The 142,811-nt window shown below is 51.6% G+C and overlaps 1 protein-coding gene across 1 annotated transcript; it reads right to left on the reverse strand.

The window, feature by feature from the left end:
• Positions 1–965: 965 nt before the first annotated feature.
• CDH22 (cadherin 22) lies at positions 966–83,839 on the reverse strand. Its single transcript, XM_068987664.1, has 11 exons — positions 83,582–83,839; positions 70,838–71,132; positions 54,271–54,390; positions 43,362–43,529; positions 38,157–38,350; positions 35,287–35,540; positions 24,213–24,349; positions 12,373–12,494; positions 12,135–12,252; positions 5,121–5,372; positions 966–1,543 (listed from the first exon to the last, which is right to left on the reverse strand). Exons 1-11 carry the CDS (start codon positions 83,837–83,839, stop codon positions 966–968), a joined length of 2,496 nt encoding a protein of 831 aa, XP_068843765.1.
• Between the last annotated feature and the right edge of the window lie 58,972 nt (positions 83,840–142,811).

Here is a 142,811-nt window from a genome sequence, read left to right on the forward strand (position 1 = left end):
ACTGGTCTAAATCCTGGAGCTACCTGCTGTGCCCTCTCTTGGCCCCCCTGGCCAGTGTCCTATCCCAGTGTCGCCTGAAGTGCCAGTCTCTGGGAATGTCCCCATATTCCCCCATCCTCCATTCAGAGCAGGAGCACCTTTTCTCTTTCCTTAGAAATATAGAGAAAGTGGGGAGAGAGCTCAGCCTGGGAGACAGACACGCCTGGCTTCTAAGAACGACAAAAAGCATAATAGTATCAAAGGCTAACATTTATTGAACACCTACTATGTGCTAGGCACTGTCCTAACCACTTGACACATACGAAACCTTTTTAATCCTCAGGACTCTCGAGGTAGGTTCTGCTAATTTGCCTCTTTTGACAAAGGAGGAAACTGAGGCCCAGAGAAGGGAGGTAACCTGCCCAAGCCCAGGTAGCCAGCAAGGGCCGTGACTCCACGGCACACTGGCCAGGTGTCCTTGGACAGGTCCCAGCCACTGCTCTGGGGGGTCTTTCCCCATCTGTTACCTTCAGGGCTCCACCTCGCAGTTTCCATGACGACTAAGACGTTCTCTGCACAGTCCCAGTACACAGTAGGCGCTTAGTAAATGAACAGCCCTTCTTTCCTCTTAACTCTGATGAGGGGATACCTGGGGAAGGGAGGGCACTTAGGCAGCATTCTCCCTCCGGCTTCTCCCCCAAGCCAGGAGGGAGCCACGCCCCACCCAACCCCTCTCTCTATGTAACCCCCAGAGCCAAGCGGTGCCCGTTCTCGGGGCAGTTTTCGTGATGTTGATCCTAATTCCCGCACCTCTGGGCGAAAGCTGCCCACCCCCTCGGGGAGGGATGCCGTCGGAGGGTCCGCTCGCGTGGCCCCACTCCTGGCCGCCCTGGGAGGGTGGGAGGTTTGGGAAAGGGGGTGAAGCAGGGGACGGACGTGCTTTGTCCTGGGGGTGCAGTCGTGCCCCGGGCGGCAGGGAGGGCGGGCTAGGAGGCCGGGGCCTCGTCGTCCGGGCGGTGGCCGGCGTAGAGGGCGGCCAGGGGCCGGAAGCGGGGCCCCCAGCCGCTGAGATAGGCGAAGTCCTGCTCGGAGCCCGACGAGCCGCCGCTGTGCAGCGAGCTGAGCGAGGCGGCCGGCGAGTCCGCGCCCTCGAAGGCGTAGGTCTGGAAGGCGTCGTAGGGCGGCACCGACGGGTCCCCATCTGCCAGCGCCACTTTGCGGCTGATGAAGTCCCTGAACACCGAGAAGTCCGGCTCCGGGCTCGGCGGCCCCTGCGGCAGCGAGTGGCGCTCCGAGGGCAGGCGCGCCTGCTGGGGGCTCCCCGCGCTCCCTGCGGAACCCTCGCCCCCGCCGCCGCCGCCGCCGCCGTCACCGCCGCCGCCGCCCTTGAGCTCGCCGAAGTCGTAGAGGCTCCGCAGCGCCGACATGTCGTAGGCCTCGGTGTCCTGCTCGCCGCCGCCCTCGTCGTTGTACTTGATGACGTTGTCCCGCATGTCCTCGTCCTCGTCCGAGCTCAGGTGGCTCTTGTGGTGGCGCCTGAGGGTGAGGATCAGCAGCACCAGCACTGCCGGGGAGAGAGAAGCGGGTGCCGGTGAGAGCCCAGCCCCACCCAGGGCGATCCCCGGAACCACCCTTCTCCTGATGCCCAGCAGAGCTGGTTCAGCCTAAAAGCTCATGCAGGTTTCCTAAATTTCTGTGCAAAAATACCTTTCTCACAGTTTGGACAGAGCTGGCTATCTGGAGAGGTAGTGAGCTGCCCATCTTGGGAGGTGTGCAAATCAAGGCTACACCACCACTGGGGGTGGGGACAGAGAGCTGGTGTTAAGAGATTTCATGTGTGTAATAGGGCTGCACCCAACCTCTGAGGTCTTCATCCTCAACTCTATGAAGATACATCCCCGTGAGGTCTCTGGGGGCTGGCGGGTGGAAAGAGGGTAGCTAAGGTTTGGGGGAATGAAATGTCCTTGGCCCTGACCTCTCTCTCACCCTTGTCCTTCTCTGTCCACTCCAGAGGCCCTGATCACGCTGTTAGCCCTTTGGGTCTCAGATCCAGGTATGTCCTGCAGGAGCCCTCATCTGAGAGCTCCAGGCCAGGTTCAGCACCATTACCTCCAAGTTTCCCTGGTGAGGGTTCCTCTCTATCGCCCTGCCTGGGTCCCTGGATCAGCAGCATCGGCACCTCCTGGGAACTTGTTAGAAAGGCACTTTCTTAGGCTGTGCCCTAGATCTACTGGGTCTGTTTCAATAAGGCTTCGAAGTCATGCCCAGGCAGCTCAGGTCTGAAAGCCACGGCTCCTTCATAGCACAGACCCTGCCATATGTTGGTCTCGTCTCACCTCAGATCCACACTCTGAACTGCCCTGGAGGACCCGGGGCATGGTCCCCTGGCGGGGTGCCTGGCACGCGGTAAGCATGAGGACTATGCTTGTTGAATGAATGACTGAATGAAGAACTAGATGGAGACCTGGGTGTTGCAAGGTGGAGAGAATGAATGAATCGTCCCTTCTTGGCTTTCTTCAGCTGTCAGAAAGGACTCCGCATGCCCTTCCTCCTCCCACCTCACTGATAACTTGTCTTCAACTTTCTAAGCAAGCTTCTCTTCTCCTCTACTCTCTGACTTCTTTTATTTAGAAAACATTTTTTTTGGGGGGGGGCTATGCCGTATGTGGGATCCTAGTTCCCTGACCAGTGATTGAACTTGCACCCCCTGCCTTGGAAGCAGAGTCCCAAACCACTGGACCACCAGGGGCAGGAAGTCCCCTCTCTGACTTCTTAACATCAGATGTCCCAGGACTCAGTCCTTGGTCCTTTATCCACATCCTCCTTCTTGGCGCTTTCCTTGCCTTGTGGCTTTAAATTCCAATTAGAGGCTGACAGCTCCCATACTTCAGCCTCCAGCCTGGACTTCTCCCTTGAAACTTAGATTGTCCATCCAGATTCCGCCCCAACAAGTCCCAGGGGGTGACCAGAAGAATCACAAACTTAACCTGTTGAAATTTAAAATAATAATATTTCCTCCTTCCCACCCTCTGTCTCTCCCCCTCAGCAACGGCAACCCCAACTTTCCAGTGACTCGAGGCTTTTTGCCTCTTTCATTTACTGATGAATCCCAGTGCCTAGAATAATTGAGCACATGGGGGTGGGGCTCATGGATGGATAAATTGGGAACTGATGAGCAAACAGAGAATTAGATGGATGGCTGGGTAAATGAATGGACAGAGATGCACTGGGTATCATGTCAGGCACTGGATTTTTCTTGCTGCTCCAACCAGCTCGGGCTAGGCCAGGGTCCAGAACCAGCTGCGAGGGCCATGGGGCAGGCTGCTGGCTCACGACCTAACAAGGTGGCCCATGACAGGGAAGGAGGGGGAAACCCGGGGACAGGTCGGGAGGGAGGAAAGGCGTCAGGAGAGAAGTGGGAAAGATGGATGGACGGCTTCCGGAGCCGGAGGCTGGAGCTGCGGAGGGCGATGCCCGTGAGAGCAGATGGTGGGGAGTGCAGGCGGCGGGCGACAGATGTGCCAGGCCTGATCAGCGATTCCGCCCGTCACCTTTACAGCACTGATGTGCACTTTCTTCGTTTGTGGGCAATTAGGCAGAAATTTGTTTGCACTGCCTCGGAAAATGAAACCGCTGTAAAGTGCACCCTCTGGAAAAAGGTTTCTGAGCCATGGGCTAAGGAGGGGAGAGAGAGGGGTGGTGGGGAGCCTCCTAGCTAGGAGGGGCCTGCCCAGGTCCTCTGCAGGTCCCAGGGGTGGGTGGCGAGGCATAGGAGGCAGCTGAATCTCCCAGGGAACCAAGCAAACCTGGGATCTGCCATCTGGCCCTTCCTTGAGCGCCTCCAGCTTTGGCTGTTCTGTGAAGTCCAGAGGTCAGGGCTGAGGTGAAGCCCTTCTTCGACAGCGAGAGGCAGCACTGTGGCCACTGGGTCCAGTCGAGCTCCTGAAACTGGACCTCTTCCTTGGGGATACTTAGGGGGTTCAAGCGGCTGCTGGTGCAACTGATACCAGAGTAGATTTTGCCCCCTCTGAATACCTTAAGATTTTACCCCAGCTGCCCCAAGATTTTGCCCCCAGTTAAAATTCCTAGCAGTGAAAAAAAGTGAAATTATTAGTTGCTCAGTCGTGTCTGACTCTTTGCGATCCTGTAGACAGCAGCCTGCCAGGTTCCTCTGTCCATGGGATTCTCCAGGCAAGAATACTGGAGTGAGTAGCCATTTCCTTCTCCAGGGGAGTTTCCTGAGCTAGGGATCCAACCTGGTCTCCTTCATTGCAGGCGGATTCTTTACCTTCTGAGCCATCAGGGAAACCCAGATTTCCCAGAAGGTGGGGTACTTAAAGGAACAGAAAACATAGGCTGAAAAGACCTGATTTCAAGGAAGACCGAGTTAGAAGACTAGTTGGGTCCCCTTCGGCAAGCCACTTAACCTCTCCAAGCCTCAGTTTTGTCATCTGAAAAATGGGGTTGATACTCTGGCTGCATGGTTGTAAGGTTCACAAGAGCCCTTTTTACTAAAAGTCCTACATAGAGAATAAAATAGGACGATAGACATGAGAGAACTTTAAAACACAGGCTTGGCTTTTAAAAATTAGGGGAGACTTCGGGCCATGTAGAGCCAGCTGAACTTAGTCTCCACTGGGTGCTGACCCCTTCTGAAGCTGGCAAAGCGGCTGCTGGGTACTTAGGAGATTTCTTATAAGAGCTGCAGCTTAGAGCTTGGAGCTCAGGCAGTTGGTTCAAGATGGAAGAGTAGAAAGACACGCCCCCATCTCCTGCGGGAGCACCAAAATCGCAGCTAGCTATTGAACAACCATCGACTGGAGGATGCTGAAACCCACTGAAAAAATCCAAAGACAAAGGAGAAGCTGCAGTGGGATGGCAGGAGGGGCCCAATCATGATAAAATCAAATCCCAAACCTGCCAGATGGACACCCTGCAAACTACAGAACCAAAGAAGTTCGCCACCTGTAGTGAAGGCTCTGAGTACCACGTCAGGCTTCCCAGCCTGGGGATCTTGGGAAGAACTTGGAGCTCCATCAAGCCAGCCCTTCCTTGTGCGCACAGGAAAGTCAGACCCCCACGGGGGCCACTGGGGAAGGAAATCCAGGGCCCGAGGACGGGTCCCAATCAGGCGGACTCACCGACCAGGATGAGGACACAGACCAGGAGGGCAATGAGGGCGCCTGGGCTGAGGGAGGCGGCCATGACGAAGGCCGTGGTGTTGCAGGACTGGATGGCGCCCGAGCTGTCGCAGCCGCAGATGCGGATGGTCAGTGTCCCTGTGCTGCTCAGCGTGGGCGGCCCGCTGTCCACCACCAGGATGGGCAGGAAGAACACGTCCTGCTCCTGCCGGTTGAAGCCCATGTGCTGCGTGTGCACCGCGGCTGTGTTGTCTGCTCCGGAGAAAGCGAGGGGCGAGTGACTTGGGGTCAGCCGTGCCTGTCCCAGCCCCTCCTGAGTCCACTTTGGGATCTGCCTCACTCTGCCCCCAGCTACCGCCTCCCAGCGGACCTGATCTCCCCCCAATTCTGCCCCCCAGCTGCCTGAAGGTCCTGTCCCCAGCCCTTGAGCCTTCACTTCTGTCCTTAGCTGTTCTAAGTTTCTCTTCCCAGCTGTCTCAAAGTTTTGCTTTCAGCTATTTCAAGATTCTGTCCCCAGCTGGGCCAAGGTGCTGTCCCCAGTTATTCCAAAATTCTGTCCCCAGCTGGGCCAAGGTCCTGTCCCTGGCTATGTCAGCGTTTTTTGTTTTTTTTTTTGCCATGTGTCTCAACAGCCTTTTGTTGTTGTTCCAGATTCTACCCCAGCTGTCAAATGCATCCTGACCCTGGGGTCCTGTGGTCTTGGGGTTGTGGCTTTCTGAGCTCTGACAACTTCTGGGTCATCAGAGAAGACTGGAAAGTCCAACTGGCACCTGCCTTTGGCTGAGGGAGCTTGCTGTCAGGGGTCTCTTTAAGAGCTGAGCCTGGAGAGCTTGGGACATAGCCTTGGGGCCTGAAAAGGATGCCCCAGGGCACTGAGGTCTCCTCACCCGTCTCTTTCCTTCGGATGCAGGCGGCCAGAGGAGACGGTGAACACATGAGTCATACTCATCACACTGCTGCAGGCTGGCGCCTGGAGTGCCCACCAGGACTCGGGGGCGGGTGGAGAACGTGTAGACGTGCCCACTTCCCCTGGCCTCCTGACTCCTCCACCCCTCCCCTGTGTGGGCCAGGCTATCACGGACTGCCCCCACCCCGGCCCCCCATCATTTTGGTGAGTACTCAGAGCCCACCCTTGACAGCCAGCCCCACAATGGGGGCCTCACTTCCTGCGAGGGGCTCAGGCTTCCTTCCTGAGTCCTTCTCTCTGTTCACAGGCTTCAGGTAGGTCTCTCTGACCTCAGATTTTGGCAGCCCGGGCCCCTTACTCAGCTTTGTGTCCCCAGTTAACTCAGCCCCTTCCCTGGCCCCCATTTGGTGTTCCTGTCCTGGCCTTTCCCATCATGGACATAAAACAGGAACCAAGAGCCCTCGGAAGGGCCGACTTGTGGTCTTGGGCACACCTGTGAAGTAGCCTGGAGGTCCGACTGAAACAAGACTGGTCATGAGTTGAAGCTCATGTGATGGCCACACAGGAGTTCGTTGTGTGATTCTTTCTACTTTTATACATATTGGAAAGTTTTCATTAAAATGTTGATAACTAAGGCTGAGTCGGTCATGTACTAGTTAGGGAAACTCATTTAGCTTCTCGGGACCTCGGTTTCCTCATCTGAAATGGAGGAAAACAGCATCTCGCAGGTGTGAGGATGAAATGGTGTAGTTCACCCATGCCCCGCAGAATAGCTCCCGCAAAGCAGAAACTCTCCATGAAGGCTGGTTGTAAATTTTTTCTTGCCCCAACCCCCACACGCCGTACCCCACGCCCGCTCTCTGTTGAGGCTGCCCTGACTTTATTCACCGAGTTCCCGCTAGCTGGAACGCCCTCTCCACCTTCTTGCTTGGGCAAATTCCTCATCCGTCATGCTCCAGCTAAATGTCACCTCCTTTCTGTGGCCTCCTTTCTCCGCTTCTCTGGGAAGGAAGGATTTATGGTTTCCCCCACCCTGCTCTGACTATGCAGGTGCCACGCACACTTCTGTTATAGCACTTGTCATACTGCGTTAAGGTAGCGTGTGCCTGTCTCTTCCCTGGCAGTGAGCCAGCCTGAAAGAATGATGCCTGAATGAGCCACATCTTTTAGGGGTAGCTGGTGGTTCTGGGTCAGCTCCTCAAGCTCTGGCTTGAACTCCAGCCTCCTGTCAAAGGGCAGTCAAGCCAGCTGTGACAACATCTGCCTTCCCCTGAGGATGAAAGGCTGAAGAGCAAGATGAGGGGTGAAAGGATGGGACTCCTTTGCACTGAGTGCGTATTCTTTAACGCATCAAGGACTGGGTGGAAATGCTTAATCCTCACAAACATCAAGAGTTGTAACATTATTCCCATTTTAAATACGTGCAAGTTGAGGTTCAGAGAGAAGGGATTTGTCTGAATTTACTCTGTTAATTGGTGGCATAGCTATCTTTTCCATCCACCCATCTTATCATCAATCCATCCATCCAACTATCTGTCTTCCATTCATCTGTCCACCCATCCTCCATCCATCCATCCATCTATCCTTCCACCATCCATTCATCTATCCTTCCATCCATGCATCCAATAAATCTTTATTGAGTACCTACTGTGTGCTTGGCACCATGCTAGTCATAGGAGGGAAATAATGAAGACCTAAATCAACCATAGTCTTGGATCTGGTCTTAACGTGATAATGGGGGAGAGACAAATGTTAATCAAATAAACCCACAGTTTAGTCTACAACTGCAAACCATGAGGAGTGCTAAGGAGGAAAAGTATAGGAAGAGCATTTACCAGAAGATCTGACCCAGTCTGGGAGGTCAGGGAGAACTCTTTGGGTGAAGACATTATATTATTGCTGAACCCTGGACAATGAGTTCTAGGAGAGGGAATAGCCCATACAAAAGTCCTGTGGTTGGAAGAGGCAGAGGAACTCGAGGAGCTGAGAGCAATCTTTTGTGGCTGGAGGGATTGGGTGATGATCAGAGCAAGTCAAGAAGAGGCTGGAGAGGGAGGCAGAGGCTCATTATAGAAAAGCTTAGAGGCCATGGTAAGGAATTGCGTTATTTTCTTAAAGGCAATAGGAAGCCACTGATTGGTGGGCAAAGAAGCAACCTAGTGACATATCATCCCTCCATTCAACAACAAATAAGAATTAAACACCCTCTTTAGGTCAGGATAAGCCTTTCCTGGTGGCTCAGTGGTAAAGAATCTGCCTGCCGATGCAGGAGATGCTGGTTTGACCCTTGGGACGGGGAGATCCCCTGGAGAAGGAAATGGCAACCCACTCCAGTATTCTTGCCTAGGAAACCCCATGGACAGAGGAGCCTGGTGGACTACAGTCCATGGGGTCGCAAGAGCTGGACACGACTTAGCAACTAAACAACAACAAGAGGTCAGGATTAGTCTAGCCCCTGAGGAAAGGGCAGTGAACGAGACAGACATAGGCCCTGCCATCTCAGAGCCCACCTTCTAAGCAAGGGTGCTTAGCATCTAGAACACAACTGTGGGTGCAGAAGACCAGTTAGAAAGCTGTTGTATGTTTTAGATGTGAAATAATAGTGGTTGTGGAGGCCCTGAGAAGTAGACAGATTTGAAAAATGACTGGCTGGCTCTGGCTCAGCCTCAAATCCCCAAGTAAGAACAGAGGAGGAGAAAGGGGATATTTGTTTCTCAGGGCTGCTGTCTTTGACCACGGGAGCCATATGTTTCTGGAGCTCTGGTCCCTGCTACCGTTTCATTCCATAGGAGGAAATCCCTGAGCCTCGTGCCCATCCCTCTTCACTCCTCTCCTGGCAGCAGCTGGCTTCATCTGGGGAAGCCGTTGGCCACCCCAGACCCCGACCCCACCCTTCTAGGCGGGATCTGTGCCCAGCACTGCATCCATCCATCTGGCCTGACATACATCAGTGTCAATCCCTGGCTGCAAAAGCAATATTTATAAATCACGTTTCCAAACTGGCTACAAATTTGTACAAAGAAACAGATGGGTTGGGGTAGCCGTTTGTCAACTGGGATATTTATACGGTGAGGAGGAGGGGGCTTGGCACACTGTGGGGAGGAGCTGCGGGGCTGGAAGGAGGAGCCCTCGCCTGCCTATGCTGACCTCAGCATGCTGCTCGGACCAGGGGGTCACACGGGATGGGACCCCTGGTGGCCAACCCAGCCTCCGGCCCCCGGATCACAGAGGGGTAGCTGGGGCATAACCTCAAGCCCCTTGGGTTGGAAAGATCTGTGAACCTGGCGAGGTCAAGGGGTCAAGCCAGGGCTCCTTGTGTCTCCTATGCCCAGCTCAGGATTCCACAGCAATGATGAGCAGGCAGGGCAGTACTGGTGGTGAAAGTGTTAAAATATCGAACTACTTCTGAAAGGTTTAAATAGCCGTGACTCTGAGTCCCCCGATTCCTGCCCTGTTGCCTCGGCCTCTCCCTCAAGCACACCCCCAACTTTTCCTTTTTTAAAAAACTATTTATTTATCTTGGCTGTGCCTGCTCAGGCTCCTCACTGCAGCGGCTTGTCTTGTCGCGGAGCACAAGCGCCAGGGCTTCAGCAGTCGCCGCTCACGGGCGCAGCAGCTGCGGTTCCTGGGCTCCAGAACGCAGGCTCGATAGCTGTGATGCCTGGACCCACTTGCTCCACGGCATGTGGGATCCTTCTGGACCACAGATCAAACCCCTGTCTCCTACCTTGGCAGGCAGATTCTTTACTGCTGAGCCACCAGCACACCCCCACTTTAATACAGTCAAGTCATTGATGGGTTAAAGCCTGGCTCCGCAGAGGCCCCAGGGTCCTATTCCAGGTTTATGATCAGTGTCCTGACTGGTTATCTGAGCTACACTGGTTGTTAAATCCATTTAGGACTCCTGGAAATACACGTGGGTCTGGCTTCAGAGGTCACTTGAGGCACTGAGGGAAGGGATGTCAAAGTCTTGGGTTGGGTCGGGGGGAGTGAACCCAGACCCGTTCCAGGTTCAAAAGGAACTCACATCATCTGACCTCAGTGCCTCCCTGACTACATGTCCTCCAGTCCTGTCACTCACTCACCCCAACTATGAAGGTCTTGAACATTGCAAGCCTGTTCCTGCCTCAGGGCCTTTGCACTTGCTGTCTCTGGGGCTTGGATCATTCTTTGTGCAGTTATCTGCCTGGCTCACCTCTGACTTCCTTTAGATCCCTCCTCACTACCGACTCCTTCCCAGAGGCCTTCCTAAGCCACCTTATTAAAGTAGCTTCTACGCTTGTGCTGTGCTATGCTCAGTGGCTTCAGTCGTGTCTGACTCTTGATGACCCCATGGACTATAGCCCGCCAGGCTCCTCTGTCCATGGGGATTCTCCAGGCAAGAATACAGGAGTGGGTTGCCATTCCCTCCTCCAGGGGGTCTTCCAGACCCAGAGATCGAACCTGGGTCTCCTGCACTGGCAGGCAGGTTCTTTACCACTAGCGCTACCTGGGAAGCCCAGCTTCTACTCTTATATTTCCTCCTGTTTTGTCTAACATGTGTATGTGAATACCTACTATGTGCCAGGCACCGAGGGTCCAGCACTGAATCGAAGTCCAAACTCTTGTGAAGATTGCATTATTTCTCCTTGCTGGCTACTTACCACCCTCATCATATTATTTGTTTGTTTAATTTCTATTTTCCCTCCTTATAATGTAAACTCCATGAAGGCAGGGATTTTGTCTCATGTGCTGCTGCGTTTTTAGGACCTACCTAGAACAGTGCCTGGCATATAGACATATTTTCAATAAATATTCAAGAAATAGTTGCTGAATGAAGGAGATGCCATGTTCTAGGTACTGACAATACACTTCGGTAGGCCACATTTCACTGGGACCACCTAGCTGCCTGGCAGGCATTTTCAGTCCCATTTTACAGATGGTGAAACTGAGGCAGACCTCAGGGTTGCACAGGAAGTCATGAACTGAGACTGAACTGAGACTCAGGTCCCTCACTCCCAGGGTGTTGATCCCACTCCCCCAGTCCACCCCTTAAAGATTCAGACTTCAACTTCTTGATGAAGGTGAACCTGCAGGGGTGGGTTTCACAAATGGGATCAGTTCAGGCTGGGTGGGGCAGTTTGCTCGCAAGGTAGGGAGAAGGAAGCACATTGGAACTGAGATACATGTGGGTTTGAATCCCAGCCTCACATTGACTCCCTATATGACCCTGAGTGAGTCCGTTGTCCTCTTAAAGTCTCAGTTTCATCACCTGCAAAATGAGGGGACGGGTAAGAAAAGCTGCCTCCCAAGTGGCCATGAGGATGCAAAGAGAAACGTGAGTGGGCTAAAGCACTTTTTTGCCGGCTGTGCTGTCTTCGCTGCGGCACGTTGGCTTTCTCTAGCTGCAGTGGCCCACGGGCTCAGTAGTTGCAGCGCGTGGGCTTAGTTGCCCCTCGGCATGTGGGGTTTTGGACATCCAACAGGGGCAGAACCTGCGCCCCCTTAATCGGAAGGTGGATTGTCAACCACTGGACAAACAGGGAAGTCCCAAGGGACAAAGCACTTTTAAAACAAAAGGGTGGGAGTTGTGTGTGGGTGTGTGTCAGTTGCTCGGTTGTGTCCGACTCTTTGTCACCCCATGGACTGTAGCTCGCCAGGCTTCTCTGTCCGTTGGATTCTCCAGGCAGGAATACTGGAGTGGGGTGCCATTCCTTTCCCCAGGGGATCTTCCTCACCCAAGATCGAACCCAGGTCTCCTGTATTACAGGCAGATTCTTTACCGTCTGAGCCACCCGGGATCCCTGGCTTATTCCAACCTTCACTTAGATCATGGGCTCCTTTCACCCTGGAGCCGCTCCCACTCTTCAGGTATTCCCTCTCTGTGTCTTTCTATCTACCCCTGTTACCCTGGAGCTGGCCCCTCCACTCCATCAACCCAGCTCTTGCTTGTTCTTCAGTCTGGCCAGCAGGCTTGGTAAGGGCTCCAGGGTGGCGCAGACATTGTGTGTGATCTCGGACCCATCACTGGCCCTCTAGGGGCCTCCATAACATGGGAAGGGGACAGGGAGGCTAGGCTCCTCCCTCCACGAGTCCTAGGATTTGGTGGTTCTTCAGAGGTCACTCACCTTGGATGTCGAGCAAGGAGAAATGGGGGTTGCTGGGAGCTTCCGGCACCAGGCGGAAATAGAAGCGATGCCCACTCTGGGGCTCGTCTCTGTCCACCACGCTGATGGTCTGGATGAGCTGAAGGGTGAGGAGGGGGCAGGGGACTGAGGTGAGGCCGAGCCCACGCCGGGCCTGAACAGAGGTTGCCCCAGCAACCAACTTGGTAGCAACCCCCAGCCCCCAGCCCCTCAGTGGTACCTGGCCTGGCTTGGCATCCTCACACACGGCTGCCTCGTAGGGTGTGGCCAGCTCTGGGGGATTGTCGTTCACATCCAGGATGCGGATCCTTAGGGATGCCCGGGACAGCTGGGCGTGATTGTCTGTAACAAGAGCACAGCAGCAGGGTGGGAGGCTTCAAGTGTGAGATCTAGGCAGCCCCCATCTCCTGCTAGAACATTAGGCAGTGGGGTCGCATCGAGAGATCTGTGTGTTGATCAAGCTAGACATTGGGCTAAATGGGTCAGCATCAGCATATCCGTGTCGTCATCATTATCGCCACCATTCGATTATCACTGTAACCATCACCATTACGTTGCTATAATCAGCAGTCCCGCCCCGTCACCAACGCCATCACCCTCTCCACTGTCACTACTACTGCCGTCACCATCACCAGCAGCACTGCCACCCCCACCAGCATAACTATCAGTGCCACCATGCCATCCTCCCTGCTCTCACCATCACCCATGCCACCCCAGCTCCTCTGTCACCATCTCCATCAGCATGAGAATGATCACCAGCGTCGAATCCAAGAGTACCGCCTCCCTCATCTCCACCATCACAAACACTCATCACTCACCACCCTTTCCAACCCCAGCACCCCCCGACACCACAGTCGCCAATATCACCACCACCGTCCTCTCCAGGCATTCACTTACCCACCATCTCTGTTACACCATGACCCCGCCTTCACCACCCACCTCACTACCACAGCACCCCCACCCCCGCTCCCATCCCCAACCACACTACAGTCAACGCTGCCACTCCACCCCTCCACCTCCGCCTGCACAGAATGCTCCTGGAGCATCCACACCCATCACATCAGGTCTCCTTGCAGAAATCCGGTAGTTTGGTACAATTTCTATCCCCATATTGCAGAAGAGAAATGAACACATTGGAGAGTTTAAAGAATCGGGCAGCTGGCAACTCACGTCCCAAACCTTTGCTCTATTAAGACTCGATCCTGAGAGGGCAAGACAAGTCCACTGGAGGTGAGTCTTCACCTCCCAAACCATGCAGTCCCCACCCCTCCATCTGTGATGTCTTTGAGGTCAAGGCTTCCGTTGTGTTAGTTCCTGGGTCCCCAGCATTGCGGCATGTGGCACAGACTAGGTTCTAACAGATCTGCGGAGTGAATGAGTGAAACTTGGAAACACTCAGACAGAGGCTTGCATTTCAGGCATGGCTCTGTCCCTGACACGGTGTTTGATCTTGGGTAAGACTTTTCCCTCTCTGACATCAGTTTCCACACCTGGAAAACAGAGCACAGTGATTAAGAGCTAGGACTCAGGAACCAAGCGGTTCCAGTCTCAGTGGTGCCGCTTAGTAGCTGTGTGATCCACGCCAGGTCACTTGACCTCTCTGTGCCTTGATTTCCTTACCTACAACAAAATGGATCTGTTAGGGATGGGTTGGCTAGGCGGACGGATTGAGTCAACATCTGCAAAGCACTTAAAACTGTATATATAACACACAGCAAGTATTACATAAGGACTTGTTAAATAAACAGGCATCCTTGAAGGATCCTCTCAGCAGTGACATTCAGTGACTCAGGGCTCTGGGATACCCCATCCCCTCCTGTCCTTTCTGAGAAGCACCCTGAACATTGGCCCTTTACACCCTCAGACCTCTGAGTGCTCATGGGTGCTGTGTCCTTGGCTATCTTAGCCATGAGTTCATTACTGACATGTTCCAGCCAACACTGCAATCAAGGACAGGCAGCCAGGAACCCCATGAGTTTTATTGAGGGAAGAGGGGGTGGTCGACTGCTCCTTTCTGTGAACTCAAGGGCCCCAGCGGATGCCGAATGCAGCTGCTCCTGTGTCGATAAACACAGAAATGGAGATTGGGAGGCAGGTGTGGCCACCAGGTCAGGGAAAGGAAGGGCTGGGGGTGGGGGGCATCCTTAATTAACTCAAACCCCGACTCCTCTCTGGAGCTCCCCTTAGCCAAGGCGCCTTATCTTCTCAGCTCACCCAGATCTGCTGCTTCGGCGATTAGGGGGGTTTTTCCGGGGGCGAGAGATAGGAGTCGTGACTGGGAACGCCGGGTGAGCTGTTATTTTTAAGAGCGCTTTGCCGGAGAACAGCCAGCAGGTGGGTGCTTTGGGGGGAGAGGAGGAGAGGAGGAGGGGAGGCTGAGGTCCATCACCAGGAACAGGCACCTCTCTCCCCACTGAGGCAGAGAGAAGGTAGGGAGTGAGAGGGCACCGGGAGGGGGGGGGGTTCAGGGCTGGAGGCAGAGGTAGGGTCCTGTGGGGCCATGCAGAAGGGGTCCTCAGAGTCGGATAAGATCCTCAGTGGGCAGACTGGAGGCTTGGGTCCACTGCTGGTGAGACACCCATTATTGTATCATTCCTCTGGATTCTCCTGGGCCTCTCCTATCTCTTCTGTAATTCTATCTCAATTATCTCGATTTACTGAGATGTCCAGTACTCTTGCCTGGAAAATCTCATGGAAGGAGGAGCGTGGTAGGCTACAGTCCATGGGGTCACAAAGAGTCAGACACGACTGAGTGACTTCACTTTTAATTGACATATAACACTGTATAAGTTTAAGGTGTAAAATGCAGCCAAGAGGTGTGTTTCTAAGTTGCCAAAGTTGCCACCTACACAGCTTATCTCAGAGACCCCCTGAACTGGCGGCTGGCCTGGGACCCCAGAGCTCGTGGGCCAACCCTAAGGCAGCATCCCCATGCTCTTGGCATCATGACAGTCTCCAGCCTGGCTCATTAGAATCACTTAAAGGGACTTTCTTGGTGGTGCAGTGGTTAAGAGTCTACCTTGAAATGTGGGGGACGTGGGTTCAATCCCTGGTCAGGGAACTAAGATCCAACATGCTGTGGAGAAACTAAGCCTACCGGCCTTAGAGAGGCCGTGCATCCCACCCTAGAGAGGCTGTGCACCATACTGTAGAGTCCATGAGCCACAGTGAAAGACCGCACGATGCAACGGACTTCCCGTGAGCGCAGCTTAGGCCTGATGCAGCCAAATAAATACAAATTTTTTTTTTTTAAATCCTGCTTTAAAATGAACTGATGCCCCAAGACTTGGTCATTAATGGTTTGTTTTTTTTTAATAGGTCCAGGTGAGTCTATATAATATGTATCCATAGCAAGCTTTGCAAACTCCAGGGGTGACTGGCAGGTGCTGGGGGAGGTCCAACTGGACATCTTGCCTCTGATTGGCTTCCTCCAAACCCCTATGGGTCACAACATCATTTGTAATAATTGATAATAATGCATAATTTTACCACCTTAAATGTTTCTGGTATAAAACAAGACACCCATCAATTAATAATTTCCTCTTCATGCAGAAAGTTCCCATTTATAACAAACTTTGTCATCTTTCATTGGATCTTCAAAACAACTCATAAAAGAGGTCTTAATTAAACCCGTTAAAAGATTTATTTTTTGGCCGTGCCGTGCAACTTGCAGGATCTTAGTTCTCTGACCAGGGATTGAACTCAGGTCCGGGCAGTAAAAGTGCCGAGTCCTAACCAGCGAACCACCAGAGAATGCCCTAAACCTATTTTGTAGATGGAGAAACTGAGGCCCAGAAAGGGGTAAGACTTTGTCCAAAGCCCCAGGAAAGTCAGTGGCAGAACTGGCATTGGGTCCTAGGTCTCCGGACACTCAGTCCAGTGCTTAGTCCAGGTGCAATGCCCGTGGGCCCTTCTGCTGCCTGAATATTTATCCATCCAGATGCAGCTATTGCTCGGACCGAGGCCCAGGCTGACCTCGCCCTACACCCAGTGGTAGGTGCCCTCTCCCAGGGCTGGATGCCCCAGGGGTCCCACTCACCCTCCCCTGGCATCTCAGTTCAGCTGACTGACATGCAAATTAGTTTAATTATTTCTTCTTCTAAAATAAATTATATTTTGCAGTAGCTGCAATATGTTGTGTCAGGCAAAATTACATTCAATATTTTTAAACTAATTGATGCAGCCTTGAGGAAGGCTGATTGACAGCCCAGAGCTGAGCAGGCCTGCAGTCTTAACCGATTCCTAAATTAAAATTAAACGTGCTTCGGCCGGGTGCTTCCTCTCTGAGCTGGCTCACCATTAATCCAGGGAGGTGGCAGGTGGAGCCCTGGGGGGCCGAGGGGCTGAGAAGCGTGGGCCGTTCTGTGGGTGCCTTGGGAAGAGAGCAGGCTTGGGCGGGAGAGCCAGTGTGCGGTGTTGGCAGTCCCCTTATATTCTCTGGGTGTCAGAGTCCCTTTTGTATAACAGATGGGGGACCGGACTGGGCAATTTGAAACTGAGACTTCTGTTTTTTGCTGACTGCTACAGTTTGAGCGCCTCCTTTGTACCAAGGGCACAATGCTGAACAAGACCAACACTGCCTCTTGGTCAATGGCAGGGACAGACAGGATTCCAGACTGTGATAAGAGCTGAGAGAAAAAAAGTCCAGGACTGTGAGAGCAGGAGGCAGGAGCTCCTACCCTGGTGGGGCACAGGGATGTCTACCCTGAAGTAGGGGACGGTGGCGCCAGTGGTAAAGAACCTGCCTGCCAATGCAAGAGATGTAAGAGACACGGGTTCGATCCCTGGGTTGGGAAGATCCCTGGAAGGAGGGCATGGCAACCCACTACAGTATTCTTGCCTGCAGAATCCCATGGACAGAGGAGCCTGGTGAGCTAAAGTCCATAGTGTTGCAAACAGTCAGATACGACTGAAGTTACTTAGCACTTAGCAGGGGACCTTTAAGCTAAGATCCAACTAGGAAGTGATCAGGTGAAGGGGATGGGAAGAAAGAGTTCTCCAGACAGTAGGAACAGCATGTGCAAAGGTCCTGGGGTGGGAGGGGAGTCTGTAGATAATAAAACTCTGGATTCCTTCTAAGGAAGACCCCATCCCCTGGCCGTTCCTAATATAGTGCTTGGGCCAAACTGAACTTAGAGGCTGGAGGCCAGCAAAGACAGAGGGTGTAAGGCCTGGCCTGGTGACCCTGTTAGGGAACTCCTAGGAATGTGTGCCTCCCAGAAGGCCACCAGCAAACACATATAGAGAACCTGCCAAGGGCCAGGGTTTGTTCTGCCTCATTTCATCCTGTGGGAGATATGGATTTGAATTACTGCCATTTTTTGATGAGGAAACTGGCTCAGAGAGGTAAAGAACTTGCCCAAAGTTTCACAGGAGACAAACAATGGAACCTGAGCCTGGTTCAAAACAGGGACTTTCTACCCTTCAAATGATATGGCCTTTCTGACCACCTTTAGCTGCCCGAGGCCAGCTTGCCTTGAGGCCCCAAATGTCTCTGCCTCCTCCAGGAAGCTTTCCTTGACTGTCCTCAGTCCTGGGCAATCAGACTATACGTCCAAGACCTACATACCCATAAGGCCTGTGTGATCTTCCTCCCTGGCCTTGTCCCTCGCCCCACTCTCCTTTTTCCTCTGATCCAAGTTTCCTCTTTACTCTCCTTCAGGTATTTGCCCAGATGTCTTCTCAGCAAGACTTCCCCTGATGACTTTATTTCACTTTGCTCCTTGCAATTCCACCAGATACCCCATTTACTGCTCTCTCTCTGTCGTGTTTATCCAACATCCCTGTATTTTTGTTGTTGTTCAGTTGCTAAGTTTTGTTTGACTCTTTGCGACCCCATGGACTGTAGCCTGCCAGGCTTCACTGTCCTTCACTGTCTCCAAGTTTGCTCCAACTCATGTCCATTGAGTCAGTGATGCTATCTAACTGTCTCATCCTCTGTCTGTATTTTTACTTACTTAAACTCACCCATCATCTATCTCCCCCACTAGAAAGCAAGCAGATTTTTGGTCTCTTGTGTTTGCTGCTGTCTCCCCAGCCCCTCTCTGCATGGCACACAGTAGGTGCTTAATAAAGGTTGGTCAAATGAATGGGTTTCACTGTCTGGCATCTCTAATCATGCTGGGCTGCTGCGGAGTGGCAGGGAGAGACCGAGGCCTCTGGAGGGACAAATCCTGCGGGGGCCGCGCCCGCGCCTGAATCCCATCACCAAGGGAGCAGTCTAGCTGTCCGACCTGTTCCTGCCTCTCTCCCTGCACCAAGATTTTCCCATCCGTAAAACAAATGGAGCTGGACTCCGAGGTTCTCCTTGGTTGTCACAGAGAAAGAGAGAAGCCAGGGAGGGAGACAGAAGTGAGGACACAAGAGTGGGCGTGGGAAGGAGAGTGAGAAGTGGGGAGAGGGCGGAGGGAGGGGGCTACAGAGGTGGGGGGCTGCTGGAAGGTACCTGCTTCTCCCTCACCAGCAGTGGTGCAAGGGTAGCCCAGACCCTCTGCTCCACAGTTCCCTCAGCCCCCCACCCCCCCCCCCCGCCCCCACCACCTCCCGAGGGAATTAAATTGCATCCAAACACCAGGCTCTGATTAGCGCTGGCCAGCTGGGCAGGAAGATTTATCATCCCAATTACGAGCTGGCCAAGACAAGCAGGCAGGATGGCGATGGGGGGGACTGGATGAGCAGGCGGGGGTGCTTCAGGGAAGGGGCGTCAGAGCTGTCAGGGGGGGATGCCTTGCACTCCCTGCCCGGTCCCCACTCACCTCCAGTGGGAGCACGAGGTTAGGGCGCCTTCTCTGCTTGTTGGTTATCTGTTTGGCTTCCACATGGAGATTGGAAGTTTGACCTTGTTGGGTTGGGGATGTTTCATCCACCAAAGGGTAGGGGAGAACTTCTGGGTAAAATAGGGGCCCTGGAATCGGGGGTGGGTGGCAGGAAGTTTTCCTTCCTAGGGCTGAGCTGGTCCTAATACTCTGGGCTTTCCTACAAAGACCACATGGACCTCACGAAAATCTTTGTTCCTGGTGGGATTAATTAAGTACCTAGGCAGCTCAGGATCCTGGGAGTTACCTGGTCCAAGTGGAACCCAGGCTTGATTTACACACTTCTGGTGATGGGGAGCTCACTACCTTCTGAAGCAACCCCTTCCATGCAGAGCTGGGCCAAGCCTCTTCCCCAGCCTCCCCAGCACTTCCTCCCTCCTTCCCTCGCCCTGCCCTCCACTCTCAGAACATGTCTCAGCCGAGTCTTCCTGACAGCCTCCCATCTGTTCCCCGCTCCAGGGTGCCCCCCTCCCATCCCCCTTCCCCCACGAACCCAAGTGGCCACAGGGGACTGCACATCTGACCATCTCCCTCTTCTGCTTGAAGACCTGCTCTGGCTCCCTGTCGTCTCCAGGAGATGTCCGGCTGCTCACAGGACATCCAAGGCCTTTTGTAGAGGCCCCCAGTGAGCTTCTGCATGCTCAGGTCGTCTCACCTGCTCCAGCTACCCTCTGGCCCAGCCTCTAGCCACATTCTATTTCTTAGAATGGACAGAGGTCTTCCTGCTGGCCAAACCTCCAGGCCTTGGCACACGTCTTTCTGCTGGGAGCTCCCAACCCGACTCTCCTTAACCTTTGAGACCCAACTCAGACGTCCCCTTCTCTGAGAAAGCTTTCTTGCCTTCTTCCCCTGCTGCACCTCCTGAGAGCCCACCTCTACCCTGTGCTGTCCAGAGCGGGGCCAGACCTCCTGAGGTCAGAGGCCAAGACTCTACCCCCAGACTCCAGTGCCCAGGCCCGGTGGGTGAGAAGAGGACCCCCTTTATATAAAGCATTCAGCACAACATCTGGCATATTGTGAGCTTCAAATAAATAGAAGCCACTATGATAAATAGTTATGAACTTCTCAGGTGGCCCAGTGAGTAAAGAATCTGCCTGCAATGCAGGAGACACAGGAGAGCCAGGCTTGATCCCTGCGTCGGGAAGAAACCCTGGAGGAGGGTGTGGCACCACCTCCAGTATTCTTGCCTGCAGAATCCCATGAACAGAGCGTGGCAGGCTACAGTCCATAGGGTTGCAAAGAGTCGGACACGACTGAGCGACTGAGCGCACATGATTAATAGTCAACAGTAACCGTTACTACCCTCATAGCTGTCCAATAGGGTGCCATTTCATAGGTGAGAAAACCAAGGCAAGAAGAGGGGAAATGACTGTGCATACTCTCGGCTAGGGGTCGGACCACTAGAAGCAGTGTTTCTTTATCACACTGCCCTGCCTTCCTAACTGGGTGGGCAAGACCATTTACCATCCATTCAGGAAATATTGAGTTGGCCAAAAGGGTTGTTTGGGATTTTCCATATGATGTTATGGAAAAATCTCGAATGACCCTTTTGGCCACCCTAATACTTGTACGCACCTACTAAGTGCCAGGCCCAGTGTGAATGCTACAGATATGGAAGAGACCCTGCCTTCAAGGAAGGTCCTTTCCCCAGGAGACGAGAGATCAACAAAGTCGGCACACAAATGCATGTCTAAATCATAAAGCTTGCTCTGTGATAGAAAAGAAAAATCAGGGGCTGGTGAAATCGGGACTTGGCCTGGGGTGACCCGGCTGGGGAAGCGCTAACTGATCTAGTTAACTCTTTGCTGTCCAGCCAGAGACAACCCCTCCAGACCAGTTTGGGGCCTGGAAGAGGGGGCCGGCTGCAGCTCCCTGGCACACCACCCCCCTCTACCCCAGCGCCGGCTTCGCCAGCCCGCCCGCCACCCCTCTGTCTCTCTGAAGACTGTCCCTTTACAGCTGCCCTTTTTTCCACTGAAGGATTCAGACACAAATTGTACTTTAAATTCAATATCGGTCATTAATATTTCATGATTACAAAACGTTAAAGATAATGTCAGTGGAAGGAGCGTCTGCATGGGCAGAATGGATGACTCAGAAGTTCGGGGGAGAGGGGAGCCCGCATACTAAGTGGCTGGGGAGTCTTTGAGGTAATCCGGTCTGACAGGCTGTGGCTGTGCCTCAGTGCTGTGTTCTCGTTCTGTTCTCCGAGGTGCTCACAAGGCTCCGCTGCTGTGTGTAAATATTTCCCCTCTGATTCTTGTCACCTCGTGTTCGTTGACCCCGCCACTGGCCCCCCGCCGTGGTCCCCTGTTTCTGAGAAGCCAAATAGATGCTTTGGCAGAAGGGCACCGCGGTGTGGGGGGGGCAGGGCGGGTGGTGGTGGGGAGACCCCAGGGCATTGTCCCTGAGGCTCTGGCCTGGCTGTGGGAGCCCTGCCCACCCCCATCCCCCAGGGACTGGCTTTGTGACTTTGGGGCCATCGCGGTTCCTTCCTGAGCCTCTACTTCCCAGTCTGCAAAGTGGGGATAACAATTTGTCCTCGTCTCACAGAGAGGGCAAGAGGCTGGAGTGGGTGGATGGCTGGCGCCGCTCCTGGCTTCATGCCTGGCACCAAAGACATATGACTCGGGGGTAGCTGGGTGAAGGCCGGGCCATGCCGTCAGACTGGCTGGGGCCCGGAATTTGGACAAATGACTTCACCTCCCTGAGTCTTAGTTTCCTCATCCATACGTTGGGGGTAATGGCAGAATCGACATCTGATAGGTGGGGAGCTTCCGTGAACACAGCACTGTAGAGCGCCTGGCACAGAGTGAGTGCTTCAGGCAAGTGCACCGAGTCCAGATCAATAGCTATCATTAACTGAGCACTAAGTACTAGGCTAAGTTCTTTCTATCCTATTTAATCCCCCCACAAGCACCGTGAAGTGGGAACCACTCATTTTATCATCGATCAATATCCCCGGTGAGACTTGGGCAGGAGTTGTGAATTGCAGCTCCGAGGGGAATGGTCGCTAGCCCAGTCCTTTCCTTCCCCATGCTCAGTTACTGGGATGGTGTGGGGGCAATAGGGGTGGGGCCCAGAGAACAGAGTGCCAGGAAAAGGGAGGCTGTGGAGCAAAGCTGTGGAAGAAACCAGGAAGACCTGGCCCCAAATCCTGGCTCTGCCAGTGCACATCCTTGGGCAAAGCTCTTTATAGTCTGAGGCTCAATTTTCCCATCAATAAAATGGGTGCTGATCATGATTCAATAGAAGTATGTGCTAAAAAGGATCAAGCTCAGTATCTATTAGGTAAACACTGTAAAAAAAATCTCTGCTGGGGAGAGGCCCCTGACACACTCTCTCTGTGAAATGGTAGCATTAGAGATTCTGTATGCTTCTCTAGCTGCTTTCTGGAAGAGATTCACAGGGCAGAAGCACAACGCTTAACCCAAGAAGGGACCAGCCAGCGGTGGGCCGTCAGGTGGTGTGACAGCTGGTGGGGAGATGCTCTGTGGGCAGGGAGAGGGGGTGTCTCTGCCCAGCAGCCCGGCCAGGCCCCCTGGCTGCTCAGGAAGCAGGTTCAGGGAGGTGAGGATGGGGAGCTGTCTGCCCACCAGTCCAGCAGCCACTTCTTCTCCAGCCACCTTTGTTATCTCCCTTTCATGCGGTGGAGAAGTGGATTCAAAGGCTTGGGAGCAGCAGGCACTGAGGTTTGAGCCAGCTTTGTATTTCCTTTTAAACCGAAGTTGAAAGAAACGAAGGGAACTTCAGCCTAGGGACTTCCTCGGCTGGAATGGGCTGGTGGGGATAGGGAAGTGGGAGGTACCGGCCAGGGAAGGCGGAGGAGGAGAGCCGCCAGGAGGGCTCGAAAGCACAGGAGGGCCTTGGGGCCCAGCTCGGCAGAGGGGAGTCTGAATGGCGCCCACTTCCACCAAGGCTGAGCCTCTGAGTATTCCTGCTGTCACCATCGGTTACTGGAGGCTCTGCTGGCTGCTGAGACCTGGAGAGCTGACAGGGAGGGGAGCTTGCGAAGCTGGTCTAGCATGGGCTCTGGCAGCGTTGCTCTGGTTGAGGAGGAGGCCTGCTGAACTGCCCTTTCCCCATTTCTGGCATGCCATGAACCCCCATGCTCTGAGCCCCTCACCTCCGTGGCCTGACTTGTCTAGACTCCATGTCCCAGGGCCTCTTTCTTTCTCAGCTCACACGCCTCCCCAGCTGTACCAAACTGCCTGTGACATGCGAGCACGCATGCACACACACACACTCTTCGACACAGCCCAATCACCTTGGAGTCATTCTTGACCCCTCCATCTCTTTCCTCCATCTCACCCCATCAGCAGGTCCAGGGGGCTCTATTTTCAGCCTGCCTCCAAAAGCTACCTCTTCTGACCATTTCCATGGCTATCACCCTGGGCCAGGCCACTATCTCATCTTCAGGGCCCTGTTCCATGTAAATTCTAATTGAGCCCCTGCTCCTTCCCCTCTCCCCACCCCCCCCCACCCCTACCCTGCAGCCCCCAAACAACCTATTTTCAATGCAGCAGCTGTAGGTATCATGTCAGGCAACCTCCCTCCTCTGCTCAAACCCCTCAGTGACTCCCGCCTCATTTGAGTCAAGTCCAAAGACCCACTGCAGGGTAGACACTCTGCCCCTCGCCAACCACACTGGCCTCCTTGCTATTTCTCCAACTATGACCTCAGGGCCTTTGCACTGGCTGTCCCCTCTCCTTGGAACTCTCTTCCCTCCAATGGCAGCATGACTCCCTCACTTTATCAAGCTCTCTTTTGACAAGTCTCCTTCACAGCGAAGCCTACCCTAAGAGAAACAATTCCCTCCCAATCCCTTTCCTCTGCTTTCTTTTTTTCCAGTTTCTTGTTAGCACTTAGCTGACATGCGAACACCCTTTCTCGAAGTTTCCTGAGGGTCTAGCTCTAGCCCATGGAGACAGTTTTTTTTAACCTTGTTAGGGGCTCTATCTCCAACCTCTGTAAAGAGGACTGGTGTATAGTAGGTGCTCAATACAAGCTTTAGGAAGAAAGCCAAACTCAAGACTGGGCCCGGCCTTTTGGGCTCGGGATCCTTCCCACATCTGTGTTCCTGTGGGTCAGCCTTTGCCGACCACGCCCCCACCTCAGCTCTGCCCAGTTTCTTTTTGCCCTGCCCCCAGCCTTTGGCCCCTCCCCCCTGGGCTTTGCCCCGCCCATAGCCCCACCCTTTGGCCATTGCCCCTCCCTTCCGTATTCGCCCCGCCCCCTGGCTCACCCGCCTCCATAGCCAGCACTGTGATGTTGTGCCAGCCGGCCGTCTCTCGGTCCAGTCCCTTGCCGGTGACGATGGCACCCGTGTCCGCATCGATATCAAAGATCTGGTCCAAATCTGAGTCGCGGTCGATGGCATACCTAAGAGGGGCAGGTCAGGGCTGATTGAAGGTGTCCTGGCGCTGATGGAGCAGTGCCCATGTCCCTCCACCCTCCCCCTAAAGAAGAACCACCTGCCTGGGAGACACAGGAAGCAGAGAGACCTTTTCCGACAGAGGAGGCGTGAAAATGGATCTGAGTTTGCATCTCAGCTGCACTGGGTTCCTGACGTGTGACCATGGGCAAGGCTCAACCTTTCCGAGCCTCAGCTTCCTCAGCTGGGTGACGGGGCTAATAATTTACATCTCACGGTCATTGTGAGGTCAGGAAGAAGGCAAAGTGCCCAGCACAGAGTTAGCATTCACAGGGTATTTGATTCTTATCTTTCCATAAGAGATGACTCTGGAACCGGTCTTGAGAAAGGGACAGAATGGCATTCCAGGCATGGGGAACAGAAGCTGCAAAGTGAGAATCATTCAGGGGATGGCAAATTGTGCAGAAAAGGCCAGAACTGGCAAGTGCGGAGGAAGAGGCTTGAGAACAAGCAGAGTGCAGAATTCAGGGCGTTAGGGGTCCTGGGGAGCCTAGAGGGATTTTGAGCAGGAGGGAGGGAGTTGGCTGTGCCGCTCAGAGGCTCGCTCTTCTGAGGCCCCAGACCTGGGACGCGGGCTGAGCCAAGAAGGGGTCTGAGGTCTGGCCGCCGGCCCCTCCCCGCCAGCGCAGCGCGCCAGTGCTAATCTGCGGCTTTTCACTTGCCGCGTGAAAAAGCCCTTTGTTCCTCCTCCTTCCCGGGCCTTTGTGCGGCGGCTCCAGGCCTGAAAGGCCCGTGTCCAACACATGTCTCCGGCGGCGGCGGCCCAGAGAGGCCCCGCCAGCTCTGTCCGCCGCTTCCCCAGGCTGATAACGCGGGCGGGGGCGCCGCCAGGCTGCGCGGCCTACAAAGGCCCCCGAATGCCAAGCAAGGGCTCTTTGTGCAGCGGGAACAATGGAGCCTGGTGGGGCGGGGCACCCCTCCCCCTTCCTCCAGCTGGAGGAAACAAGCCCTTTCTGCATCTTCTGGAGCCAGAGCCGGGACACTGAGGCCCACGGAGAGGACAACACCAGAACACCCCCTTCCCTACCCGCACTGAAACTCGAAGCCCTGAGATGACCCTTCAGTGGGCCTTGGCTGCATTACCAAACCGCTCCAGGCCTCAGTTTCCGCATCTGTTGAATGGGGATAATGATACCCAGTGCATGTGGGAGGGGCTTCCCAAGTAGCTGGTGGTAAAGAACATGCCTACTAATGCAGGAGATGCAAGAGACACGGGTTTGATCCCCGGGTCGGGAAGATCCCCTGGAGGAGGAAATGGCAACACACTCCAGTATTCTTGTCTGGAAAAATCCCATGGACAGAGGAGCCTGGAGGGCTACAGTCCATCGGGTCACCCCTCACACTACTAAGCACAGTGGTACCCAGTGGGACTGTGGAGTCTGGGAGCAGTTGCAGCTGGCTTTGAATCCTCTGCTTCTTATTCCACCTGGGTGACCCTGGGCTAGGCACTGGACCTCACTGGCCTCTGTTTACTTGTCTGCAAAATAGGGTGATTCATACATCACTGGTGTGGGTTAGAGGAAGTAATCCATGGAACTGGGCAAAAGTGGCAGCCCTTACTGTTTTCATATTCACTGCTGCAGTGGAGGTAACAGCTTGTGGCAGACTGCAAAGGGCTGGGCATGAGGGTGTAGTGGGCATTAGAGCTAGTCTTCTGGGGCCCTAGGTTTTTTTTCTTTTTCAGCCATGCCACACAGCATGTGGGATCTTAGTTCCTTGACCAGGGATTAAACCCACATCCCCTGCATTGGAAGCAAACAGTCTTAACCACTGCACCACCAGGGAGGTCCCCCGAATCCCTAGTTTTATGCTGCCTCCTCTCTCTAAGTTGCTAAGCCCACATCCTCTTTGGCCCTGATCAGCCTGGGTCCTCCTGACCTGGGTGAAAGTGTGTGGGTCAGATCCAAGATGACAATTCCTCCCATCAGGCCAGCACTTAACAGTCTGTAGCTTGCTTTTCCTCCAGCCATCCCTCCCTTCGTTCTTTTATGCCTAAACATTAGCTGAATGCCTTCTCCACGCTGCTCTGTGCTAAAGTGAAAGTCGCTCCATCGTGTCCGACTCTTTGTGACCCCGTGGACTATACAGTTCATGGAATTCTCCAGGCCAGAATACTGGAGTGGGTAGCCTTTTCCCTTCTCCAGGGGATCTTCCTAATCCAGGGATCAAACCCAGGTCTCCTGCATTGTGGGCGGATTCTTTACCAGCTGAGCCACCAGGGAAGCCTAAGAATACTGGAGTGGATAGCCTATCCATTCTCCAGTGGATCTTCCCGACACAGGAATCCAACTGGGGTCTCCTGTATTGCAGGCGGATTCTTTACCATCTGAGCCACAGGGGAAGACCACTCTGTGCTAAGCTCTGGGGGTAAAATGGCAAATGAGACAGATGAGGCCCCGTCCTGCCTGTCATCTTGTGAGGCTGATGTGTGGTCAACCCATTTTGCAGATGAAGATGAGAGAGGCAGCTTCCCAAGCTTAGGGCTGCCAAGTATGGTTGTGCAGGCTGTGTCCTGCACAAAGTTACTAGGCTGAAGAGGGGAAGAGGGGATGAAGAGCAGCTGGTGTTCTTGCCTAGCCACAGATGCTAGCTCAGGAAGCATCTTCTCAAAGGAGGACCTTTTCCTTATTTATGAAATGTGCCACATGGGCTAGTGTAACGCTGCCTAAGGTTGCACAGGGACTGTCAGAGAACTGGAATTTGTGCCCCAACTTGGGACTCTATGCCCAGAGTTCTTTCTAGCACATTGAACCATCTGAAGCGGCAGTGCATGGAGTCTCGGGTCACCGTGGATCCAAGCCTGAACTGCTGGATGTTTGGGTCCAAAGATGGTAGAACCAGACTCTTGAGTAGTGTTGGCTCAGCTGGAAGGAACCATGGAGACCTCCTCTTGATTTTACAGGTAGAAGTGAGTCCGAGAGACAACCAGGGGCCCCTGATCGCCTGGTAGGGGCTGGGCATAAGGCAGGGCTGATGGGAGGATGCCCACCGCCTTCTGTCTCCTCCTCTCTGCTCAGACCTCTTTCCTCTCTTCTCTCCTCCCAGTTACTCTTTTGTTTCCTCCTGGAGAGGAAGAGGGGGATGGATTCTAAGTGGAGGCAGCTGTTCTCAAGGCCATGGGAAGGGAGGGGGGGCGTGGGGAGCCACCATCAACCAGCTAAAGACTTGGGGCTGCAGGTCCATGTGGCTGCTCAGCCCAGGTGGCTTTGTTCCAGCTCAGGGAGCCAGCGAGCGAGAGAGAGGGATAGGTGGAGGGCACGTGGCAAGGAGCGTGGCCTGGGAGGTGTGGGGGCAGCGGGGGAGGCTTGAGGCCCTCACTTGGCGGCGCTCGAGTTGTGTGTCTGGTCTGTGCTGCAGGTGGTCAGTGCGCCTGCGTGATGCTGTGTTACGGCTGGAAGGTACAAGAGTTAGGCGCTCAGACCAGGAGCAGGATCCACAATGACCCCAGGCAAGCCACTTCATCTTTGAGCCTTAATTTTAAGGAAAATGGAAAAGTGATTTAACTCCTATCTTGCAAGTGGTTGGGAGGATTATGCGCCTGGCTGGGGGACAGGTGCCTAGTTGGGTTGCAGGAAAATGAATCTGTGAGTGAGCACTATTGTTATTCTAATGACGATTCAGAAATGTCTGCTAAGGGGGACACAGGACCACCCCCCCCAACCCAGTGTGTGCTCTGCGGGCCTAGGGGTGGGAGGTACCATGCATGGATGTGGGATCGTTGCCAGGGTCTGAGAAAGACAAGAGGCATCTGTGGTCTAGAAGGCTCTGCTCAAATCTCAGTTCTCATTTGGTCAGCCAGGACCTGGAGGGCAGGAAGGGGAGCAGGAGCAGGTGTGAGTGGAAGAGAGCAGTGAGAGAGTGTAGGTTTGTGTCCGCTAGCGTGTGTGTGTGCACAAGTGCAAAGAAAGCCTGGGAATTGTGGTCAAGAGTGGGATCTGGTGGCCATCTGCCGAGGTTTGAAACCTAGCTATGTGACCTTGAGTCAGTCACTTAAGCTCTCTGGTCTTTGGTTCCCTCTTAAAAATGGTGCTAATAATAACACCTACCTCAGAGTGGTTGTGAGGATTAGACAAGTACTACCAATAAAACACTAATAAAACACTTTTAACAGCGCTGGGCCCCTGCCACATGACGTATGGATTAGCTCTCATTTTTATTTGCTCAGCAAGACTCTGTGCCAGGCCGGAGCACATGCAGGAGCCGCTCCCAGCCTTGCAGATAACTGTCATCACTGCCGCTGCCATTTTACACATGGGGAAACTGAGGCTCAGAGAAGCCAGGTGCCTTGCCCTGGGGCAGAAGGGCTGATGGGTGGCAAGGCCAGATTCCCAAGCCATGTGTGTCTGTGCAGAGTCCCACGTCTGACTAAGAGCAGCCGCCTCAGGGCCAGCCGGGTGCACCTGCGGGTGCCCCCTCACCCTGGGGACAGCACAGAACACTGCTGTTGTCAAGGTCAGGGTGAGAGAAGTGGCCAGGGTACGTCTTCCTGGTTTGAGGGCACATGTGGGTTTTTGTCACTTAAATATGTGCATATATAGCTCACGCAGGCATGATAAATACGACAGTGTGCAGACTCGTGCGTGTCCAGGCTGCCCGGTGCTCCTCTATCCGGGCTCGTGCACACACACGTGCACACACAGCAGGCTGGATGATGCAGTCCCCACCTGAGCTCCTAGCAGGGGAGACTCTTCACAAGCAAAAGGGGCTGCTCCCCTGAGCTGGGGACTCCTCTCTGCTCACTCCATCCTGCCTTTTGACTCTTTCCCCTCCCCCACCCCTTTTAAAGCACACCCTCAAAGCCCACACACGATGCCTAGAAATCTGTATGGGGTTAGTACTGGTTGCAGAATGAAGGGGAGTCCAGACCACCAAGAAAAATGGTAAGGTCCATTTCCTGAGGACCTACTATGTGCCAAACACTTAATCCTTCCTCCAAGCCTGGGACCACTGATCACAGAACCTGGTCCCTAGTAGACATTTAGTACTTTTTTTCCTGAATAAATGAATGAGGCAGGAACTACCATGACACCCATTTTAGAGATGGGAAAACTGAGGGTTGGAGTAGGTGCAGTGATTTTCCCATAATTCTGCAACTGAGCTAGGATTCATTCCAGGTTTTCTCTGACTCTAAAAGGAGTACATCAAGGCTGTATATTGTCACCCTGCTTATTTAACTTATACGCAGAGTACATCATGAGAAATGCTTGGCTGGAAGAAGCACAAGCTGGAATCAAGATTGCCGGGAGAAATATCAATAACCTCAGATATGCAGATGACACCACCCTTATGGCAGAAAGTGAAGAGGAACTAAAAAGCCTCTTGATGAAAGTGAAAGTGGAGAGTGAAACAGTTGGCTTAAAGCTCAACATTCAGAAAACGAAGATCATGGCATCCAGTCCCATCACTTCATGGGAAATAGATGGGGAAACCGTGGAAACAGTGTCAGACTTTATTTTTTTGGGCTCCCAAATCACTGCAGATGGTGCTTGCAGCCATGAAATTAAAAGATGCTTACTCCTTGGAAGGAAAGTTATGACCAACCTAGATAGCATATTCAAAAGCAGAGACATTACTTTGCTAACAAAGGTCCATCTAGTCAAGGCTATGGTTTTTCCAGTGGTCACGTATGGATGTGAGAGTTGGACTGTGAAGAAAGCTGAGCACTGAAGAATTGATGCTTTTGAACTGTGGTGTTGGAGAAGACTCTTGAGAGTTCCCTGGACTGCAAGGAGGTCCAACCAGTCCATCCTAAAGGAGATCAGCCCTGGGTGTTCTTTGGAAGGACTGATGCTGAAGCTGAAACTCCAGTACTTTGGCCACCTCATGCGAAGAGCTGACTCATTGGAAAAGACTCTGATGCTGGGAGGGATTGGGGGCAGGAGGAGAAGGGGACGACAGAGGATGAGATGGCTGGATGGCATCACCGACTCGATGGACATGAGTTTGAGTGAACTCCGGGAGATGGTGATGGACAGGGAGGCCTGGTGTGCTGCGATTCATGGGGTCGCAGAGTCGGACACGACTGAGTGACTGAACTGAACTGAAAACCCATGTGCTTTCTGTTGCACCCCACTGTGGAATGCTGGGAGGAAATGAAGTGTTCACTCTCTCTCTGGTTCAGCTTGGGCTTTCCTGGTTTTGACACTGAAGGGAGACCCAAGAGGGGGCTGGGGCTGGTAGGGCTGGAGATGGGTTGATAAACAGCCAATCTGTCTGCAAGGCTGCCTGATCCAGAGATGGGCCCATCTGAGCCCTCTCCTCTTTCTCTTCAAAGCCTTCCAAGACTTCACACTGCCTAAGGATAAAGTCCCACACCTTCACCTGACATTCAAGGTCCTCTCAGCTTGTCCCCAAGTGCCCCCACCCCGACCTCCTCTCCGGCCCCAACCGCCCTCCTGTGAGCTCATTCAGCTGACCTCACTGCTCCTAAACTTGACCTCCTGGCTCCCTGATTCTGTTCCTGCCGCCAGGTCCTCAGAGCCACTCCACCCTGGTTGCTGCCCTCCCATTCCAGCCCCATCCTCTTTATCTTTGCTCCATCCCTCCTTGGTGCTCAGAGAATGCGCCCCTCCTTGGAGCTCCTGAGTCCTTAAGCCCCTGCTCAGCCCACTGAGACTTAACTCTGTCACTTGACTCACTCACATGGGGCCCCAGCCTTCCCCTTGCCCCCGTCTGACTCTCTGTGTTTCACGCAGAGGGGAGGGCACCGCATCAAGTTGGAAGCTGTTCAAACTACCAAGAGAATCAGAAAGAAGAAGTGTTAGTCGCTCAGTTGTGCCCAACTCTTTGCAACCCCATGGACTGCAGCCCACCAGGCTCCTCTGTCCTTGGGATTCTCCTGGCAAGGATACGGGAGTGGAGTGCCATTTCCTTCTCCAGGAGACCTTCCTGACCCAGGGATTGAACCCAGGCAGACTCTTTACCACTGAGCTATGAGGGAAGCCCTAAGAGAATCAGAAGCAGGGGTGAGATGGCAGAAGGCTGGGCTCAAGAATCAGACAATCATGGCTTAAAGCCCATTCCTTCCCCCTTCAGGCTGAGTGACATTGGGAGGGTCACTTCTCCTCTCTGACCCTCAGTCTCTTCATCTGTAAAATGAGTAAACTACAACCTGAGGGCCAAACGCCACAGAGTGAGGCATCTTCCACGCTCTGCAGTACAGCGACTCGGAAAAGTCACTTTCTAATCTGCATCTCGGGATTTCCCAGGTACCGCCATCCTAGGCAGAGTTGCCTAGGATATCACTTCATTTCCAGGAACACACTAAGCCTGTTCCTGCCTCAGGACCTTTGCACTCGCTATTCCTTCTACCCCTGATAGCTCAGTTGGTAAAGAATCCACCTGCAATGCAGGAGACCCTGGTTCACTTCCTGGGTCGGGAAGATCCGCTGGAGGAGGGATAGGCTACCCATGCCAGTATCCTTGGGCTTCCCTTGTGGCTCAGCTGGTAAAGAATCCGCCTGCAATGCAGGCGACCTAGGTTTGATCCCTGGGTTGGGGTGACCCCCTGGAGAAGGGAAAGGCTATACCCAGTAGAGCCTGCAGGCCAGAATACTGGCCTGGAGAATTCCATGGACTGTATAGTCCATGGGGTCGCAAAGAGTCGGACATGACTGAACGACTTTCACTTTCATTCCTTCTACCCAGAATGCACTTTGCCACATCTTTGTCTAATTGATTCTCTCTTGATCATTCTGATGTCAACTCACTTGTCAACTCCTTGACCACTTAATCCAGGGTAGCCCCCTGTGGCCCCAATTGGTCTTATCCTATTACCTTGTTTATTTTCTTCATAGGTCTTATCAGCAATGACCCCTTTTAACCATCTGTTGACTTGTGGCGACAAACATTCGACTACTTATTGGCTGTTTCCCTGCCTCCCCTGCCCCCCAGGAGAAGGCAAACTCCTTGAGCGGAGGGACTGGGTCTTATCACCTCTGTTTCCCCATTGTCTGGGGCAGTGCCAGATGTGACATGACTCACACCCCTAGGTGCTGACTGAGTCCAGGACCCTTGGAACCCAGGGAGCTGGAACATAAGCCAGGCTCTGGGCTGCCCAGGTGGTCTGTGAGGACCCCTTCTCTAGCCATCTGTCCCCTTACAGACCGGGCGCTCCTCCCCAGCTCTACCCTTGGCTGAGTCATCTCGGGCCTGGTTCCAGGCCGGCACGGAGGAGGAGGAGTTGGGTAAATGTTTGTGGTGTGAAATTGGACCTCTCTCAAGCTCCTCACCGCCTCCACATCTGAGGAGCCCCAGGGAAGGGGCGGCATAGAGAGATGAAAGGAGGTGAGAAGCAGGTTTCAAAGTTGGCCCTTTCAGTGCAGATGAAAGCAGGGGGGAAGGGAAGTCAACAGAGGGAGGAGGGGGAGGACTGGGGGGAGTGGGGAGAGCAATACTGGAGAGGAGGGGAGAAGGCAGTGGGGTGCGCTGGACCTGGGAGGCCAAGACCAGGCTCCTACTGCTGCCTGGTAACTCTTGTGAGCCCAGGGAAACTCCTCCCCTCCCTGGATCTCAGTTTCCTGCCAAACAAGGGTGATAATGCCCTCCTGGGAAAGGTCTGGGGCTGAGCCAGAGGCTGACGGGGATGTTTAAAGACTGTATCTATTGTCAGCGGGGATGGAAAGATGGTGGAGTTCACAGGCAGTGGAGGGTGGTTTTGGCCATGGGAAGGGTGGAGGCAGCCTAGGAGGCTTTCAGGACCTCTGGACTGAGTCTGAGCCCTTCAGCCTATCTTTGAACCTTGTCAGACTTCTCTTGTTGGTTCATTGCTCAGCCTCCCATAGACATCACAGTCTACTCATCTCCAGACACACCTACCACTTCTTCCCTTCCTATGCCTGTGCCTGGAATAGCCTTCTCCTCATAGCTACACTCGGAGAAGGCAATGGCACCCCACTCCAGTACTTTGCCTGGAGAATCCTAGGGACGGGGGAGCCTGGTGGCTGCCGTCTATGGGGTCACACAGAGTCGGACACGACTGAAGTGACTTAGCAGCAGCAGCAGCAGCATAGCTACACTGACCAGACTCAGGTACACGGCTCAATATAATTCCTGCCTCCTCCAGGAAGTCTTTCTAGACCCCTGAGGGTAGCCTCCAGTCTGGGAGCCCATAGGTAGTTAAGCATCTTTGTGTCTTCACCTTGGGGTTGCCATGTAAGGTTGCACAGGCTATGCACTGGACAAATCGGAGGGAGCCATTCACATAAATGATGGTGAGAATGCTACCCATATGGAGTTGAATAATGCAGAGATCCTTTAAGCACAGAGCTAGGCACACAGCTGGCTCAGGCATCATTCACTATGTACAGGGGTTTCAGGGAATAGACAGGAAGCTCCAGACACTTAAATTCAGTCAACAGTGGGCAGTCACCCCACCCTGACCTCCTCCTCTGGATCACTTTCTTTCTCTCTGACATCCCTTCAGCTTGGGCCATGGTCAGGGACTCCCCAACCCCTGCAGATTGCAAACCCTTCCAGGGACACCAACAGCTCCAGAGCACCCTGTGGCCTCTGCCCACTTGCCGCTGGCCCCCTTCCCCCAGCGCCCCACCCCCATGCCTCTGTCTCTGCCACTGGCTTTCTCTCCAACTCTCCTCTTTCAGTTCCTACAGTGTCAGGTCGAGTTACTCCTGCCCTCTTTCCACTGGTTTTCCTTCTCTGACCACTTCCTCTCACTGTCGGTCTCACTGCATCTCCAGGAACCTCTCTCTTCTCTGTCTTTCTCTGCTTTTACATTTCATCCATTCACCATGTGTCAGGGAATGTCCACTGAGCGCTAGGCAGCATGAGGACCTGAGGCTACAGCGGTGAACTTAGACACGCATCCCTATTCTCCTAAAGCTTATCTTTTAGGGAGAGGGACAAAGTCATCAGGAAAATGGGTAACAGGTTAGATGGTGATGAAGGACGAAAGAAAATGGATATGAAGTGCGGGGACACGTTGGGGCGGGGTTGACATTTTAGAAAGGGTGGGCAGGGAAGGTTGCACTGAGAAGGTGACTTTTGAGGAAAGTCCTGGAGGAAGTGAGAGGACCAACCCTGGAGATGTTAAGTGGGAGAACATTCCAGGCAGAGGGATCGGGCAGTGCAAAGGCCCTGGGGTAGAGGTGGGCTGGGTGTATCCCTGGAGCTGTGAGGAGGTCAACGTGGCCAAGCAGAGTGAACCAGGGAGGAGGTGAGCCAGGGTATGAGAAGTTACAGTGAGGCCACATCCTATAGGGTCTGGGCTTTTATCCTGAGTCCCAGAGGTGCCTTTGGAGGGCTTTCAGCAGAGGAGGGCCAGTGGAGGGTGGTTTGGGCCACAAGAAGGGTGGGGCGGGAGTCAGTCTGGCTCCTGTGCCCATTCTAGATTGAAGAGGGGTGATGACAGAAGCAGAGAGAGCCAGTAATCAGGCAAGAGAAACAGGTGGCCTGGACCAGGGCGGCAGCTGCGGAGGAGGTGAGAAGTGGTCAGATTCTGGAGATGTTTTTAAAGCAGAGATGACAGGCTTTGCTGATGGATTGGAGGGAGGTGTGAGAGAAAAACGTAAGTCGAGGATGTTTGCAACATTTTTGACCTGAAAAGCTGGAAGGATGAAATTATCTTTTTTTTTTTTTTCCCCTTCTGGTGGAGGACCGAGGCTGAGCCCAGGTCACTGCTGCGTCTGTCACACCTGGTTCTCTCTCGTTATCCTGAGCTCCCTGTCTCTCTGCCACTGTTCTCGAATCCGATTCCTTTGTCTCTTTGGCTCCCGGTGGCCCGAGTCCATCGCTCTCTCCTCTCCTCCCTCACCATCACCGCCCCCAACCCCTCCCTGTCCCGTCCCCACCCCCTCTGCCCGCCGTCTGTCCGCAGGCGCTGGCGGGGTAGCAGGCAGCAGGCGTCGGCCCCGGGCGGGGGTCTCACCGGACGGGCCGGTTGGCGGCGTCGGGGTCCCGCGCCGTCACCACGCCGACCAGGGAGCCCACCTGCGCGTCCTCCTGTACCTCCAGGAGGCCGGAGGGCGGCCGGAACTCGGGGGGCTCGTCCACGTCGATAACGGCCACGCGCACGATTGCCTGGTCGCGGAACGTGCCCAGGTCAGCGAAGCGGGGGTCCACGAACTTGTTGAGGGCCTCCAGGACCACGGTGTGCACCGGCTGGGACTCGAAGTCCAGGCGCTGGAGGAGTGGGCGGAAGGGAGCAGAGGGCCGGTGAGTGGGCTGGTCTGCTCCACACCTCCAGGCGGACAGAGTCCAAGTCTGGGGGTAGGGGGAGCTGGCCTGGCTCCGAGGGGGCGGGGCTGACCCCAAGAGGGTGGGGCTGGCTTAAGGTCACAGTTGACTGAGGTATCACTGACTCAATGGCATCACTGACACACTGTCCGGTTACAGGGAGAGAAAGTCAGGCCCTGCTGGGGACAGTCTTGCTCAGGGACACAGGGTCACATACTGACTCCCAGACTTCCTGCTACCCGGCGCACGGGACTGGCCTTAATTTATTAACTTACAAAGCTCTGTGTGCCAGTGTTCTAAATGTAGCGACTCATCTAATTTTACAGCGTCCCAAAGAGGCTTGTATTATTATTATCATCCTATTTGACACGTGAGGACGTCGAGGCCCAGCAGGCTCTGTAACTTGCCCTAGGTCACTTAGCAGTTAGTCCCTGGCAGGAGCGGGATTCACATCCCCGGCAATGCGGCTGTCAAGTGCCAGCCCTTAACCCCACTGGCAGGAAAGGCGCTGGATGTGTGGCTGCCCGGCTGTGTGTCTGCGGGCAATCTGTTCGGCCTCTCTGGGCCTCAGGTGGGAGGGTGAGATGAGACCTTCCTGGTGTATTATTGGTGGCAGCTGCTAATGTGAGTTGAGCCTGATAAGCCGGGCGGCCTTAGAGCTTCCCTCAGAGACCTCGCTAAAGCCACGCTGAGCCCTGGTTCTCATCAGGGAATGCTGGTGGGGGACCCTCTGACGGACAAGCTGCATGGCTGCATGGACTCTGGCCTCCTAAGGATAACTCCTTTAGAGCAAAGAGAAAGGGCAGTGGTGGAACCATGGCACCACTGTTACATGCTGGGGGAGCCATCTGGGCAGCAAGGGCCACCTTCCTGGAGAACTGCCTCTGTCTAGGGTCCCTCCTTTCCTCTCAGAACCTCCCCTCCACACTCCCCCTTCCCCAACAGAAAGAAAAAGAAGGGCTACCTCCTCCCTCCATCCTGTTGCCTGGGAAATCAGGATGCAGGGAGGCAGGCGCGGACCTGGCCTGGGAGTGAGCGATGGGCTCTGGAGCCAGGTCATCAATCAGGCGGGGGCTCTGCTCCCTGAGCCAGCACTGACTCCACAGAGACACCTCAGGCGCCACTGCTGGAGCAGGCGGGGTGGGGGTGGGGTTATGGGGCAAGAGGCAGGGAGGATGGGGAAGTTACTACAGGGGCATCACCGGGGATGAGAGCAAATGCTGTGCTGGGGTCCCTGGGCTGGGCTTGGGGCCTGATTCTGCTGCTCTGTGATGCTGGGCCTCCCCAGGCCTCCAGGTCCCCCATCTGTGAAATGGGCTTATCTTACCGTGAAGACAAGTGGAGGTCAGAAGACCGAAAGCTATGTAATGTCTAAAAGGGTGGATTCTGGAGACAGACTTCCTGGGGCCCTGTCCCTACAACTTCTCTGTAAGATGTTTGTCCTTGGATGCAAATGACTGAACTCAGGGCCTCAGATTCTCACCTATGAAATGGGCAATAATAATACTGAGAGGGTTGTTGTAGAGATTAAATGAGTTAATACATGGAAAGCATTGGAAAGGAGGCTGGCACGCTATTAACACTTCATTGTAAGTATTAGCCTCATATTCTTATCCTAGTTGAAGAAACAGAGTTTTCTCTATCCTCAAACCCTCGTGGCCAGGGAGAGAGTTTGATTATTGAGTGAATGAAGGGCTGTCGGGGCAGATGTTTCTGTGGGTCCCAGGAGGCAGAGCCTGGGCTGACAGGAACTAGACAGACTGTGGCTGAATGGGAGATGGAGGAGCAGGACACTGGTAGGGAGTGAGCGTCCCATCCCTGGGAGTATACAAAGGCTTATGACTGTTTGTAGGCCAGGGCAGGGGACTCAGACCTCCCGTGGAACAGCAGCGTTGGAGTGGGCAGCATCAAAGACCTGTGCACCCCTGAGCTGTCAAGTTCGTGACCAAGCCCTTGAAGATGATGTTTGCTTTTTTCTCTGACCTCTGTCTCCTTTCCCTAGGGGGTGCTGAGTTTGCTGTTTGAGCTTCTGGTTCCTCGGCTGGTCAGTGGGTAAGTAGGCTGTTAGACTCAGGAAGGAAAGAACTTTGGGCTCACCAGACCTGGGTTCAAATCCTACTCTATCTCTTACAGGTATAATCTTGGGCAAGCCCTTTTACCTTTCTAAATCTCTGTTTTCTTACTTGTAAAAACAGTCATAATATGTTTTCCTTCCAAGGGTAACATCAAGATGAAAGGAAACAGTGAGTGTGAAGGGCCTGGTGTGAACTTGAAGTAGCACAGCGTAGTGTGTAAGAGCACAGATTCAAATCTGGATTGACTCCTGGCTCTTGACTGCTAGCTGTGCAACCTTGGACAAGTAACTTAACCTCTCTGTGCCTCATGTTCTCATTTGTAAAATGGGAAGGAAAGCATTAGCGTTTTCCCAGGTTGGTCCAGCCTCCCTGGAGAGACTTCACCCCTGGAGTGAAGTGGGATGGGGTATTTGTCTGCTCAGTGACCCCCTACCCAACCCTGCTGCCCTGGGGCCTGCCTCCCCCATCACTTCCAGGGTGGCCGCACCTTCTGCACTACGATGATGGCCTCCTGCGTGTCACTGTCTGTGATGACCTTGAACACGTGCCCGCCGCTGCCGCTCTCCTCCCTGAGGTGGTAAGTCATGTCTGTGTTTTCGCCCACGTCTGAGTCCTCGGCCTTCACGCGTCCCACGGCCGTGCCGATGGGGGCCGACTCCTGAATGCTGAACTGGTACATCTCTGTAGGGGATACAGCTGTGAGCGGGGATGGTAAGGCAGCCCCTCCCTCAGCTTCCACCAGCTCTAGGGGAGAGGAGGGGGGGTCTCAGATGGGCTCCTTGGACCTCCCTGCTTGGCCAGGACTGGTGCTGGGAGAGGCGCTTCCTCTGCAGAAATGCGGGACGCAGTGCAAAGAGGAGGGTTCTAATTCTGACCTTGGCTTTATCCCCTGATTGATTTGAGAAAGTGTTGGCAGTTCTCTGGGACTCAAGTGTCCTCATCTGCCCAAAAGGGGACAGAGAATCACCGTGATCAAGGCTACGGCCCTGGAGTCAGTCCTGGCTGTGTAATTCTGAGCTCTGGTTTTCCTCATCTGTAGAATGGGAATAATAATAGTGCCTCCCTGATAGCACTGTCATTTCCCAATCAATTGAGATGATAATGCATGTCAGTTGCTTAGCACAGAGGCTAGTATCTGTTGCTGCTGCTGCTGCTGCTGCTAAGTCGCTTCAGTCGTGTCTGACTCTGTGCGACCCCAGTGTTACCCACCCAATAAATGGGACACACTGCATTCAAATAGTAGGGCTGCACACTGATTTTTTTGTTGCTGCAGATGTTAATGATATTGGTTCCTTCATTTCCACATATTTATTGAGCATCTGTGATTTCCCAGATGCAGCTCTATGCACTGGGCTTCCAGCAACAAGCAAAACAGACCCAAATCCCAGGCCTCACAGTGCTTTCCTCTTAACAGAAGGAGAAAGACACTAAACAATCATATCAGTAAAATAGGATGTCAGATGATACTTGGGAGAAAAATAAAACTGGGAAGGGAAATGGGGGGTGATGATGAAGGTGTATGTGGAGTTTTAAATAGAGTAATTGGGACTTTCCTGGCGGTCCAGTGGTTAAGACTCTGTGCTTCCAACGCAGGGGGCGAGGGTTCAATCCCTGGTCAGGAAACTAAGATCCCACATGCCACAGGATGCAGCCAAAAAAAAAACTGTAAATGGCGTAATCGAGGAAAAGACAACATTTCTGCAAAAGTCTGAGGGAGGTGAGGCAATGAGTCAAGCAGATATTTGGGAAAGACAGAGGGAACAGCAGGTGCAAAGGCCCTGAGGTGGGTGCAATGCCTGGCTTGTTTGAAGAATGGCAAGATGGCCACTGTTACCAGAGTGGGGAAGCAGAGGGGAAGCCAGAAGGAATGAGGGTCAAGTGGAATTCAAATGGCTCCCTGCTCTCCCTCCAGAGTGGAGTTGAAGGTGAGGGTGATTTGCTAAGTGGTGGGCCCGCCCAGGGGAAGCAGGGGCTGTGGCACTGGGGATGTGTCTCTTGGAGCCTGCACTGGTCTGGATATCCTTGTGTGGTGTGGCTGTCTCTGACTGACTCTCACATAAGAGTCTTGGGGGGACTCTTAACACAAGCTGACGATGCCACCTCCTACTCTTTGCCATAGCTCCCCCAGCGCTGGTGGAAGCTGGGGGAGGGGCTGCCTTACCATCCGCACTGCACTTGGAATGAAGTTGTACAAGCCCCTTGGCCGCTGCTGACTTCTGCAGCCTCATGCCTCCAACTCCCCACCTCAACATGAGCCTTAGCCTGGCTGAAGTTCTTGCAATTCCTTCAGGATGACTTGCTCTGTCTGTGCCACCTCTAGACATTCCCTCGCTTTACTCTCCTCTCTGCCTTCACTTCCCCTGTTTCCCCTCCTTTTTAGTCTCAGTGACTATTACCTCCTGTAATGGGGAAGGTTCCCAGACCTCCAGGCTCTGGTCCTATGTGTCCAGGGCCCCCAAGCTTATCCTATTGTAAGGATTACTGCATTTCCCTATGATTTTCTGTTTATTCTCTCTCCTTCTCTCTTCTCCCTCCCTCTGGGCTGTGAGCTCCTGCAAGGCAGGGACCACATCTCTTATTCATCAGGCATTCATGGTGCCTGGCAGAACACCAGGCTGTCACATAAATGAAATGTTTGAGTGACTAGTGAGTGAATGAATGAAAAGCAGCGTGAGTTACTAGTATACACTCACTGCTGCTGCTGCTGCTGAGTTGCTTCAGTCGTGTCTGACTCTGTGCGACCCCATAGATGGAAGCCCACCAGGCTCCCCCATCCCTGGGATTCTCCAGGCAAGAACACTGGAGTGGGTTGCCATTTCCTTCTCCAATGCATGAAAGTGAAAAGTGAAAGGAAAGTCGCTCAGTCATGTCCGACTCTGTGCAACCCTGTGGACTACATCCTACCAGGCTCCTCCGTCCATGGGATTTTCCAGGGAAGAGTACTGGAGTGGGGTGCCATTGCCTTCTCCATACACTCACTAGATTAACACAAATGAAAGAAATCTGACAGTACCAAGAATCAGTGAGGGTATGGTATGATGGACACATGCATTTCTTCATGGGGGAAAACAATGTGGCTTTATTTAGTAAAGTTGAAGATGAGTTTATTCTGCTCCTCTGTAGACGAATGAAATTGCATGCAAAACAGCAGTAGGAAGCATACAACCATGTTCAAAGTGGTGTCCTCTATAATAGCCTCAGACTGGAAACCACGTAAATGTCCATTGGCAGGAGAATAGATAAATCATGGAATACTATACAGCACTGAAAATGAATACATTATAGCTAGAAGCAATGCCATGTGATTTCACAAACCTAATTTGGGGAGATAAAAAAGCAAGATGAATCATTTGTATTGTGAGCTTCCATTTAGATAAGGTTTAAAAACTTATAAAATTAAACTATAATGTTAGATGATGCCTATATGGGTGAATCAACCCTAAAGGACTGGATAAGGAAGAGGTGGTATATATGCATACTTATATATAATGGAATACTACTTAGCCATAAAAAAGTGAAATTTTACCACTTGCAGCAAGATGGACTTGGAGGGCATTATGGTAAGTCATATAAGTCAGACAAAGATGAATACTGTATGATATCACTTATATATATATAATCTAAAGAATATTTAAAAAAGAAACAGATTCACAGATATAGAGAACAAATTAATGGTTGCTAGCAGGAAGAGGGAAGTGGGCAGGGGCAATGTAGGAGGAGATTGAGAGGTACAAATTATTAGGTTTAAAAAACTACAAGAATATATTGTACAACATGGGGAATATAGCAACTAATTTATAATTAGTTATAACTATAAATGGAGTAAACCTTTAAAAATTATGAATCACTGTATTGTACACCTATAATTTACATAATATTATACATCAAAGAAAGTGAAAGTGTTAGTTGCTCAGTCACGTCCAACTCTTTGGGATCCCATGCACAGTAGCCAGCCAGGCTCCTCTGTCCATGGAATTTTCCAGGCAAGGATACTGGAGGGGGTTGCCATTCCCTTCTCCAGGGGATCTTCCCCACCCAGGGACTGAATTCAGGTCTCCTGCATTGCAGGCAGATTCTTTACCATCTGAGCCACCATGGAAGCCCCTATTATCCACCAACTATACTTTGATAAAAAAGAAAAAGAAAAGCAAAGAGATGATGGTCATGAAAGTGGGTGGTGGTTAACTCTGGAGGAAAAGGTAAGGGGAGAAGTTATCATCAAGAAAGGACTTGTGGCAGCTTCTGGGTCCTGGTCGGTGGTTACAAGAATGTTTGTTTCGTAATTATGTGCTGAACTAGACATTTATATTTTATGCATTTCTGTCTGTGTGCTGTATTTCCCAATAAAGAAATAAAGAAAGAATAGATGAGCAACACGGCTGTATGTTAAAAATGGATGACCAACAGGGTCCTGCTGTACAGCGCAGGGAACTCTGCTCAATGTCATGTGGCAGCCTGGTTGGGAGGGGAGTTGGGGGGAGAATGGATACATGGATATGTATGGCTGAGTCCCTTTGCTGTCTGCCTGAAACTGTCACAACATTGTTGATTGGCTACACTCCAGTATAAAATGAAAAGGTTAAAAAAAAAAAGAAAAAATACATGAATGAATAAATAAGAGTCTTCCAGGGGCCCTGGCCTCTCTTCTGCCCCACCCCTTCCAGCTCAGGGCTGGCACACAGCCTGGCACACAGAAAACTGGGTGGCCCCCACCCCTTCACAGGGGTTTTGAAGCTTCCCCATCAAGTGAGTGGGGCTGGGCTGGGGGAGTGGCTGAGGGCGGCTACTGGACCGGGTTCCCCGGGGAACAGCAAAGATGGGGAGCCCTGCCCACCCCGCTTGGCGTCTGGACTGAGGCGCTTAGGCTGCGATGTGCTCTCAGCTAAGGGATTGGATTCCCTTATCTCTCAGGGGTCAGTCCCCTGTGGCAGGGCCTAATGTGAGCAGCAGGCCTCAAGTAATGACTCGCCCGATAGGGATCAGCCAGGCTCCCCACAGCAGTTAGTCTCTGCCAGCTTCAGCGGCTTCCTGGGCACAGCCTTCTCGTCTGAACCTGGGACGGAGGGGCTGGCCGGGCTGACGGGAGGGGGCAGGGACTGGGCCAGAGAAGACACCCCCACTCTGCTGTGCCTGGGGAGGCAGAGAGTGGAAAGCACTCTCCCCCAGTTCAGAAGCACAGAGTCCTCCAGGCTCAGAGGAGAAGGAAAACACCTGTCGCTCCAGACCCTGGCATTTCTATGCACAAATGATAGGTGCCCCTGGGCATGGCTGCAGCCTCTGTCTGTATGTCTAAAAGACCCTGTGTCTGTCCCTCCATCCCCAGCGTGCCTTTGAAGCTCAGATCAGTAGCAGATCACACATAATAAGCATGACAGGGGTGTGTGCAAGGACCAGCCGGAGTGGTTGGACAGACAGGGGCTCACTCTTGGCCAGAAGCAAGGCACGGGGAGGGGTGGTAAGTGTGCTACATGGATGTATGGAAAGTCAGACAACGTTGGGGCTGTCTCTTGCAAAAAGTAAGATTGGAGGGGGGAGGGGGTTGTGGTGACTTGGATGAATAGACAGATGGACAGACTGGGGAGTCCCTCTATGGTGAGAAGGCTGCAGGGCAGCTTGAGGTCAGAGAGTGGCCGGGAGGGATGACCAGACAGACACACAGACCCACTGCTCCCTCTGGGAAGGCCTCACTCACTCTGCGGGAAGCGGGGCGGGTTGTCGTTGACATCAGTGACCACGATGGTGACGGTCGTGGAGCCGGAGAGGCCACCCAGCTGGCCCGCCATGTCTGTGGCCTGGATCACCACCTCGTAGCGTTCCTGGCTCTCGCGGTCAAGGTCGGGCACGGCCGTCCGGATCACACCTGTGGGTGGGGGGTTGAGGCCAGGGATGCCCCTTGCCAGCTGCCAACTGATACAGAGACCCCTCCCAAGGCAGAGGCCAGGTTCATTCAAGTTCAGGAGGGGAGTTGCGGATGCAGAAGACACTGATCCGACCACCGTGTAGGTGTGGGGCTCAGCACACACACACACACACACACACACACACACACACGCATGCTTATACAGATCGGCTCACAGATAACTCACACTCAGCACTCCACACACACATACCCTCACACACACACTACTCTCTCACACACATCAGATGCATGCACGCGTGTGTCTTCAGTTGCTTAGTTCGTGTCTAATTCTTTGCGACCCCGTGGACTGTAGCCTGCCAGGCTCTTCTGTCCATGGGATTTTCCAGGCAAGAATACTGGAGTGGGTTGCCATTTCCTTCTCCAGGGGATCTTCCTAGACCAGGGATCAAACCCACGTCTTCTGCATTGTAGGCGGATTCTTTACCGCTGAGCCACTGGGGAAGCCCAGTCACATGCACATATACTTTAAAACATACACCTTCCCATCCACTTGTACACATAAACACACACGTTATATACAGACATGTTAACATACATCCACACACTCACACACATACATGCATATTCACACACTCACATTCAACCCCAAAGCAACAGAATATGGACTGTTTCGTTTACTAAAAAGAGGCGTAGGGCCTAGAATCAGGCACTGTGTGACTCTCCCTTGAGCCTCCGATCCCACTTTCAGGGTCTCAGTTTCCCCATATGAGGGGGAATCCCGACATTTTCTGGGTGAGCCTGGCCTGTCTGATTCATCTCTGGGTCGGTATCACTCAGCCCGGAGCCAGCCCCAGCGTGGCAGCTTGGTGAATGTTTAACTGAGTGAACCGGCCTGACGGCCACCCTCAAACACACTCACGATGGAGTCACACTCGCCCGCACATAAACACTGATATGTCTCACACACTTAGACGTACTATTAATATATAAATACACAGGTAACACCTATGAGGTCACATGCACAGGCATAGCACATAGCTACTAGCACACACTTATTCTCACACACACACATACACCCTCCACGATTAAGTCATTCCCCAGCCCTGGGGACCCCAGCCCTTTCCTCCAGGGCCCGGCCCCAGATTCTCTGTCCAGGCACCAGCTAATTGCTGATCAGACAATCCTTCAAACTGTTAATGGAAGCAGGCAGAGGGGCAGCAGGAGGGGGTGGCTGCAAGATGAATTCTGAGCAGGGGAAGGCTGGACTTCACACGTTTATACGGTGGGAGATCAGGCGGGAGGGGGGAGTTGATGAACCAGTCAGAGCCCCCCCACCCCTGACCCACTTCAACCTGTGAGCGCCAGGTGGTGGCAGGTGGTGCCCAGGGCCTGAGCACCAGGTGGAGTCACGCACCAGCAGCCCCACGATGCGCCCCATAAAACCCAATCTCTCCCTCCTGATGTCCCCAGACAGCCCCTAGCCGCCAATAAAGGCAATGGAACGGGAGGAGAGGCTATAGTGTGTGTGTGTGTGTGTGTGTGTGTGTGTTTGTGTGACTGGGGGAGCCAGAGGTGGTGCCTCTAGGGGGTGTGCCTGCTTTTGTGGGATCCCATGGAGATAACGGAAAGTGCGGTCTGTCTAATCAGGGGTCATGGAGGCCTTCTATCAGCGGCCTTCAAGACTCCTCAATAAGCTCCCTCCTGACTTCCCCTTGGCCTGGACTGATCTTTCCAAGGGCAGGGGAGACTTGGAAGCAGACGAACTTGGGATAAATCCCAGATCTGCTATTTGTTGACCAGGTGATCTTGAGCAAAACCCCTCACCTCTCTGGACCTCAGTTTCGTCATTTATAAAATGGGACCATCAAATACCTCCCCAAAGAGCAGGATTTCCCCAACTGGCACCGTGGACATCTCGGGCAGGATAATTCCATCCACGAGATGCTGGTAGTAGCGCCCCTCCCCTCCCAGCTACAGTTCCAGACATTGGCAAATGGTCCCTGGGGGGCAAAATTGGTGCAGAGTTTCATCTCATGAGAACTGCATGTGACAGTAACAGCGATAACTGACATGGATGTGCATTTTCCTGTGCTTGCCATGGTTCTCAGCACCTTAAGGGAACTGCCTTATTTAAATTTCTCATCAGCTCTATGAGGATGGTGCTGTGATTATACCCAGTTTACAGATGAGGACATGGAGACACAGACAGGTTAAGTACTGGCCCACGGTCGCACACGGAGAAAGTGCCCAGTCAGGATTCCAGCAGGCTTTCTGGGGCCGGAGCCCATGCTGTGGACGGCTCTGCCGGACCTCAGTAAGGAAGGAGGGCCCCTGCCCAGCCAGCCTGGTATCCCCCACCCCACCCACCCTCAGGTACAAGGGGAGAGTGCAGGCCTCTGATAGAGTGATGCTGTGCTTCTGTCTCAGCTCCTGAGAGAGCCCTTGCTCATCTCCGTCCTAATCAGGCAAGCCACGCTTCCAGTCATGCACTGGGCTCCTTGCCCCATCTCCCTGGTGCTGGACCTCAATACTGGGACTGTTAGAGGAGTCCCTTCTGGGAATTAGGGCAGGACCCAAGTCCAGGATGGCAGGGGCCGTACTGGGAAGGTGCCCTTGTGTGTCCTCTACCCTGAAGGGCTGGAGGAAGGAAAGAGCAGGAAGGGAAGAGAGAAGAGAGGGAGGAGGATGAAGGTGGCAGAGAGGGAAGGAGAGAGAGACAGACAGAGAGGAGTCTGAGAGGTCAGAGCGGAAAGAGACAGAGAGCGCCACGTACTCGAGGCACAGAAGAAAGGAACGGAGGGCAGGAGAGGGAAAGGGAGACCCATGGAGAGACAGAGGCCTGGAGAGAAACCAAAAGAAAGAAGAAAGCAAGGCCAAGATCAGCAAGGGCAGCGTGAACAGACCTCCCCAGGGACGCCAGAGAGGCAGACGGACAGGGAGGGGTGGAGAAAGAAGGTGGGAGGGCCGAAAGGAGAGGGCTGACAGATGGACTGACAGGGGAGTGATCACGGGCCAGAGACATGGTGGGGGGCTCCCTGCGTGAGCCAGGCAGAGGGGCGGGCTGAGGGGTGGGCCAGTCGAGCACTTAAGATGGGCTAAAGAAAAAGTGAAAGTGAAGTCGCTCAGTCGTGTCCGACTCTTTGTGACCCCACAGACTGTAGCCCACCAGGCTCCTCCATCCATGGGATTTTCCGGGCAAGACTACTGGAGTGTCATTATTAGAAAAATGCAAATCAAAACCACAATGAGGTACCATCTCACGGCAGTCAGAATGGCTGCTATCAAAAAGTCTACAAACAATAAATGCTGGAGAGGGTGCGGAGAAAAAGGAACCCTCTTACACTGTTGGTGGGAAGGCAAACTAGTACAGCCACTATGGAGAACAGTGTGGAGATTCCTTAAAAAACTGGAACTAGAACTGCCATATGACCCAGCAATCCCACTGCTGGGCATACAGACCAAGGAAACCAGAATTGAAAGAGACACGTGTACTCCAATGTTCATCACAGCACAATAGCCAGGACATGGAAGCAACCTAGATGTCCATTGGCAGATGAATGGATAAGAAAGCAGTGGTACATATACATAATGGAATATTAGTCAGCTATTAAAAAGAATGCATTTGAATCAGTTCTAATCAGGTGGATGAAGCTGGAGCCTATTATACAGAGTGAAGTAAGTCAGAAAGAAAAACACCAATACAGTGTATTAACGCATATATATGGAATTTAGAAAGATGGTAACGATGACCCTATATGTGAGACAGCAAAAGAGACACAGATGTAAAGAACAGACTTTTGGACTCTGTGGGAGAAGGCGAGGATGGGATGATTTGAGAAAATAGCATTGAAACGTGTATATTACCATATGTGAAACAGATTGCCGGTCCAGGTTCGATGCATGAGACAGGGTGCTCAGGGCTGGTGCACTGGGATGACCCTGAGGGATGGGATGGGGAGGGAGGTGGGAGGGGGGTTCAGGATGGGGAACACAGTACACCCATGGCTGATTCATGTGAATGTATGGCCAAAACCACCACAGTATTGTAAAGTAATTAGCCTCCAATTAAAAAAAAAAAAAGAACACGAGTGGGTTGCCATTTCCTTCTCCAGGAGATCTTCCCTACCCAGGGATTGAACCTAGGTCTCCCACATTGTAGGCAGACGCGTTACCATCTGAGCCACCAAGGAAATCTATGGGCTAAGCTTTGTCATTTATGTCTAGGATCTCACTGATGTGGAGTCTGGTGATGGGGCCACTGTGCATGGATAAGCTTGTGGACCTAAAGCTCAGTGACCCCAGCTCTGAGTGGGGCTGGGAGCAGGGGTCTGACTGAGATCTATGCTGTGGGTGAGGTGCCATGCTTATGTGACTGGCCTCCTTGCTGTCCCTGTCACTTCTGACTCCAGAGGAACTGGGGACACGTAAGTCTTCATCCCTAGAAATGGGTCATGAAGCCGTGCTGAGTGTGTGAACAGGTGCCCTCTCTGGACAACTAGGAGGTGGGTACCCTAAAGCCATGCTGTCCTCTGGACCCTGTCCCCCCGGGCCACACCCAATAACAGGTTGCTATGGTGATAGCTCCCGAGGAACCACGCCTGCTGGGATCCACACCTTGGGTCAGCCTCTCCCATGCTGACTCCAGCCTCGGCCATGGGACTTGCTTTGGCCAACAGGACATCAGCAAGTGTGACAGAAGCAGAGATAGTTGATAAACCCTTGTGTGCCAGGGCTTGTCTCCTTGGAACCCTGAGACCACTGTGCCGTGAAGAAACGCAAAGTGAAAGGCCACAGCTGTCCTAGCTGACCTGCCAGCTGACTGTTGCTATGTGAGTGACCCCAGCAAAATAACGGCTCAGCCAACCCACAGAATCGTGACAAATAATAAATTGTTGCTGTTTTAAGCCACCATGTTTGGGGACAGTTTGTCACATAGCGGTAGATAGCTAACAGAGAAATCAAGATTCCCCAGCCCGTTCCTCTTCTGGGCTCACTCCTGTAGCTGCGTTTCACTGGAGGGCCATCTGGCTGGAAGGTCCAAGATGGCCTCATGTATTGATACATGCTGGGCAGTTGATCCTGGCTGTTCACCAGGCCTTCTTTCATCCTCCTGTGGGCTGGGCTGGCTTCCTTAAACCATGATCTCAGGACCGTGTTCCAGGAGAGAAGCATGAAAGCTGCAAGGTCTCTTAAGATCTAACCTAGGAATCTGCAGAACATCACTTCTGCTACATTCCACTGGCCGAGGCAAGTCGTAAGGTGGCCCAGATTCAAGGGGCAGGGAAATAGACCCCTCCTCCCCCCTCGATGGGAAGAGCTGAAGTTACTTTACTAGGAGGCCGATTCAGGGATGGGAGGACTTGATGCCATATTTTGCAATCTGCTCTATTTCACACCCCTTTCTACCCCCAGTTTGGGGAGAAGCATCCTGGAGGCTGGTGTCCACCTGAGAGTCTGAGGCAAAATTCTCAAATCAGCTCTTAAACTATCTGCCTCTGAGTTTCCTTGGTGGCTTAGTGGTAAAGAGTCTGCCCGCCAATGCAGGAGACACAGGTTCGATCCCTGGTGTGGGAAGATCCCACAGGCCAAGGAGCAACTAAGTCTGTGAGTTGCAACTACTGAAGCCTGTACACCCTACAGTCCATGCTCCACAACAAGAGAAACCACCACAATGAGAAGCCTGCACACCACAGTGAGAGAAGCCACCACTCTCCGCGACTAGAGCAGAGCCTGCACAGCAGCGAAGACCCAGCACAGCCAAAAATAAACGAATACATAAAACTACTGAAGAAAAATCTGGCTCTGAAAATTCATTCACTCACTCATTTATCAGGGCCTTACTGAGGGGCCATCATGTCCCAAGGCCACACAGAGTCAGATAAGAAGCAGCACAAAAATGAGGGACTTTAGAGTCAGATTGATACAGGTTCAAGCCCTCTTTCCACCATTTATATGTTATCTGACCTTGGGCAAGTTCTTAACTCTCTCTGAGCCTCAGTTTCCGATTCTGTACAATGGGACTACTCAGTGGAAAGGGCTCTTACGTGGGTTAAATGAGACAAAGCTTCAGCAGCAGGCCCCACATTTTGGAGATGCCTTGAGGATTCCCCCTCCCCAAGCCCTGGGTTGTGGACCCCATAAATCAGTTCCACAAGGGCTGAGACCCACAGTGGCCTTGTTCATCATCTTATCTATATATTCCAGCACATAGCATGTGTTCGATAAACATTCTGATTTACGGACCTACAACCATAGACCCTCTGCCTGCCTCTCGCAGCCTGGGTGTAGTTGTCTATCTGTATCTGGCTTCTCTGTTGGAACAAAAGCCCATGACGGCAGAAACCAGATCCAGTACATCACCCTGACCCCCGGGATGTGGGACCTGGCACTTAGAAGCGCGAGTGCCATTCCCTCTTCAGGAAGCCAGTGTTTCTGGCTCAGCTAAGAACGTTCAGCAGAGATCTTGAAGTCTCTGAGAGCCAGAGGCTTTCTATTCTTGCTGGGATGGTGGCCGGGCGGGGGCTGGTAATGAGAACCTGGCCCCGGCTCCCCACAGCCTCGTCCTCACCCGACGCCCCCAGTTCCAGCTGTTATCCTCCCCGCCCCCGCGGTCCCCTCCAAATGCAGCAGAAGGGGCCCTGGAGCCCAAGTGACGCCTCATTAGCCCCGCAAATGCCATCCCTGTTTTCCCAGTGGGGGGTCTGCTGGCAGGCCTGGCCTTTAAAACACACACGCTAATTCCTCCTCTGGCACGGGCCTCGTGGCGCCCCGCCCCCTCCCTTCCCTTACACCTTCCTCTCAGGCCCCGTTCCGGCTCTGCTCCCTGCTATCTGCACAGCGAGAACAGACTGTACCTCGCCGCGGCTGCTAAATATAGACCCGCATCAGCGGAATATTCCTGGCTGGGGAAATGGAGCTGGGGCTGGAAATGGCACCAGGGCGGCTCCTACCGTGGGGCCGAAGGCTCGGGGAGGAAACATCGAGTCCCTCCTCGGCAATACCTCCACAAAGACCCTTTCAGACTATGGAAGTTGAAGGATCCTGAAAACAAGGACCCCGTTTGTGTTTCTCCACTTGCCTTGCCCCGTGCCCACTTTCGAGCTTCTTGAGAACTGTTCCTGCCCTCCCAGGCTCCACGGCCTCCTACTTGCCACCTTCCTCCCAACTCTCTGCAGCGGGGGGGATGCTCTTTCTTAGAACCTGACCATCCTCCTCATTCTCTTGGAGTCTGATGCTTCATCTGCCCACCCCTGTCACCTCCCAGACTCGGTCCTGGCCCTGCCCTTATTTCTCTGTCCTGCCTTTTCATCCCCACCTTAAAGCTGATGAACTCTCAGGCTGAAGGCATGAAGGTTGCATCCCCATCATCCCCAGGGATTGCACTGAGCCCATCACACCCTCACTGTCCCCTGGCCTGCATCTTCTGTCCCAGATACCAGGTGGCCGACCCCTTCACTTTCATTCAAGGCTCAGCCCCAATGTCACCTCCCCAGAAAGGTCTGTCCTGATTTCCTCATCTAAGTCTACTCTCTTATCCTGCTTAGGTGTCTTCCTAGCACTCACTGCTACTCAACATTATGTTGCATGTTTGTGTGCTTGTTTTCTGTATTTCCTACTTAAAAGCTCCGTGAGGGTAGAGTCTTGGGTTTGCCTATTGCTGCCTTCTTAGGGCCTGGAGACAGCAGGACATCCACAGGCATTCCATAAAGAGCTGGTGAATGAATGAATGAATTCTCCTATTGGACCCTCCCAGCAGTCACGTGATAGGAGTATTATTATTTCTCTTGTGCACATAGGGAAGCCAAAGCTCAGAGTCCCAAGCACTCTTGGAGCTTTACGCCCATATTTCAGATGGCCCATTCTAGACGATTCTTCCCTCCTCTCATCTTAAAGCCAACAGAGTTAAAATCGAATTAAATAGCTCTGTACCAGATCCTGAAGCATACTCAGTAATTCCTCTGCCCCTCAACAGTTTTCTTAAGCCACACTCATCCTTCTGTTTTGGTAGATGGTGCCCCTTTCCATCCCAGGTGCCGATGTTAGGAAAGCCCAGATCCCTTCCTTAATCTAGTCCTGTGCATTCACCCAGGTCTCTAAGGTTCACCCTTTGCAGGATCTCACTGTCACCCCTCATTCTCCCTCCTCAGCATCTCCACGAATCTTCGCTAGCAATCCCAAATCATATCTGGCCCCCAACAGATGCAGCAAGTTAAGGAGTCTGGGTGGGCGCTGAGAAAGGGCGCAGGCTTTGACTTTTGTCCTTTGGGGCTCTCTGCTGGCACCCCAGGCTCCTGGGTGTCCCTGAATTCAGTGCTTGCTTCTGAGCCATGCTATACAAGGGCAGCCCGAGGGATCTTGTTAAAATGAAAACCTGAGCATGTCACTTTCCTGCTTTAAAGTCATCAATGAACCCACAGGGTTGGCAAGGGGGAGGGGAAACAGGCTCTCTCCTAGGCGGCTCTTCGCAAGTGTAATCTGGTACATTTCGGCATTATCTATCCTGATTCCAAAAGCACATGCTCTTTGACCCAGCTTTTCCACTTCCCGAAAATTATCCTGCAGATACACTCACACAAGCACAAAATGATATATGTATGAGGTTATTCACTGTAGCATTGTTGGTTGTAGGAAAAGATTGGAAACAGCGTAAGTGTCCATCAAGAGGGGACTGGTGAAATAAATTTCAGTGTATCCACAACAGCTGTTAAATAAAAGAATGAGGAAGCTCTTTATGTGCTGATATGGGATAATCTGCAAGATGTATTGTTAAGTGAAAAAGGCAAGCAGTGTGTATAGTGTGTGTTTATAGCTACCATTTGTGTGAAAAAACAAACAAATACATGTACCTACTTTCTTGTACATGCATAGAATAGCTGGAAAGATACACAAGAAAATTACATTGGTTGCTTTAGGGATACAGACCAGGTATCTGGGGGACTAGAAGGGATGAAAAATTTCCATTAAATACAAATTTGGACATTTTGGGGGCTGTGCTGGGTCTTCGTTGCTGTGTGTGGGCTTGCTCTAGTTGCGGTAAGTGGGGGCTTCTCTCTAGTGGGATGTGGGCTTCTCACTGCTGTGGCTTCTCTTGCTTTTGAGCTCAGGCTCTAGGCACACGGGCTCAGCAGCTGTGGGTTGTGGTACATGGGCTTAGTCGCTCCGTGTCATGCGGGATCTTCCCAGACCAGGGATCAAACCTGTGTCTCCTAAACTGGCAGGCAGATTCTTTACCTCTGAGACACCAGGGAAGCTCCCAAATTTGGACTTTTCGAATCTTGAAATGTATCATCTATTTAAAATATATATATTTCTCAAGTGAATGAGTTCAAGGTCTCATAGGATATATACACCACGTGGCTCCCTTTGGGGTTGCAACTTCTCAGGGTGAGAGTGCTCTTCCTTCCTCTCTTTTTAAAAACATTCCTTTCACGTTTGAATGTTTTCTAAAATGTATTAGTTTTGCAAAGAAAAAAAGTAATGCAGATATTATGTGTAAGAGCATGTGATTATAGACTGGAACCCTCCCCCTAAACAAAACGAACTCACATACACACAATATCCCAATCTCAAATCTATCAAACACCCTCCCGCCTCACTGCCCTTAGAATAAAATCCAAGTGCTTTGCTTGCCTTGCACGCGACGCAGCCAGGCCCCAGCCAGCCTCTCCACGTCACCTCTCCACAAGCCTCTTCCCCAGGCCTGAGTTGTTTACAATTCCCCGTACGCCTCAGGCTGTTCTCTTCCTCCCAGTTTTGCCTGCCCCATGCCCTCTGCCTGGAATGCCCTTCTCTGCATGTTGGTCTGGCCAGCACTTTATCCTTTGGAGATTGCTACCACTGCCTCCAAGAAACTGGCATCCTAATTGCCCAAGCAGACGCCTGTACCCCTGCCCCCACTGGACTAGGAGCCCCATGGTGACTTTCGATAAGCATTCGGCAGTGTCTGATGTCTCAACCCCTGCCTTCTCTAGTCCCAGGGACACTGAGGGCACTGCTATTGGCATCGGCAGCCACAGCCAGCTGTGGGACCTCAAGTGAACCAGTTCACCTCTCTGAGCCTCCTCCTTCTATCGTCTGTGCCACTCCGGCAAGCCGCTCCCCCACCCGGGGATGTACTCAGGTTCTAGCCTCAGAGTGAGTGAAGCAGTGGACAGTGGGGAGGGGTACTGCAGCACTGCTTGCTGGTGGTGGGGAAAGCAGTAAGCCAAGACCTTCCCTAAAGGTCTTGGCTTCTGTCTTCCCATCAGATCCTTAACAACTGTCACTTGAACAGAGGTTTCACAACTGCCGAAAATGTGCCTTGCACAGGCCCACTGCTGTCCCCCGCTACCTGTCGGCCCCCAGCTACACTTATGACTATGGCCGACTCGTATGGACTGCGGACGCGTCTGCCCAGTTTAGTTCCTAGGCCAAGGTGGGGGGCCACTGAGTTCAGATCTCTGCCGTCTTTTCAGGAGCCCCATAGTGGTTGCCTCCCGCCTTTTGGTTTCCGTGCCAGGCTTGTAGGTGCCCCCACTCCATTTATCCCTCTACTGCTCTGTCCTCTCTTCTTGCCTGGCTGCCCTCCCTCTCTGCTACTCTGGGGTCTCCTGGATCCAGCGAGATGCTTCGGTATCCTGTCCTAACCTCAGCACTGTTGGTTGGAAGGCTGAGAGCAGAAGGCCGTCCTCCTCTCTGGCCCCGCCCACTCCGCCCCTGCCCCGCCTATGGCCCCGCCCCTTGGACTGGCCCCGCCCCTCACCGGTCTTGGGGTCCACGGTGAAGTGATGCTCGCCATCCAGCACGCTGTACACCAGTCGAGCACTGCTGCCATACGTGGGGTCATCCGCATCCGAGGCCATCACCTGCATCACCGATGTGCCTGGGCCCGGGGGAACAAGCGAGACGGAGGTCAGCTGGCGCCGCTGTGCTCGTTCTCTCCACCTCTCCCCACCCACAAGAAGCTGGGAAAGGAGACTGAGGCTGGAGGTCACTGAAGCCAATCCCTTCACAGTCCCCTTGTCCACATTAAGCCCCAACCTGCTTCCAGATCTGGGGGCCTTCCCAGTAGCACGAGCAGGACCATGGAGCCAGATCTGGATTCAAATCTCCTTTCCCAGCCGCAGGACTCTGGCGAGAGAAGAGAGCCTCTCGGAATCTCAGTTTCCTCACCAGCAAAATGGGGACAATCCTGGTTCTTGTTCATGATGGAACGCATTTTAAACTCCCAGTGCACAATGAACAGGCTCAGAGCCTTCTCTCAGTGGTGGTGGAAATGGTTAATTTCACCAGTTAAGGTCCGCACAGTCAGAGTTAGAGCTGAGACTGGAAACGCTGCATTTTACTCCCAAAGCAGGGGTCTTTGTACCCATCCCAGCCCGTCCTGATTTCTCAAGGAAATTCTGCCTTCTTCCTCCCACCCTCTATACTCCCATCCCCACCGTGGAGGGGGCATGTACGGAGGTCAATGCAGAAGGACAACCAAGTTTACTGAGACTCAGCGGCCAGTGTCTCTTGGCCCCCAGGCAAAAGAACAGTAGCACCCAGCTCTTGCTTTGGGAAGTAGTTGGCTGTGGTCCTTGGTGCCCTCCTCGCTCCTCCCCGCCGGTGTCCAGACAGTCCCCAGTCCCAATACACACACTTTTCCTCATGCTCTGCACGTAGGCTGCTGGGGAGAGTATAAATTGGATAAAAGTCCATCAAACAGCGGCAATTAAGTTATTGATTTTCGACGCTGCCTCATTAAACTGGGAGCTTCTCTCGGCCTGTCCCAGAGATGGCTCTAATTTGACATCATGTTCAATTTGACGAAAGCAGAGCTTGGGACGTGAGGCTGGACAGGGTGAGGATGATGGAAGGGGTGGGGGAGGGGTTGAATGGAGGGATGGGCTAAGCTGAGTGGTCCATCAGAACCTTGCCAGAGAGGTGGGGATAAGACCCAAGAGGGAATCATGAAGGCTTGGGATGGGACCCAAGGGGGATGAGACTCAGGCATCACTTCAAGCAGATGTCCCCTTCTGGGTGCCCTGATAAGGTTCCAAGTAGAGCCCTCCTGGTGGGCTGGGTTCTCTGGGCCAGCGGGGTGGCATGCTGGGGGGTGCAGCCAGTTCACTGCCTGGCTAATGAGTAAGGCTCTGGAAGTGCTACTGCAGCAATTCTGCTGAGCCCAGACTGCCGCCCGCCTCTCCCGCCTCCAGCCTGGGGCCCTCGATCATTCCAGACAGACACATGTATTTATTTTTCACTCTTTTGCATTTCTCATTTCCCTCTCCGTGTCCCCCCCCTCCCAGCTTCCTAAACTGGCCCTGCAATGCGCCTCTCTCTTTTGGCGGCTCCAGCTCCGCATCAACCATGTCAGAGTTGCCTGGAGAAGCTGAGAGGAAGAGGTTTGGGCAAGCCCCCTCCCTCTTGATGCTAGGTAACCAGGGGTCTTCTATTCAGGGCCAGGGCATGATCCCAGGCCCCTCCTCTTAAACAGAGAGAAGAGAGAGTAATAGATGCTACTGAGCACTCACAGCATGCCTAGCTTCACCAGCCACTTAAATCCATTATCTCTAATTCTCATAGCGTCTCTGAAAGGCAGAGTGGACCTCTCTAAATTACAGGTGGGGAAAGAGGTCAAACAGGGGAAAAGACCTGAATGGGGACACAGAGTGACGAAGTGGTGGGACTTGAACCCAGGACTCTCTAAGGTCAAAGTCCTCTGGAAGCCAGAGTCAGCACAGACACACACGGTGACTCTGGATGGTGGCCTGGTGTACTGAATCACAGTCAGTGGCTCTGCCACTTCTTAGCAGTTTGACCTTGGGACTGTCATGAATCCCATTTTTGCCTAAATTTCCTCCTTTGTGAAATGAGGGTGAGAGTACCACCAGACTCCTGGGATCGATTTCAGAATTCAAATAGATTTCCGTATTCAGCAGCAAGGACAGCGCCTACCCCCACGCTAAGAACTCAATAAACGCAGGTTGTTGCTGTCTTCTCAGGAGGCACTGCATGCTTGTATACAATGGCACAATCAAGCCTCCCTCACAGACATGCTGAAATGAGAGACGATACATACAGCGTCAGGCTCATGGTGGGTGCTCAATAAATAGTGGCTGCTGTAACTGTTATGAGAGAGGATCTCCCTGTCACTCTCCTCTGCATGTTGCCCCCACCCCCCGGGCAAGACACAATGCTGGGTTGAGTGACTCCCAAGGGACATGGCTGAGCTCTCTCTCTCTCTCCCTGGCTGTATCCCAGGGACTCCCGCAGGGATGATGGAATCATTTTCCCAATCTGGGGTTCTTTATTGCAGCCATTACAGTTAATGCGGATGCATGGGGATGGTGAAGGGTCAGTGATTCACCCCTCGTTCCCCAGGCCCCACACTCCCTCCCACCTCCTTCACAAGTCAGCAGCTCCCCAGAGTCAGCAGACAAATGGGTGCCAGATTTGTGGATGCTGTAGAACAACTTTGTGCCATCCCCCTAAGTTTAGCAGATTGCATTTTACAGTGCACCATCATGGCTCTTCTCTCCTTCAGTCCTCATGCCAACTTGATGAGGTAGATGCAGTGACATGCTGGCAAATGTTTAACCATTGGCTCTGGGGGGCAGAGGGGTGGGCATAAATGCCCTGCTTTGTAGTGTTTGCTGATTTCTACGGTGTAAATACTCTCACCATGGCCAATTTCAAACTACCAATGTGATATCAAGTGGCTTATGAAACTCCTGAAAATCAATATTTGGCTCTCATGAGCTGATACAAGCCAACTTCAGTATACTCCTGCACCATTTCCATTTTACAGATGAGGAAACTGTTATGCACAGCGAAGGGTGACAATGTAAATTAATAATGAATAATAATGAAACCCATTATTACATAAATGTCTTCAATGATAATGATAGATTAGGTTTATTAAATGACTACCTTGTACTACGTGTTATAATAAGCCCTTTATGCATAGTCTCTCATGGAATTCACATAATAGAGACTTGAAGTAAGCTCTATTAAGATTTCTACTTTGCAGGTAAGGAAATGGAGGCTGAGTGCAGTTTAACAAAGAACCCCTTTTGTCTCAACTTCATCATCTGTGAAATGGGGGTACTCAGGACCATTGTGAGAACTCAAATAGATTTCCTTGTTCAACAGCTGAGACAGTGCCTGGCTAAATTCATCTGGCAGGGAAATAGGAGAGGCAAGTTTCAAACCCAGGTCAATCTGATGTCAAAACACACATGTATCTTGCCTTATAAGGTAGTAGGCTGGGGATCAATAGGAGTAGAAGTAGATAGGCAAGTGAGAGAAGAGTCAAAGAAAGGGGAGAAAGAGAGCAGGAGGAGAGCAAGGAACTGGATTCAGGATTCTCCCTCCCTGGCATTTAGTTCAAGCCCAGACTTTCAGAAGCAGGGCTGGGATTGGCTAGATTGAGCCATTTGCTGTCCGTGGTGCTGCCCCCAGCCCTTCTGCTAAATGAGGTTAAGGGCCTAATTCCAGACTGACGTAAGCATCTGAATGCAGAGTTCCAAAGAATAGCAGGAAGAGATAAGAAAGCCTTCTTCAGGGAGCAATGCAAAGAAATAGAGGAAAACAACAGAATGGGGAAGACTAGAGATCTCTTTAAGAAAATTAGAGATACCAAGGGAACATTTCATGCAAAGATGGGCTCGATAAAGGACAGAAATGGTAGGGACCTAACAGAAGCAGAAGATATTAAGAAGAGGTGGCAAGAATACACGGAAGAACTGTACAAAAACGATCTTCACGACCCAGATAATCATGATGATGTGATCACTAATCTAGAGCCAGACATCTTGGAATGTGAGGTCAAGTGGGCCTTAGAAAGCATCACTACGAACAAAGCTAGTGGAGGTGATGGAATTCCAGTTGAGCTGTTTCAAATCCTGAAAGATGATGCTGTGAAAGTGCTGCACTCAATATGCCAGAAAATTTGGAAAACTCAGCAGTGGCCACAGGACTGGAAAAGGTTAGTCTTCATTCCAATTCCAAAGAAAGGCAATGCAAAAGAATGCTCAAACTACCACACAATTGCACTCATTTCACATGCTAATAAAGTAATGCTCAACATTCTCCAAGCCAGGCTTCAGCAATACGTGAACCGTGAACTCCCTGATGTTCAAGCTGGTTTTAGAAAAGGCAGAAGAACCAGAGATCAAATTGCCAACATCCGCTGGATCATGGAAAAAGCAAGAGAGTTCCAGAAAAACATCTATTTCTGCTTTATTGACTATGCCAAAGCCTTTGACTGTGTGGATCACAATAAACTGTGGAAAGTTCTGAAAGAGATGGGAATACCAGACCACCGAACCTGCCTCTTGAGAAACCTGTATGCAGGTCAGGCAGCCACAGTTCGAACTGGACATGGAACAACAGACTGGTTCCAAATAGGAAAAGGAGTACGTCAAGGCTGTATATTGTAACCCTGCTTATCTAACTTCTATGCAGAGTACATCATGAGAAACACTGGACTGGAAGAAACACAAGCTGGAATCAAGATTGCCGGGAGAAATATCAATCACCTCAGATATGCAGATGACACCACCCTTATGGCAGACAGTGAAGAGGAGCTAAAAAGCCTCTTGATGAAAGTGAAAGAGGAGAGCAAAAAGGTTGGCTTAAAGCTCAACATTCAGAAAACGAAGATCATGGCATCCGGTCCCATCACTTCATGGGAAATAGATGAGGAAACAGTGGAAAAAGTGTCAGACTTTATTTGTCTGGGCTCCAAAATCACTGCAGATGGTGACTGCAGCCATGAAATTAAAAGACGCTTACTCCTTGGAAGGAAAGTTATGACCAACCTAGATAGTATATTCAAAAGCAGAGACATTACTTTGCCAACTAAGGTCCGTCTAGTCAAGGCTATGGTTTTTCCAGTGGTCATGTATGGATGTGAGAGTTGGACTGTGAAGAAGGCTGAGCACCGAAGAATTGATGCTTTTGAAGTGTGGTGTTGGAGAAGACTCTTGAGAGTCCCTTGGACTGCAGGGAGATCCAACCAGTCCATTCTGAAGGAGATCAACCCTGGGATTTCTTTGGAAGGAACGATGCTAAAGCTGAAACTCCAGTACTTTGGCCACCTCATGTGAAGAGTTGACTCATTGGAAAAGACTCTGATGCTGGGAGGGATTGGAGGCAGGAGGAGAAGGGGACGACAGAGGATGAGATGACTGGATGGCATCACGGACTCAATGGACGTGAGTCCAAGTGAACTCCGGGAGATGGTGATGGACAGGGAGGCCTGGTGTGCTGCGATTCATGGGGTCGCAAAGAGTCGGACACGACTGAGCGACTGAACTGAACTGAACTGAACTGTAGGAAGTATTCCCCAAAGGATTCCTGTGTAAACAGGATCTCAGAACTCCAGGGCTCCGTGTAGAATGTTGGATATGGAAAGGCTGCTCCTTGGGGGGCACAGAAACCAGTGGTTCTCAACCTGGCTGTACATTAGAATCTCTTAGGAGTTTTAAAATAAAACTGATGTTGAGCCCCAACCTAGATTAATTTAATAGCACTCCCTTGGGGGTGGAGCACAGGCAAGCGTATTTTAAAAGCTCCAACAGTGATTCTAAAGTGCATTCCAGACTGAGAACTGATGCCCTACATGCAACCCCAGATTGAACTGATGGGGAAACAGAGTCACAGAGAGACTCAGTGCGTTTCCCCAGGTGAAGTCACTAGTAAGTGGCAGGAAAGGACTCCAACCCACATCTCCGTAGCCAGCATGTCACCCTCCTGAACTCGCTGTGCTTGCACTGAGACTGACATGCAAAAGGAAGCAGCAAGTATGACACAAGCCACCAAATCAGCATGAGAAGTTGGACACTCCTACAAAGAGATGCCCCTCGCAGCTTCATGGAGACATGGGACTTCAGCATCAGAAAGTCCTGGGTTCAAATCCCACCACTTCCTCACTCTGTGCCCTCAATCACGTCTTTCCCTTGCTTGACCTTTTTCCTCACTGATAAGTTAGAGGGTCACACTCTGCCTCTCAGAGATGTTATGGGGATTAGAGATGATGGATTTAAGAGGCTGGTAAAGCCAAGCATTTAGTAAGTGCTCAATAAGAGTTTATTCCTTTCTCTTCTCTCTATATGGTCAGAAGATCTCTGGGGCTATCTTTGCCCCTGAGTGGGAGACTCCTGGGCACCAGTATCAGGAAGGAAGGGGCTTGCACACTCTTCATTTCTAGTTTATCTGGGTGGCTCTGACATGGTTTATCATGGGTCCAGAACTAGAATCTATGCTCTGGCTCCCAAGTCAGAACACTTTCTCTTCTCCCTTTAACCACTGCTGTTTATGAAATCCAACTGAGGCCCAAACATGGGCCCCAGAACCCCAAGCTGCTCAGGGAAAAAGTGGTGCCATGTGGAGTGGAGGTCAGGGGTTGAAGACAAGTTCTCATTCCAGCCCTGTCCTTGGCTCTCTGTGTGGCTATGGGACAACTACCCAACCTGACTGGGCCTGAGTTCCCCTTCTGTAAAATGGAGATAACACTTTATGCTTCCTGTATCCTGGGTGAGGGAGACCCCTTGATGAGATGAAAGAGATGAAACCCTTTGGAAAAGAACAGAGTCCTCAACCGAGGTGACCAAGTGTCATTATTATGAAGATATTTGTAATTATTATCATCCTGTGTCTTCCCTACCTCCCTCTGCTACCCTGCTGGGCCCGGGGAAACCCTTGGCTCACATTTAGCTTCTCAAACATTTATGAAAAATGAGTCCCACCCCCTGCTGCTGCTAGAACTGCATGGAATGCTTTCTATTAAAAATTAAAAACCACTTGTCGAGTCCCTGGGAACATTCAGATTACACAGGAAACAAGTCCCTTCTCACACTCCCCCTCTTACCACCGCCCCCCGCCCCTATCAACTCCCTCTTTGCTCATCACTTACAATGCCGGCTCACTGCACTGGCCTCAACTCCACTTCCGGCTGCCCAATCAGGGCAGCCTAATATAGATGAATGATACACAGGAGATGTAGGAAAGTGGCTGCATGGAAAGGGGGGTCAGAAGAAAGGGGGGGGGGAGGAAGCAGGTCAAGAGACAAGGGACAGAGAAGGCGGCATACAGAGATGGGGTAAGAAAGTGGGTCAGAGGCCGAGAAACAAGAGACAGAGATGCAGACAGATGGACAGAGAGAAAGTGACAAAAACAGAGGTACCCTGATACATAGGGAGAAATTAGAATAGAGAAAGAGAGATGATGGTCAAAGAGGCAGATATACATAGACATATATATATATCAAGAGAGAGAGACAGAGACGGGGACAGAAAGAGGTTGCCATGGACTCACCCAGGCAGGCAACACTTGTGTGTGTGTGTGTGTGTGTGTGTGTGTGTGTGTGTGTGTGTCTCATCTATCCCCCTGAGAAAGGGGATTCTTCTTTTGTTCCAAATTGAGTCCCATTGACTCTTCCATCCTCTCCCCATTTAAATGGGTCCCTTCGTGGAGTAGTCTGGTCACCTCGTTTATTCGGGGCAGCAACATTCTAAGTTTCTGCTGTAGCATCCCTCGGCCAGTTGCAGAAAGCAAACATTTTTGGCGTATTCAGTTCTATTCAGTTGCCCAAGATATCCAGAGCACCTACTATGTGGTAGGCCCTTGAGGGTAGGGTGCCACATTTGCCACCTTTGTGCTCATTGATGCGTGGGCACCGGGCCTGGTAGAGAGGGGCTGCTTGTGTTTGCTGAGGGGTTTGTTGATGGAAAAGACAGAGAACGAAGTGAAGCCAGGGCCTGTGCTCCTCTCTGCCACCTCTCTCCACCAGAAACCTCCTGCCCCGTTTCTCCCCATCCTGGGTGGTGAGAGCCAGTGCCGTTGCTAGGCAAGGAGATATTGCACATATAGATCTTCCTGGACTTTAATTAAAAACATCTTTAGAATGTGTCTCTGCAGAGGCCAGCAATTGATTCCTGGCTTGGGCCTGAGGGCTGTTGAGCCACACTCTCTCCAGCAGCAGGTGAAACAGTCAGAGGGTCCCAGCCTGCCCTGCCCTCCCCAAACAGGACCTCTGGGGAGCACACTGCCCCCTGCCTTCCTCCTCTCTTCTCTGCCACCGTCCTCTCAAGCACGGGCCCTGGCAATCAGAGAGTATGTTCTCCCAATTTTATTTCTCCCTCCCCTCTTGGGCCTCAGTTTCCTCAGCTGTAAAATGAGGGTATCTACACTTAACCCAAGAGAGTTCCTGGGAAGATGAAATGAGATTAGGGGTGTGAAAGTGCTTTGTAAGCTCTAAAGTCCTGTGCACACTAAAGAGATGGCTGTGACTGTTTCTCATGCCTACTGAGACAAGTAGCTTAGGTTCTGGATCCAGGATTTGGAGCCGGTTCTGGCTCCAGCTCTTACTATGGAACCTCAGGTAAGTTACTTTATCTCTCTCCGCATTTATCTCCTCATTGGTAAAATGAGGACAGTAATACCTGCCCTGCTTATTCCCCAGGACTGTGAGAATAAAGGGAAATAGCTTTGTGAAAACAGTGTTGGCTGATAGCTATTATTTAGTGGATGTCCCGAGAAGTGCAGACTGTACTACAAAAGAGTCTTTTTCCATCTATTAAAGATGCTGCTCACAGAGGGATTGCAATACAAGGGAAAGCGGCTGTGGCAGGGCCCCTATCCGTTTCCACAGTCTGTTGAGTCCCAATCTCATGGTCCAGCAATGCCAATCCTATGGCATATGTGCCTCCATAGTCGCCTTCCTTTGCTCCCAGCAGACATCACTAATCGATTGTGGCATTCTTTTCTGCTAAGCCTGAATGAGACCTCAGACACCTTCTCAACACAGCCCTACGACCAGTTGATCAGAGTTGGCACCAGAGATGAAACTGACCTGCTAACATTTTGAATGGCAGTATCTTGCTTATCTTTGCATCCTCACATACCTAGCGAAGGACCACATACGTAGTAGGAACTATTATGTATTTACTGAATTAAAGCAACTGCTTATTTTTTCTATCCCACTCGGGATATATATATATATATATATACACACACACACACATATATATATATATAAAGTACTAATAAATGTTTGCTTAGTTGGGTGACTCATCTTTGCAACTCCTACAGACCCAAGTACACTGAAGGCCTTGTATATAACGGGTGCTAATAAACATTTGTGGATTTAATTCAATTACTTATCTTTACATCCCCAGCAGTGCCCAGAATAAAGTAGTGGGTAATAGATGTGTGCTGGATTGAACTTCTCATTTCTGTATCTTCAGTAGTCCCAAGGATTTTGTCTTACACATAGTTGGCATTAATAAGTAGGTGGGGTTGAACTGGGCATGGGAGCCCTGTGAAATTCCCTTGCTGTCCACTGGTCAGGTTCTGCCAGCCTACATAAGGGATCTGGAACCCCCAACATCAGGAGATTATCTAGTCTAACTCTTCCATACCAAAACTCACTCCTTTGTTGATTTCACCCAGCCTCAAGCTTTAAATTCTCACGTTGCAGATGACTTCCAAAGTGGTAACGCTAGCCCTCATTTTGCTTTTGACCTCCCGACTTAGAGATCTAACTGTCCCCTTGACAACTCCACTTGGATTTCTAGTAGACATCTCAATCTAAACATGTCCAATAAGGAACTCTTAATTTTGTGCTGCAAATTTGCTCTTCCTGGAGCATTTCCCAGCTCAGCAATAGCAGTTCCATCCATCCACTTGCTCAGGTCAAAAACTTCAGCCTCATCCTTGTCTTCTCTCTCTCTCACTCCCCTCATCCAATCTCTCACAAACCCTGTTGGTCTGCATTCAACATACATCCAGAATCCAAATCACCATTACCTCCTGTCCCAATTATAGGTGTCTCCTCACTGATCCCCCTACTTTCACCTTTAACCCCTATAGCTTAGTTTCAGCCAACAAATCATCTTTTAAAAATCTGTGCTGGATCATAGAACTCCTCTCCCCACCCCTCGCCCCATCTTACTCGAAGCATAACCACAAAGCTTTCAGCGGCTACAAAAGTCCTATGTGCTCAAGCTTCTGGTATCTCTTCTGACCTCCTTGGACCCTCTCCCCTTCCTTTACTCCTCTTTTCAGCCACACCAACTTCCTTGCTATTCCTCAAACATGATAAAACACATTATGCCTTAGGACCTTTGCCTTCACTGTTTCCTCTTCCTGGAACATTCTTTCTCTAGCTTAGTTTTTGCGGATCTTTTGTTGCAGTGCAAGAATTCTTTAGTTGTGGTGCAGGCTTAGTTGGTTCTTCAAGTGTCCCCGGAACCAGCAGCATCAGCATCAGCTTTGACAGCATCTCTGTTAAAAATGCCAACATTTCTAACAGCCCAGATGTGCTGGGGAACCAGTGGCTCAGATGGTAAAGACTCTGCCTGCCATGCAGGAGACCCAGGTTCCAACCCTGGGTTGGGAAGGTCCCCTGGAGAAGGGAATCGCAACCCACTCCAGGATTCTTGCCTAGAGAATCCCATGGACAGAGAAGCCTGGCGAGCTATAGTCCATGGGAGTTGCAAAGAGTGGGACATGACTGAGCAACTAACACTGAATCAGAAACCCTGGGAGTAGAGGGGAGCCTTCCGTGCTTTAACAAGTCCTCCAAGTAACTTGGATGTACAATAAACTTTGAAAACCACTGTTTCACATGAACCTCACCAAGATGGTGGAGTAGAAGGACATGTGCTCATCTTCTTCTGTGAGAATTCCAAAATTACAAGTCGCTGCTGAACAACCATCGACAGGAGAATGTTGGATCCCACCAAAAAAAAATAGATACCCCACGTCCAACAGCAAAAGAGAAGCCCCAGCAAGACGGTAGGAGGGGCAAAATCACATTTAGAATCAAACCCCATATCCGCCAGAGACACTCGGAGGGCTCAAACAAACTTTGTGCATACCAGGACCCAGAGACCCCACAGAGACTGAGCCAGAACTGTGTTTGAGTGTCTCCTGCAGAGATACGGGTCAGCAGTGGCCTGCCGCAGGGGCAGGGGCTTTGGGTGCAGCAGACCTGGGTATGGCATAAGCCCTCTCGGAGGAGGTCGTCATTAACCCACCATAGAGCTGCCAGAACTTACACTGGACTGGGAAACATACTCTTAGAGGGCACAAACAAAACCTTGTGTGCACCAGGACCCAGGAGAAAGGAGCAGTGACCCCACAAGAGACTGACCCAGACTTGCCTGTGAGTGACCACAAGTCTCCAGCGGAGGCGTGGGTCGGTGGTGGCCTGCGGCAGGATCAGGGGCACTGAGTGCAGCAGTGTGTGCATGGGACCTTCTGAAGGAGGTCACCATTATCTTCATTACCTCCACCATGGTTTGGCCTCAGGGCAAACAACAGGGAGGGAACACAGCCCTGCCCATCAACAGAAAGTTGGATTAAAGCTTTAGTGAGCATGGTCCCACCCATCAGAACAAGACCCAGCTTCCCCCTCAGTCAGTCTCTCCCATCAGGAAGCTTCCACATAAGCTTATCCTTATCCGTCAGAGGGCAGACAGAATGAAAACCACAATCACAGAAAACTAACCAATCTGGTCACAAGGACCTTAGCCTTGTCTAACTCAGTGAAACTATGAGCCATGCCACAGCCACCCAAGACAGACGGGTCAAGGAGGTGAGTTTTGACAAAACGTGGTCCACTGGAGAAGGGAATGGCAAACCACTTCAGTATTCTTGCCTTGAGAACCCCATGAACAGTATGAAAAGGCAAAAAGATAGGACACTGAAAGAGGAACTCTCAGGTCAGTAGGTGCCCAATATGCTACTGGAGATCAGTGGAGAAATAACTCCAGAAAGAATGAAGAAATGGAGCCAAAGCAAAAACAGTACCCAGCTGTGGATGTGACTGGTGATGGAAATAAAGTCCGATGCTGTAAAGAGCAATATTGCATAGGAATCTGGAATGTTAGGTCCATGATTCAAGGCAAATTGGAAGTGGTCAAACAGGAGATGGCAACATCGACATTTTAGGAATCAGTGAACTAAAATGGACTGGAATGGGTGAATTTAACTCAGATGACCATTATACCTACTACTGTGGGCAAGAATCCCTTAGAAGAAATGGAGTAGCCCTCATAGTCAACAAAAGAGTCTGAAATGCAGTACTTGGATGCAGTCTCAAAAATGACAGAATTATCTCTGTTCGTTTTCAAGGCAAACCATTAAGTATCACAGTAATCCAAGTCTATGCCCCGACCAGTAATGCTGAAGAAGCTGAAGTTAAACGGTTCTATGAAGACCTACAACACCCAAAACAGATGTCCTTTTCATTATAGGGGACTGGAATGCAAAAGTAGGAAGTCAAGAAGCAACAGTTAGAATTGGACATGGAACAATAGACTAGTTCCAAATCGGGAAAGAAGTATGTCAAGGCTGTATATTGTCACCCTGCTTATTCAACTTATATGCAGAGTACATCAAGAGAAATGCTGGGCTGGATGAAGCACAAGCTGGAATCAAGATTGCTGGGAGAAATATCAATAACCTCAGATATGCAGATGACACCACCCTTATGGCAGAAAGTGAAGAACTAAAGAGCTTCTTGATGGAAGTGAAAGAAGAGAGTGAAAAAGTTGGCTTAAAACTCAACATTCAGAAAACTAAGATCACAGCATCTGGTCCCATCACTTCATGCCAAATAGATGGGGAAACAGTGGAAACAGTGAGAGACTTTATTCTGGGGGGCTCCAAAATCACTGCAGATGGTGATTGCAGCCATGAAATTAAAAGACACTTGCTCCTTGGAAGAAAATCTAGGACCAACCTAGACAGCATATTAAAAAGCAGAGACATTACTTTGCCAACAAAGGTCTGTCTAGTCACAGGTATGGTTTTTTCAGTAGTCAGGTATGGATGTGAGAGTTGGACTATAAAGAAAACTGAGCACCGAAGAACTGATGCTTTTGAACTGTGGAGTTGGAGAAGACTCTTGAGCGTCCCTTGGACTGTAAGGAGATCCAACCAGTCCATCCTAAAGGAAATCAGTCCTGAATATTCATTGGAAAGACTGATGCTGAAGCTGAAACTCCAATACTCTGGCTACCTGATGCGAAGAACTGACTCATTGGAAAAGACCCTGATGCTGGGAAAGATTGAAGGCAGGAGGAGAAGGGGAAGGACAGAGGATGAGATGGTTGGATGGCATCACCGACTCAATGGACATGAGTTTGAGCAAGCCCTGGGAGTTGGTGATGGACAGGGAGGCCTGGTGTGCTGCAGTCCATGGGGTTGCAAAGAGTCGGACACGACTGAGCAACTGAACTGAGAACTGAGTTTCACATAGCTCCTTGGTCCATTCCCTTGTTTCCTTCAAACCTTGTTCAAATGTTCTCTTATAAAAAAGGAAGGCCGGTATGTCCCTACTTCCCTGGTGGTTAAGAATCCGCCTTGCAATGCAGAGGATGTGATTGAATCCCTGGTAGGGGAACTAAATTCCACACGCATTGGAGCAACTAAGCCACAACTAAAGAATCCTTGTGCCGCAACACAATGTCCGTGTGATACAGCGAAGATGCAGCCAAATAAATGAATAAATACAAAAATAGAAAGGTCTCTCCTGACCCCTATGTCTAAAATAGCACTCCCCTGATATAAGCCCCAATTCCCTTGGTCCTCAAATTTACACCACAGGGTGTATTTATATCTTGACTTTTTTCTTTCTTTCCTCTCTCTCTCCCTGCCCTAAATGTAGGCTTCCTAAGAATCTCCGATGCCTGAAACAGTCTCTGGCACAGAGTAGGCACTCAATAAACGTCTGGGCATGAATGAGTCTCTGGAACCTGGGGCCCAGAGACGAGCAGGGACTTTCCCGAGGTCACGCGCGAGGCACCAGGCTTCCTGACCTTCAGATGCGGGACCCGCTGTGCAGCGTTAGGCTCAGCGTGGCTGGCGTGCCCCTCCTCAGAAGCGTGGCTCATTGGAGGCCCCTGGCACACTTCCTTTCCCTTTTAAGCTGTGAGTGGTTTAATTTGTGAGCGCTGCTGCCTTTCATGTCCCAAGCTGTGTCCCCGCTCCCTCTGATCTCCGAGGCCGCCCAGACCCCGGTGCTGCTTGTCGGCCCCGCCCCCCTCAGCCCAGATCAGGAGGCTCAGTAATTGTGACTGATTTTCAAAGCTGCCTGAAGTCTCCGTAAGCACCCAAGAGTCGGATTTGCTTTTCCTTCAAAAAGTTGCTCAAATGAAATAAACCAATTTATTTCTGCCTCCTCCTCTCCCCTCCTGGGTTCCCCCAGCTTGTCCAAGTTAAATCCCCACTTTTTCCTGAGAGGAATGTCAGAGTCAGTGGACCGGGAGATGGGGGTGGGGCGGGGGTTCCTTGTGGCTGGGCTCATCAAGCTGGGGGCTGGCTCAGCCTCCCACTCTCTGGGTGACCTTGAATGAGTCCTTGCCCTTTTCTCGGTCACTTTCCCCATGAGTGACACAAGAACCTTGCCACTCCAAAAGCCCAGGAGCCCAGCACAACGACTTGCTTGGTCGTTGACTTACTATGTGACCCTGGGTCACATCATCTCCTCTCTCTGAGCCTTGGTGTTTCCATCTGTTCAATGGGGATGCTGACATCAGTCCTGCCACCTCTCAGAGTCAAAGTGAGAGTGGAGTGGTGATGGGCAAGCCAGCATGGGGGATATGGGGCTATAGCTCCCTCATTCCCTTCCACTCTCTACCCCAAGGCAGAGGGAGGCTTCCAAAATGCAAGTCTGCCCACTTACTCCCTTGCTTAAGCTTTTCCCAGGCTACCTGCTTCCCTCAAGTCCTTTGCATGAGTCGTTTCCTCCTCTAGCCTCATCTCTCGCTATCTCTCTGGCTTTTCCATGTGGAAATGTGCAGTTCAGTTTTGGGTGAAGAGAGATAGGGCTACATCCCTTTTGGCCAGAGTTTGAGTCCAGGAGTAAGGGCTGCCGGACTTGGGAAATCAGAGGCTTCATAAGCTACCTCTGACTTGCAGTGTAACCTGGGACCCATCACGGCTCTTCTGAGCCTCAGTTTCCCCACTTGCAAAACTGATTTCTAAGTACTCCCTGGGTTTCTGCCATGGACAACCTCCAAATTCATCTCTCTAGCTCGGACCTTGCAGCTGAAACTGGATACTGAACTGCCTTTTTCAAGATCTCTCCTTGGCTTTCTAATAAATACTTTCAACTTAGTTCATCTAACCAAACTCGTGATTTCCTTCCATCCCCTCAAATCTGTTCCTCCCGCTGTTTCTCCCATCTCAGTAAATGGAGATTCCATCTATTTAATTGCCTAGGTCAAAATCTCAGTAGTCATCCTTGAATTTTCTTTCTCTCACACCCCACATCCAATCCATTAGCAAATGCTTTCAGCTCTACTTTCGAAATATATCTAGAAGCCGACCTCTTTTCAGTACCACCTTACTGGTACCACCTTGTTCCAAGCTACCATCATTTCCTGCCTAGGTAATTGCAATATCCTTGTCAACAAGCTCTCTGTTTCTGCCTTTCCCCCACCTCTCCATCTAATCTTCATGGAACAGCCACAGGATCCTGTTCAAATTAAGTCATATCATGTCACACTTCTGAACAAGCCCCTTCACTAACTTCCCAGTTTGCTGAGCATAAAAGGCAAAACCTTGACTATGATCACATGGCTGCCCGATCTGGTCTCCTCTCTGCTTCCCCCAGAGGGAATTCAGCCTTGGGACCTTTGCTTATACTGTTCCCACTGCCTGGAATGCTGTTCCCTGGGTGCAGGCTATCACTTCTTTTGACTCTTTGTTTCAGTGTCTTCTTCCCAGCCCCAGGATTGGTTTGTTAACTTGCTTCCTGCCTGTCTTCCTTGACCAGAATCGCCCGTCCATAGAAGCAGAGAGGCTGGTCTGCCTTCTCCTTGCTGTGTCCCTAGGGCCTATGCATACTTGTTAAATGAATGAATGAATTCACTCAGCAGACACATAACCTGTCAAATGCACGCTCGGGTCTTAAAGGCCGTGCATATCTGCACACGCGTGAGAATACAGTATGCACAGCAGACAACACCAGCACACCAGTGTGTGTGTGTGTGTGTGTGTGTGTGTGTGTGTGTGTGTGTATGAACATGAACCCACACCCACATTCACAGCCCCCCATTCCCTGTTCTCCCACCATCCTTTGCACTCACCATTTTCTCTGGTGGGGAAGGTGGTAGTGGCCGGCTTGCTCCTCAGCCCATGACTCCAGTTTCTAACCAAACTAAATGATTGTCTAACCTGGGCTAAGTGATTGTCCAGGACTGTGCCTGGGCACCTGGGCTCACAGCTGTATCCTGACTCCCCTCCCGCCAGCATGCTCCCTTTCTCAACCCGGCTGCTCCCCTTCCCCTCTTACTGACTCACCCCACCCCCCAGAGCCTACTGCCCACCTGTGGGTGAGAGCTCGGCCACGCTGCCAATGTAGGGGCCATGCAGGAAGCGGGGCTCGCTGTCGTTGATGTCCTGCACCTTGATGATGAACTCCGACTCGGGCTCCAGCAGGCGGTTGGTGGCACGGTCCCGAGCTTGAGCCCGCAGCGTGTAGAAGGTCTTCTGTTCCCGGTCCAGGCGTTCCATGGCGTGGATGTCGCCTGTCAGCTCATCAATCAGGAAGATGGTCCCAGCGCCCTCGCCCGAGATGGTGTACTTGATGGCCCCGTCACCCTCGTCTGAGTCCGAGTGGATCTGGGGAGGCAGGGAGGAAGGCAGAATGGAGGCCAGGGTGGGAGCTCCCGTTGGTGCCCCACTCCCCCAGCAAGTCCCACTGGGGGCCTGTTCCTAAGCACATCTCTTCTTACGCATTCTTCAGTGAAGACACTGAGGCTGGGGAAACCAAATGTGATCCCAGTCCCAAGCCTCACTATCTGGCATGTTTCACTAGCCCTCCATGGCTCTTCCGGCTCCAGCCCTGCCCTTGTAATCCACCTTCCCCTCTGTGGCCAGAGATATCAGCCTCAGAGGCAGATCTGAACAGGTCCTCCCCCTTCATGCAATCTTCTATGGCTCCCTATCACCCTTACAAAGAAGTCACAGCCACCTCCACACCTCTCTGCTTCTTCTTTGCGTGTCCTGCCTTATTTCTCTGTCTACTGAAAGTCTCCTCATCCTGCAAGGCTTGCCACATCTTGCAAGTTTAAATGCCACCTCTTCTCAAAAGCTTTTTTTTGGACCCACCCCCACCCCCACCTCCACTCCACCTCCAACTCTGCTATTCCGCTCCAAGATCTTTGCGAGACGTCAAGCCATCGTTATCACGTTCACTGTAGCCATGCTTCTCAAATCTTAATATGCATGCAAATCACCCAAGATCTTGGTAAAAAGCAGATTCTGACCCATGGAGTTTGGAGTGGGGCCTCAGAATTTGCATTTTTAGCAAATTTCCAAGCTGCTGTCCATGACCCTCGCTGGAGTGACAGGGCTAGGGTCCCTAGGCTCAGAGCCCCCAGAAGTATCTTCTTACTTCTCTGGAGAGCAGCCTCAGGGCATGGCATACGCTGGGGACAGGGACTGGAAGGACAGAGGGGAAAGGGGGGTGCAAACTGGAGGAGCACCCACCATGTGCCAGGCAGTGTGCTGAGCAATTTACATATTTATTTGGTGCAGAGGGCTTTAAAAAGAAAATTGCTATTAGAGTAGGTTTTGCTATCTTCACTTTGCAGATTTTTTTTTTTTTTTTCATTTTCCTACTGAGGACTAGAGAAATGGGGTGAATTGCTCAAGGTCAGACCACTGGAGGAACTGGTCTGGTCCACAGCCTGAGCTTTCTCACTCCATCCTGACGCCTCCTGGGAGAAGCCCATGGTGGAGGGAAGAAGCAGTACAGCTTGGTCAAGCCTCAGTGCCAGCATCACCTCCCTGTGAGTTCTTGCACAAGTCACTGCCTCTTTGGGCTTCAGGTCCCTCCTCTATAACATGCAGAGCATAATAGCACCTCCTCCTAGAGGTGCTGGAGGGTGGCACGCCTGCGTGCTAAGTGGCTTCAGTCGTGTTTGGCTCTTTGTGACCCCATGGACTATAGCCCGCCAGGCTCCTCTGACCACGGGATTATCCCAGGCAAAAATATTGAAGTGGGTTGCCATTTCCTCCTCCAGGGGATCTTCCCAATCCAGAGATGAAGCACATGTCTCTTACATCTCCTGCATCGGCAGAGGGGTTCTTTACCACTAGCACCAGCTGGGGAGCCCACATGGAGGACTAATTGAGTCTGAAGCCCACCTAAGACCCTTAGCGCTTGCCTGGCACCAGATGACGTTTACAATATGTAACAGCCAACCTGGTGGTGGCACTGCCTATGGAGCGGTACCACAGCAGAGCCCCTGCTGGTCCAGGTGGGAACACTTTGGATGCTGGATCGCAGAGAGGTCCAAGGAGCGGAGGGAGCCGAGGGGAAGGAGAGGAAACAGACTATTTACCGCAGGTAGGGAGCCTTTTCACTATTTTAGCAACTGGTACAACTATACTGGTAGGTACTAGCTGAAAATCAGTCCTGCCTGAGACATAGTAAGTGTCCCATAAATGGTAGCTATCATTATTATTATATTATTACTAAATGTTAGCTATATATAACTGGGATTTAATCCAGGCATGCTAAGCTCCAGAACCCAGGCTGTTTTCACTGCACCGAGATCTCCTGGGCAAGGAACCAGCAGAAAGACTATTCTCCCACATAGAAACACCCAAGTCCTTATCCTACAACGTCCAAATCTCTCAGGCAGCTCTGAGCAGAAGAAAACGCATCCAAGGAAGCCAGTGACCTTGGGCGGCTCTCTGCTGCTCTCTAAGCTTCTGTCAAGATGGGGCATGAACAAGAGAAGCCCTAAAGCCCCCTTTCAGGCCAGGATGCCATGTACCCCAGCCCACTCAGCAGGATAACAGGTGCCAATGAAGTCATCACCAAGAGGGATAAAAGCCCGCCCCCTGCCACGCAGGAGGAGCCTGGGTATAAATTCTGCTGGTGGAACTTTGTGTCTGAAAGGTGGATTATAGAAGTGCCATTTGGAAGATTGAATAGCCCATAAACATTTTCATATTTCATTAGCCGATTAATGGGCATCTCTCTCTTTTTGGCGAGTCTGCTGATTCTCAGCAGAAATTGCGGGGAGTAAATGGAGGCGTTGGGTGGAACCTTTCCGGGTCCCCATCCTGTTATAGATTGCCCCAATTAATGCCCGTCCTGGGCTCCACTGAGAAGCCTTCTTCCTGTCCAGTTACTGTTAATAGATTTCTCATAAGTGGCTGGATTGTAAAAACCTCATAACTCAGTTTAATACCCCCAATAAAATTATCTCAAGACATCGGCCCTGAATCATCGGCAGTGCTGGAGATGAGGAGACCTGTCTCTCCTGTTTGCTGTTTACACTGTTCCTCCACCTCTGCCCGGAGGAGGTGGGGACCAGAGAGGTGAATGGGTTCCCTTTTTGGATGACTTCACCCACTTCCCAGTCAGACCCGTTGCAGGTTTATTTAATCAGCACACACTCCTCCCCGGAAGTCTGGTGGAATAGATGCCATTTGGGGGAATGCGTAACAGCGGTAATCTTATTAGTCTTCATCACTATCCTAATAAGAATGAAATGTCATTCTTAGTTCCATTTATCAGATGAGGAAACTGAGGAACACAGGGGAGGTCATTTGCCTGGTCACCCAGCTAAGTGCAGGAAGCCAGTCTCCTGAACCCATCACTCATGAACGTTGTGATCACATCATCTGTTATTTTTATCCCTCTGGGTCCATTTTTCCACCTGAGAAATCAGATCAAGTCCTACCTGGCACAGATGCGGTGAAGATGAAACAGAAGCATGACCTGCACACTCTGTAGGGTTTCCCTAGAGGCTCAGTGGTAAAGAACCCGACTACAAATGCAGGAGAAACAGGTGCAACCCCTGGGTCGGAAAGATCCCCTGGGCAAGGAAATGGCAACCCACTCCAGTATCCTTGCCTGGGAAATATCCATGGACAGAGGAGCCTAGTGGGCTACAATCCATGGGGTGGCAAAAAAGCTGGACACAACTCAGTGACTAAACAACACACTCTGTAAGTGATTGTCTCCTTCCCGTTCCGTCTCCTAGGTCTCCATCACGTCCCTGAAGCCTTTAACATTTTATCTCAGCCTCTGGCCAGGGATCACCTACCAGTGAGGAGTAGAAAGGAGGGAGTGAAACCCAGTGATGATGTCATTGATATTCTTCCGTGAAGTGTGACACAGAGCTCATGCTGGGGCCCAGGGGCTGCTCTCTGAGGACAGCAGAGTCGGACAGAGCCGGTCAGCCTGCGGAGGAGCTAAGAGCTCAGACCTGCAGATTTGGGCTGGGTCAGGGCTGCTTCCCACCCCCCACCCCCCTGGTTCTGGAATGGAGAGGAAGTGGACAGAAAATCTTGGTGGGCTAAAGTCCACAGGGTCACAGAGTCAGACATGACTGAAGTGACTTAGCACACACACACATGCCGATCATTCTATCCCAGGATGATATTTCTTAAGAATCTCAGCTATGACGCTGGAGGGTGGGACTTTTATTTACTGAGTGCCTACTACATGCCAGATTGCAAGCCTCTGCAGAAGTCTAATTTAACGCTGTGGCAGGACTTCCCTGGTAGCCTAAGTGGTTAAGAATCCGCCTGCCAGTGCAGGGGACATGGGTTTGTTCCCTGGCCCAGGAAGATCCCACATGCCATGGAGCAACTACCCTCGCCCATGTGCCACAACTGCTGAGCCCACACTCTATAGCCAGTGAGTTGAAACTGCTGAGCCCACGTACCCTGGAGCCCGTGCACTACAACAAGAGAGGCCACTGCAGTGAGAAGCCCACACACCCCATCTAGAGAGTAGCTGCCAGTTGCCACAACTAGAGAAAGCCTGGCGCTAGCAATGACAACCTAGCACAGCCCAAAATAAATAAATATAAAAGAAAACATTGTGGCCTATGTAAATGTCTCTCCATTTTCCAGGAGAACAGACTGAGATGGTCCCAGGTCTGTCTAACTCCAAAGCACAGGTTGGTCCCTCTGCAGCCTTTGGAATCTCATCCACTTATAGGGCTTCCCTGTAGCTCAGTCGGTAAAGAATCCAACTGCAATGCAGGAGACCCGGGTTCAATTCCTATGTCAGGAAGATCCGCTGGAGAAGGGATAGGCTACCTACTCCAGTATTCTTGGGCTTTCCTGGTGGCTCAGCTGGTAAAGAATTGCCTGCAATGCAGGAGACCTGGATTCAATCCCTGGGTTGGAAAGATTCCCCTGGAGAAGGGAAAGGCCAAGCAGGTCCCAACTGACCTTCTCAGTCCGACACAACTGAGCAACTTTCACTTCACTTCACTTAGTCCGCTTACAACATTTCTGGTTAAGGAAGAGGGAGAAAGGAAGAGGGGGTGGGCTGGAGGGCAGTCATGGGGCTGTATGGCTTTGACAGAGGCCTGTACCAGCCTGTACCCACAGGCCACCGTCATTGGCGGCCTTTTCAATCTGAGCCTCTATCTCATCATTTGGAAAAGGACTTCAAAATCAGAAGAGGTGATGGGCTCTGGATACAGGAAGAGCCAGGTGCCAGCGTCTGCTTTGTCACGTACTTGTTGCCTGGCCCCGAGTGAGAGGCTGCCTTCCTCCGAGCCTTGGTTTTCTCAGCAGTAAATGAGGCTGGCAGTGCTTTCTCAGAGTCTAAAGAGGCACTAGATAACATGTGGGAGCTCCTGGCACATACTAAGTGCTCACTGAAGACAAGTTTCCTTTCCTCTTCTGGCACATGGTCTCAAGAGAGATTGAGGGTCACCAAGTGCATCCATCTCCTGACATAATAACCAGGGGCTCAAATCCTGACCCACTGGAGACAGGGGGGCCATTATGCAACATCTTCTTGTCTTTTATTTATTTTTAAAGTATTTGTTTATTTTATATTATAAGTATCGTTATTATATTATACTAATTATATTATTATAAGCATTATTTTATTATTCTTATTTTATTTATTTTTATTTTCTGACCCTGCCACGTGGTATGTGGGATCTTAGTTCCCTGACCAGGGATCGAACCTGCATCGCCTGCATTGGAAGTGTGCTGTCTTAACCACTGGACCACCAGGGAAGTCCCTCTTCTTGCCTTTTAGACTCAGCTTGTTTCCTCCTGCAGGCAGCCCTCCCAGAGGCCCTCCCATTTGCCCTCCGCCATGCACACTCCCCTCTGCTCCACACTCGCCTATAACACCTCTATATTGCAGTCTGTCTCCCCAGTTCTCATGGGGCTCAGGGGCAGGGACTAACTTTGATTCATCTTTGTCTCAATTCCCCATGCCAGGCGCACAATAGGTGTCCTGACAATGTATGCAGAGAAAATACAGGGGGAGTGGGAGAGCTGAGTGTGTGTGTGTGTGTGTGTGAGAGAGAGAGAGAGAGAGAGACAGCAAGTGTGTGAGATGGTGAGCTCAGATCAAGCACATGGCTGTTCATGTCCATCTCCCTTGTACCTAGGTTAGGCCACAGCACCCAACACTGAATACATGAGTAATGAAATATACGACTGTCATTGTGTGTGTGTGCTTAGTCGCTTCAGTTGTGCCCGACTCTTTGCAATCCCCTGGACTGTAGCCCACCAGGCTCCTCTGTCCATGGGATTCTCCAGGCAAGAATACTGGAGTGGGGTGCCATGCCTTCCTCCAGGGGGTCTCTCCAACCCAGGGATTGAACCCGTGTCTCTTATGTCTCCTGCAATGGCAGGCGGGTTCTTTACCACTAGCGCTTACCTGGGAAGCCATGCAACTGTCATTAGAATTTTGCAACTGTCTTCCAGGCTTTCTGAAGGATCCAGTCACTCTGTTCCATCCCAGGTACCCGTGAGCTAGACTAGGAAGGACAATCACTAGGCACACTTTTAGACCCTCTATTGTTACTGTTACCTCCTTGATATTTCATAATGATCTTATGGCTCAGAGTTCATCCTTTCCCTATTGTACAGATTGGCAAACTGAGGCTCACAGAGGGCACACATCCTACCTAAAGCCACAGAGCTAACAAGAGGCAGCCCAAGGCCTGTCTGCCTCCACATCCTGGGTTCTTTTCTCTGCAGCTATTGGAGACAGCCCCACAGGGGATTCCCCCTCCCTAAGCCTAAGCCTGGATCATAAACAACTTGAAAAACACCAGAGTGATGGCTTCTCATCCTTGGGAGGGGGGGGGCTGAAAAATGGGATTTACGAGGCCATTAATTACTTCCTCCTAATTAAATCAAAATTAAATGCGAGCAGAGGTACGTTTTCCTTATTAAAGACAATTAAACGGACAGTGCAGCTACGCAAATAAAACGAGCCCAGGATTTAAACGGAAAGCAAATCAAATAAAAAGCCTCCCCCAGAATGAGGGATCTGTTCATGCCTGTGCTACTCGTAAACCAGGAGTTCATCAATTTTCTTTAAATATTAGCAACTTAATTAAATCTGCTCTCCTCCCCACTTTAATCCTGCCATATATCTAAAATAGATCTCACCGCCCACAGGAGTTGGTCATAAGTGCTGACCCCATAATTCTCTTTAAAAAAAAAAAATTAAAAATCCTACAAAACCCACATCCAGCTGACAGAAGCCTCGGGGGAAATTACAGTTCGGAAAAGGGATTAGTCAAAGTACCCAGATTGTATGGAAATGTTGGGAAGCCACTCTGAGGGTGGGAGTTGTGGGAAGGTGTAGGGAGGAGGTGAGCCCCCAAGCTGTTGGGGTGGGTCGGGGGGCAGGACAGCAGAGGGATTTGTTGGTGTGGGGCCCTGGTGACAACCATGGGGCCCAGTGGCTTCCGAAGGTGCCAACAGGAGCCTGGCGGTGAGTGATGGAGGAGGCGGCTGTAAAATAGGTTACCGTTGGGCGCCTGGGGTTCACTCCACGGATGGTGCTGTTGCTAAGCTACCTTTGGAATTCGACAAGGACGGATGCTCCCAGCGGCTCCCTGGGGCGTGGGACCGGGAAGCAGTGAATTAACTGAAACTGTGGAGAAGTCCTTTCTCCCTGATGAGTGAGAGAGTGTGGAATGAATGTGTGCATATGTGTGTGTGCATACACAACCACTTGTACAAATGTGGGACTTGGCTGGAATGGGAACAGGTGGTTTTCAAGAGGATGAGCCCATCTTCCCAGAGTGAGGGGTGGGCTGGCGACCACCTCCCCCGACTTTGTGGGGAGAAACTAGCACATCAGGTTGCAACGAAGGCTTTCAGGATGTAGGGCGTGGGTTCATAATACCGCTGTATACTCAAGGCAGTGGGAATATCAGGCAAGATCCATCAGAATAAAAACTAATACTGGGCACATAGAATGTGCTCTCCAGGTTGTTGGCATATGCTAACTCATTGAATCCTCACTGCAACTCTTTGAGAAGGTGCCAGGTACAGCCTCACTCAACAGATGAAGAAACTTAGGCACAGAGAGGTTAAATAATGTGCCAAGGTCAGAAAAGGAGTCAGCAGCAGAACTGAGATTTGAGCCCTGGCAGTCTGGCTCTGGTTGAACAGCAAAGTGAATCAGTCATACATATACATATACATATACATATACATATACATATACATATACATATACATATACATGTATGATAATATAAATACATATACATGTATATGTATAATAATATAAATACATATTCCAATAAACTGTGGAAAATTCTGAAAGAGATGGGAATACCAGACCACCTGACCTGCCCCTTGAGAAACCTGTATGCAGGCCAGGAAGCAACAGTTAGAACTGGACATGGAACAACAGACTGGTTCCAAACAGGAAAAGGAGAGCGTCAAGGCTGTACATTGTCACCCTGCTTATTTAACTTCTATGCAGAGTACATCATGAGAAACGCTGGGCTGGAAGAAGCACAAGCTGGAATCAAGGTTGCCGGGAGAAATATCAATAACCTCAGATATGCGACACCACCTTTATGGCAGAAAGTAAAGAGGAACTAAAAAGCCTCTTGATGAAAGTGAAAGAGGAGAGTGAAAATGTTGGCTTAAAGCTTAACATTCAGAAAACGAAGATCATGGCATCCAGTCCCATCACTTCATGGGAAATAGATGGGGAAACAGTGGAAACAATGTCAGACTTTATTTTGGGGGGCTCCAAAATCACTGCAGATGGTGACTGCAGCCATGAAATGAAGACACTTCTTGGAAGGAAAGTTATGACCAACCTAGATAGCATATTGAAAAGCAGAGACATTACTTTGCCAACAAAGGTCCGTCTGTTCAAGGCTATGGTTTTTCCAGTAGTCATGTATGGATGTGAGGGTTGGACTGTGAAGAAAGCTGAGCACCGAAGAATTGATGCTTTTGAACTGTGGTGTTGGAGAAGACTCTTGAGAGTCCCTTGGACTGCAAGGAGATCCAACGAGTCCATTCAAAAGGAGATCAGTCCTGGGTGTTCTTTGGAAGGAATGATGCTAAAGCTGAAACTCCAGTACTTTGGCCACCTCATGTGAAGAATTGACTCATTGGAAGAGACTCTGATGCTGGGAGGGATTGGGGGCAGGAGGAGAAGGGGACGACAGAGGATGAGATGGCTGGATGGCATCACAGACTCGATGGACGTGAGTCTGAGTGAACTCCGGGAGTTGGTGATGGACGGGGAGGCCTGGCGTGCTGCGATTCATGGGGTCGCAAAGAGTCGGACACGACTGAGCGACTGAACTGAACTGATACATATACATATACCCCCTGAACCACACACTATACTACCTTTCACAAAAAAGAGTGCTTTGGGCACATGTTTGCAAAGAGATGGAAACCTCTCTTCTCCCTGCACAGAGTGCTTTTCTGGAGGTGGCCTTGAGAGTAAGGGAGGAGGGGCTCTGAGTGAAGACGATGGAGGAGGGAAGATGACGTAGTCATGACAGCAGTGGTGATGCTGGGAGAGGCCGCTGTGAGCAGAGGGATCCCTGGGGCTGGGCACAGAGTGGGGCTCATCAGTTCAGTTCAGTTCAGTCCAGTCATAGAAGATGCTTAATGCAGGACAGTACTGTGCAGCACAGGGCACTCTGTTCGGTACCCTGTGGTGACTTATATAGGAAAAGAATGTAAAAAAGAGTAGGTAGATGTATAACTGATTCACTTTGCTGAACACCTGAAAGTATCACAATGTTGTAAATCAACTATACGCCAATAAAAATTTTTAAAAATTGCACTGGAGGAATTCCCTGGCGGCCCAGTGATTAAGACTCCATGCTTCCACGGCAGGGGGTGTGGGTTTGACTCCCGGTCAGGGAACTAAGATTCCATATGCCCCGTGGCCAAAAAGTTAAAATTACAAAAAAATACTATTAAAAAATGCACTGGGGAAAGACCTGGTGTCCGTTGAGCCTCACCTCTTGGGGTTGGTTCTAGTACTGCGCTGGACTCACCCCATCTCTGCTGATCAAAAGTCCCTGGAAAGCTGAATGGCCTTGGAGATGGTGGTTCAAGGAGACAGGGGTGGTGCTTGACTCATGACAATAATTGGTAGGTGGATGCAGATGGAAGGTGGTGAATGAACGAGCAGCTGGTTTCTTTCATCTGTTGGGGATGTGGATGGCTGAGGAGACCTTCTCAGAGCCCCAGCTGGCAGGCAAACAACACGGCTGAGGTGCCTGAGACCACCGCAGCTGACAATCAGGTAGACGTGCCCATCACTCCCTGAGTTTCTGGGCTTTTTCTGAACCCAAATCTCTCTCCCAAGCTTGGAGAGGTTTAGAGAAGCAGCACATGGGTTTCAATCCTAGCCAAGCCGCTTGCTCACTCTATGCCTGTCCACTCTGCACCTCGAGTCCGTTGCCTACAAAATGGAATGATTTCTACCTTGCAGTTTAAGAGTTAAATGCTTCATATGGGAATAATGAGAAAACAACAATAAACAAACAACCAGGGACTTCCCTGGTGGTCCAGTGGTTAAGAATCTGCCTTGGATCAAGCATATGGCTGTTCATTTCCATTTCCCCTTTACCTAGGTTAGGCCACAGCACCAAACATTGCATTATGAGTAATGAGATATACAACCGTCATTGCATGTGTGTGTGCTAAGTCGCTTCAGTTGTGCCCGACTCTTTGCAACCCTATGGACTGTAGCTCACCAGGCTCCTCTGTCCATGGGATTCTCCAGGCAAGAGTACTGGAGTGGGTTGCCACGTCCTTCTCCAGGGAATCTTCTGGCCCAGGGATCGAACTCGCATCTCTTTTGTCTCCTGCATTGGCAGGCAGGTTCTTTACCACTAGCGCTTACCTGGGAAGCCCACTTCACTCATGCACTATAAACATCTCAACTGCTGACAAGACTCTAAATAAGCCAGGTTCTGTCAGGCCGTCAAGTCTTTTTTATAGGCTATGCCCTCTTCCCATCAGCCCAAACTTCTACTCATATATTAAAACGCAGCTCAGGCATTTAGAAAACACTTCCACAAAGCCAGCTAACAGATACCACTTAATGAATGCCTACTCAGTGCCAGGTGCTGACCTGTGAAGCTTTTTATGCACCAGGGTGTCTCTGCCTGTCCACCATTGCACCCATGAGGGGCTTAGGAATTAAAGGGTCAAATGAAAGTCCTTCTCAGTTCCATATACTCTTACGGCATAGACCTTCAGTCACATTAACCAACACTTACTCAGTTTGAGAAAGTAACTTTCATTCATTCATTCATTCAATGAACAATTTGTGAGCAATGTCTGTGCTAGGCACTAGGGATTTTATGGTGAGCAAAACAAACACAATCTAATAGGAAAGACATGCATTAATTGCCTAATCAAACAAAAACACATACATAATGAAGTGTTATGAAAGAAAGATATGGGGACCTCAAGGGGCACATAACAGGGAGGTACAGCCACATGCAGGGGGATCCGTCCCAGGTGGGTGTGATCAGGGATGGCTTCTCTGAGGAAGTGGCATTTCAGTGGAGACCTGAGTGTGAGATAAAGTCAGCAGCAGAAGGAGCAGGATGGGGACATCCCTGGTGGTCCAGTGGTTGGGAGACTGCCTGCCATTGCAGGGGACGTGAGTTCGATCCCTGGTCCAGGAGGATCCCACATGCTGCAGGGCAACTGGGCCCCTTGTGCCACAGCTATTGAGCCTGTGCTCTAGAGCCCAGGAGCTGCAACTACTGAGCCCATGTGCCCCAACCACTGAAGCCCATGCACGCCAGACTGTGCTTCCCGACCAGAGAAACCACTGCAACTTGAGAATAGCCCCCACTCTGCAACTAGAGAAAACCCCATGCACAGCAAGGAAGACCCAAAGCAGTCAAAAATATGAATACAAAGGAGCAGGATGGAGCAGTTAGGGGAGGCAAGTAATCTAGGTAGGTAAAGGGGTGGGGGGCTGGCAGAAGCCTCTGGGGGCAGCAGAGAGACCAGGGAAAGGCATCAGAAGGGTGTCCTGGCCCAAAACTCAGAGGGAATGCGGCAGATGAGGTTGGAGGAGCCAGATCTTTGCAAGCAGTGGAGCGCAGGATTTGAACTTGACCCTGAGTGCATGGGAAGCAATGGACGGATTTTGAGCATAGCAGGGAGACTCTGTGTGTGACATGATCAGATTTACAAACTCCTTTCTACATTCTGGCAACCTGTTCCAGTATTCTTGCCTGGAGAATCCCATGGACAGACGAGCCTGGCTGGCTACAGTCCATGGGGTCTCAAAGAGTCGGACATGACTGAAGAGACTTAGCATAGCATAGCATTCTGCATTCTAGCTGGGTCCAGGTATAAGAGGGACTGGCTTTCCGCCCTACTAGCCCTCTGGCTCCTCCGTGGGGTCGCTAAGAGTCCGCAGGACTGAGCGACTTCACTTTCACGCATTGGAGAAGGAAATGGCAACCCACTCCAGTGTTCTTGCCTGGAGAATCCCAGGGACAGAGGAGCAGCCTAGTGAGCTGCCGTCTATGGGGTCGCACAGAGTCGGACACGACTGAAGTGACTTAGCAGCGGCAGCAGTCTTCTCTGCTCTGAGATGCGAAAGCAAGAGGGTCCAGAGAAGGATGCAGGGCAGGGATGCCAGCAGAGTGAGGATTCTGTGGTCCACCCGCCCCATCAGGGCAGCTGGGAGGAGGCAGAAGGGATTTGGGAGGGGTTGGGAGGGAACTGGTATCCCTTGCGTCTGCCAGCGGGTGTCTCTGGGGTCCTAGGAGTAGGATGGCCGGTGCTGGGTCCCACTTTACCTTGCCCACGTACAGGGGCTCGGTGCCCGTGTACTCCTCCACCACGAAGAACTGGTTCCACACCCAGCCGCGCTTCACGCGGCCAGCGCCGGGCGCGCTGTCCTGCACCGAAGGCGCAGGCGTGCCCGCCGCCCACAGGGCTCCCAGCAGCGGCGGCGGCGGCGGCGGCAGCAGCAGCAGCAGCAGCAGCAGCAGCAGCAACGCGGGCGACAGCGCGGCTCCCGCCCGGAGCCCCCGGCCTTCGGGCCGCGGCCTCATGCTTGGCCTGCGAGGGGCCCGTGCCCAGGAGCATGGACGGGAGGCACCAGGGTGTCGCCGCTCGGTGGCCAGGACGGAGCGGGGCCGCAGTCACATGGTGGGCTCAGCGCGGCCGCCGGGGCGCCGCCCCCGACGGGGCACCCGGACAGGCCCGCGGCCCTGATCGCCGCCCAGCCGCGGGGGCACCCGGCTGGAGGGGGAGGGGGCGCGACCGCACCCGGGGCATGGACGGCCCCCGAGGTCCCCGCCCGCGCCCCCCTGGCGCCGGCGTGGCTGGGTCACCAGGCAGCGCCTCGGCGGCTCCGGAGTCTGGGATGCGCCATGGTTCCTGCGCGAAGGGGTGCTGGCCGGGGCCGGCTGGTCCTTCTGGGACTAGGGGCCGTCCAGCCCAGGAGCCTGTGAGATATACAAGAAGACGTCAGAGGAGGCGCTCTGCGTGGACGGGGCGGGTTGGGTCTATCTTTTTGTCCTTGTAGGTACCAGTTAAACACCTGCTGTGTGTCTGGCACTGTGCATGGTGGGACAAACAAGACAGAGTGGTCCCTGCCTTCTTGGGCCTACGGTCTAGCAGTCCTGCCCCTCCCCCGCTCCCTCCCCTAGCCCGGGTGCTTCCGTTGAACACCCACCACTCACCTCTCCTCCCCCAGCACCCCTTTTCCTCAGACTCCCTGGTCCTGCCCTTTCTTAGTGGTCCTGGGCCATCCCACGTGCCCACAGGGACGGGGACCCCTTGAGCTGCTTTTCCTGCCCTTCCCCCACCTCATGACAATCTCCGTAGCCCAGCCCCCCCTACCCCCCATAACCTCCGGTCCAGAGAGGAAGCCAGCCCTTCTAGAAAAACTCCAGAGCTCCCAGGACCCAGCCTCCTGGGTGCATCGAGTCCAGCAGCCAGCCGGCCACCCCACCAACCCTCCGGCCCTCCCACGGCAGAGAGGTCATTCCATCCAAAGCAAGAGCCGGGGGAAGGCCCTCTGACCTCAGGTGAGTCCCTCCACACCCCACTTTCAGGAGTGGGGCACCTGAGTCCCAGAGGGCCTTGCTTGGAGGCACCCTGTGTGGCTTTGGCAGGGTCACACATACCACGCCCCCCCTCCCCTGCCCCCCGCCCCGTGCTTGCCTTTGGTGTCTCCACCCCACCCCCCACCCCTAGAAAACCTTCTTTTCCCGGAGGCTGATAGACACTCCCCCCACTACCCCGGACCAGCACTGCCTCCCCAGATCAATCCATCTCTCCTTCCCGCCACCGCCCCCCCCCCGCCCCAATCAGATCCTGCTTTCAGCCAGAAAGGATCTGAGGGACTAACTCCTACTCAAGCCATAATGATGAATAATGGCTTCGTGTGGGTGTTTACAGGGGACAGCAAAGCTGCTTCCAGGGAGGAGTTTCAGCCACTAAGAAGCAGAGGTGAATCCCCAAGTTCCCTCCCCCACCTCTGCCCTCAGCCTAGTTCAATTCAACCACTCCATTCTACTGAGCTTCCATTCTAGTCCAGGTTTGGGCTGGATGCTAAGACAAAGATGAAATAAGCTCACAGATTAGTGGGGTGGGAGACAAGACCCCCAGTAATGACTTAAATACTGGGTGGAGTATAATCAGGGCTATAAAAAGGGGTGCTACCTGACACCTGTCCGGAAGGTGCAGGTGTGTGGAAGGATATCAGGGCTGCTGCTTGGAGGAGGGGGCATCTGATTGGGTGAGAAGAAAGGAATGGGCATTCTGGTAGCTGAGTGTGCAGCCAGGCTGGGGGTGATCTGGTTAGTTTGGAGAGGTGGGTTGGAAACGTGAGGTGTGTGGAGCTAAGCAGAGAATCTGGGAAAGTGCCTGGCCCCAGCCAGGTCCACCTGTGGGCAAAGTAAGTGGCTGGAATTTGGGGGTGGGGGCAGAAGACATGGGCCTCATGTGACCCAGGACCCCAGTGGGCAATTCTCATATGTTTTTAGGGGTCCCCAATCTCTGGGATCTAACGTCTGATGATCTGAGGAGGAGCTGATGTAATAATCATAGAAATAAAGTGCACAATAAATGTAATGTGCTTGAATCATCCTGAAACCATCTCCCCCACTCCCGGTTCATGGAAAAATTGTCTTCCCTGAAATTGGTCCCTGGTGCCAAAAAGGTGGGGGCCCGCTGCAGTTTAACTCGCTAAGTCACATGAGTCACAGCAGCTGTGAAAGTGGGCGTCTTATACCCATTTCACAGATGCTCAACTCCCCAGTGCCCTTTCCCACTCTCAGCTCCAGAATTTCTTTATGGAAAGGGTTCTGGGGGAGGGAGTCATCTGCTGGAGGTAGCGGGAGTGGTGAGGGGGTCAAAACTGCATTGAGGGCAATGAGGAGGGGAAAAGCCCCACAGTCCATAAGGAGGAATGGAAGGGAGATATCCCGAGCCAGCCCTCTTTCCCTTTAGGACCCACCCGGAACTGATGGACATCAGGAGGACCTGGGACCCTGATGAGAGGATCCCACCCCCTCCTCACCTGCTCTGGGGGGTCTAAGCTTGAAGATGCTGGCAGACCCTCCCCCACCCGGGTGGTCCCTGAGCTGTGAGGCTGCCTCTGGGCATCTAGCGTCGATTCCCCACGTTATGGCCAGGGCTGGTCCTAATGAGACTGGAGTTATGGGTGAGGAGGAGGCGCCGCTCCGAGGCCTTCATTTCCTGGAGCTTATGACTCCCCTGCGTGGCAGGAACTGGTCCCCTGACTCCATCAGGCAGTTTCAGGGCTCATCACAGCCCTGCAGGGATGCAGAGGGGAGGGGCTGGTGGGAGGGAGGGTCTGGGGAGTCGGGGACCATCTCGGGGAGGGCTGTGGGGGTGCGGGAAGTGGGAACAGGGGCGATCCCTCAATGTTTGCGAGCACCCCACTGTGGCTCTTTCTCCCTCCCCCATCCCCCTCTCTTCTTTATGTCTTTCTTTATAACACCTTTTACAAGACAGGGACACACTAAGATTCAATCATTCATTCATTCATTAAACATTAGTGTCCGCTACAAGTGGGGAGACAGAAATGCATTTCATTTATTCATTCAACACACTTTAAAGATCATTTCTTTGTGTAAGACAGCAAGATGCAATCAGCTCCTCAGCTATGTGACAGGAGAGAAGTGCATTTCTTCTGGTTATTCATAGACTCTTTCTACAAATATTTACCCGTGCCGCCCTGATTCCAGTTCCTGCGCTAGGCACTGGGGACAAAGTAATAAAATAAAGTCCCAGCTCTCATGAAGCTGACCTTCTGGTAACAAAGGAATAAATTCTACAATGCAATTCCAGGGAGTGGTAAGTATTAAGAAGCAGGAAAGAGGAAGGAAGAGTGTGATGAAAGAGTTGGGGTGTGTGTTATTATAAACAAGGTATCAGGGAGGACCTCTCAGAGGAGGTGACATTTGGCTGATCTGGAGGAATGAGACGGAGCTGGGGACAGCAGAGGGAACAGTCTGTACAAAGGTCCAGAGGCTTGGAGAAGCTGAGGAACAGGGAAGAGGCCACTGTGGTTGGCACAGAGCAGTCAGATGAAGATGAAGGAGAAAGGGGTACTGGCCAGACTGAGCAGGACTGGAGGAAGAAAACCAGTGTCCATTTTATTCTGAGTGTGCAGAGAAAGGCTTGGAGGGACTTTATACAGTAAAAAACCATGGTAGAACGAAATGACACAGGGCCATAAGGGACTCTCATGATGCAAGCCCTTCAGTGTTGCAGGGCCAGGCATAGTGAATCGCGGAGTAGGGACAGCATCACAGAGAAGGTGGCACTTGAAGTTGAAGCACAGGAGGGATGGGGGCAGGTGGCGTTTGGGGTGTTGGGGAGGAGAGGGCGCGCTCTATGGGAAGGCTGCAGAGGTCTATGGTCAGCTCCCACTTCAGAAAGGGGTGGAGTCCAAGCTGCTGCTGCTGCTGCTGCTGCTGCTAAGTCGCATCAGTCATGTCCGACTCTGTGCGACCCCAGAGACGGCAGCCCAACAGGCTCCTCTGTCCCTGGGATTCTCCAGGCAAGAATACTGCAGTGGGTTGCCATTTCCTTCTCCAGTGCATGAAAGTGAAAAGTGAAAGTGAAGTCGCTCAGTTGAGTCCGACTCTCTTAGTGACCCCATGGACTATAGCCTACCAGGCTCCTCCAACCATGGGATTCTCCAGGCAAGAGTACTGGAGTGGGGTGCCATCGCCTTCTCCCAAGAGCATCATCCAAATTTGCACAGGATGCCTGATGATGGAGTGGGGTCTCGATGGAGTGGGGCCAAGACTCAGATTCCTTTTGGAGGAGGGCACCTTTAGGAGGATAGGGAAGCCCCTCCGAGTGGATCAGCCCCAGGCCAGGAGGCACGCTTGGGAGGACAAGGGTGGCTGCCTGTCAGCCACCCCTGCCCCTGGGCCGGTGCCCTTGTACAGCGCTGATCCTGCACCGTTGTTTGAGGGGCGAGGTCCTCACAACCCCATCTCTCCCTCCCTCCCTGGGCCTTCATACCTCAGCCCACCGGGTCCGCTTTCGGGCGTGTTAGCCAGATGCCCTGGATGTGAGCCAACTCTACCCTGCTCAGCACAGCCCTGCCGGGGCTGCTGCAGACACTCCAACCTGTTCCCTCTCTTCCTTCCTTTCTCTCCAGTTCCAGCTGCTTGTTCTGAATGGGTGTCAAGTACAGGGCCTCATCCTGGAATTCCTGGTCCTTCAGGGGAGGCGGCTGTAGTGCCGTGGGGTCACGTTGGCTCCACCAGGCCTCCCGGTGAGATCTGGGGCATGTTGGTGGCCTTCTCTGGGCCACACGTCTCATTCTACTGCGCAGTTATTGGGTCCCCAGTGGGACTGAGTCCCCCGTGGGATGAAAAGTCGAGCCCCAACCTGGCTCAGTTAGTGTTGGCTTCACCCAGTCTGCTTGTCAGCCTCACCTCCTATAATCCATGTGCTCTTGGGTTCTCGAGGAAATGTGTGTAGTTCCTGTATGCCTGTGGGCACAGGTCTGCAACTGTGTATGCTAGCATATGTGTGTGTGTGTATCTGGTGCACACTGGTTCATTCTACAGATGTTTGTGAGTTTCCACTCTAGGCTGTTCTCGGCACAATGAAAAGAAAGAGTCCTTGCCTTTGCACCTCTAGTGGGGGTCAGAGAATAAACAAACAAACATGTCAGACGATGGTTTAAGCGCTGTGGAGAAAAACAAATCTGGGGCACAGAAGTGTTAGGGGTGGGGATTTTCTCTCTCTCTCTCAATCAAGTATTATAAGTAATAGTTTATACATGGTGGTCAGGGAAGGCCCCGTGGTGAAGATGACATCTGAACAGAGATCTGAAGTGAGCGAAGGAGAGAGCTGTGCACATGGATAGAAGAAGAGCATTTCAGGCTAAGGGGACAGCAGTGCAAAGGTCCTGAGGTCAGGGCGTGTGTGGCGTTCAGGAGGAACAGCAAGGAGCCCAATGTTGCTGAACTGGAGTGAGTGCAGAGGGGCAGCAGATGAAGCCAGTGAGATGACCTTGGCATCAGAGCCTGTAGGGTCTCCTTTGGGTATTTCTGTGAGTGAGATGGGACCCCGTAGGAGGATTTGAGCAGAGGAATGATGCGATCTGACTTGTGTTTTAAAAGATCACTCTGGCTGGTGGATTCAAAACAGAGGGAAGCCGGGATAGGGGAGGGGGGTGGCGAGAGAGCTATTTCAATAAGCCAGCCAAGGAGTAAACGTGGCTTGGACCAAGCGGGAGCAGAGGAGGTGCTGAGAAGGCTCCTCCTGTGTGTATCTCCTCCACAAGATATGTTGGTGGGTCGGAAATGGTGCGAGGGAAAAAGAGGAACGGAGCGTGACCACACCTGCAGCCTAGGCAACAGAAATGATGGTGCACTCTTCCACAGGCTGCAGACCAGCACGAGCACAGCAAACCTGGGGAGGCGATCAGGGACTCATTCGGACGTATTACGATCAAGTCCCGGATGTGTTACGTTCCCTGCCTACTGGATACCCAGCGGAGACATCAAGCAGGCGACTAGCGCTTACAGTCAGGAGTTCAGAGGCAAGGTCCTGCCTGCAGGTATAATTGTGGGAATTTGGATGGTATTCAGAGCTGAGGCTGCGTGAGCTTGTGAAGGAGTGAGGGTGGATGGTGAAGAGGTCCAACATCTCAGCACGTAGAGACTGGGGAGATGAGGAGACAGTAAAGGAGCCTGAGAAAGACGGGGGGAGAGGGGAAGGGAGGCGAGGAGAGAGGAGGTGTCTTGGAAACCGGTAGAAGAAAGGAGGGAGGAGGCATTAGCTGGTGACCCTCTGTCCACCTTTGCCTGCGACAGTTCCCCTTTACATCCTCTGTCCTGGCATAACTAGGAATAGTGTCTTACCCCCTTTTACTCTCAGCTTGGATGATAAATTGTATGGTCATCCTACTGATAGGTCAGGTCAGATGCAGACTTTGAATTGACCATTGGATTTAGCAACACAGAGGTCATTAGTGTAGGCCTTGACAAAAGCTATTTTGGGCGGGTGGTGGGTGTGCTGGTGCAACCGGAGTGGGTTCAGGAGAGGCCGGGAAGAGAATATGTGGAGACATGTGTGAGTGGGTGGCAGCCCCTCCAGGGATTTTTTGCCTGCTCCCCCAGCTCCCACCCCCTACCTCAGCAGTCTGGCTGGGTTTTATGATGTGTAAACAGAGTGATGGGAAATATAAAAAATGGGCTTGCTGCTAAAGACTAATTCATTCCCCTAACCTTCTTTCTTGTTTCAATTTTGTTTTAATATCCACCCTCCCACAGCTGGGCCATGTGCACAGCTCCTGCCCTTGGAACAGTGATTAGTCTGAGCCAGTAAGAGCCATTCTCCCGTCTCCACCAGTGACTGGTCTAGAAAGTATCACACACACAATTCTGGTCAATGAAATATAACTCCTGGAGAGCTTCTGGATATATATTGTTTTTAGTCTTTAAAAAGAGATGTCTTGAGGAGAAACCTTTTGTTTTCTGCACATATGAGGTGATGGCCAGAGCACTGGCAGCCATTCTGGGACAATGAGGCCAAAGGGCCCTACTGAAAATGATGGAAAAGTCTGTATCCTTGATGATATTGTTCAACCACCAAATATATCCATTCTGGGCTTTTGTGATCCACTTCTGGCCCCTACTTCCTCCAGACTCCTCTTTTCTTTTTTCCTCTGAACCCCTTCAGAACTTTATGGCTAGGTCTGGGGTCAGCTGTGATGACAAGCTTCTAGAGGGCAGAGATCATGCCTATTCCTTCTGCCACCCTTCCCTGCTCCTTCCTACACACACCTGCCAGAGCCAAACAAGGAGTTGGGGCCTGGGAGGGACTCAGGAGAGTTTTGCCTCAGATAGATTTTGGGAGCCGCTCAGGCAATGTGTCTTTCCCTTTGACCAAGCAGCTGCCAGCCTCAGTGATTTGCTGTGGCCCCATCTGTCCTGTGGGCATCACTGCAACCATCTACGGTGTATACTTTTAGAATCCGGGCTGAGTGGCCAGCATGTCCCTTCTTGATTTTTTAGTGCCCTAGTACCATTGCTGCCAAGGCTGCAGCACTGTGAGCTCAGTGGCTCCAGACCCTTCTTTGTCATCTGGCTGTCTCCTTGGGGATGGAGGAAGGGATTCTTATCCAACCCACCCCTCATTTGTTTCTCAGCCTCTCACTCTGCCAAGACTAACGAGAGGGGCAGGGCTCTGTGACCCCAGAGGCAGGACAAACCAGGAGGAACTTCATCTTGTAGCCTGGCGCTCCTCACCTGTGCCTCCTCCCCCAAACTTCTGATAATCCTCCTAGCCCCGATCTCTGGGACAGAATTTAACATTCAGAGAACCTGAAACCATGAGGTCCAAAGTCAGAACAGAATTTGAGTCCCAGGTCCATTGCTTTACTGTACGTATTCAGTATTATTCTAAGCTCAGTCATGTCCAACTCTTTGCGATCCCATGGACTGTAGTCTACCAGGCTTCTCTGTCCATGGGATTTTCCAGGCAAGAATACTGGAGTGGGTTGCCATTTCCTTCTCCAGAGGATATTCCTGACCCAGGGATTGAACCCAGGTCTCCTGCATTGCAGGCAGACGCTTTACCCTCTGAGCTACCAGGGAAGCCCATTACTGTTTGTATGATCTTGGTAATTTTCTCCTTTACTCTAGCATCTTAGTTTTCTCATCTGAAAAATGGATGTAACAGTGCTTACCTCCTAGAGTCAGTGTAAGGAATAAATGAGATGATGCAAGGGAAGAGATCCACAGTGTTTGGCAATAAATGCAAGCTAATGTAATGATAATGACTGTTGTTATTATTATTTCTAGTCACTTGAAAAACACCAGTGGAGGGACTTCCCTGGCAGTCTAGTGGTTAAGACTCTTTGCTTCCAATGCAGGGGGCATGGGTTTGATCCCTGGTCAGGAAACTAAGATCCACATGCCAATGAGTGAGGCAAAAAAAAAAAAAAAACCTATAAAATTAATAATTGGCCTCCAATTAAAAGAAATAATTAACTAAAAAATTAAAAATAAAATAAAATTATTAATCGACTCCTACTGTGTACAAAAGTATCCTGACCAGGTAAATGGGGCTCATAGATATGTCCCCCCTCAGTCATTCATTTATTCATTCATGCATTTATTTCACAACTGCTAGAAGCCCATGAATGCACCTCTTTCTAAGAAAAGTGAAGTCTTATAGCAGGCTGTGGTGCTTACTCTGGTTCCAGGGCTGTTGCCCTGGAGGGGATGTGCAATGTAGGAAGAGGCAGTTCATTCATTTTCTCATCCATTCATTCCCTCTCTCTGCCCCACGCTGGCTTGACATGTATATGTCCTCTCTCCATGCCCACCTGGCTCCCAGGTCTGCCAGTGGGAACTGTGCCTGGCAGCCTGGCTCCTGTCTGCCCTGTCCGAGTCCTAAGGGCACTGTGCCCGCTGGATCCTGTGCCCAGAGCTGTCTGTGCTTGGCTGCTGCCTTCCCCTGGGGGAGAAATGATCCCTACCAGCTCAGTACTCTCCCTCCAGGCCAGAATGGACCCCAGAGTAATGTAGGAACTGTTGAGGTGTGGAGCATTATGGGGCAGAGTCACCTTGTGTCTGCCCACCTCTCACTGCCCCTTCCCAACCCCCTGCTCCATGGAAGGCACGGCAGAATCACAAGCGAGAGAGCAGACCAGCTACTGCCTCAGCCTGCCCTGGCGCGCGTGAGCATGGGTGTGCCTGGGCACATGTGTGCCTTTGCATCAGTAATGGTGTGTGTAGGGGCAGCACACATGTGCACAGTATCCCAGCGGCTAGAACAACTTCTGGCACGTGACAGGTGCTCAGTAAGTGTGGAGGGTTGACTGGATAGGGGCTTGCTCTGTGTGAGTTGAGCCCATGGGCTGTTTCCGGGGCCCTGGGGGTGATGCAGGTGTCCTGTGAACAGTGCTGTATTCCTAGGTGGGGTGGGGACTGTCTCTCTGAGTGTTTGCATGGGGGCTCAGGATATGCCAAAGCTTCTGGGCTTGGTAGCTGGACCGTCATCGAGGGAGGAAAATGTGGGAGATCGGGGGAGAAAGGGGACAAGGGGGGTCATATGTAACCCATATAAAGGATCACGCCATCTGCAAAGCTGGTCCAAGGGCCCCCAGTCTTGCCCCCAGTCTATGCTGGGCATGCTGCCAGAGGCACCTTTATGCAGCCCAGCTCAGTCTGGAAGGTTCTGTTCAAATCTCTCCCCAGCTCCCTTTTGCCTTCAAGATAAAGTCCAGACTCGGGCCTGGCATTCAGTAGTTACCATTCAGAGTAGCAGAGTTCTTCATGTTCAGTGACTCTACCTAGATATAGTCCTTTGAGGTGGGGACTGTTATTTGTCCTCATTTATCAAATGAGGAAACTGAGGTACAAAGAGTTCATAAAACTTGCCCCAGACTCATCCAGAGGAGGTGGAGCTGGGATTCGACCCCTGGGCTGTGGGCTCCAAAGCTTGTTCCTTGAGCCACTGTGCACATGGCCACTCAAGGCCCCGGGAGGTCTGGGCCGGCCCAGTCCATGTCACTGTCACGGCCTTGTTTCCAAAGATACTCTTTACATTCGTTGATTTGGCTGCATCGGGTCTTAGTTGCAGTATGCGGGCTCTCTAGTTCTGCCCATGGGTTCAGTAGCTGCAGCACGTGGGATCTCAGTTCTCGTGACCAGAGATCGAAGCCAAATCCCCTGTATTGCAAGGCGGATTCTTAACCACTGGACCACCAGGGAAGTTGCTCTCATGGCGTCTCCACCCACTCATGTCTCTGGGCGGATGGGATCAACCACTGTTTATTACTTTCACGCCTCTAGTTCTTTACTCCTACTGTTGTTCCCTCTGCCAGGAATGTCCTTCTCCCACATTGCCCCACATCCATCCCTGACCCCCCTCATGGGGCCCACCCCAATTGCCCTCTCCTCCAGGCAGTCTCTGCCTCCCCTCCACCACCTCCCCAGTGAGCTCACTCATCTGAGCCATGGCTCAGAAGGGCTCTCTCTTTTGTCTTCGTCTCAGCATCCGGCCAGCTGGCTTTGGGCACCTCCCTTACCGCTCTCTGCCCTTCAGTTCATACCTGTGTACATGCTCAGACTGGCTGGTGCTGAATGTGTGAGTGAACTGGATGAAAGAAGGCATGAATGGTTGGAGGCATGGATTGATGGATGAATGGACAAAAGGGCACGCATTGCAGTTGCCTGGTTACTGCCACACCACCTCCCTGCAGACCGCCCTTCTGTGGCATCATTTCCTTCTGTTTGTTCCATTCGTTGACTCATTAAATATTTATTGAGCACTTACTCTATGCCAGGCACTGTGTTAGAGGCTGAGGATGTAGCTATGGGCAAATCAAAGTCTCTGCCCCCTGGTGTTTGTGTGTGGGTGTATGAGAAGACGTTCATTAATCCGATCTTCTCACAAGTAAATATACAATTACCAATGGGGGCATATTCACAGAGGGAAGGTAACGGGGACTACCACATTTAATAGGAACCTCATTAGGGCTGGGTGGGCCAGGGAGGGGCAGTTCCCAGAGAAAGGGCTTTTGAGCTAAAAGGTAAAGGATGACAGAGGCATATTGGGGCCCAAGTAGTAGAAGGTGCGAAGCCACATTCAGGGGCCTGAAAATTCACATAGCACGTGAGGGGGAGGGGTGGCTCACCAAGGGTCTTAAAAAGTTTAGATTTTAGCTCCAGAGCAAATGGGAGGGCACTGAAGGCTTTTTAGCAAGAAGATATGACCAAACTTGTGTTTTGAAGAAGATCGTGGGCTTGAGACTTAAAGGACAAACTGTACAGGTTCAGGACCAGAAAAGGGGACCCAAGAGGACTCGATGGTGGTATAGATCAGGGAGGCCGTTATGTGATGGAGGGAAAGCAACAGATTTGAATTATTTAAGAAATAAAGTGGACCAGGCTTGGTGATGGCTCAGACGTAAGGAATGATGGGGGAGCAATATCGGGCATGACCCCTGGTTTTTAAGTGATGTTTATTGATCACTTACTGTTCCAGCACTTTTTGGGCATTACCTTGCTTACACCTCACAATAACTCTGTAAGGTAAGTTATCATCACCCCACTTCACAATCCCATTTCACTCTGATCAGAATTGGGGAGGGAGGAGGGGTTGACGGGACACAGTGGGGTCTGTCCCAGGCTTTGTTCCTTTGGGGAAATGGCCTTGGCAGATGAAAAGAATAGAGAAGGAAGAAAGGGAGGTAGGGTGCATGTACTGAGCTGATTCTGAGTCACCAAGAATAATGATAGATAACATTTTTAGCACTTTTACTGTGTGCCAGGCACGGTGCCATTCAATTAGCTAATAATAAGAGGCATCACTTAGTTCCAGGGCATTTTATATCAATGATCTGACTGAAATCTTACAGCAGCTCTCTTTAAAATTTCTATTACAGAAGAAGGGAAAGTGGCGAGGAAAGGCTGAGGGACTTGCCCAAGGTCACACAGCTAGCTAGTAGTAGATGTGGAATTCAAATGGGCTGTGCAGAAAGTGGGGAAGGAGAATGAGCAAAGGGGGATTTAGTGGCTGCTGGGAAGGAAGGAGAGGCCTGCATTTGGCTCTACGGATGAGCTGTGTCCCTCCTCCAAACGCCTCCTGACACTATTTACCCCAGGCCTGACTGTCTACCTACAGCCTGACCTCCCGTGAAAGTTACGAACACACACGTGCAGACACATTGACACATGCATGTCTTGGCTGCCTCTGCTCACCTGCCCTGAAGTGACCACCTGGCCCCTCCATGCCAGGTGCCCGGGGCCTGCACCTGGCTCCCCACCCTGCCCCCATCCTGCCTGCCTGCTGGTGCCGCAGGCAGAGCCCGCTGTACATCATGTTGACAGTAGAAATTACATCCGAGCTGCTGTTTTACACCTCGCCCTGTCAGAACTCACCGCAGCCCAGTGATCAGGACAAATTGAATACCATCCTGGCCGTGTCAATATTTATTCCATTTTATAAATGCGGCCGGATGGGGGGCAGGGCCCTGCCGCGGGGCCAGCCGAGCAGAGTCCCGGGAGGTCCTTCTCCCTCTCACTCCTGAGTGCCCCCACGCCTCCTGCTCCTCTTTCTTGACTTTGGTAACCAGTTAAAACTGTGAAATCAACATTCATACTGAAAAGTATAAGAAACATAAATGAGGAATTTAACAAATAATTAGCAATTGAACCCTGTGGATCGCCCTTTGATCAAAACACTGAATGTGGTCCCCTCACCAGAAGCCCCCTGCTGTGTCCCTTTTTGACTATAACGCACTGCTTCCCTTTTCCCAGACTTTTGTGATAACCAGACCCTTGCCTTTTATATAGTTTACCAACTCATTATGCATTCCAATAGTCTTAGGTTTGTTTTTGAACTTGAGATAGATGGAATCATCCTGTGTACACTCTTGTGTCCTGTTAGCATTGTTTTTAAGATTCATTTTTGTTTTTGCGTCTTTCCTTTTCACTGCTGTCTAGTACTCCACTGTATGAATATCCATTCTAGTCACTCCCCCTTTTCCTCTGCTTTCCTCCTTTCTCCTGCCCTTTCTTCTAGTCTGTTTCTTCCTACCCTTCTATCTTCTCCCCATTTTGCCTCCTTGGTTGTCTGTCTCTCGCTGTTCTGCCTGCTATATCTGTTCATACCACGCATACCTGATCCCAGGTCGTCCATCCTACCAGGGGCCTGGATACTTCCTCTGGGTCTCTGCCTCCCCCCACTCAGTTCTTGGAATATGTGGCTTAGGCCAGAGGGAAATTCCCACAGACCTGATTCTATTAAAGCTTATCTGTTGTAAAGGATACTCAGGGGCAGAGACTGAGACCCACAGCAGCATCCTTTGCCCTCTGTACATCAGCTTTTACTCTAGCAAGCTTGGGGGAGACGTTCTTACCCATCACCTTCACTCAGACAGTAAAACACTGCCAGTAAAACACTGGGCTGGGGTGAGAACTGAGGTGACCCTGAGTGGTCTAGCAAGATGTACTAGTAAGATGCATAGGTGGGTTGAGGGGGGACTGGAACCAGGGGAGTCAAGGGTGAAGCCCCACCCTCAGCCCTGCTCACTCAAGGCCTCTTGGGGCATCCGTCCTGTGCCTAGCATGAGGTCCCAACCCAGGCCAAAGCAGAAGAGACCAGCAGGCTCTGGGGGGCGGTGTCCTCTTAGAGTGGAGACCCCTCCAAGGAGTCATTAAAGAGCCTGCCTGGATACCCCGGGAGTGTGTGTGACACATCGCATTTCCATCCCTTCTCTGTCTTGGAGCTGCATTGATGATGCACATATTCAGGGTAGTTAATTTTTACTGCAGCCCGAGCAGATGACATTAAGGGATATGTCCCTCTGCAGCACAGGCAGGAGGAAGCTCTCCAGGATGGAAGGCAAGTGGACTGGGTTGGAGGTTGGCTATGATCCCGCTGTGCTGGGTGACCTTGGCAAGACCCCACCCTCTCTGGGCTTCGGTACAATGGAAGGTCAAACTGTGGTTCCCAGGGCTTGTCCGAGGACCTGCCGGAAGCAGGGTCACGTTGGCAGCATAATAAGAGGGACTCTTTCAAAATCCATATCCCCAGGTCCCCAGGGCATCTGATTCACTAACAGTGACAATAATACTAATAGGCAACATTTATAGGGTGCTTTCTACATGGCGGGACATGGGTATCTGATGAGCTAAAAGTAAGAAACTGTGCTTGTTGACCACTGTGCTAAGTACTTTACATGAGTTACCCTGTTTAATTTGTGCCAGTCTGTTTTAATTATTATTATTATTTTACAGATGATGACATCGGGGCACAGAAAGGTGAAGTAACTTGCCCAAACTCATAGCCAGGAAGTGGGGATCTAGGGCTTGATGTAAGAACTTCTGGCCCCAGAGTCTGCCCTAGGTCTGGGACAGCCCACTCTCAGATTCTGAAGCTGATCTTGGAGCCCCTGGACCAGGTGGTCAGGATGTTGTGTAACTAAGCATCATGTACCTACTATGAGTGACATGTTTTCACAGTGATTCATCAAAATGTGTGTGAAGGACTTATCCAACACACAGGCAGTGCCAATAAGTACAATAAGTAACAATAAGTTCTCTTATTGTTACTTAAGCAAGCCTCACCCTATCCTCCTGAGATGGGAACTGGTCTCTCTAGTTACTGATGAAAAATAGAAGCACTTAAGAAGGGGTGGTTTTGCTCAAGACCGTGTGGCTTGGATCCAGCTACAAAGCTGTGAGCTTTCACCCTAGCACACTGCCTCCATGCCCCCACTCCCCCCTGTATCTTGTAACTCTCTGGGCCTCAGTCTTCCCATCTGTAAAATGGAGGAGTTGGACTAGTGGGCTGGGAGTCTGGCGTCCCAGCTTTTGCCCCTAACACCAAGTGTTCTTGAGTAAGTTTCCTGCTTCTTTGGGCCCCAGTCTCCCCATTGGGAAAAGGAGGCTCTGTGATGCTCTTCCAACACTACACAAAAAAGCTGTTTTACAACAAGCCTGCTGGTGAGGGAAAGCCTTAGGTCTGGTTCCCTGGAAATAGGCTCCAGGGTAGAGATGTGCCTGTGGGAAGTTAACTGGGGAGAGCTGAAGGGAACACGGAGGAAGGGGTGAGAGAGGCAAGGCTGAGCAGAGGGAGAACTTGAACTGTGAGGCTGTCTCAACAGAGGCCACAGCTGCTACCATGGAGCACTATGGAGTTGGGATGCTCCAAGTTGAGCCAAGGGGTCCCACCTTTGAATCCATGCACCTATCAGATGGTGGACATGAGTTGTTCTCCCCCTCCAGTGGACATGACCTTGAGCTGGACAGCTCCCTTTGGCTGAGGGCTCCCTTTGGCTTCTCCCAATGCTGGAGAAGGCGCTCAGCTGAGTGCTGTTGGCAGCCCCTGTCACAGCTGTCCTGGGCGGTATGTTCCGCTACATAAAATTGGCTGAAAAATCGGGGCCTGACCTCAGCTCTGGAGACGACAGAGGACAAGACGTGGCCTGAGCCTGGGGCTTAGCCGGCGCGGCCGGCCCTGCTCGGAGCCCTGTGCCCCCCGGTCTCCTGTCCCCCGCTGTGATCACAGCGGGATCAGCACCCCAGATCTCGCTTAAAGCCTCGGCTGCCACCGCCTGCCTCGCGGCTCATCTCCCGCGGCTCCCTGAGGTCCCAGCGATTATGCCACTGAAAATTCCGCTTTCATCTTGTCAACCTCGCAGTAAATTACAGGCCCGGGGAGGCGTGGGCCTCCTCCTTAAACAAGATTCAATTCCACTTAGCTGCCCCACTTCCCACCCCACACATGGGTTCCCTCCCTCCTACCACCCTGGGCTCAGGATTTATGGCCTCTCCTTGCAGGCAGCTGGTAACCATGGCAAGCTCCTTAGGGAGGCTTCCGGCTGGAGCCTCATCAGCCCCAGACTCTAGTGCGGCCGCTTCCTCCTAGGATGGGAGAGAGGAGAGTCCAAGACAGCAGAATGGGGCTTCTGGAGGCCAAGGCTGAGCGATAACAGGAATCCCAGCAATAAAGGGGCACGTCCATGCTATCCCATCTATCCTCACACTAACTGTGATACGAGATGCAACCATCACCCCCATTTGATAGATGGGCAAACTGGGGCCAGAGAGCGTGGGGTCAACTGCCAAGGTCACTTACTGAGCAAGCAGGTGATTCCAGGGCTGCAACAATTACTCAAGCACTACGGTCACTGCCTCTTCCTGCAACGGCCACTCCTGGTGGGCTGCAGTGTCTGAGAGGGTTTCATGCCCTCTAAGACCTTAGCCCACCCAGAGGGTTTTCTTGGTGGTCCAGTGGCTAAGACTCCTCGATCCCAATGCAGGGGGCCTGGGTTCAATCCCTGGTCAGGGAACTAGATCCCACGTGCCACAACTAAAAGACTGTGCATGCTGCAATAAAGACCAAAGATCCTGGGCGCTGCAACTAAGGTCTAGTGCAATAAATAAATAAGTAACTAAATAAATAAAATAAGTAAGTAAAGCCAAATAGATAAGTAAAAGAAGAAAACAAGACCTTAGCCCACCATCTGATGTCTGAATCCTCTCTTAGACCTCAACCTCTGCTCGCATTCCCCCGGGGATGGAGAGATCGCTGCCTCTCTGAAGGACCCATTATCTCTTTAATGATTAGGCACGGTCTCCAAATTATTGATCAAGCCCTGTCACCTCTTGGAAGCATTGCTTTGGCATTTGAGTTTCTCTGTGATCCCGCCGCTCACTCCCTTCTCGATATTCACCTTTTTGGCTCACCAACATGGTAGGCTTCCTGGGGGAGGGGAGGGGTTTCTCACTGGGTCTTTCTATTCCCCCACCCCCTTATAATTACTATCCCCCTTTAATTTCCATCCACGAATATCGGAGCTAGAAATCTACTACTTTCCTAATTTTCCCAATGGAGAGAGACTCCGAGAGAATGAATTTCTCCAGTGCACAGTGGGAGCTGATAATGGGCCCAAATCTTCTTTCAATGAAAATAATAGTAATAAAATAGCCGACATCCATTGAGTGCCTGATACCATCATCCTAAGCATCTCATGTGTAATGCACTTTCTCAAACATCTGTACGAGGCAGGCCCTATTTCTATGGTCATTTTGTGGAGGGGACGAGGCACAGAGAGGTCAGGTGATGTCCCCAAGGTCGCACAGGTGGTCTGACATCATAGCCGTGCTTCTCACCACGTGCTCCCCCTGCCCCACTCCACCTGGCTTGTTTGTGAACAGTTAGCAGACAGAAGATGCCAAGAGGAGCCAGCGTACCAAGGAGAAGTACAGGTGGCTGCTTTGTCAGGGAAAGTGACCTGTCACTTGCGCTATCAGGCCTGGGACCTGAGATCAACACTCCCCCCACCCCCAGCCTGCCCATTCGGGGTTGTCACTTCCCACCTCCTCAGCAGTTTCGCATCCACATCCCCAGGGACCTCCAGCCATGCTGCTGCTTCCTACCAGACTGACAACCCCAAGCCCCTGGAAGCAAGGCCATGATATGACGCATCTCTGAGCCTAACCTGCAGACCACACGTAGTAGGTGCTCAATGAAGTCTCGCTTTTCTCTAAGCAGGGCTTCCCTGGTGGCTCAGACTGTAAAGAATCTGCCTACAATGCAGGCGACCTGAGGTTCAATCCCTGGGTCAGGTAGATCCCCTGGAGAAGCGAATGGCTACCCATGCCAGTATGCTTGCCTGGAGAATCCCCTGGACTGAGGAGCCTGGAGGGCTGCAGTCTATGGGGGTCATAAAGAGTCAGACTTTTCTCTAAGGAAGTCATATGGGACTTTTTATTGCAGGTGACATTTGAATTGCTCCTTTAAGGATAAGGAGGGGTTCACCGTTTAGAAGAAAGGAGAAGGGGAGTGCCTGGCAGAATGTCCTGGAGGAAGGAACATTCAGGGTATGGGGCAGGGGTGGGGCTTGTGAGGTGAAGAAGAGGAAATAAAAGTAAGTTGTGGGCAGGCTGAGCATCTTGGCAAGGGATCGGGTCTTTTAAATTGTTTTTATTTATTTTTGGCTGCACTGGGTCCTCATCGCTGTGCGTGGGCTTTCTCTAGTTGCGGCAAGCAGGGGCTTCTCTGTAATTGCACTGCCTGGCCTTCTCTTGCTGCGAAGCACAGGCTCTAGGGTGCACCAGTTTCCGTGGTTGTGGCACACGGGCTTAGTTGCCTCTCAGCACGTGGAATCTTCCCGGACCAGGGATCAAACCCATGTCGCTGACACTGGCAGGTGGGTTCTTAGCCACTGGACCACCAAGGAAGTCCGAGGGGTTGGGTCTTAACTTAGAGATGGAAACACTCCTTATGACCTCATTGTGCCTGGAACATATGGGAGAAGGGAACTGGGAAAGAATATTTCTCAGAAGTGCTTCATCCCTGGGTTGGGACGGCTGGGGCTGCAAGCTGCAAACCAGTTTGGCCAAATCACCCTCCTGACTGTGAGCAGGACCTTCTCTGAGGTGACAGATAGGCAGCACCGATGCCAGGCCTTGAAGGAGGTTTCACTTTCTTCTCTCTCCTGACAAGTGATGGAGCTGGCAGATAGGGCATCGTCTTCCCTAATCTCCTGTCTCCGGCTGGAACAAGAAAGCAAGCCGAGCTCGGCACCTTGTTCAAAACTTAATCCTCTCTTTCGTGAGCTTAAAGCTGTAGATTCGAGCCATGGATTCCCCAGCCCTTTCTCCAGGGGACACTGCAACCACTGAGGAAAACAGAGCTCCCACACAGGGCTGTACTGTAGAGGCTGCATGGAGGAGAGGCGAGACCTAAGTCTGAGTTCGTCTTGGTGGAGAAAGCAGGAGCTGATGTCGGGGGTGTGGATTTGGGGATTGGACCTGGCCTCCCAACTCTGTGGCTGCCAGCTTTGTGACCTCGGGCAGGTTTCATCACTTCTCTGAGCGTTCTCCTTTGTAGAATAGGGAAAATAAATCCTCCCAGGTTTCACTGTGAGGCTCACATAGATGAATATCCAAGTAATCCTCTAGAAAGAGTTAAGTGCTATAACCAGGTGAGGTTTGATGATTATTATCCATACGCGAGAGTGGATCAGAGCTTCGAGAGTGAAAGATAATAATAGTGGCTGCTATCTGTAGAGTTTTAACTACCTGCCATTACTACCCTAGGCTGAGCCCATTATAAGCACCCATTCATGGAATCCCCACCCCACTGGCCCCAGAGGTAGGCACTATTATTATCCCCATTTTATAGATGAGGGAACACATCTCCTCTCTCCTCTTTCTTGCTCTTTGCAACAGAGAAAATGTCTCTCTTGTCTGAGGACAGGCCCCTAATCTGGGTTCTAAAGCCCACTCACATCTTCCCGGCATCTGAGAAACCTTACTCTGCAAATTCTCCCGTCTCCTGCCTTATCTTCTCCTGTCTCTGATGGACCCCTGGCATTTCCATGTGCTCAAGAAGATTTCTTTCTCAGTCATGTCCAACTCTTTGTGATCCCATGGACTATAGCCTGCCAGGCTCCTCTGTCCATGAAATTCTCCAGACAAGGATACTAGAGTGGGTGGCCATGCCCTTTTCCAGGGGATCTTCCCAACCCAAGGATTGAACCTGGGTTTCCTGCCTTGCAGGCAGATTCTTTACCATCTGAGTCACCAGGGAAGCCCCTTTCAAGAAGCCTATCTTAAACAAACAAAAATAGGCACACCCCTCCTGACGCTTCTCAGGCCCTTCCCTTAACAACAGAACTTCTCTGCAGGTGGGGTGTCCTCACGATTCCTTTACTTACCTCCCATTTTCCTCTTAAGCCACGGCCATCTGGCTTTTGTCCCTGGCACTCCATCGAGACAGCTCACAGAGGTCACCACTGACCTCCATCTTGCTAAATCCAACGCATGTTCTCCACTCCTCATTTTACTTGACCTCACAGCAGCTTTTGAAACATGAAACTAAACAATTGGGCTCCTTCCCACCTCTCTAACAAAACTTTCTGCATCTCCTTTGCAGGCTTATCATCCTTTATGCCACTTTCAAACTCCTCAGACTCTTCCTGGGCTATCTCAGCCATGCCAATGGCTTCAGTTACCATCGATGCTGTGATGACTCCCAAGCTTAGTTTTACCCTCCCTTCTGAAGAAGTCCAGAGATAAAGATACAATTACTTCTCAGTACTTCCACTTAGATGCCTCTGAGAGATCTCAAATCTAATGTGAAAAGCCAAACATATATTCTTCTTCCTCCACACCTGCCTGCCCTCTGGGTGCTCCATGTCGGTGAATGGCATACGAGTCTGTCAAGCGGTCCAAGCCAGAAGGCTGGAAGTCATACCTGACAACTCTCATCTCTGCACCCAATCTGTTATTAAGTCTGGTTCACTTTACTCCTTAAATAACTTTCTAGTTGACATTTTGCAAAATCTTTATCACCACTCTAATTCAAACCAGGGATTCTAGATGATTCTTAGATTCTTGGCCTAAAACTGGATGGTGTGACACCGTGATGGAGTAAATGAAGGAGGGGTTGGTAGGAAGCAAGAGTTCCTATTTAGGTGTGTTATTTTTGAGACATTCACAAGACATGCGACAGGAGATATGTAGCAGACAGTTGGATGGAACAGTCTGGACTCTGAGGAGAAGGGATATAAATCTGAGGTTTATCAGCATGTAGGTGATATTTAATGCTGAGGAAATGAATGTAATCACCTGGGGTGAGATAGAGAGAAGACCCTGAAATGGTCCCCGTGGCCCACCAACATTAGGGATAAAATAGAGGAGGAAAAGGAAGGAGAAAGACTGAGAAGCTCCCAGTGAGGCTGGAGGCCATTCAACAGACTGGTGTCATGGAAACCAAGAACAGTAACTAGAGGTCAACGTGTTGAAAGCTGCTGAGAGGCAAAGTAAATTGAGGGGGAGAAGTGACTCCAGTAGGCATTGCAGAGGTTGTTAGTGGACTTGAAAAGAGTGTTGGTGTCTGTCTTCCTTGCTGGACTATAAGCCCTGTGAGCCAGGGGCATGGTATTTGTTTGCTCACTCTGTACTTCTAGTGCTTGCTTAGCTTACTAGCATTGCTTTCTGGCATGTCTGGTTATCTTTGACTATGTGTTGGCCATTGTACTTGGAAAATTTTTTTTTTTTTGGAAGAATTTTTTAAGAGGAATTTTATGCTTCAGATGAAAGCATTTGCTTCTAAAAAGGATTTGCATTTGGCTGCAGTGCTACCATTCTAGGATTGCTTTAAACAAAATTCAGGGTTTGAGGTTCCCTGGAATACCCTGGTAGTGTGGATGAGGCTGCCAATTCATGATTCAAGGCTGGGTTACCTTTCTGTTCAGTTCAGTTCAGTCCCTCATTCGTGTCTGACTACTTGAGACCCCATGGACGGCAGCACGCCCAGCCTCCCTGTCCATCACCAACTCCTGGAGTTTACTCAAACTCACATTACCTTTGGTTCACCCGTAATGCAAGGGTGAAGCCCCCTGGAGCCCCAGCTTATTTTGGCGAGTGTCTTCTACTTGATTGCCCACTTTGTACAGGCCGCAGACTTCAGTTTCAGTTCCCTTTATACTGGGAGATCCTCAAAAAAAAAATTCAAAATTTTCAAGATCGGCAAACGCCCTCAGGACAAAAGAGTTTCTGTGCTTTCGAACTTTTCAGGGTTTCTGTCTTCCCTTCAGTTTTGACCTAATAATTCCTGATAATTCCTTACAAAGAGCTTGCTTGTCAGCTCTTTGATGATGCTTTAATAAGATGCTTTTTCTATTTTATCCAGTATTCTTAGCTCTTTTCAGCTGAAGGGTTGTTCCAAAAAACTAGCCTCCTGTTTCTAAACACAGAAATTGCTCACCGCTAGGACTTGGCAACAGGCATGGGAACATCATGACGACGCGATGAGTATTTGTTGATCGAATGGAGGAAGTGAATCCAGGTCTCCAATACCCTCATTCTTTCTAATGTGTTGGACATCACACTCCTGGCCAAGATATTAATATCAACAGAGCGCTGTGGTCAGAGCAGAGGGCTGTGCCGAGAGACAGGGCTGTGAGCTCAGAGGAGGAAAGATCCAAGTGGGATGGGGAGGGACAATTAGCAGGGGGTAGAGGACAGAGTGATAGGCACAGAAGCACATTTTAGCATGTGAGGCATTGGGCTGGGAAAGGAGGACTCACAGGAAGTGACATTTTAAGTAGAAGCCTGGAATGAAGTCTGGAAGGCGTAAGGGATCCAGGAGCTAAGAGTGGGCGGTGGGCAGAGAAGCAAGGACCAGCCAGGGAAAAGTTTTGGAGGCCAAGGGAGACTTCTGGCTCCACAGTGAATGTGGAACCTGAGACCCGGCAGAGTCAGCTCCCTGCAGCCAGCAGGAGGAGGGAGGAGAAACAGCTTTTGTTGAAATGCACACAGAGTAATTGCTAAGAAGAGTATTTCCCCTAGTTTAAAAGGCTTTCTCCTCTGCATTTTCCTTGGTCTCAGTTTCAAAGGAATTTTAATTGCAAAGAAAATGTTGTCATCTCCCCGGGCGGGGAGAGGGCTCTGTGGCTCGGAATAGTCATGTCCTGGTGCTGATTCTTCTCCATACTGGGGATTTTCACGGTTTGGCTGCTTGGAAGCTGTCTGGGGATTGGGTGGTGTGGAGGGAGGGGTGGGTATGAGACAGTCCTTCCGGTACCTTTCTAGGCCTGGGAAGGCTGGGTTTGCAGCTGGGGAGGTCTCCTGGCCTGGGTCCTGCATGAGGGTCTTAGGTACCAATCTGGTGACAGTCCTAATTTCTCTCTCCGTAGATCCAGTGGGTTTATTTACTTACTTATATTCATCAAACAACTGGTCTTTCAGCTCCCACCCTTGATCCACTGTAGACTATTCTCCACATAGCAGCGCACATGGAAAACACTTTGAAAGTGAAAAGTGAAAGTGTTTATCATTTAGTCATGTCCAACGGGTCCCATGGACTATAACCCATCAGATTCTTCTGTCCATGGAATTCTCCAGGCAAGAATACTGGAGTGGGTGGCCATGCCCTTCTCCAGGGGAAACTTCCCAACCCAGGGATTGAACCTGGGTCTCCTGCATTGCAGGCAAATTCTTTACCTTCTGAACCACAAGAAAACATTTTGGGAGTTTCTCAAAAAGTTAAACATAAATTTGTTATATGATTCAGCAAGTCCACTCCTAGGCATCAACCCAAGAGAAGTGAAAACATATAGCCTCACAAAGGAATACTATTAAGCAATAAAAAGGAACACTCTGCTGATATATGCTATCATATGGAACACATCTCAAAAAATATTATGCTCAATGAAAGAAGCCAGATGGAAAAAACATACACACACACATACTGTATGGTTTTGTTTATGTGAAATGTCCAGAAAAGGCAAATCTCTGGAGACAGAAAACAGATTAGTGGTCGCCTGGGGCTGGCGGTGAGAACGGGGATTGACTGCAGATGGGCACGAAGGATCTTCCTGGGATAAAAAAATTTTTCTAAAACTGGATAGTGATGTGAGTTGCACAAGTCTGTAATTTACTAAAAATCATCGAATTGTATGCTGACAATGAATGAATTTTATAGTATGTAAATTACACCTCAATAAAGCTGTCAAAAAAAAAAAAAAAAGAAAGAAGGCTCTCATTTCTCTCAGCATAAAAGCCAGAGTTTCTACCAGGCCCTATGTGGTCTGTGATCACAGCCTGCTTGACTTCATTCTCCCTCCCATCCTGTCCCTCTTTCCCTCTGCTCCAGCCCCACTGGCCTTCTGGGTTTTCCTTGAACACAGCAGACGTGCTCCCATCTGACCACCTTTGCGCTAGCTGTTCCCTCTGCCTGGAGTATTTTTCCCCTAAATATCTGCAGGGCTCCCTCCCTTAACATTTTAATCTTTGCTCAAATGTCACTTTTTCAGTGCAAAGCAACCCAACCACTCCATCTGAAATTACAGCCCTTGTCCGAGGCTTTGCCAACCCACTTTCCCTCCTCTTGATTTTTCAAAGCGTTTATCACCTTTTCATATACAATTTACTTATTTATTATGTTTATTGCTTGTTTCTCTCTTGACCCCATCATACGTGCTTCCTTGAGATCAAAATTCATGTTGGTTTGATTCCCTGATGCACCCTTTGGGCAGAGAACAATACCTGACACAAAAGAGTTCAACAAATATTTGTTAAGTGGAAGAATTAATAAGTGATTCACTAAACGTTTCCTGAACGCCCTCTCTGTGTCAGGAGCTGAGCAGACAGCAGTGAAAGGGTGAACAGATCTCACACCCCCAGATGGCGTGCATTTCAGAAATGTAGAAACGCCAGAGGCAAGAACAAATTTTAAACCAGGAATGGAGAGCGACCCCGAGTTCCATCACCAAGAAATCATGACTGTGATAAACTTGACAAAAGGCTGGTATGGGTGCGGGATGGGTGGGGGGGATCTTCCTGGGGAGTGACCCGTTGAATAAGTGGGAATTGGCCAGGTGGGCTGGAGGGAAGAGGGTTTCAGGCCCAGGGAACAGCATGTGAGAAGGTCCAGAGCTCAGAGAGGGAAGGTGTTCTGTTTGGAGACACATGTTTTTTCCAGTCAAACATGAACTTTAAAGGGAGTGGCGTGAGAGATGGGGCTGGTGAGGTGTACGAGAGCCAGACTGTACAAGACCTGGGGCGTATCGAAAGATGTAATGGTCAGTTCAGCGGGGCACCAACCAATTAGAAAAGACACTGTCCATACACAGATGGGATCCCCTGCTGAATCTCTGCTGTGTGCTAAGCCATGGGAGAGACCATGGAGATAACACATGTTGGTGATCACAGGAGGCCGTAATCAGGTTTACGGAAGGATCACTTAAGAGCAGAATGGATTGGAGGGGCACGCGTTGATTGGAGGGAGGTTGGACAGGGGCCTTTAAGGCAGTCTGCCTGGAAGAATGGACCATTGCAGGAGGGGCACGCATTGATTGGAGGGAGGTGGGACAGGGGCCTTTAAGGCAGTCTGCCTGGGAGAATGGACCATTGCAGGCAATGGATCGGATGTACGTGGTCAGGAAAGGGAGGGGTCATGGATAATATCCATAATCACAGCCAGCATTTCTAGGGCAGGCACTGTGCGCCAGGGAAGGCTCTGAGCGCTTGGCAGGTCCTAGCTCTTAATCCACACGGCACACCAGGAACTAGAAACACAGGGAGGTTCCATGACGGAAGTGGGGCATCCAGGCTTCAGACGGCAGGCTAGAGATGATGTCAGGCTTTCAGGGGGTGACCTCAGGTAGCTGATTTGGGTGAGTGATGAGGAGATGGGGCTGGGAGTGGGCAGGAAGATGCTAAACACACAAGAAGTGTGAGGTGCCTCCCAAGTGGTGATGCCAACCACACAACTGAGTGTGTGGGTCTGGAACCCAGAGAAGAAATGAGAGCTGGCAGCAGGTGACTTGGCATCATGCCCCACCACGCCACCCCAAGACACCACCCTGGGTCAAGAATGAGCAATGAGAAAAGGCCCAGGTCAGCCCCAAGATTTAAAGGGGAAACACAGAACAGGTTGTAAGGATGATCCCTTCAAGGTACATAAAAATAACGTAAAGACATAGGCGCTGGAGTATGAACAAAACATTTTTCTAGAAGAATTATGAGTCAGGGCGATCAGGGTTTGCTTCTGGAGAGTGGTTGGGGCGGGGGCGGGGGGTGGTCTCTCCGGACACAGCATATTCTTGGATGTGTGGTTCATGCACCACATCTATTAAAAAAAAAAAAAAACACATCAGCAGGGGAAAATAACTGGTGAGATTTCAAATCATTTTTGTTCATTTTTTCCTCTGTATACTTTTTCGGCATTTTTTAGAAAAATGACTTTAAACAAATGGAGGGGCGGGTGGGGGAGGAGATGGCAAAGGTGATGGAGAAGGAACGCTCAGAGAGATGGGAAGAGTCCAGGAGGGAAGTGGGGTCTTGGAGGTCAGTGAAGGGAGATTTGGGAGGATGCTGTGGCCACGGGTGTCCAGTGTCCATAAAGGACCAAGGGGATGACTGTGACACAGGAATCGGAGGCAAGGAATGGAAGCATTGCAGAAGGGGAGGCCACGGGGACCCTGAGAGAGTTGTAAACAGGAGGATGGGCGACGCCAGATTGGAGTGGGTGGAGGAGTGAGTGGGAGGGAGTGAAACGGAGGCAACTTGATCAGTGGGGCTGGGAAGGAAAGGGGGAAGAGGGCAGCAACTGCAGAGGAACCTGGCTGGGAGGGAAGGCCTTTTAAAGGAGCAAGAGTTAAGCGAGTTCATGCTGATGCAGAGGAGCTGGTAGAGCCAGAGGGGCTGAGGGGAAAGAAAGAAGGGCTGAGCGCAGCGACAGAGGGGATGAGGAGAGAGACAGAGGGGCTGAGGGGAGAGAAAGAAGGGCTGAGCGCAGCGACAGAGGGGCTGAGGAGAGAGACAGAGGGGCTGAGGGGAGAGAAAGAAGGGCTGAGCGCAGCGACAGAGGGGCTGAGGAGAGAGACAGAGGAGCTGAGGGGAGAGACAGGGGGCTGAGGGCTGAGGAGAGAGACAGAAGGGCTGAGGAGAGTCAGAGGGGCTGAGGGCAGCGACAGAGGGGCTGAGGAGAGAGACAGAGGGGCTGAGGGGAGAGAGAGAGCGGGTGAAGGGAGAGACAGAGGAGCTGAGGGGAGAGACAGGGGGCTGAGGGCTGAGGAGAGAGACAGAAGGGCTGAGGAGAGTCAGAGGGGCTGAGGGCAGCGACAGAGGGGCTGAGGAGAGAGACAGAGGGGCTGAGGGGAGAGAGAGAGCGGGTGAAGGGAGAGACAGAGGAGCTGAGGGGAGAGACAGAGGGGCTGAGGAGAGAGACAGAGGGGCTGAGGGGAGAGAGAGAGCGGGTGAAGGGAGAGACAGAGGAGCTGAGGGGAGAGACAGAGGGGCTGAGGAGAGAGACAGAGGGGCTGAGGAGAGAGACAGAGGGGCTGAGGGCAGCAATAGAGGGGGTAAGGGGAGAGAGAGAGGGGCTGAGGGCAGAGACAGAGGGGCTGAGGAGAGAGAGAGAGGCTGAGGGGAGAGACAGAGGGGCTGAGGAGAGAGAGAGAGAGGCTGAGGGGAGAGACAGAGGGGCTGAGGGCAGAGACAGAGGGGCTGAGGGCAGAGACAGAGGGGCTGAGGGCAGAGATGGGGCTGAGGGCAGAGACAAGAAGGGCTAAGGGCAGATACAAGGAGTGAGGGGAGAGACAGGGGCTGAGGGCAGAAACACAGGGGCTGAGGAGAGAGGTAGAGGGGCTGAGGGGAGAGGACAGAGGGACTGAGGGGAAAGACACAGGGGCTGAGGGGAGAGACAAAGGGGCTGAGGGCAGAGACACAGGGGCTGAGGGAAGAGACAGAGGGGCAGAGGGAAGAGACACAGGGGCTGAGGGGAGAGACAAAGGGGCTGAGGGCAGAAGCCAGAAGGCAGAAGCAGGAGCATGAAGCCAGGAGCACAGACAGGGTGGAAGGCTCGTCTGACCTAACTGGAGAGTAGAGGGTGGATGGGGAACAGGAGCTGCTCCCTCCCCACTCTCCCCTGTGACCCTGGGTGACTCTGCTGACTGCACCTCTCCTTGACCCCTAATCCAGGCCCAGGCTTCCATGGCACTTCTCTAGACTGCTTGGTCCACTGGACTGGGAGAGGGCAGCCTCCTCACCCTGCTCCTCCTCTGGATGGCCATGTGGCCATCAGTGAGTCCTCCTCACCCCTTTCCCAGGCCTCAGTTTCTCCTCCCATGTCCAGCTCCAGGAGTCTACCATTTCACAGTTCAGTGTCTCTGCCAGTCCATGTCTCAGCTGCCTCAGCCCCTGCCTAAGGAAAACTCATGGTGAGGAGAATCCTAAAGGGAATCAACCCTGAATACTCATCAGAAAGACTGATGCTGAAGCTGAATCCAATATTTTGGCCACCTGATGTGAACAGCTGACTCACTGGAAAGGACTCTGATGCTGGGAAAGACTGAAGGCAGAAGGCGAAGAGGCGATGGAGGATGAGATGGTTAGGTAGCATCACCACTCAATGGACATGAACTTGGGCAGTCTCTAGGAGATGGTGAGGGACAGAGAGGCCTGGCGTGCTGCAGTCCATGGGGTCTTAAAGAGTTGGATACAAATTGGCTATTGAACAATGACAACAATTTGTGGAGGTGGGGAGCTTGTCCTCCCAGCTGACAAGCTGAGCCTCCTGTCCCAGAAATGACCTGGGTACCTTTCTTATCATCAGAGGACACTTGTCACTTGGAATTTTGTGGATTCTGGGCTCTGGGTGCAGACGTGCCCAGTTGGTTTTTCCAGATGTTCTTGCTCTGAACCCCCATGAACAGAGGGGGAACACCACGGCTGGCGCAAGCTGTGTGCTGGGCTGAGGAAAATCAGGGCCAGCTCGGTGACTAGGAGGAAATTCTGCATGAGGAAATTCTGGGCCTCAATCTTCTCATCTGAAAACTGGACATGATCTTTGCTCACACATGGCTTTCAGTGAGGGTTAAATGATATAATGCACGTGACACTTCTAGAACACAGCGAACGCTCAGTACAGAACAACTTTCTTCGTTATTTACAAGCCCTGCCCGGATCTATGACCACATCTGTGCTGGAGAAACCTCAGCACGTGCTCCAGGAGATGCGCACATAACATTTACAGAAGCACTGCTAGTAATGAGGGAAAAGAGAAAACATTCTACATGCCTATTGGTAAAAGAGGGAACACATAAAATGGGGTATATTCATACCATGGAACACAGCCACTTAAATGGAACGAACCAGATCTATCAGCACGGATAGCTTTCAAACACGTCGTAGGAGAGAAAAAAGCCAGTTGCTGGGCAATCATATATCTGGTAGGAATCCATTAACATGAAAATAATACAAAACAATGCTCCTTATTTTCTGGAGGTCCATGTCATGTATGCTCAAGTATAAAAATTGTGTGAAATGATACAAATCAAACTCATCACAGGAGTGATTTCTAAGAAAGTGGGGAAGAGACCAGATTGGAGGTGGCGATAAATGGGACTTTATTTATCTGGTGTTGCCCTGCGGTTTGTGGGATCTTAGTTCCCCAACCAGGGATGGAACCCATACCCCTTGCAATGGAAGCTTGGAGTCCTAATCACTTGACCACCAGGGAATTCCCCCAAGGGGACCTAAGTTTCATCAACAATGTCCTGATTTCTAAGAGAATGGATTCATGAATTTCTTATAAAATTAATTTTTTTTTAAAGAAATTAACAGAGGGACTTCCCTTGTAGTCCAGTGGCTAATATTCCATGCTCCCAGTGCATCAGGGGGCCCAGCATTGATCCCTGGTCAGGGAACTAGATCCCACATGCTGCAACTAAGACCTGACACAGTCAAAAAAAAAAAAAAAAGAAGGAAAGAAAAGAAATTATATATAAAAAATTCTTGCCCTTCCCATTTCACGAAATTGTTTGGAGGACCGAATTATATGTGAATGTATAATTCATTTTCTAGTTGACAGAGCATTTTTTACCCACGTGACCTTATTCCATCCTCTCAACAAGACTTTGAAGGATGAATTGTAATTTCTGTTCTAGTGAGAAGGAAATCGGGGAGTGGAGAGATGATGTGACTGTTTCCCAGGTCACACGTGGGGCGTGTAGGGACAGAATAGGGATTCCAGCCTGGGGCTGTCTGACTGCCTAGCTTGGGCCCCTCTTTCTATGGCTTTAGGCTCTGCAGTGAAAATGCCTTTTAAACTGTTTCCAGGTCACTGTTGTCACGGGATAATCTTGGTGGGGGCACCATCCCAACCCTGAACTCCCTCTCAGGGGGATCTGCAGCCTCTACCCAGAAGGCCCACAGCCCTGCCGAGCTGTCTGGCCCCAATGGCCGTGGACACCTGGCTTCAGAGTCTCCCTCTCTCTCTCTCTCTCTCTCTCTCTCTCTCCTTCTTTTTATAAAAGATGTATTTATTTTTGGTTGTGCTGGGTCTTTGTTGCTGTGTGTGGGTTTTCTCTAGTTGTGGAGAGTGGGGGCTCGTCTTCATTCTGCTGCGTGGCTTTATTGTTGTGGTTGCTTCTTTTGTTGGGGAGCACTGGCTTTAGGCACCCTGGTTTCAGTAGTTGTGGCTTGTGGGCTTAGTTGCTCCACAGCATGAGGACTCTTCCCTACCAGGGATCGACCCCATGTCCGCTGCATTGGCAGGGGGATTCTTAACCACTGGACACCAGGGAAGCCCCACTGTCTCTCTTGAGACCATCACCCACTAGCTCCTGGGAGGCAGTGGCAAAAAAAGTGATGGGGAAACACACACACACACGGATTAGACTCAGAGAGACCTGGATTTGAACCCCAGCTCCGACACATACCAGCCTGCAACCTTAAACAAGCCACTTCCGTGCTCTACACAACGATACCTAGTTTGCAGGTTACAGTGGGCAAAAGGTACACAGGAGATGCTCCATGAATATTGGTTCTTGTTCTTTCCCTCTTCTCACAGTTTCCCTAACTCTTAGCAGAAGCCTGACTTACCCCTGAACCCTGTGCCAGGCATAGTACATGACATAAAGTAGGTCCCCAGGGAAGCTGTGCCTTGGTTTCTCGTTAGATTACATACATTATTATTTTTAAAATTGTTTTACGTATTTATTCTTTTGAATGCACCACACAGCATGTGGGATTTTAGTTCCCCAAACAGGGATGGAACCCACGCCTCCTGCAGTGCATGTGTGGAGTCTCAATCAATGGATCACCAGAAAAATCCCCGGGATTAAATTATTGATGACAAAGGAAAAAGTCTCCACCATCTAACTGGGGTGGCAGACCCCAGTCACAAGCAAGGGCCATCCTGAACTTTACTTTGAGGGCAGTGGGAGCCACTGAAAGTTTAATCAAGAGAGTGATGGAGTTGGCCAAGTCTCAGAAAGAACGCACAGTGTGGAGCGTGTCTTTGGAAGGGACAAGCACAGAGGCAAGGAGCCTATGACAAGGCTCTGGTGAACAGTTCAGGTGACAGGTAGGGCCCAAGGTCCCTTTTAATCCTGATACCTGGTGAACTGGCACAAGCCAGGGGAGAGTGGGATGGCTGGCTGAATTTGGAAAGATGCTAGAAATTTATAGGAGCTTGAGATAAAAACACATGATGTATAGGAGAACATGTTTCATAAACTTTAAAAAAAAAGCGCATATCCCCACCCTGATGCTCTTAATGTCACAATCATAGGCTATTTGAGGCATACAGCCTCCCAGCCCCTTTGTATTCAGAGAGCATTGACAAGGTCTCAAGTAAATTCCCAGCTCCCCTGAATCACTTGGCAGAAACAAGTTTTTATGTCAACTCACAAACCAACCAGTGTAAGCCCTCCGACAAACACAGCACATTATTGGGAAAGCAGGTAGCCCACAAAAAGCAATGGCCTGCTTTTCTCTTCCTTGTTTGTCAGACACATCTGTCGACCTCCACCCGGCATTGAGGGTAATATCACAAACACCCGAGATTTCAGACTCAAGGGAGAAGCAGGAAGGGCAGGTGGGAACATGGGCAGCATTGAGAGAGAGAGAGATTACAGTTTATAATAAAAATAGGAGCTGCCAGCTTTTGAATGCTTACTATGTGCTGGGCGTATGCACTAATTCTTGTATCAATCTCTGACGTGGGTGCTATTTTAATATATGCCTTTTACAGATGGGGGAGTGCAGACCTAAGGAACTGAAGTATTTCACCCACATTCAGCAGCTGGTACGTGACAGGGCAGGGGTTTTGAGCTGGTTGAAGGCAAGGTCCATGGTGACAGCAAATTATCATCACCAGACTTGATGAATACCAATACTTTCCATTTTGCCCCCAAAGACAATGATGCGATGATTTTAATGATGTGGCTTCATTTATTCAAAAAGTAATTATTAGAGGACCTCCTCTAAGCTTGGCAACGAAGAAGGAGGGTAGGGCTTCCCTGGTGGTCCAATGGCTAAGACTCCACGCTCCCAATGCAGAGGGCCAGGATTTGATCCCTGGTTGGGGAATTAGATTCCATGTGCCACAAGTTAAGAGTTGGCATGCCTCAACTAAAGACCCTGCATGCTGCAACTAAGCTGGCATAGCCAAATAAACGAATTTATTTTTTTAAAAATGAAAGATGGTAGGGAAGAGCATGGGCAGAGGTCGGGAGACAGAGATGTGTGTGTATATGTGGGACACATCCAGACGCCCTGGACTTGGCGAGTTACATCCAGAGTAGGTTAGCCTGGGTGGGTGAGGAGCGGATCAGGGCAGAGAGGGGGGTCCATAAACAACGGGTGTAGACGGAAGTGGGGGTAGGAGTGCATGCGGAGAGCAGAGAGGGAATCCCGCTTCCTTATTTATTGCCTCTGAGCTCTCAAATGCATGACTACTAGGCAGAAGTGACAAAATAAAAAGGGGAAGGAAAAAACGCCAGCTACAGCCAGAATAAAATCAGGGCAAATAGAATAAAACCTGACAGCCAAGTATAAATAAATATTCGTAAAAGAGTTAAAGGACAGATTAAAATAAAAACACCAAATGCAATTCTTACCCCTTGACAAATGCAGTGCGAATTGGGTTCTTTTAATCAAATGTTTGGCAGGTGTATGAATTATTTATAATTCAATATCAGGTGGTTAAATGGAAAATGGAAGATGTTCCCGTCATCTTCTCAGCTTATCCGCCTCCCCCAATGAGTTTCCCTGGGAGAGGCGGTGGGTGAGGGCCCCTCCCCCACACCAGGTACCAGGCTGGACGCTGGAGCCCATAATCCCTGGCGCGCTGTGCTGGGCGGCCCCATTTGTCAGTCCGTCTCCTGCTGCTCAGAGCCTTGTTCCAGAAGGCGGCCCCTCAAAGCTGGGCACAGGAGTGGGGCAACCGACCAGGGGCAGGGGAGCTGGGTCCAGACCCCTGGGTTTGTCCCCAGCTTCCGCAGACCCCAAGGATGCCCTTGTGTAGTCTTTCCCTCTCCCTGAGTCCTCTGCCCTCAAATGAGCTTCTCCCCTGCCATCCTCTTCTCGGCTACTTCATGTTTCATTTCACAGGGCAAGTTCCAACGTGTGGATCTCACCACACCTTTCAATGGTGGAAAGCATGATAACCATTCCCATTTCACAGGGGAGAAAACCGAGGCTTAGAGAGATGCCAGAGGTGCCTCTGGTCATCCCACTGGCACGAACTCCAGATAGGGCTGGAGCCTAGGTCTTCAGATTCCGTGTTCGCTGGGAGTGTGATTCGAAAGTCTGACGTCCAGATAGAGTGGACAGGGCATGACTCCAGAATCAGACACCAGTCCCACCTCTGGCTCTGAATTCACTGTGTGACCTAGGGTAGGTTCCCTGATCCTACCTCTGATCCCCCATTTTCTTCTCTGTATACTGCGCTAATGATGATAGCTATCCTGGGGTGGTATGGCGAGGATTAAGAGTGGGCAGAGATGCCTGTATGAGCCTGGTCTCCAGGAAAGCTTGACAGAGATGTTTCTGTAGCTACAGGAAATTACTCTCATTTTACTTTTTTTTTTTTTTTTTGCTACTTGTGGGATCTTAGTTCCCCAACTAGGGATCAAACCCAAGCCCTTGACAGTGAAAGCTCGGAGTCCTAGCCACTGGAGCATCAGGGAATTCCCTACCTTTATTTTACCAACAAGAAGACAGATGCCCAAAGACACAAAGTGACTTCTCAAAGCCATTCAATGAGTCAGTGGCTGGGAATTATGGTCCCTGGGGAGGCGCTAGTCGAGAACTTGTGTGGCAGGATCCAGCCTCCACCTCCCCCAGGAACCCATCCACGCCTGATTCTGAATACAGCATCACCTGTATCCCCCATTCCTACCAATGGGGCATTCATTTGTCCCTCTCTCTTACACACACACACACACACACACACACACATGCCCTGTGAGTGAAAGCGGGAGCGGAGAATCCCATTGCAGCCAAATGTTGACGGCCTTCCCTGAGCAGCAGATGAATGAGTCCTTGCTGCTAACAAACGGCTGTCGGAAAGGTGGGAGAATGAAGGTAATTAGTCCCCTTAATGCCGATTTCAGACTAATCTTTCACACTTAAGGAAATTGTTCCAATGATTTTCTTATTTTCAGGGGAGCTCGTTAAGTAAGAATTAGAAAAATAGATATGGTAAGAGATAAGAAAATGGATTTCGTAATGACAAGCTGCCTAAACACACTGAGAGGGGGGCTGGCGGGGCCAGGATGGAGTGACAGCTCCAGGTCCTCCGGGGATGGGTGATGGAGGGGCTCCAGGGCCTTTGGGCAGGACGAGGACCCCTGGGGGCAAGGGTCCAGGGCCCACAGTCTTAGCTCGCTGGTGGTAGTTGATGTATCTGGACCCTGAACATCTCTCCAGACCTTGTGTTCCTGAGCCCTGGAGGGGGTGGGCTCGGGAGGGCTCGTTAGACATCTTCCTCAACATCTGGAAAGAGAAGTCTTTGCTGGGATCGAGGTCCACGGCAGGGCATGCAAACCTCAGCACCTTTTGCATCTTCTGGGGAAGTCAAGGGACATTTATTGATTGCCTGCTGTATGCAAGTTGTGGTGCTGGGCGCTCTCCCTCTATTTCATCCCACAGCCCCACAGGGGTAGATATGTTGCTAGTCTATGGAGATGGAGGAGAGGCACAGAGGCAGACCTGACGGTGTTCAGCCAGTCCTGCTGGCTCTTTTTTCCTTTCTAGGTGTCATCTGTTCTGACTGGTCAGGGCCTGTGCAGTTCCGGTTGTTAACTATTTTGAATGTCGGTCACCCTTGATCATGTGATGTGGCCAAGGCCACCCGGCTGTAAGTTCCACTGTGGCTGCAATTGAAACCCTTGGGGCCCAACTTCAAAGCATCCACCTTTCCTTCCCCTCCAGGCCTCCTCTGGGTAATGAGTCCCAGTGGGAGAGAGGCTTGGAGGGAAGGACTTGGAGCCAGGAGGAGCTGTGTCCCCTGGGAAAAGGGGTGGCTTCCCCAGGTAGGACAGTGAGAGGCAGGGTCTGTGGGAGAAGGAAGGATGTCCTCATGTCTAACTTTCCAGAATGGGTACAGGCCATTTTATACAAGCTCATTCCTGCCTGATCTTTGCTGAAGCAGTACCTGCCCCCTGATGTGCCTATGACTCTCTTTTGTCTCTCCAAACCCTCCAGAGACTCCCTGGAGACCAGTTCACGTCATTCCTAGCCTTCATCCCCAACAGCCCGAGATCTCTCCTTCACCTCTGAACCTGAGAGGGACCCAGCAGCCCCCGGGGTTTGCTGCGACACTTTCTGGGAAATTCACCTTACACAAAAGGAAGTGACTTTCTGTGTGTGGACCAGGTTAGCATCATCAGCAGAAACTGCCAGGCAATTGGCTCTGCTAAGGACAAGAATTGTCCTCTAACAGGACAAGTGGGAAAAGGTGACTCTGTGAAAATATCAACATGATATTTCTCCTTGGGTCATGGTGGGGTCATGAGTTCAAGTGTCGTCTTCTCCCCAACCCCCGAGACCTCCACAACATAACAGAGCTTGTATGATGTTTCAAGGATGCTTTTAGAATAGTGGTTCTCAACCAGGGGCGATTTTGACCCCCAGGAACATTTGCAATACCTGGAGACACATCTGCAGGTCCCAGCTGGAGGGGTGCTACTGGCATCTAGTGGGTGGAGGCCAGGGACACTGTGAAATGTCCTGTAGTGCCCAGGACAGCCCCCGACAACAGAGAATTCCCCAACCCAAAGTGTCAGTAGGCTGAGAAACCACTCGTAGAGGCATCTGATCCAATGTCCCCATTATCTAACTTATCCAGGAGGTGGGGATAGCACCCAGCTCTTATGACTACCCCTGGGATTCAACGTGGAAAGGGCAATAGGCCTCCAAGTCAAAGATTCATGGTTCTGACAGCTTTTGTTTTCAATTCAACAATCATACATTGTACTTCTGTGACAGGCATTGTGCAAAGAGCTGGGTACTCAGTAGTGGACATCCAATCTCTGCCCATCTGGAACTCACATCATAGTGGACTTTGAGCTGGGTCACCTTAGACTTGTCTTTCTCCCTTCAGCCTCAGTTTTCCCACCTCTAAAATGGGCATAATGCCCCCTCCCCTGTGTTGTTGCGAGGCCTTCAGAAATTTAAATGTCAAATTGCAACCATAGAAATGGATTGGCTGCTTCTCCTTCCTGGAGAGAACTGGACAGGCAGTGCAGACAGTTTTCCAAAAAGAAGGGGGAGAAGATGAAGACGTTATTGAGTGTCATGTGCGTCTGCTGAATGTTCCTAACAACACTGCTATTCGGCTGCAGTTCTTTTACTCATGGGCATCCCTGGTGGCTCAGCTGGTAAAGCATCTGCCTGCAATGTGGGACACCTAGGTTCGATTCCTGAGTTGGGAAAGATCCTCTGGAGAAGGGAAAAGCTACCCATTCCAGTATTCTGGCCTGGAGAATTCCAGGAACTGTATAGTCCATGTGGTTGCAAAGAGTCGGAAGTGACTGAGCGACTTTCACTTTCTTTTATTCAAGTGCAGATAAGAAAACTGAGGCTGGAGGGAATGGGGTGGGAAACAGACAAGCTTAAACTGGTCAAGTGTAGGGGCTGTGATTTGAACCCAGCTCTCCTGGCTCTTTCGTCTCTTCCTTTTTGCCATCTCCAGGGCCTTTTAAGATGGTGCTGGTCAGGGAGTTGAGGTTTGAGGCTGACCAGGCCTGGCCTTCAAGTCTTATCCCCCCAGCATCCCCCAGGGTCTCGGTCTCACCCCATTAGCGCTGCTTTAAAAAGTACGGACCGACCGGGGCGCGTTATTGCCCACATAAATCAGGCGGTTCCAAGTACGGAACACCTTTAAACAAACAGCTGATGGGAGTGAAGTTCCAGGATCATTATTAATAGCTTTTCATTTCGGTGGCCGCTGTGCTGTGACATGCCTTCCCAGCAGAAGCCCCGCGCAGCCAGCCCCCGATCGGCTGATCCCCCGAGTCCGCCAGTCAGAATGAATGACTGTACCTTTGTGTTAATTGTGGAGCCCGAGCTGCACGTGGAATGCTAATAGGGCCAAGTGGGAGGGGGCAGGTGCCAGTCTCGCCTGGCTGCTGGGCAGGAAAGGACCCTACCTCTGGCTGTCCTCCTCAACAGCCAGCAGCAGGATCTGGCTAACATATTCATCTGAGCTCCACCCTCCTCTGCTCGAGGAAGCCCCATGGTTCCCATGGACCAGGGCCAAGTCTGGACTCCTGTGGCTGCCACAGAGGGCCTTTCACATCTTGTCCTGTCCATCACTCCAGCCTCCTTGGTTGCATTCCCACACCATGAACCTTGTACTGCTCAAACTCCTATTCATTTATTCATTCATTCCTTCAACATTTACTGAGCCCTCTGAAGGGTGCAGGGGACGAAGCTGTGAACAAGACAGACATGATCCCTCATCTCATGGGTTTACCATCAAGCAGAAAAGACAGACATTGGCAGGCTCTGGAGCCAGGCTGCCTGGGTCCATATCCCAGTTTGGCACTTTACTATCTGTTTGATCTTTAAAAAAAATATTTTTTATTGGAGTATAGTTGATTTACAATGTTGTGTTAGTTTCTGCTATGCAGCAAAATGAATCAGTTATATGTTCACCTATACCCACTCTTTTTTAAAGATATCTGTGTGATCTTACAGCACAAATAACCTCTTCTGGGCCTCAGTTTCTTCCTCTGTAGAATAGGAACAAGAACAGTATCTATCTCAGAGGGTTGTTTGAGCAATTAGATGACTAAAAACATGTGAAAACATGTAATACAGCATCATTTACTATTGAGCACGAAGTTCTCAATAATTGTTAGCTATTATTATCATTATCAACTCAGGATAGCATTACAACAAATGACAGTGGGACTTCACTAGTGGTCCAGCAGTAGAGACTCTGAGCTTCCCCTTCAGGGGGTCGGAGTTCGATCCCTGCTTGAGGCCAAAAAAAAACCCCACAAAAACAAATGATGATGATGATGAAATAAAGTTATGGGGGAGCAAGCAGGGCATCAAACAGGGGGACTGGTCCAGTCAGGGGATGGGGAATTGTTCCCTGAGGATGTCTGATTTTCCCAGACAGGAGGGCTGAGTGGGTGTTAACTGAAGCAGCGGAGGAGGGGAGGGAGAGAGCAGAGAAGTGGAGGGGACAGCATGGGTAAAGGCCCTGAGGCTGGATGGAGCGCGGAGTCGAGAAACCTGAAAGGCAGCAGGAAGCTGGCGTCAGGAGTGATGGGGAAGCAGGGCTGAAAGGAGCCTGGAGAAGCTGGCAGGGGGCCACGCCATGCGGGGCCATGTGGGTCTTGTTAAACTGTAAATTCTGTCCTGAGAGTAAGGAAGGGGAAGTTGTTGAAAGCTTCTGAAACAGAGGATTGCCATGAACCTGATCCTGTTTTTAAACTCACTCAGGCTGCTGCATGTGTAAAGCCGGTGGGACACCCACCCTCCTTCTGCAGGGCCCCTCACGGGGTGGCTGAGAAAGAAACGGTGAGCGGAGATGGGGGGAACAAGGGAGAAGTAACTGCTGTCCTGGTGAATGACAATGGTGAGCTGGTCCCAGGTCAGGGCAGGGAAGTGGAGAGGAGAGGGCTGTGTCTAGAGATCTACAGGAGGCTGATCCCTCCGGACACAGCAGGAGCGAGGGTGAGGGACCTGTTGGGAAGACTCCAAGGTGGCCCCGGTGGCAACTCCGCGGGTTTGGAGGGTCAGGAACCAAGGGCTCAGAGCACATGCCCTGGTGGTCGTAGGACTCTGAGCCTTCGCACGTGCTGTTCCTTCTCCCTGGAATGCTTTTCCCCAGTGTTTCTGATGGGGGTCTTTACTAATTGCTCAAAGCCAGGCTCCAATGTCACCTCTGATATATGAAGCCTTCCTTCGCTGCCATCAATTTCGTGTCTCCTTTTGTCCAGTATCAACTCCCTTATCTGTTAGCAACTTCTCTGTGTTAATTCATGACGTCATTAAAAGGTGTGACAGCAACTGCAAAAGAGAGGGACCGGGAGCAGAGACAGCATCACTCAACTCTCCCAGCATCCTGCACCTCGCCACCTTGTGCATTTCACTGTTCCTTCTGCTGTTTCCACCTGTTCCCCATCCCCTGCTCCCCATATGCTGACGGGGCCCAGGGCTTAGTCCTTGGGACGCTCATCTTTTCTGTCTACACCTACTCACTACGTCACCACATGCAGTCCCACAATTTGAAGCCCCATGGATTTGCTGATGATGCCCACGTGTGTGTCCAACTCAGATTTCTCCCATGACCCCAACTCTTAATTCCACTTACTTGTTCAACATCTCCACTTGGAAGTCTAAAATGCATTTCAAACTCATCATGTTCAATGCGGAACTCCTGACTTCTATCTACCCATTGCCCCCCTCCACACACAAATAATAATAAAAGAAAATAAATGTAAAGCTGCTCCTCTTCCAGCATTTCCATTTCAGTAACTGACAACTCCATGATCCCAGCTGCTTCTGCCAAAAACCTTCGAGTCCTTCTTGACATCACTCTATCTCACACCCTACAGCCAATCCATCAGCAAATCCCGCCAGCTCTACCTTAAAATAGATCCAGAATCTGACTATTCTCACCACCTTCACTGTTTACAGCCTGGTCCAAGTCACCAGCAGCTCTCACCTGGGTTATTGCAACAGCCTCCTCGCTGGTCTCCCTGTTTCTGCCAGTAACCCCCTACAGACTGCTCTTGGTTTTGGTGTTAAAACATAAATCAGATCATAACACTCCTCTCCAAATTCCTTTCTGCCTTTCTCTGGGTAAAATGGTTCGTAAGACCCAACAGGATACTTCTGAACGCCTCCTCCCATCACCGCCCCTCCCCCACATTCTAGCCACACAGTTCTCTGAATAGAATGGGCACATTCCCACCTCAGGGCCTTTGCATTTGCTGGTCCTCTTGCCGGAACACCTTTGCCCCTGTTATCTGCAGTGTTTACTCTCTCCCTTCCTTCAGATGCCTGTTTAAATGTAAGACTCCCTGACAACCCGAGAGGGAACAGCCCCTCCATTCTCAGGAGCCCCCATCCTCTCGCCCCGTTTGCTCCCTGCCCCAGCCCCCACAGAACTCAGCACTGTCTGATACAGCACTGATTTTTTATCTGCCTCCTTGCCCTTTAATGGAAGCTCGCTAGGAGCTTTGTCTTTTGTGCTCAAGGCTGTATCGCCAGCACTTAGAAAGGCACTTGCCATGTAATAGGTGCTCGGTGGCCATTTCTCCAATGACTCTGGAATCACTGTTTTGAACTAGCTGTCTGCTTGTTTGTCTATTTCTTTCCCTCCCCCGGTAGACAGTAAGCAGCAATGGATTCAATTCTCCGCTGTTTTTCTAGTGTCCAACACAAAGCCTGGAGAGTGGATATTCATTAAATGTTTGAATAAACAGATGAATAAATAATAGAATTTCCAGATGGGTTGCCAGGAGTAGTGCGAGGGAGAGGTTATGAGACAGTTGCCTCCTGGAGACTGTAACTCTGGCAGCCCTTCCTGCCTCTCCTTGGAGACCTGAGGCTACCTTGGAGCGGGGAGGCTAGAGCTTGACCTAAAAATCTCTAGAGGCCGAAAGGGACAGAGATTAGTATTAGGAGCTGGTGCTCGAAGGATCTGGAAATGTAAATTTCCTGTTGGAGCTAACCTGTGGATTGACTGACTGATTTCCCTTTCTTCTGAAATCAAAGTATAGTTGATTTACAATGTTGTGTTTGTTTCTGGTGTACAGCAAAGTGATTCAGTTGTATATGTGTGTGTGTGCGCGCGTGCACACGTGCACTTGAGTGCTAAGTCACTTCAGTCATGTCTGACTCTTTGGGACTCTATGTACTATAGCCCACCAGGCTCCTCTGTCCATGGAATTCTTCAGGCAAGAACACTAGAGTGGGTTGCCATGCCTTCTTCTAGTGGGTCTTCCCATCTCAGGGATGGAACCAGCATCTCCCATGTCTGCTGAACTGGCAGGTGGGCTCTTTACCACTTGCCCCACCTAGGAAGCCTATATATATTTATACCTGTGGATGGATATAGAGGGGCTTCCCTTGTGACTCAGATGGTAAATAATCCGCCTGCAATGAGGGAGACCTGGGTTCAATCTCTGGGTCAGGAAAATCCCTGGAGAAGGAAATAGCAACCCACTCCAATATTCTTGCCTGGGAAATCCATGGACAGAGGAACCTGGTGGAGGCTAAGAAATCTGAAGTTTTGGAACAGATCAGGGTTTAAAAATAGGATTTGAATTAAGGTGTGGGGTTTGGGAAACAGGTTAAAGTTTTAGATTCAAGGTTAAGATTCAGGGTTTGGGCAAATTCTGGTAAATTTTCTTTTCATTTTTATTCTATTACAAATTTTTTCTAATTTTCCTTGTTATAGCTTTTTAGATATACCCATCATTTAAAAGTGGACATTTAATTACCAAATACATGAGATTTTTTCAAGTAAAAAAAAAAGATTTGGGGTTAGGGCCGAGAGTCTGGGAGTTGAGGCTGATGCTTGTGGCCAGTTGGTTTTGACTCTGGGTCAAACGATCAGAATTTGGGTTGGAAAATGAGACAAAGTTGAGGGTGGCATCAGGGGCCCAATTTGAGGATGTTCATTAGGTCTTAGAAGCGTCTCTGACAGGATACCATCAGTATAAGACAGAAACTCACATTTTATAACAAAGTTCTAACAGTGATTCTCCCACCAGGGGACATTCAGCAATGTCTGGGCTCAATTTTGGTGCAACTGGAGGATGGTCTCTACTTAGGCAGAGACTTCTAAACATCCTGCAATGCACTGAGAGGCCCTCCTTTACCAAGAACAATGCAGCCCCGAATGTCAGTCGTGCTGAGGCTGAGAAACACTGTGCTCGAGAATTTACCCATTCTCTGAAGGCTTAGCCAAGGGCTAGTTCAGATGGGCCAGGACTCAGGATATGAGTGTTCAGGCCCGAGGGCTGCTGTGATGGGGCCTGAGTTATAAAGTGAGATGCAGGTACCTCATATCTCTCTCCCCATGGATTCAGCTTCTCACAGCTATCTCTGGCTCTGGCAGACTCAACAGGAGAGGAGGAGGGTAAGAGCGGAGATTCATGAAGCAGAATTCATAGACAAGCAGGGTGAGAGCGATTGAGAGAGACAGCAGCAGCTAAGGTAGGCTTGCGGGGCCCCCAGGCTGGGTCCATGGCAGAGGGGCTTGGATTGGGGGTAGGGACAGACAGAAAGCTATAGGGAGATGGCATCTGGACAGGCCAGTGTCTGAGGCACCTTCTGCAACTTGTGTGAGTGCCTTGCTCCAGAGAGAATTCATATAATAATAATAAAAACAGCAATCACCACCGTAACATTAGTAGGTCATATTTCCATAGCACTTACTCTGTGCCATGCTAAGGGCTTTACCTCTGTCAGTTCATTTTTAGCCTTCCCCCCAAGCCTATATGGTAACTACTATTGTCATCCCAATTTTATAGGTGAGAAATTGAGGCAGAGTGGTTAAGACGCCTAAGATCCCACAGCTCTACATGGCAGAGCTGACTCTGGAGTTGGAGCTAAAAGGCTCAGAGTTTGCATCTGTAGAAGAGAGTTTTGGGGTGCCCCCCTCTGGAGGTGGGCCCCCCAACTTCCCGTGTTGCCGTCTTCCTCTGCCATCTGCATACATGATCTCATCACACCCTCTCAACAGTTTCCGGAGACAGGTGCTATTATTACTGCCTCTGTTTCACTGATGAAGCGATGGAGGCTCAGAGAGGTTAAGTACTTCTCAACACAGCCAGGTCTGCCCGACATCAAGGCCACTTCGGATTCTCTGCATTGCAGCTTGGGGTGCATCTCTGCACGGCACTGGGGGCCCGCCCTGGGGGCCTCACTTGGTCTTCACAAACAAGGCTCAGACTGCAGGGCCTCTCCTTCTTGGCTCTGTTGACATTTTGGTCTGGATCGTTCTCTGTGGTGGGGGCTGTCCTCCATGTGTAGAGTGCTCAGCAGCATCCCTGGCCTCTACCCGCTAGATGCCAAGGGCACCGCCTGTCAGGCAGGCTATTTCCAGACACTACCACTCATCCTCTGGAGGGGGGGTCCAAATCGTGCCCCATTCCCCCTCGCCATTGAGAACAACTGCCCCAGAGAGAAGACAAGGAGGAGCTTCCTGTGATATAAACGATCATGGAAACTGAGACCTGGAGAGAGGTAACGTCTTGCTCAAGGTCACCCAGAGAGTCAGGGCAGGACTGCAAGTAGGACCAAGCTCACTCCAGCCAAGAGGAGCCTCTTGTTTCTGAGCTTTTCTGCTGAAGTTGTGCTCCTCCTGGGCAAGTATTCAGTGCACTGAACAATGCGACAGGAGCTGGCCCTGGCTGCCCGTCGCACTCCACACACTGGTCCTACTGGGGCAGCCAGAACTTGCCCCTGAGTGTGCATTCCGCTCCCAGCTTTGGTTTCATGAAAACGGTTCAGGCTTTGATATCAAACAGCCCAGATTTCAAATCCCAGCTCTGCTGCCTCCTTACTATACGAGCCCAAGCGCAGTACCGAACATCCCTGACCCTCTATTTTACCATCTGAAAAATGGGCAGATTGGACTAGAGTCTTTCAAAGACCCAACTAGCTCTGAAATCCTGGTTCTCTGAAAAACTAAGGTACTGTGTTTTAGCCCCAGCTCCGGGTGGCACTTTGGGTAAGTCACTGACTTTTTCAGAACTCAGTTTCTTCAAAGGCAGCCAATACTTGAGCCACACAGAACTTCTTGTTCTCTAAACTGTAAATACTCCCCTTTGTTTATGCTGCCCCTCTGAAATGCTATTTATTCCATTATCCACCTGAAGAACTCCAATTCATCCTTCAAGACTGAGCCCAAGTTGTTTCCCCTACGAAGGGTGTGTGTATGTGTGTGTATTCCCCAAAAGACTGAAAGAGTCCTTGAAGGTGGAGAAAACTGGGTATCCCTAGGTCTCATATGCTTGTGGCCTGCATAGTGCCTGGCACAGAGTAGGTGCTCAATAAATGTTGAATAAGTAAGAATGAATGAATGGAGGGAGTAGATGGTTGCCAAGACCCTTAGCGGTTCCAGTACTCCAGAATCCAGGGAAGGAAGCCAGTCTCTTGCTGTTACCCAGTCTCACATTCAGAGAACTGTCCCCACCCCCAGCCCCAGCAAGTGCCTGCCGCCCCAGCCTCCCACGCAGCCTGCCGCCCCAGCCCCCCCCACAGTCTGCAGCCCCAGCAAGTACCTTGGACAGCGACAGATACACTTTTTTTTTCTTAAGGCTTTTATCCTTCGTGGAGCTGCCACTATAGGGAGCTGTCTGTGCAGACCTGCATTCCCTACATGTGCACAGAGACATTTACTAATAGAAGAGGCCTTGCTTCTTCCATTTTTCAATCCATCCCAGACCGAGGATTGAACAAGGACTTGCATTCCTCACATTTATGCTTCTGAATACACAGCCTCTGACCAGAGGTGGATGGTGGCGGTGGGGGCGGCGGAGACTCAGTACTTCAGGAATGTCTCCACATTATCTCCTCCAGGAATCTGTCCTCCTCTTTCTTTAAAGCCACAAGTCCCCGAATTACTCTTCAACCCCCTTTTCTAAGAAGTCCTCTGAGTGAGGAAGCTAGATCTTAGTTCCTGGCTTGGGCAGGGGGCAGTGAAGAGAGAGAGAGAAGTGGTCTGTTCTCTTTGAGATCCACCTATTCAACAAGTATTTTTCTGAAAAGTTATTTAAAAAAACACTTGCATTAAACTTAACTTCCTGGGTCCTCAGTTATTCACTTGAAAAATGGGGGTAGATGTGGGTAAAGATTCAGACAAGCTCAAGTGCTTAAAGTTCGCATAAGCTTGACTCCCTCCATGTAATACATCAAGCTCAACTTCCACCAGTGAACCAAACTGCATGTCTTAGTTCAGCTGTTTCCTTCCTCTGGGACCCTGATTAAGCCTCTGGTTTCCTCCTCTGCACCTCTGGTTGCAAAAGATGGGGGTGGGGTGTGAATTCTGGTTTCTGAGTTCTAATTCAACTCTAGGGGCCTGGGTTTCCTGGGTTTTATAATAAATCTACCTCCTCCTCTTTCCTCCAACCCAAGAAAGGGGCTGGACCCTTGGAGAGGTGGGCAGGGACCAGAGCTTCCTAGGGTGGGCAGGAGGGTATCAGGCAAGGAGGATCTGTCCCAGTCCCGGTGTGAGAGACGAGTTAACAGCTCAATTGTTATTTCAATTACACGGATTATTTGAAAACAATGTTATGAGTTTCATCACTGACAACCCAGGAAATGGCTGCTATGGCAACCAGGGAAAAGAATAGCCCTGACTAGCCAATCAGAAGTTCCAGTCATGCCCCCAGTTTGTACAAACTCCCTCTCCTCCCTGGGAGCCCCTCCCATCCTCTGCTTAGGGAGGAGCCTTGGGAGGAGGAGAAAAAGAGAGGGGCAGGTGGAGGGACCACTCTGTAAAAAGGAAGAGGACAAATGAGGAAACAGAGACCCCAGGGGAAGAGGGACTCCGGGAATGGGCTGTTTCTCCCAATTTCCTCAAGGGCCAGGACCGTGCCTGGGTCACTGTACTTTCCTGGTGCTACAGGGAGCAGCGGGTTCCAGGACGCACCCTTCACTCCCTGCTCAGCCAGACTGTGGGAGGGAATTCCCTGAGATGCCCTGATAGATGTCTTGGTTGTAGGAACACAGCAATCACCTGTCACGGGCAGGGAGAGAACAGTCATGCCAGGAGACGCCGCTGGACCAGAGAAAAGGGCAGGTGAGGTCCTCAGGGCTCAGAGGTGCCTCTGAGAAGCCTGGATGCCTTTCCCTGCTGCCCTCTGCAGAGGCAGCCTCTGTGTGCTGTGTGCCTGGGCCCATCCTCCTCTGAACGAAGCACTCCAGTGGTCTCCAGAAAAAGCCCTTTCACTTAGAGAACATCCCATGCCCTCCTTACAGGAGGAGGCCAGTCTGATGGATAACCGGCTGGACTCTAGCTCTACAAAAGTCCAATTCTGAAAGCCCATTCCCTACCCTGTTTGAGCACCTGTGGTGTCCACGCCCGCATCCCTGAATGTTTCATCAGTTTCATTTGACAAACCCTTTCTAGAGCTCAGTAGGTACCAGGCAGTGTTCTGTTAATCAATATTAGTTCATTTAATCCTTACTTCACCCTATGAAGCAGGTACTGTGCTTATCTTATATTACAAATAATAATAATAATAAGAAGAAAATTATTTTACAGATGAGGAAACTGGCTCAGAAAGTCAAAGAGACTTGCCCAAAGCCACTCAGCCAGTACGTAGCAGATGAGGATGGGTGCCTAGATCCATTGCCTGTCTGCCATTAGTAGAAGACATCGGTCCTGTTCTTGTGTGGGTGTGTTCCGTCGCTTCAGTGGTGTCTGACTCTTTGGGAGCCTACAGACTGTAGCCCGCCAGACTCCTCTGTGCATGGGATTCTCCAGGCAAGAATACTGGAGTGGGTAGCCATTGCCTTCTCCAGGGGATCTTCCCGTCCCAGGGATCAAACTCGCATCTCCTGCATTGCAGGGGGATTCTGTACTGCTGAGCCACCGGGGAAGCCCTCCTGTCCTTGAGGGGACTGTCAGAGGCGAGATGGGTAACAATGGCTCACAAAGGGCCAGAAGAGGGCGCTCAGGCTGAGTAGGGGGAAGAGATCAGCCCAGGTGCACAAAGGCCTGAAGGTGAGACCGGACCTGGGAGCAACAGCTTAGCTGGGCCAGGTGGGCATTAGCACTCAGCCGGTGACCAGGTCAGATGATGCACTGGGGCCTCAAGTGTCAAGCAGATGGTTTGGAGCCTACGGTTGAGGCTACAGGGAGCCAGTGCTGGCTTTGGGCTTTTTTTCCTCCATTCTGAGGCAACCTCCCTCTCCCCAAGCAGAGCAATTTCCCAAAGCATTTTCTCTAATTTGTGGTCGTTTTCCTAACCCAGAAGCAGTCAAGAGTCTCCAGCTTCTCCCAGCCCAGGAATGGAATCGAGCTGAGCTGCCAAAGCTGTTGGTCTCCGCCCTGAGTCCGGCCCACTTGAAGGACCCTCCCATTCCCAAAGCCCCCCAGGGTACTGCATGGGCTGCGGGGAGGATCTTGTGGGTTGGCTGGGTTGATGCAGAGCTCCAGGGACGGCTATAGAGCTGGAGTCAGTGCCTGCTTGCGGACAGAACCTGGAGTGTGAGGTCTGGTCCCCGAGATGGGGGTGGCAGGAAGGGCTCCATGAGGGAATGGCAGGGTAGAGGGGCACTCAGAGAGGAGAGGAGGGTTCAGAACAGGGGCAGAGGTGCAGTTAGAGAACAAGGGATGCATGCAGAAAGTGGCCCAGAGCCAAGTGGAGTGGCACGTACTCCGCGAGGGGCCTGGGTGTCCAGGAGAGGCTGGGGCTTAGCGAGAGGCTCTGGGGCTCCAGGAGGCAGTGGAGGCTCTGCAGGGGGGGCAGGGCGAGAGCTCTACTGGGGAGTCTGGGGGCTCTCTGCCATGAGAGGAGAGGGCTCCCACAAAGAGATGGGGGCTCAGAGAAGAGGTATGGGCTCTGAGAGCGAGGGATTTGTGAGGAGATTGGGGGTCTTGAGGGAACAAAAGCTCGAAGAGGGAACAGGGGCTCAGGGATGGGATCAAAGACTAAATGGGGGGCAGAGGCTTTGGGAAGCGGACAGGGCTGTGTAAGAGCTGGGGGCTCAGAGAGAGAGGTTCGCTTGTGAAGGGAAGGAGGCTGAGTGAGGGGCTGTTTTCAGAACTAAGGGGCCCTGCTGTGCTCTGGCTCATCCCAGCCACAGGCTTGTCTGCGTCCCCGCAAGTTTCCTTCGCCTTGGTGCTCCTCTCTTCCGCTCCCCCACCGTTCTTCAAGGCAAGTCCTGAGTCCTTCTCCACCCACGGCTCCATCAGTGCCCCAGTCTACGCTCATGCCCTCTAAGTCACCCCTATAGATTTCGTTTACCCCTTTAGCCCAAACACATGATCAGAAGGTACTTCAGATACCTGTAATGATCACTAAGGTAGTCCTCCCTGCAAGCTAACCACAATCCCTCCAGCTGCAAGTGAAGCCAATGTCCTTTATTCTATCCTGGAAATAGAACACACCTTCTTTCGGGGCACTCCCTATAACTTTAGCGACAGATGGAGGCCTCTCAAATTTCTTTTTTTCAGGTAAAAGAATTCTGGTCCCTTTCATTGGCTCTTCTAATCACTATCTTCATTACCAAGCTAGCGAAATATTTTACCAGAGCCTGGCACATTGTAGGCTCACAAGAAATGTAGCTCAGATGAATGAATAAGTTGGAGGATTATAGATGGATGAGTGTTTACAAATGGGCAGCAGAAGATGGAAAGAATGGCAGTGGAGGTACCTGTGTGGTGGATGATGGGTGAATGGATGGAGGGGTGGAGGAAGGAAAAGGAAGGGGTGGGCTTGGTGGTTGAATGTTCAGATGGAGGCGGGTGGGCAGGAGGAAGATGGATGGGATGGTGGATGGATGGACGGCTTAGATGGGAGGCTGGATGGATGAATAAATCTTAGCTGGCATCTCCACTTTCCCCATATCTCCCAAGTATAGTCCCCTAATGTGGTTGACGGCACCCCAGTTCTCCCAGACACCCAGGCCTGAGACCTCATCATTTTTCATTCTTCCATCTCCCTCATCTTCCATAACCAACAGCCCTGTTGATCTTGTTTCCCCGGTACCTTGGCCCCCTGTTCCCTGTTCCCCTCAGCATCATTCAAGCCCCAAACCCCCTTGTCATTAGGACAATTCCAGCTGCCCCTGCCCACCGTTTTCCTTCTCTTTCATTCAAGTCGATCCTAAAACAACGCCATCAGCCTGATCATCCTTAAAGCTCTAGTCAACAGCTCCCTATGGCCTGCGTTCCCCGCCTGGAGGCCCACCCTTCTGAATTCGGCTAAACTCGTGCCCCATTTCTCAGCCTCTCTCACGCCTCCCTTTATTGGCTCAGTGCTCTGGTCACAGCAGGCGAGAGCTGTCACCCAAACGTTCCCCAAGCTTCCCCGCTTCCTTCATGCTGTCCCATCACCACCTCCCTGCCCTTTCCTGTGACACTGACTTTCTGGACCGCGACACACAGCTCCAAGGCTGCCTCCCGAATCCCTTCAATAGCATATAGTCTACGAGCCATATCAAGACGCAGTCATTGAGGACTGGCCTGGTGGCCCAGTGGTGAAGCATCTGTCTGCCAATGAAGGGGACACGGGTTAGACCCCCTCTCTGGGAGGATCCCACATGCCACCGGACAACTAAGCCTGAGCACCACAACTACTGAAGCCATGGAGCTCTGCAACCAGGAGAAGAGAAGCGAAGCCACCGCAGTGAGAAACCCGTGCACCGCAATCAGAGAGTAGCCCCTGTTTGCTGCAACCAGAGAAAGCCCAAGGGCAGCAACGGAGACCCAGTGCAACCAAAAATAAATAATCAGCTTTTGAAAGACACCTTTAGTCAGCACCCACTGTGTACGTGCCCAACTGCCTAAGAGGGCCCTGGTGGTGAGAAGCGAAGATGAGAGACAGGATGAGAAAGACAGTCTTTGCCATCAAGGAGATACAGCGTGCTTGTGGGGGCGCCTGTGAGTGTGCACCCACCCATACAGAAGTCAAAGGAAAAATAAAGGCGAGACAGTGGCATATAAGCAGTTAACATCACAGAGCACTTCCTGAGGGCCAGGCACTCCTTAAGGGCTTCTTTAGTTTTTATTTCCCCCTCTCTCGTCGCGGAGCACAGGCTCCCGAGTGCCTGAGCTCAGTAGCTGCAGTGTGCAGGCTTACTTGCCCACCTCTCTCCAATGTGCAATCTTAGTTCCCTGACCAGGGATCGAACCTGTGCACTCTGCATTGCAAGGCAGACTCTTAACCACTGGACCACCAGGGACATCCCAGGGCTGTACTTCTATTCACTCGTGTAATCCTTTCAACAAATCTCTGAGGTAGGTACAGGTGGGAAACTGAGGCACAGGTGAGATGACTCAGAGGTCATCGAGCTAGTGACAGAGCCATGGCAGGAACTTTCCATCTGGCTCCTGGGTCTGTGCTTTCAGAATTACGCAGGAGGGTGGCAGAAAGAGAATCGCGGGAGGGGGATAGAAGGACAGATTCACGGCCAGGCTCACTCTGACCTCCCAGTTCCCCTCCCCTTCTGGGTCATAACCTCCCACTCTGCCAACCTGGTCCTCTTCCTTTCAAGCCCAGGTAAGAGGCTCGTTTCAAAGAATGGAAACAAAAAAGGACTAAGTTAGAGGCAGAGGAACCAGTCTGTTGCCAAGACCCTGTAGGACCCTCGGCACATTCCCTCCTCCCCTGGGTCTCAGTTCCCCATCTGTAGAGGAGGGCTGGGCCCGTCCACACCTAAAGATCCTTTCAACTCTGATGTGCTAAATCCTGAACAGCTGCTTGAAAGCTAGAAGAATTCCTAGGAGCCTCTTGGCCTCGGACCCTGGCTGCATCTCCCAGGAACTCCCTGTTGTCTCTGAATACAGGATTTCAGCTCCTGGCTCCTGTGGGCTCTGCTGCGAGGCCGCAGTCCTATGTCTGTGGTCCCCTGAATCTGCCCAGCCCATCACTGCCCATCATCTTGTCTGCCCACTGACCTGGATCCATCTGCCTCAGCTGCTCACCCATCAGCTTGCCCGGGCCCCTCCACCTTGTGTCCCCCTGCCTGCCCGGTACCTGTCACTCTGCCCATCACGCACACACACAGAGTCCACCTCCCCACCCCTGGCATCTTTCTCTGCAAGCACCACAGTGACAACAGAGATGGGGGGCTATTTCGCTCCTAGAGAAGCCCAGTGTTAACATCGGAACCTGCTTTCTGGGGACGAAAACAGTTCTTGGCCATCCGGCATCCTCTTCCTTCCCCTGGGGACCCCCAGCCCCTCCTTTCTGGGCCCCAGGGCTTCTGCTTGAGGAATCTGGTCAGGGCCACGTGCCTCCTGCCAAAAATGTCCGAGTGGTCCCCAAGGAAATCATCGGACAAGAGCGTGAAGGCGTGTGTACAAGGATGTTCATGGCAGAATTGTTTGTAATCGCAAAGGATTGGAAACAACCCAAATGGCCAATAGTGGGGGCTGGTTAAATGAATGATGGTCCAGCCACACGGTGGAGAATCATGCAGCTCTTAAAAAATGATGATGTAGATGTATATTTATCGAAATGGCAAGACATTCACAATATATTATAGAGAGGAAAAAAAGCAGGCTACAAAGGCCTATGGATAAAGCAAGATGCCATTTTTATTTTTTAAAAATCCACGTAAGTCAGAAAGATATGCACTGAAATGTTAGCCAAATGGTGGTGGGATTATGGCTAATTAAAAATGCCTTCATGTACAAAAAGACACATTTATATACACACATATAAATTTACACACACACACACGCACAGGTTGTTATTGTTTAGTCACTCAGTCGTGTCCAACTCTTTTGTGATCCCAAGGACTGTAGTCCACCAGGCTCCTCTGTCCATGGGATTTCCCAGGCAAGAATACTGGAGTGGGTTGCCATTTCCTTCTCCAAGGGATCTTCCTGTCCCAGGGATTGAACCTGGGTCTCCTGCATTGGCAAGCGGATGATTCTTTACCACTGAGCCAACTGGGAAGCCCCCACACATAGGTACTGACTCCATAGGGAAGACTTCCAACAAGCCCAGCGCTGGGCTAAGCCCTTTGTCTTTATCACTTCATTTACTCTTCTACAATCCCACAAGGTGGGTTCCTTAAAACCACCTTATAGACGGGGAAACAGAGGCTGGCTCAGTAAGCGGCAAAGCCAGGATTTAAATCTGGCTTTCTCTGACTCCAGAGCCCATGCTCTGAATCAGGAGGCTGTCATGTTTCTCATATTGTTTATCTGTAACTTGCCTGGTTAAAAAAAAAAAATAACATATATTTACTCGGGTGATAAAGAAATGACAGAAACTAACAAGACAAGGGAGAAATGAGGCTGGCAAAATATCCAGTGATATGCCCTCGGTCTCTGGGGTTTCTGGCAGCTTTTCGGTGGGTCTGTCCCATCGGTTCATCCTTCCATCCATCCTGAATCGGTGGGCTGGTCCAGCCTTCTGGAGATGGGCCAGGCAACCCTGGGTAAGGCTGGGTTGTAGGTATTGTAGGCTTCACTGCTGAATGAACTAAACCCCCACACCTCCTGCTCCTCAAACCCAAATGTGATTCAGCGGGGGTAGTTAGTTCTATGTCACTTGCTATGCTGGATGCTGGGAGGAAAAAATGAAAAAAACTCAGAGCCTGCCTTCAGGATCTTCTCATCCAGGGCAGGGTTTCTCAGTCTCCGTGCTATCAGCATTTGACGCTGCACAGTTCATGGTGCGGAGCCTGTCCTGTGCATCGTAGGATGTTTAGCAGTATCCCTGGCTCCTACCCACTGGATGCCAGGAGCAGTCCCTCACCTACCTGTGGCAACCAGAGACGTCTTCTGTTGTTGTTTAGCCATTAAGTCATGTCCAACTCTTTTGCCACTCCATGGACCGTAGCCATCCTCTGAGCATGGGAATTTCTAGGCAAGAATAGTGGAGTGGGTTGCCATTTCCTTCTCCAGAGGATCTTACTGACCCAGGGATTGAACTGGCAACTCCTGCACTGGCAGGTGGATTCTTAACTACTGAGCCACCAAGGAAGCCCCAGAAAAGTCTCTCAGTTCAGTTCAGTTCAGTCGCTCAATCGTGTCCGACTCTTTGCGACCCCATGAATTGCCACTTGCCAGGCCTCCCTGTCCAACACCAGCTCTCGGAGTTCACTCAGACTCACGTCCATTGAGTCAGTGATGCCATCCAGCCATCTCATCCTCTGTCGTCCCCTTCTCCTGCCCCCAATCCCTCCCAGCATCAGAGTCTTTTCCAATGAGTCAACCCTTCACATGAGGTGGCCAAAGTACTAGAGTTTCAGCTTTAGCATCATTCCTTCCAAACAAATCCCAGGGCTGATCTTCAGAATGGACTGTTTGGATCTCCTCGTTTCTAGATGTTGCCAAATGTCCTCTGAGGTGGGGGGCAAAATCACCCCTGATTAAGAACTGTGGATTCAGTTGATGATACATGGAGATAGGAAAAACGAAATGAAACCTAATAGCTAGGGGGTCAGTATAGATGAAAGTCATTCCTATGTATCTGGATGGATCAGAGAAACCTTCCTGGGATGTCCCTGTCCTTGAAATTTGAGGGTCCCTCAAGGTTCTTTTCATTCTACACTTATCCTGGGTGATCTCATCCATCCTTGCAGCTTCAAAGATCTATTTCTGGCCTAGAACTCTCAGGGTGGCCCAGTCCTTTCTGTACAGCTATCCATCAGGCATCTCTACAGCCTGTCCCAATAGCACCTCACATAGGCTCTGTCCACTGCTGGTTTCCTCCTCTTGAAAGCTTTGCTCCTTGCGTGACCCACGCAGCCTCCCAAGTTAGAAATAGGGACTCCTCCTGTCTGCCACGTCTCCACATCTGCCACCAATCTCCCAGCCCTGCCGTCCTCCTGCTCCAACCTCACCATCTTCTGCTGCTCCCCAGACCCGGCCACTGGCAGCACTCAACATCATCTTCCCCCCTCAGTCCATCCTCCACCCAGCAGCAAAGTGAGGCTTCTTAAGGCAGTGTCGTCATGTCACCCCCCTGCTGAGAAGCCCTGAGTCAATCCCCACGGCTCTCACGATGCCGTCCAAGCTGCTCTTCGTGGCTCTCAAGACCCACAGGACCAGGCTTCCGCCTCACTGGCCTTGTTTCCTGGACCCCAAGCTCTCTGCATTCCATTTCAGCCAACTAAACTTGCAGTTCCTCCAATATTCTCTCTCACCTCTGGACCTGGGTACCCCTCACTCCCTGGCCTGGAGCCTGTTCCCATCTTTCCTCTGCCCCACCTCTTTTATTTCCTAGATAGCTGCTAATCAACCTGCAGGTCCCTGCTTAACCACTTCTTCCTCCTGGAAGCCTCTGCTGAGGCTTTGCTCTTAGCATGGCTTATGAGAATTGTTTAATTGTCTGTCTCCTTCCCAGGACATCAGATTCCGGTTGGCTGGGATCCTGTCTGCTTGTTCCCTGTTGTATCTCTAGCATTTAGTGCAGTGCTTAGCACATAGTAAACATCTGACAAGGATGTGTAAATACATATTTTAAACTGGATAACGAATGGATGGATAGTCAGACAGATGACTGGGTGGGTGCACGGGATGGGTACTATTTGAGTTGGGTCTTTAATGTGCTGAAAGATCTTCAGGGGAAGGACGTTCAGGTAGAAGGGCAGGTGTGGCTGAACGCAGGAGTGTCGGATTGGAGGAACAGTGGGAGATAAAGGAGGATGCAGACGGATTACAAGGACCTTGAATGTCACGGTGCGGAGTCTGGACTTAATTCAGTAGGCGATGGGGAGCCATGGAAGGGTTTTAATCAAGCGAGTGACACGATCCCACCTGCGTTAGAGGAAGATCGTTGTGGCTGCAGCAGGGATTGCAGCGTGGAGGGGATCAGAGGCTGGGAGGCCAGGAAGGGGGCTGCCACAACGACTTAGGCAGAGCTGGTGAGGTCTGAGCCAGAGCAAAGGACAGTGGGACAGATGGGAGGGAGAAAAGAGGTAGAAACTAGGGTGAAATGAACCTGTGGGAATCTCAAACGTGTTCTGATGCCCCAGGCACATACAGCGACTGGCCTGTCCCTTGAAGGAGGTCAGAAACAGATCCCAGGGGTCCTGACTTATCAGGGGTGCAGGCAGTCAAAACCATGTGCAAAACTAAACAGAGGAATTGCTGCCTTCAGCCCCGTGGAAACCAAGGGACAGACAGAGGGATAATAGCAGTAACAACACTCCGCTAAGCACCTTACATACTCACGCACCTGTAATCTTCACAACTCAATAAGGCAGGTGGAACCTTTTCCCTCCCATTTCTCAAGGGAGGCAACTGAGACTCAGAGAGGCAAAGTGATTTTCCCTAAGTCACACAGCTAGCTAGTCACAAATTCAGGCTGGTCTGACTCCAAGGCCCACGTTCTTAATTAGCTGTTTATATTACACAAAAGAGGTTTCTAGCTGCAAGTGGATGGCTGAAGGCTCCGGGTCTGATGAGAAACCAAGAAGCTCCTCACTTAATCTCAATGTGACCAGACAGGGGTCTGCTGATGGGGTATGGAAGGAGATTTGGGGGAGGAAGGGAATCCCTCCAGGTCCCTGAACACCATGTGTTCAGACCCAGACTCACGTATTCAGGAGGGTGTCCACAAGGTTAAAAGAACTGGGCTAAAGAGTAAGCAGCATGTATAGCCCTAACCCCTAGGAGGGCTACTTTTGTGGGAATTAAAGAAGCATCTTCCTCTGGGAGCCTGTAGCACTAAAGGCTCATGGCCAGAGGGTATATGAAAACTATTTTGTAAATTAGAGAACGGTGTCCCTTCCTCCAGAGGAAGGACATGGTCTACCATTAGGGCACCTGATTTGCTGAGTGGAGCTTAAGATGGATTTCTGGCCCTAGTCTCCTTTTGTATTGAGTCTCCTTGAACAGTCAACAACCTATCCAACTGTATATGACAGTCATGCCTCCATCCACCTTGTCCTGCCAGCCACTCTGCATAATTCTCAATGAGAAAAACATTCCCTCTGGCAGATACCTAGAGCTCAGACCATCTTTCAAACAAATTTCTTATTAGTACTTGACTCCTCTGTGGGAGAAAAGACAAAATTCAATTATGCCCATTGCCCTGATGAAAAAGTTAAGGTCAGAGCCTGTCCTTGGTGGTTTTATAAAAAAAAGTCTAGACTTTCTCTAGAGAGGCCTATATTGAATCACAAGCTTCTAGGAAGCAAAGGCCTCTAGTCAAGAGCTCCATCTTAAGGGCGCTTGGAGGAGTCCAGGGGCGGTGGAGGGTACACCCAACTCTCGTGGGGGCCATGAAACTTTACTCCCTAAGCCTAGCCTGAGGCCTGGGTCTCCTCGAGACTTAGCGGGGTGGATTCTCTGTCCCCAGTCCCTAGTGCCCTGTTTGGGTCTCCCCAGGGCAGGATGGGGGAGCTCCCAGGCCTGAGGCCCCAGCCCCAAGCCATCTCCTTAGGGTCTCTTCTTTTCCTGGAATCACACTGACTCCTTTCTCAGCTCCCACCCCCTCCCAGGCTGAGCCACACCGGCTGCTGCCCGAGTTATATAAACAGGAATCATTCTCTCTCTCTCGGAATACCTGAGGCTGCATTTCCGAATGGAGCTTCCTGATGGAAGAAAAAAGGGGAGGAAAAAAAAGAACAGAGAGAGGCAAGGAAATTTAATTGGCTGACTCCTATCGCCCATGTGGTAAATAAACTGGCTGTTCTAAACTTTGCTAACTCAGAGGAGACAGGCCCTCCTGGGGTCCCTGCCCAGCACCCCTCCCCCAGAGGGCTGAGAAGTGCAGAGTTTTGCCAAGGCCTCAGAGGCCTGGCAGACAGCTGGGGGATTGGAAATCCCGCCTCTAGGCACAATTATTCCAGACCAACCAAAATGCCGGAGAACACAGCACACACACTTTTCATAGAGGGGCTGGGACTTGCTGGGGATCACATCAAACCTGTAGGGGCTGAACTGCAGTATCCTCAGGGTCTATTATATAGGCTTCTCTGCAAAAGACATTTCAACAGCTTTCCCTGGTACTGGCCAAGGTGCTGGGGTGGGGGTGGGGATGGGTCTAATTTAAACACCTCTTGCATTTAAGCAGGCGTCTTCTTGTTCTGCTTGCAACGTGAAGGCAAGAAATGGCTTCGTTTCCCCCTAGACCTGCCCGACAGGTAAGGAGAATTGATGAGGCCTGGAAGTCAGGACACCTGGGATCCCGTTCTGTCTCTGGCTATCGCTTATCGTGTGACCTGGGATTCTAAAAGGGGAAGGGAGGGACCAGGTGATCTCTAATATCAGGAATAGGGGAGGGGGTTCTTCAGCTCTGGGAGCCAGCTGAGAGGGCTGCTCCGGACAGATGGCTGCCCCTAGGCTGAGAGAGATTCAGCGGCTTTTGCAAAGCGCCTGCCCCACAGGCCCTGGCAGGGGTGGTCCCTGGAGGGAATGTAGACACCCCTAGGAAGCAGGGTTAAAATGTCAACAATGGCCTTCCTTTCCAGGAAGAAAGGAAGAGGAGCGTCCCAGACAATGGAAGAGGGGTGGGTGAAGTAGCTGGGCCAGGGAGAAACTGAGGCAGGCAGGATGGGTGATGGGTGGAGGAGAAATGGTCATAGGTGGGTCAAGACCAAAGGATGAGTGTAGAGACAAAAAGCCCCCAAAGGACTGTAGAATAGGGGCAATTAAGGGGGACAGAGTGGGCACTGATGGACAGGTGTAGGGGTACTAAAGAGGGAAGGAGGGCCATGGTGGTTAGGGAGGCGCCTGTGGGTTCCAAGGCAATCCAGACGCTGATGTCGAGCAGTGGCGCTGACTAGCGGGAGAGGAAGAGGATAAGACCCAGAACCTCGCAGGAGGGGCTCCCTAAGAGGGCTGGCAGCAGGTAAAACCCTCAAATGTGCCGCTGCCAGTGCTGGGGGTTGGGGGGGGCACCTTGGCCAGACCCAGGGACCCGGAGAAAGCTGGAACCAGAGCTAGAGAGCAGAGCTGGTTTGCGTAACCTCAGGCCAGGCGGCGAAGGGGTGGCGGAGAAGACAGGAGGGTTCCCCGGAGCGCGAACGTGGGAAGCCTCCAGCGGCTTCGAACGGCGGCTTCTCTGCCCGCCACCAGGGGGTGCCCCCTGCAGTTTGGGGAGACCCCGAGGGGCTCCAGATTAGCTCTCCCGCTGCAGCCCCGCCTGGTGGTCTCCTGCCCCGCCCGGGCTGGGGCAGGGGCCTGACAGGGCTCGGCAAGGAGAGGCGAGGTCAAGTCCGGAGGCCCTAGTAAGACGGGTGCCCGAGAGTGCCCTCCGTGGGCCGCCCAGCACGCAGCGCGCCCGTACAACCCACAACACCCCCACCAGCGCCCAGGCCCCCTAGGGTTAGCCCCAGGCGGCGCTCCCTTTGGACGTGAGGCCGCCGGCCCTGTCCTTCTTCCGTTGAAGGGACGTTATTGCCGGAGCCAGATGCTAGGGAAGAGGGCAGCGCTGCCCGGTCCGCCACCCGGCCCGACGGCCCCAGGGTAGCGGGGTCGCGCTGGTGGGCCCCGCGGGGGAGGAGCGGGGGTCCCCGCGGGCCAGCTCTCCCCCTCCCCCCGAGGTGGCCGCAGCCGCGCGTGTCGCCGCGGCTTAAGTCAGCCTCCGGGTGCCCCCGGACGCGGCACGACCTCGCGCGCACACACACACACACACCCGCGCACACGCTCACGCCGTGCGGTATTTCCCGGCTCGGACCCCGCCTCTGGGAGGGGCCCGGGAGTCGAAACCCCATAGCAGGGGGTGGCGGTGGGGGGGGGGGTGGTGCGCGCCGGGAACGCCTGGGTCCCGGCCCCCGGGCTGAGGCTGTGCGCCCCCTCCCCAGCCCCCTTTCGGTGCGCGGGCTCGGCCCCGGGCGCTGCCACCCGGCGACCCGCGGGGGTCCCGGCGGCTCCGCGGCGCGCGGCAGGCGGGGTTGGAGGGGGCTGGGTGGGCTGGCGGGTGGGGGCCGCGGGCTCCAGGCAGAGAGGCGGCGGCTCGGCTCCGCGCCGGGGAAAGTTTGGACGTGGGAAACTCCCTCCCCGCCCGCCCCGCCGAGAGGAGGGGGCACGCGGGGGCCGGGCGCGGGCACCCGGGCTCCCCCTGCGGCGGGAGGCTCGCGCGCCCCCCACCCGCCCCGCGCTGCCTGCCGGGCCACTCCCGCCGGCCAGGGGGGGCTCCCTCCCGGCCGGGCAAGCCTCCCTTCGGCGGCGATCCGGCTGCCCCTCACGCGACAGCCCGCGCTCTTACCTCGGGGAGCGGCCCGGGGCTCCCCCAGTCCTGCCGCCTCGGGACGCTGCGTGGGGCGGGAGCCCCGGCGCGGGCGGGCGGGCGAGTCCGGAGCCCGGCGGCCGCCCCGGAGGAGCCGGAGGGAGAGCGGGCGCGAGAGGGGGAGCCGCGGCGGCGTGTGCGCGCGTGTGTGTGAGCGAGAGAGCGAGGGAGAGCGAGGGAGTGAGCGAGCGGGAGCGAGGGAGTGTGCGTGTCTGACTAGGGGGGAAGTGTGCAAGGGACGGATCCCTTCCTTCCTCCCGCAGCCTCTGGTGGAGACTCGGAGAATGCAGCGCCCGCCGGGCAGGAGCGCCGCGCCGCGCCGAGCCGCAGGCGGCCGCCGGGCCGGGACCCCGAAGCCGGGGAGCCCCGGCCCCCGCCCCCGGATCGCGCCCCTCCCCGGCCGC

The sequence above is a fragment of the Capricornis sumatraensis genome, chromosome 15, assembly GCF_032405125.1.
Source record: "Capricornis sumatraensis isolate serow.1 chromosome 15, serow.2, whole genome shotgun sequence".
Classification (NCBI taxonomy): Eukaryota; Metazoa; Chordata; class Mammalia; order Artiodactyla; family Bovidae; genus Capricornis; species Capricornis sumatraensis.

Excerpts from the sequence above, each read along its gene's own strand:
- CDH22 (XM_068987664.1), bottom strand. The coding sequence starts at position 83,839 with ATGAGGCCGCGGCCCGAAGGCCGGGGGCTCCGGGCGGGAGCCGCGCTG. Across the intron at positions 54,391-70,837 it reads GGCCGAGCTCTCACCCACAG|GCACATCGGTGATGCAGGTG; the intron begins GTGGGCAGTAGG and ends CCCCGGGCCCAG. Across the intron at positions 1,544-5,120 it reads CTGTGTCCTCATCCTGGTCG|TGCTGGTGCTGCTGATCCTC; the intron begins GTGAGTCCGCCT and ends TCTCCCCGGCAG.